This window comes from Bufo gargarizans, chromosome 7, assembly GCF_014858855.1.
Source record: "Bufo gargarizans isolate SCDJY-AF-19 chromosome 7, ASM1485885v1, whole genome shotgun sequence".
Lineage (NCBI taxonomy): Eukaryota > Metazoa > Chordata > Amphibia > Anura > Bufonidae > Bufo > Bufo gargarizans.
This window is the reverse complement of record NC_058086.1, coordinates 66519393-66644444: the sequence shown is the minus strand read 5'-3', so window position 1 is coordinate 66644444 and position 125052 is coordinate 66519393. Positions and strand designations below refer to the sequence as shown.

The following is a 125052-nucleotide window of genomic DNA, read 5'->3' as shown; positions in this document are numbered from 1 at the left end:
CCCTGGAACCACACGGACTGAACGGAAGTCTAGAAAACAAGTACTTCTCACCCCCTTTGAAGGTTCTCCCTCTTCATCTTCCCCCATCAGTCACAGCCAACTTTACACCACGTTCCCACCAGCCCTACTATCGGTCCCAATCCCAATCATTCCCTCAATTGAATTCCCCCATCTCCCTTCAATCCCCTTCATCCGCCCTGGTACCATCTATTCATTTTTCCATTATATAATCATAATGTTTCTCTCCCCTTTATCCCAGCAGAATACAAATAGCATCACTCTTCCAGATGTTACCATCATTATCCAATTTATCCTTCCACCATCCTTCTGTACTACTAGCGGTTCCTATGCCCTTAACATCAGTATTCAGCGTTACACAATCCCCTGCCTTTCCTCTGCTGGCGCACGAACTGCCGCCTTAGCCCCGCCCCCACGGACTCGCCTCCAATAGAGCGTCGCTGTTCCTCCTCACTCACCCTTATCTTGTGCAGCAGAGAGCGCGCGCTGTGTATGTCAGCATTCTCCACGTGCTGCTGAAACACCAGCCGTGCCGCTCCCACCGCTGACCCAGACAAGGTAACTCAAATCCTCCCCTCTTGATTTTAAACACTGGCTGTGTTCCATTAACTTCTGCCCATCATTACCTTTATCCCCACCATTAGTTAATGATCTCATTCAATGTGGTTATGCTAGTCTTGGGATATTACTATAAACTCATGTCCTTTATAGTAATATATACACACATATGTATATACATATTTCCATACTCTATATAAAGTTATTCATACATGTATGTTTTTTTGTATATGTACATCCCCCCACTCTTTATATAGTACATTTCATTACCACACAACATTGATTTTTAAAGTGCACTGCTTCTGGAGCTAATTAATTATAGATTAAATCATTTTTCTCATCAAATAGGTTTTTATTAACGATCACAAAAGAAAACCCGGTATGTACAAGCTATCTTCTATACTTTACATTTTATATATCACAGATATTATATTGTATTAAAAAAATAAAAAATTCTTTGGTGCAACGTTCGCATTTTACATAAAACAGGATTCATTTTGAGTATTCTAGACACATGGTTTTTCCCTGTATTATTTATTTTTACTTTGATGTACCTATGCGTATTTTTTACATATGTTTATGCATTCATTTATATCTATTTTTATGGACGTTTATACCCATATATTCACATATGTCTATTTTATTTGTATGGACGATATTTCCATTTTATTATTATTATGATTTTTATGATTTTTCTCTCAGACCTTCATACGTATAGTGTTGTGTATTTTGTACATGTATCTTTGGTGTATTTTTTTAGACTTGATAAATGGGTTAGGAGTACCCTGAAATGCGTTGTCTACCAATAAACCTGAAAATTTCAAAATACTCAGTTGTGAAAGTGCGCCTCCTACTGTCCATACGTTCGACTGAGAAAGTCAAGAGTCCTTTCATTTCATTTCTACTGTCTCACCCGAGTGGTGGGGTGGCTCCCGCCCAAGGTGTTTGGACAAACCTGGGCTGCACCAACTGTGAAGCATCTACATTTAGCCTCCACTGTGGTTGCACCCAATTAGGTGAAAACCGAATAGGTGAGCAAACTAAATTTTTATTGTGGATTATCCACTTATCGAACTTACACACCCTATGAGCGCCTTTCTCTACCCACTGGCCATTATTTCCTCCAGATCTTGGCTGGGCAGTAACTGCTGCCTGTCCTCTAGAATCTTGTCCTCGCTGAAAAGTGGACTTCTCGAGCTGAGGGAACAGAAAATGACAGAGACAAGTTGGGTACACTGAGCTTGTTCCTGAGCCATGCCTACTAAGGGTCTTGTCAGAGGAACCCACCTACTCCTGGCTAGTGGTGTATGATGTCACTTGCAATGAACTAGAATACCGAGTCAACCATTCAAGGACCGCTGGGTTGCTGGTCAAGACACGAGCGCTAGATGACACTAGCAGCTCAGGCCTGACTCTGCGATTTCTTCTGCCACCCCAACCCCCTTCTGCTGCTACTTCTGCATGCTCCAGAAAATTTTTGGCCACTGTCCATTCCCTTAGAAGGGCCTGTCACCTGTCTGATCGACATATTTTAAATTAAAAGAAATTGCAAGGGGAAAAGAGCAATACTATCAAACTGCAAATTCACCCCAAAAGCAAGTATGAATGGAAGTACTTTTACATATGAAATAAACACACTCCAAAAATGGTTGTATCAGGCCGCAAATTCACCCCGAAAGCAAGGATAAATGGAAGTACTTATATATATTTAAAATTAAGGCTACTTTCACACTCGCGTTTGGTGCGGATCCATCTTGTATCTGCACAGACGGAACCACATCGATAATGCAAACGCTTGTATCCGTTCATAATGGATCCGTTTTATTCAAAAAAAGTCTGTCAAAACGGATCCGTCTTGACTTACATTGAAAGTCAATGGGAGACGGATCCGTTTTCAATTGCACCATAATGTGTCAGTGAAAAACGAATCCGTCCCCATTGATCCGTTTGGCTCAGCATCGTCAGACGGTCACCAAAACGCTGCAAGCTGCGTTTTAGTGACCGTCTAAAAAACACAAGGGAGACCAAACAAAGCCAAATTTATACATTCTGAACGGATCCTTATCCATTCAGAATGCATTGGGGCTGAACTGATCCGTTTTGGGCCGCTTGTGAGAGCCCTGAAACGGATCTCACAAGCGGACCCAGAAACGCCAGTGTGAAATTAGCCTGACACACCCAAAAACTGGTTGTATCAGACTGCTAATTTACCCTAAAATCAAGGTTGAATGGACGTACCTGTACTTTTATATATTTAAAATTAGCACACCCCAAAACTGTTTGTATCAGACAGCACTTCAGTATTTGATGCTAGGATTACTGCAATTACTGTTTAAAACAACCTAAAATCTCTAGTAATAGATCACTTTTAGTAACCCCTATTAGTGCAGTAATAGAATAGCACCTTTCATCCAGGCTTTACGCTCTACTATTGGTCCCTGCTCTCTCCCTACAGTGTGGATAATGCCTCCCTATCCTTTCCCTACACTATGAATAATCTTTCCCTGAACAGCTCAATCGTTTTTTTTTTTTAATAAAATCTTTCCTAATCACTGTCCCTAGTGCCTGTAACGTCTCTCCCTGCACTAAGTTCACTGTAAAATGGCAGAGACCGGACATGAGGTGGCACCATGAAATTTCTGTCCAACACGGTCGGCTTTATAAACGAACAGCACACATAGATATATTTGGGAATGATTTATTGACAGTTTGAAACAAAAAGATTTAAAAGAAACAGTTTTGTTGATTAAAAATTATCAAAAGTAAATTATACAATTTATTTTTTATTTTTTTTCTAATGCTGTCTTCTATCTTAATGTATGCTTCCAATGCTACAGTAGTTGTAGATGGAAAGTGAACACCTAGAATCATTCCTTTGGTGGCACCATGAAATTTCTGTCCAACACGGTCAGCTTTATAAACGAACAGCACACATACTTATATTTGAGAATGATTTATTGACTGTTTGAAACGAAAAGATTTAAAAGAAACAGTTTTGTTGATTAAAAATGATCAAAAGTAAATTATACGATTTTATATATTTTTTTTTCTTTTTTTGAATGCTGTCTTCTATCCTACTGTATGCTTCCAATGCTAAAAAAAAATACATAAGAAAAAGATGAACTAAGTATGTTTATGTAAAACAAAATAATAACTTTCAAGTATAAACTGTTGAGAAAGACAAAGGGGGGGGGGGGGTCGTTTAGGAAAAGATATACGCCTCTTTTGTGGCATATACCTGGCGCAGATTCTGTCGCACACCATGTAGCGGTAGAATCTGAAACTTCTTTCCCGGTCACACCAGGTCTAAAAAAGGTGGCGTGGTGTGGGCGGGGAAGGGGGCGGACCAGTAGACCCGTCTCATCATTTTCTATGCCTGGTTTAGGCGTGGAAAATGGTCTAAATGTAAGACGACAAGTCTTGCATTTAGAAACGGTGGTCTAAAGCACTGGTTTAAATAAATGTGTCTCAATTTCTATAACTGTTTGCCTATATAAATATAATAATCATGCAACATCAATGCTTAATATGTGATCTGATCCGAAGTGGGGGAAGAACATAAAATATTTCTATGTACTAGAACATAGTAATTTTTTATATATACAGTGTCTTGCAAAAGTATTCACCCCCCCGCCCTTGACTTTTTTCGTATTTTGGTGCCTCACAATCTGAAATTAATATGGCTTGTTTGAGGATTTGCATCATTTCATTTACAGAACATGCCCACAACTTTGAAGATGTGTGTTTTTTTTGTTTTTTGTTTTTTTTTATTGTGAAGCAAACATCAAAAAGGACAAAATAACAGAAAAAGTCAATGTGCATAACTATTCACCCCCCTAAAGTCAATACTTTGTAGAGCCACCTTTTGCGGCAATCACAGCTCCAAGTCGCTTTGGATAAGTCTCTATGAGCTTGCCACATTTTACCACTGGGATTTTTGCCCATTCCTCCTTGCAAAACTGCTCCAGCATCTTCAAGTTGGATGGTTTGCGCTTGTGAACAGCAATCCTTAAGTCTGACCACAGATTTGCAATCGGATTGAGATCTGGGCTGTGACTCGGCCATTTCTACACATTTACATGTTTCCCCTTAAACCACTGAAGTGTTGCTTTAGCAGTGTGTTTGAGGTCATTGTCCTGCTGGAAGGTGAACCTCCGTCCTAGCCTCAATTCATGCACAGAGTGGTACAGGTTTTGCTGAAGAATATCCCTGTATTTAGCACTATCCATCTTTCCCTCAACTCTGACCAGTTTCCCAGTCCCATCCCCCCAGCATGATGCTGCCACCACCATGTTTTACTGTGGGGATGGTGTTCTTTGGGCTATGTGTTGTGTTGGGTTTGCTCCAGACATATCGTTTTATTTGATGGCTCAATAGTACAATTTTAGTCTCATCAGACCCAAGCACCTTCCTCCATACATTTTGGGAGTCTTCCACATGCTTTTTTTGCAAACTCACAACGTGCCTTTTTGTTTTTAGCTGAAAGTAATGGCTTTCTTCTGGCCACTCTGCCATAAAGCCCAACTCTATGGAGCGTACGGCTTATTGTCGTCCTATGTACAGATACTCCAGTCTCTGTTGTGGAACTCTGCAGCTCCTCCAGGGTTACCTTAGGTCTCTGTTCTGCCTCTCGGATTAATGCCCTCCTTGCCCGGTCCATGAGTTTTGGTGGTCGGACGTCTCTTGGCATGTTTGCTGTTGTGCCATGTTCTTTCCATTTGGTTATGATAGATTTGATGGTGCTCCTGGGCATCAAAGATTTGGATACTTTTTATAACCTAACCCTGACTTGTACTTCTCAACAACATTGTCCCTTACTTCATTGTCCCTTACTTGTTTGGAGAGTTCCCTGGTCTTCATGGCAGTGTTTGGTTAGTGATGCCTCTTGCTTAGGTATTGCAGCCTCTGGGGCCTTTCAAAAAAGGTGTGTATATGTAATGACAGATCATGTGACACTTACATTGCACACAGGTGGACATCATTACACTAATTATGTGATTTCAGTAGGTAATTAGTTGCACCAGAGCATTTTATGGTCTTCCTAACAAGGGGGTGAATACATACGCACATGCCAATTTTCTGTTTTCTATTTCTAAACAATAGTTTAATTTATATATTTTTATCATTTCACTTCACCAACTAAGACTATTCATAAAATTTAGATTAAAAAAACCTTGAACTTAAGGCTGTAATGTAACAAAATACGAAAAAAGTCAAGGGGGTGAATACTTTTGCAAGGCACTGTGTATATATATATATATATATATACACACACACACACAGTATATATATATTTTTTTTACAATGCTACTCCTATTTGGAATAAAAACAATGTTTATCTGAACACTAAACGTAGAAAGCAAACAAAAAATCCCAGCAACTCTTTAGTTAGAATCTACCTCTGCTATTACATTTAAAAGTACAAGAATGTGTAGTAAGGAAATTGGGGAGATCATTGCTGAAAATTGGAAAAGCATATATAAAAATTAGGGTTGACTGAAGCGCACTTCAGATCATAGACCCAAAGTCACTTCATTTGTGCTTCATTTACTTAAAGGGATTCTGTCACCTCCCCTAAGGCAAAAAACGATTTAAAACCAGCCATGCAGCACAGCTTACCTGGATTAGGCTGTGCTGTTCAATCTTGAAATCCGTCCAGCAGTTAGTTCAAAAAACGAGTTTGATCAATGAGGAAATGCGTCCTGAAGGTGCCCAGAGGGGCGTTTTTTTCTTCTGAGAGAGCCCAGTCCCGCCCCTTTTTCAGTGCCCAGCCCGCCTTCCTTTTACTTCCTAACTGCCGCCTCCAGCCTGCCACAGCCTCCCCTTCCTCTCCTCCCCCTCCCTCTTGCCGAACGAAGTCTCGCACAGGCGCAGTACCCACTGAGGGCTGCGCCTGTGCGATCATCAGGAGACTGAGGGCGGCAGCTTCATCTTCGTCACTGGGCATGCGCCGAGCCCAGTGACGTCCGATGCTCGCTCTTCCCTCAGTCAGCAGGGAAGAGCGAGCATCGGACGTCACTGGGCTCGGCGCATGCCCAGTGACGAAGATGAAGCTGCCGCCCTCAGTCTCCTGATGATCGCACAGGCGCAGCCCTCAGTGGGTACTGCGCCTGTGCGAGACTTCGTTCGGCAAGAGGGAGGGGGAGGAGAGGAAGGGGAGGCTGTGGCAGGCTGGAGGCGGCAGTTAGGAAGTAAAAGGAAGGCGGGCTGGGCACTGAAAAAGGGGCGGGACTGGGCTCTCTCAGAAGAAAAAAACGCCCCTCTGGGCACCTTCAGGACGCATTTCCTCATTGATCAAACTCGTTTTTTGAACTAACTGCTGGACGGATTTCAAGATTGAACAGCACAGCCTAATCCAGGTAAGCTGTGCTGCATGGCTGGTTTTAAATCGTTTTTTGCCTTAGGGGAGGTGACAGAATCCCTTTAAGGCTACTTTCACACTCATGTTTGGTGCAGATCCGTCATGGATCTGCACAAACGCATCCATTCAGATAATACAACCGCATGCATCCGTTCAGAACGGATCCTTTTGTATTATCTTTAACATAGCCAAAACGGATCCATCTTGAACACCATTGAAAGTCTATTGTGCCATATTGTGTCAGTGAAAATGGATCCGTCCCCGTTGACTTACATTGTCTGTCAGGACGGATCCGTTTGGCTCAGTTTCATCAGACGGACACCAAAACGCTGCAAACAGCATTTTGGTGTCCGCCTCCAAAGCGGAATGGAGGTGGAACAGAGCCAAACTGATGCATTCTGAGCGGATCCTTATCCATTCAGAATGCATTAAGGGCAAAACTGATTCGTTTTGGACCGCTTGTGAGATCCCTGAATGGATCTCGCAAACGGAAACCAAAATGCCAGTGTGAAATTAGCCTAATTTGCATGCTGTACGGAGTTGAATAATTAAAGTTGAAAGTTATTCAACAAAGTCTTTAACTTCGGACATAAGAATTTCACCTTCACCGAGCCAATACATTTGAATGCGGGTCTCCGTACAGCATTAAAACAACGTTTTTCATGAAGCGACTTTAGATCTATGATTCCAAGCGCACTTTGCTCAGCCCCAATAAAAAAAATTAAGGAGGACTATACTTGCAAAAGTCATATACTTTGACTATGCTTTATAGGTTTAAATATAGAGATATTTCCAAGTGTCCTAGATGTGATCCCTCACACACAGCAGATTTGTTACACCTTATACGGGATCGTCCTGTTCTTCATTCTTTTTTGGGATAAAGTGTTAGAGATTGTAGTGGCTAAAACAGGCATTGTATGCCCCTCTACAATAAGGGTTGTGGTTCTGGGTGACGTGAGTGAGAAGATATGGAGGAAAAAGCTTATTAGTAGAATACTAATGCTTGCTAGAGTCGTGGTGGACAGTTATCCATCTTGAGCCCCTTCCTCTATACAGATGCACACTTAGCTTTGCTAAAGCTAGTATTACACTAGCAGATAGAGCAAGAGTTTGTCAGGAGGGAAGCGTTCCTTCCTGGCAATCAGCTGCTCTCTAGCGGAGGATACCGCTGCTATTACATGCACCACCTCCAGAGTTGGGGAGGAGCGATCTGTAATGCCATTACTGTTCCCCATTCTGACTAGTTGTTTGCCGGCAGCAGATCGTTACCAGACAGCATGATCTGCCGCCAGCAAGCGAGCATAATCAGCAGCAGTATTAGGCCTCATGCACACGACCGTATTTTGTTTCCGTGTCCGATCCGTTTTTTTTGTGGATAGGATGCAGACCCATTCATTTTAATGGGTCCGCAAAAACCGCGGACAGCACACCGTGTGCTGTCCGCATCAGTTTGTCTGTTCCGTTGCTCCGCAAAAAAAATTGTGCGTCCTATTTTTTTCTAGTTTGCGGACAAGGATAGGCTAATGCAATGGATCCGCAAAAAAAACGGATTCGCAAAAAAAAGCGGATGCCATACGAAACATCATCCTTTTTTTTGCGGATCCGCAATTTGCGGACCACAAAACAAATACGGTTGTGTGCATGTAGCCATAGGCTACATGCACACGACCGTGCCGTTTTTTGCGGTCTGCAAACCGCGGATCCGCAAACAATGGAAGCCCATTGTAGACATGCCCATTCTTGTCCGCAAACGGACAAGAATAGGACATGCTATATTTTTTTGTGGTGCAACGGATGCGGAAAACACACGGAGTGCTGTTCGCATCTTTTGCGGCCCCATTGAAGTGAATGGGTCCGCATCCAAGCCGAAAAAACGGCGGCTCGGATGTGGACCAAAACAATGGTCGTGCGCATGAGGCCTTACACTGCCAGATCATCAATAACAAACGTCCAGCAGAAAAATACTCTTGACACACTTTTCTTCTTTTTTATATTTGCATTATTACTTTCTAGGTTCAGTGTTCATTTAATAGTAAAACAATTGTATATTGTAAGTTTTGTAACTGATGAAATTACAGCTCTCATTTACTAATGCAAGATATAAATAGCACAGTCACAGAAATCTCTGCAGCAAATCTTCCACATGAGAATATGTTGGTGCAATTTGAGACGTGTATGTAAATTATGGAGAAAGATTTACTACTACTATACTACGGTTCTACTTTCTATACAATAATAATAAATGAAATATTAATCATAATAAATTCATGAAATAAACTATTTCTGGTGACATTGAGGAATAAATGCTAAATCACATGTTTATTCAGAATTTACCTTGAGACTTTAATAGTCGAGATTAGTTCTTGACTTAGCCGCCCACTAGTCCTAACAGTGGGTTTAGTAAATCCTGAAAGTACAAGACACTTTATAGTAACGCAGGCTGAACTGATATTCATTTAAAACAACTCATGGAAATGTATTGCCATAAGGTTTTCTACAGAAACATTTTCAGACTGAAAAGTTATCACATAAAAAATCCATTCAACTGCAGGTTTCATGATAAACCTTTGCCTATTTGTTTGGGAGTTACATTTGCACCAATTCCTTATATTGTACATGCCTATTATGCAAATCACTTGTTTTAAGTTGCATAGTTAAGGCTAATAGGGGAAAGTAAGTGTATCAGATTCTCCAAAATACAACTGCTCTCTCCTGTTATGCTGGCCGTACACATTATGTACAGTAACTCAAACATGGCTTCTTGGTATCTCCCCCAAATCCCACAGAGACAAGCACACTTCGGATTGATTGAGGATATTTATTTCACTGGGGACAGGGATATGTTATTAGAGATGTCCAGGGCCCTGGTGACAAGTGGGGGGCGGCCGCGTCAGGACAACAGGAGTGGAGATGAACGCTTCCATTGCTTAGGGCAGCGATACAGATGAATGGTGCGGCGGGGAAGGGAGAGGAGTCTCCCTTTCCCGTTCCTCTGATAGGTTGTGGGCCTAGTGTCTGCAGCCTATCAGAGGCTGATGCAGGTGGCACGATGACGTCATCACGCCGCCTGAGCAGCACAGGACACAGGCCAGCTTCATGGAGTTAATATACTGGCATATTATACAGGGCCCTATGGGGGCACGTCTTACTGGCACATTAATGGGGGGCACTTCTTACTGGCAAATTTTTGGGGGGCTCTATGGGGGCACTTCTTACTAGCATATTATTGGTGGGCACTATGAAGGCACTTCTTACTGGTACATTATTTGGGGGCATCTATGGGGGCACTTCTTACTGGAACATTATTGGGGGACACTTCTTACTGGCATATTATTGGGGGGGCGGCACTTCTTGCTGGCACATTATTGGGTACACTTCCTACTGGCACATTATTGGGGGGCTCTATGGGGGCACTTCTTACTGGCACATTATTGGGGGGCACTATGGGAGCACTTCTTACTGGCACATTATTGGGGGGCACTATGGGAGCACTTCTTACTGGCACATTATTGGGGGCACTATGGGGCATTAGCTCAACTGGGGCTGTAAAGGGGGTATTTTTTGTACTGGCATACATTATAAGGAAGCATTTTTCTACTGTCACATTATAAGGAGAAATTGTACTACTGGGGGGCATTATGTGGGCTTTATTACTACTGGAGGACTGTGTGGAGCATGATTACTAGTATGGGCACTATGGGAGCACTATTACTACCAAGTGCACTCTAGCAGAGAATTATTACTATTGGTGGGACTTTTAAGAGCAGTATTACAGTTATTTTTGGGGGAACATTATGTTTACACTATTAGTGTCAGGGACACTATTTCCAGGGGGTGCAGGTATTTTAGGACACTGGGAGCCAATAATTATTGGATGACCAATCTCATACCCCGAGGAAGCGACAGCGAAACGAGCGTCGGGGTCAGGACTACACTGGTCGGTATTATAGTAATGCAATACTCTTAGATGTATTAGTTATTTGTATGCACTTTACTAAAATTCTTGCGTATGAGCATACGTCCTTAGTTTCACATTGACTCTAGGAAGGAGCAAGTACTTTACTGTTGGTATCTGTTTGATGCCTCTCTCCTCCAATGATTTAGGCGATACGAAAGGAACTTAAATATTTGAATATTAGGTCATCTAGGAGTTGCAAAAATGACTTTTTTTTTAGGACCTTCCAGAATGGGAAAGTGTAGCGTACCATGTTTTTCCATCCTGCAAAGTCCATAAAAAAACATGTAGGCTAACATATAATTTTATTTTTATTTTTTACAATGGAATTCTATAGTGCAACAGTATGCCACAGTATCGCGTCTGTCTGAGGTGTCTGCTAATATATATATATATATATATATATATATATATACACACACACACACACACACACACGTTTTTTGTGTGTACATTAAATATATGGCAAAAATATGATGTAAACCAGTCTAACTGACAGGGAAAAAGCTGAACAGACCCCGCTTACTATGATGGAGTCCATTCAGTTTCCATTCACGAGCCTGTCTTTTTACCAGACCAAAAAAGTGCTGCATGTGAGGTTTTTTTGTTTGGTCTGTAGACAGAATCTGCAACAGAGGTTCCAAATGCAGCCTCCAACGCAGATGTGAGCAAGTGTAGACAGATATATTATGTATTTGAATTACTGGATATTTTGTACTCCTCCTCAGGTAAAAATACTCCTCAAAAATGGTCGGGTGAGTATTTTTACTCTTCTGGGAAAATGTAGTGCGACCTCTGTGTATGTATATATATATTGTGGGTATTCGCTCTGCTAGGCAGGTTAGCGGACACAGTATAGAGGCAAAGGACCAGGTTGCAAATCACTCTTCAGTGTTTATTCACAATTATAACATAACACAACAGTCACTTTTCATGCTTGGTGCTTGTTCACACACAGGAAAACTGAATAAAGTTCACCTGGTATCCTGGGTGTCAGTTCACACCCGGCTGAATGCTCAGCCTCAGAAAGTCCACTTGCAGGCTTTAAGGTGGCCTGCTCGCCTGACACATGGTCTTCAGACCTCAGCACAGAGATCTCCAGAGCTCCACTGTCAGAGGGAGGTAATCTACACCACCTGACAGTGCTGGCTGTTTTTTATAAGCCTGCCAAAACCCGGCCTGGAACGTGGGGAGTAGTCACCCATCCAGCACTTTGACTACTCCCAGTAAGAGCCACCCCGGATCAGCTATTTACAGCCATACTAAATAGCAAAGTGGCAATCAGCATTAGCTGCTGCTGACACATGAAAATACAGACTCTTACTTCACCGAGGCCAGGAAACTATATATATATATATATATATATATATATATACACATACTGTATATATATATATATATATATACTGTGTATGTGTATAGAGAGAGAGATGCAGATCTCTCTCTCTCTCTCTCTCTCTCTCTCTATATATATATATATATATATATATATAGCTCATATACAGTGGATATAAAAAGTCTACACACCCCTGTTAATATGTCAGGTTTCTGTGATGTAAAAAAAAAATCTGAACCTTTTCCACCTTTAATGTGACCTATAAACTGTACAACTTAATTGAAAAACAAACTGAATTCTTTTAGGTAGAGGGAAGAAAAAATATAAAAATAATATGGTTACATAAGTGTGCACACCCTTAAACTAATACTTTGTTGAAGCACCTTTTGATTTTATTACAGCACTCAGTCTTTTGGGTATGAGTCTATCAGCATGGCACATTTTGACTTGGCAAGATTTGCCCACTCTTTGCAGAAACACTCCAAATCTGTCAGATTGCGAGGGCATCTCCTGTGCACAGCCCTCTTCAGATCACCCCACAGATTTTCAATCAGATTCAGGTCTGGGCTCCGGCTGGGCCATTCCTAAACTTTAATCTTCTTCTGGTGAAGCCATTCCTTTGTTGATTTGGATGTATGCTTTGGCTCGTTGTCATGCTGAAATATGAAGTTCCTCTTAATGTTCAGCTTTCTAGCAGAAGCCTGAAGGTTTTGTGCCAATATTGACTGGTATTTGGAACTGTTCATAATTCCTTCTAGCTTAACTAAGGCCCCAGTTCCAGCTGAAGAAAAACAGCCCCAAAGCATGATGCTGCCACCACCATGCTTGCTTCACTGTGGGTATGGTGTTCTTTTGGTGATGTGCAGTGTTGTTTTTGCGCCAAACATATCTTTTGGAATTATGGCCAAAAGGTTCAACCTTGGTTTCATCAGACCATAACACCTTTTCCCACATGCTTTTGGGAGACTTCAGATATGTTTTTGAAAAATCTAGCCTGGCTTGAATGTTTTTCTTCGTAAGAAAAGGTTTTCGTCCTGCCACTCTACCCTATAGCCCAGACATATGAAGAATACGGGAGATTTGTGTCACATGTGCCACACAGCCAGTACCTGCCAGATATTCCTGCAGCTCCTTTAATGTTGCTGTAGGCCTCTTGGTAGCCTCCCAGACCAGTTTTCTTCTCGTCTTTTCATCAATTTTGGAGGGACGTCGAGTTCTTGGTAATGTCACTGTTGTGCCATATTTTCTCCACTTGATGATGACTGTCTTCACTGTGTTCCATGGTATATCTAATGCCTTGGAAATTCTTTTGTACCCTTCTCCTGACTGATACCTTTTAACAATGAGATCCTCTGATGGAAGCTCTCTGTGGACCATGGCTTTTGCTGTGGGAGGCGACTAAGAAAATTCCAGGAAAGACCAACTAGAGCAGCTGAACTTTATTTGGGGTTAATCAGAGACACTTTAAATGATGGCAGGTGTATGCCGACTCCTATTTAACATGATTTTGAATGTGATTGCTTAATTCTGAACACACCTACATCCCCAGTTATGAGAGGGTGTGCACACTTATGCAACCACATTTTTTCCATTTTTTGTTTTGTTTTCTTCCCTCCACCTAAAAGATTTCAGTTTGTTTTTCAATAGAGTGGTACAGTTTATAGGTCACATTAAAGGTGGAAAAAGTTCTGAAATGATTTATCTTTGTCTCATTTTTTTACAGCACAGAAACCTGACATTTTAACAGGGGTGTGTAGACTTTTTATATCCACTGTATGTATATAGAGATATATAGTTCAGTATATCTCTATATTTATATATATATATATATATATATATATATTTGTCATCTATATATATCTTTAATCATGGGCATGGACAGAGGTGTAGCTAGAACTGACTGGGCCCCACAGCAAATTTTTGTACGGGGTCCCCCCCCCCCCCCCATACACACACACTTACTTACACACTTCTTCACAGTCATACACGCACTTTCCACATACATGTACGCAGTCATACATGCACTCACCACACACATGGATGCACTTATACATGCACTCTCCAATCAAATGGACATACTCATAGATACTCACCACATACATGGACGCACTCATACAGGCGCTCACCATATACATATATGCACTCATACACGCACTCTCCTCATACAAGGGCGGACTCATACATGCGCTCACCATATACATAGATGCACTTATACACACAGTCACCACATACATGGACACACTCATACACGCACTCGCCACATACATGGATCCATTCATACACAAAGTCACCACATAAATGGACACAGACATATACAATACACATACTGTATATAGACACCCTGTCCTGCTGTGCCTCTCCTTCATACTCTAATGCAGGGGTGCACAATATTTTCTGGTTGGGGGCCACATTGTCAGACTGAACCAACGACAAGGGCTGAAAATAACATTTTAAGAGGTATTAACAACTTAAATAGTGTCATTTATGGCTTATTGCACATACAGTATATACTATAAAGGCCCTTTCACACGGGCAAGAATTTTGCGCGGGTGCAATGCTTGTGGTGAACGCATTGCACCCGCATTGAATCCGGACCCATTCACTTCAATGGGGCTGTGCAGATGTGCGATGATTTTCACACATCACTTGCGCGTTGCGTGAAAACCGCAGCATGTTCTATATTTTGCGTTTTCTGCGTAGCGCAGGCCTTTATAGAAATGAATGGGTCTGCATGAAAATCACATAGCATCTGCAAGCAAGTGCGGATGCAATGCGATTTTTACGCATGGTTACTAGGAGATGATGTTAGTAAATTGATTATAGTCAATTTTCTGTATTATTTTCCCTTATAACATTGGCAGGACCTGTGCAGGACATTCTTCATTCAGCAGGACCTGTGCTGACATCACCACGCTCACCACGTGGTGATCTCAATTACAACATCAAAGGTCCTTTTGCAGGTCCTCAAAGAAGAAAAAAGAAGATAATGCCCGCTGCGCAAACAAGTGGATGAGGTGAGTTAATTTATTATAATTTTTTTAAACCCCTCAAGCCACATTGTACTAAGCATTCTGTATTAAGAATGCTATTATTTTACTTTATAACCATTTTATAAGGGAAAATAATAAAATGAATAGAACACCTAACCCAAACCCAAACTTCAGTGAAGAAGTCCGGGTTCGGGTCTGGGTTCCACATTTAGTTTTTTCTCACGCACGTGCAAAACGCATTGCACTCGGGCGGAAAAAACTGGACATCGGAACGCAATCGTAGACAAAACTGACTGCAATTGCGTGCCTACTCGCACGGTTTTCCCGCAATGCACACCCGACGCACCCGGAGCAAATCCGGGACGCCCATGTGAAAGAGGCTTAAATGTCTGGTTACATTTCTGGTACTCCCATCTAATAGGAGAATACATGAAAAATATATGTGAGCAGCCACAATCCATAGTGTGACACAGTGAGAGGTTTTGTCTGGCAAGGCAGGTATTTTCCTCCCAGCATGTGCTGCTGGGCTGATTTACAGCCAGGTGAGGTCCGGGTTTTGGCAGCGCCTGGCTGTCCTTAAATAGGCAGCTGGGCTCAGAAGCGAGGTCTCTGTGTTGGGATCTGGGATCCTTGTGTCTGGATGAAGGCTTGCTGCTTCTTTGGCATGAAAACAGGTTGGTGCTGCTATCAGCAAGGACTTTTTGAGGCAGAATTGCCGCATGGTGTGAATTAACATCAACACCACAAGGTGACTTTTTCTTTGAATATGACTGCTTGTTTTGTCACTAGTGATAAGCGGCATTCGCGATGATGTGGTAGAATATTCGTCATATATGATTCCGAAAAATCTGCAATGTAAAAATTGCGTAATGCGAAGTGGCTCAAAAGCAAATATATTTCACTATAGAATATAGTGCTATATATTTGTTTTGTAGAATATTCATCATTTTTTTTCCATCTGAAGTCTTGATTCCTCCCTGCTTAAAGAGGACCTTTCACCTAAAAAAAAAAAGTAAACTAAGACCATAGCTTTACTTACATGCCCCCATGAAGTGTTGATCGTTTTTTCTTTTTTCAAACTGTGCCCCCGTTTGTCCGCTATGCCCCCCCGGAATAATTCCCGCCGTCTATGCTAATGAGCCAGCCTCAAATGGGCTGGCTTTAAAAGTTCTCCTCGGCGTGCCTTCTCTCTTCTCCCTGGCACGGAGCGCATCCAATCAGCGCGCTCCGCTCTTAGCCAGGGAGAAGACGCTCCAGTTCTCGCGAGACTTCAGAGAACTGGAGCGATTTCGTCTATCCGGCTAAGAGCGGAGCGCGCTGATTGGATGCGCTCCGTGCCAGGGAGAAGAGAGAAGGCACGCCGAGGAGAACTTTTAAAGCCAGCCCATTTGAGGCTGGCTCATTAGCATAGACGGCGGGAATTATTCCGGGGGGGCATAGCGGACAAACGGGGGCACAGTTTGAAAAAAGAAAAAACGATCAACACTTCATGGGGGCATGTAAGTAAAGCTATGGTCTTAGTTTACATTTTTTTTTTTAGGTGAAAGGTCCTCTTTAAGTTTCTTGCTGGCCAATGGCTCATTGGCCCACAAGCAAGAAGCAGGGAGGAATCATGTTTTCAGAAGGAAAAAAAATGACGAATATATAGCACTAGATTCAAAATATTCGCAAATTTTTGAAGTTTCAATATTCGCAATTCGATTATTCGCGCTCAACACTATTTGTCACTTGCCTAAAGTGTGAATAAAACACTGAACTGTTTGATCCAAAGAACTTGTTGTTGCCTCTATACTGTGTCCGCTAATCCTGTCTACCAGAGCGAAACCCCACAATAGACATACATGTCTATCAATCGCGGGTAGGAAAGGGGGTTGGGGCTAGTCTAGCCCCACCCACATTGGACCATCCTGATGCTGGAGGAGGGGAGAGGCGGAGTAATGTCAGTGACAGAGGTGCATTTGCAGGACTCTGGACCTGGTGCGGGACAAGTCAGCTGCTCTGACAGGGGCCCCGGGTGACGAAGTACAGTGACTGCTCCAGGGCCCCTTCTGAGCTCGCCCCGAAGCAGCTGATTTCCCTGATAGCTACGCCACTGGGCATGGATATACTTGTTTGTGGTCGTGGGGGGTGGCATTGGGGTCCGATCGCCAGTGGGTCAAGGCGCTGCTGTTTTCACAGGGCTGCCGCCACTGGTAAGGATCGTGCATGCGCAATGCCTCATAGGAGGTGGCCGGCAGCCAGATCAGAGAGAGAGGGGTGGGCACACAGGCTCTGACGTTTCGTGTACAGAGCCACTTCCTAAGGCAGGGATAAAGCCTGTACAAGAAACGTCACCATAGGGAGCCTGGTGGATGACGATGTGGGTCACGTGACCCGCATCAGCGCCACAGAAACAAGATATTATAGATAAAAAGACTGCATTACAAAGGTATTATTAGATAGGTTATAAGGTACATGGGCATATATTTATACAACTGAGTCAACATCTTTAAAAGTTTAGATATTTTTATCAAAATAATTTATGTGTAGGGAGCGATCCCAAAAGGGTTGGGAACTGCCCCAATATTGTCGTTTTGGCACCAATCCTATACCTATTTATACCGCAACTACGTTGTATCACTTTTATGCAAGTTTTACCTAAAGAAGGGCACCTCTGCTATCCGAATGGCGTTGTTATTTGCGGAATAAAACAAAAATATTTGCCTACTGAAGCTTCTGTGACGGTTTCCTGCACTGAATGGTGAAATTATTTGACGTTGTTCCTGTCCTCCTGTGAGATCAGGCATCTCTATCTTAGGCACCCCATTAGCTGGCTGCATATCTCACAACTTGGATTGAATTCTGATACAAGCCTTCAATAGTGTTGAGCCTATTGTAGCACAACCACACAAGGTGTGCCTCCATTTGGAGCCTATTATACCGAGGTCATCTCCTGGATATATTTACACTATGTTGCCCCTTCTCTTCTGTATCATTGTGTCATAAGAGCTGACAGGTTGCCTTTGAGGGTGTCTGTCACCAGTGACCTTCCTATACGACTATTTGCATAGACACATACTGTAGCTGTAGTTTGCCTGATGAAAACGCTATTTTTTTTTTTGATTTTTTTTCGATCTGAAGCTCAATTTCTGATTTAGGGTACTTTTTCCTAATATGTAACTTAGGCTTTTTGTGCAACGAGGGCATCGCCGTTGATTTTGTTGCACACAAGCTCTGCTTTTTTCCTGTGGTCAGACGTTCCCTTGCTTGTTGCTTTGATTGACAGGGCCAGACAGTAGTAAAACAGCCTAAATTTGCATATTAAGAAAAAAGTATCATAATCCAAGAACGGAGCCTTCAATCAAGAAACGAAAAACAGCACTTTAATCAGGTGAATCATGGCTGTGTCTATGCATATGTCTATAACAAGTTGCATACTTGTTACTGGTAACAGACTCTCTTTAAGCATTTTTTTTATTATATATCCACACAATATTGTGCTTTTTAAAGGGGTTGTCCCAGTAAAAAATAAAATACAAAATTGCCCAATGCCAGTAAATTATATAAAACATCATCCTATACTCCACTGTTCCTCCCATGCCATTCTCAACATCATAGTTCTGATCCTCCACCCGATGTTTATATTCAAGGCCATAGTAATGAAAAATTTGATTCGGTGCTTCGCCGAATTTTACAAAGAAATTTGATTTGTTACAAATGACTTCATCATGAATCGCATTCCTTTGTATGTAGCGGGTGCAATGTTGGGGAACTGCTATCACGCCGCCTCCAGTGATTTAACCCCTCAGATGCCGCGATCACTGGGGAGCGCAGCATCTGTTGTTAAAATAGAGGCCTTTCAGGGGTTAATGAAGGCAAAAAAAAATACATACTCACCTTATCCATTTGCTCGTAGGGAGGCCGTCGGGGCCATTTTGATTGAAGAAACTGCACAAAATCTGTAAAATCTTGACCGGGTGCAGTGACGTCATCACGGTTTGTTCGATCATGATGACCTCTCCGAGAGCAAAAGAAAGAGGTATGTTTTTTATTTTTTTGTTTTTTTTTTTTTTGTTTTTTTTTTACTGACATTTTTTACCATGAAGCACGAGCAAATTCGGCTTTGCTGTGAATCAAAATGTTCCTGAAATTTGGATCGAAGTCAATTTGTTTGGTTTTGATTCGCTCAAACTAAAAAGCTGAACCAGTAAAGTATATGGCACAGCCTTTTATAGAGACCCCGAAAGGTGGACCAGAGCTCTGAGGCACTGGGAGAGAAACAGGTAAGTACCGTACGTGAGATCTGTTTTATTTCGTAACGTTTACTGGCATGGGGCAGATTCTTGTTTCACTCATACAATCCCTTTTTCAACTTCCTGTACAATCTCAGTCTTTTTATTGAATTATTTATGTATGATGATGTAAAAGATAAAGACCAGATAACTTAATATACGGATGGAGTAGAGTTAACACTTACAGTTACGGGACAGAGATTTAGGCCTAGAACTTTAAGAACTTGCTGTAACAAAAAAAAATGTTACATAAATGTCACACAAAATCATTCTACAACATTTTCTGAACCAGTAATATATTATAGAAATATAGAAGCTAGAATTGTATATCTATAAGGATATAAACCCGCTGATTTAGGGTGAAAATTCTCTTCCTGTAAGCAGCACATGGAAAAAAGGTCATAAAAGCCTTGAAGAGAAACATGATTTATCTGACTGGTTGAGATTTGCCTTCCAGGTCCCCCCCCCAGTGCCAGAGAATGGACCAGTACTGATCATCTATGGAGACAAGGTCATCCTCGATTTAAATTCATGAGAGTAAGGCTAGGTCTACACGACGACATTTGTCGCGCGACAATTTTTTATAATGGCAGTCTATGGTGTCGCACTGCAACATGCGACATGCTGCGACTGCGACGCGACAGTCGCAGAAAATCCATTCAAGATGGATTTTTCTGCGACTGTCGCGTCGCAGTCGCAACATGTCGCATGTTGCAGTGCGACACCATAGACTGCCATTATAAAAATTGTCGCGCGACATTGGTGCAACAAAAAGTCGCGCGACAACTGTTGCGCCCTATCTTTTTGTCGCGCGACAAATGTCGTCGTGTAGACCTAGCCTAAGGGCTCATGCACACGGATGTATTTTCTTTCCGTGTCCGTACCGTTTTTTTTTTGCTTTTTTGCGGACCGTATACGGAACCGTTCACTTCAATGGGTCCACAAAAAAAAACGGAAGTTACTCTGTGTGCATTTCGTTTCAGTATGTCAGTATTTCTGTTCCGCCAAAAAATAGAACATGCCCTATTATTGTCCGCAATACAGACAAGGATAGTATTGTTCTATGAAGGGCCAGCTGTTCCGTTCCGCAAAAATACGGAATGCAGTTTTTGGCGGACGGCAAAATACATACGGTCGTGTGCATGAGCCCTAATGGGAATGTCTTATTGCTCTCACTTGCACTACTACTCCATTGGTGGTCAGCATCTGCCTGCCTGTTCTAGACGTCACCTGAGAATCTGTGGACAAGCAAAAGGGCCGGGCAGAAGAAGTGCGTCCAGTATGAAATTACACATGTGTATCCTTTCTGGTGCTCCTTCTGCTATTGGCTCTATATTCATTTTCTGCTAAACTATATATTGTCGTCATTGATCTTTCACCTTTGCAACCCTGGAATAATCAATTATTTTCCACTTAATTACTGGATACAGTTTATCTACTGGCCCTTGCCCTTTTGTGAACAATATGTAAACTACCTAGCTGAACGCCTGTCGTCTGCCATTCTTTTCCTACTGAGCACCTGGCAATCTTACTACTGCTCAATACCAGTCCATGTCCTTCACATAATTGAATTGCTCTTTCCTGTGTCCCAGTTTAACCATTAGAAGACAAATAATTAACATAGAAAACACCCATATTTATCCTGAAGATTATAAATGTGAGAAATGTTTACCCTTAATGTATCCAGGAGTGAATCCACTGTAACACCAAGATCCACGCCAAGGTTGGTAAGTAATGCATTCTATAACACATATGTTGAGTTAGTTGCACATTTATCCATTTATTTTTTTAGATTGGTAAGAAGCAAGAGCCAATAAATGGGAGCCTGATTGCAGGATCAGGTTACACGTTTTTTTTTTGCTGTCCGCCATAGAGACACACAACAGTAGGACGTTTTTATCCTCTTAGCATTGTATGATATACACGTATGTCATGGATTACCTCGACTTAAGACTCCATAAGTTACAACCAGTGTTCCCGCTAAGTCTTTGCCGTTGCTGAGCGGAGCAGTTAGATAGCCGGGCGCTACATTGTGAAAGGTGCGCAATATGTTAATAAGGGTGCAGTCCCATGTAGCAACCACATGGTAACTTGCAATCCCCTCCTGAGCTCGTCCTCCACATGACGCAGCATCGCTGCGTAATCCTGCTTACACAAAAAACACAATTGGGGGTTTGTCATAAAAAGCAGATGGCGGCTCCTGCCAGGGTACAAACCACACATGGCTAAACATCGAAACAGGTAATCAACTACCCCATCACATTTCCAGCTTAACGCCATCCTTTACTGGTCTTTCCTTCTTTCTTCTCTATATGAATTGGGCCCTTCATTACCCACTATGCGGTCCTACAACACTGTGTTTTTACCAAACAGCTCTACTCTACTCCCTATAACACTGAAGTGGGCATCTCATCACCATTCTTATCCCTTAAAATCAGGACAGCCTCTCCATAACTGTACAACCCTACATGTACTAAATACCAAGCATGTTGGAACTACCAAGCACTGGTGCTCCTCATTTTCCTCTCTGTCGCTTATTTCATTAACCATTTAGCCCACTCCACTCGGGGGGAGTACAATAATCATGTTGTACCCATTATGGAATCATGCCATTTTGTTATTGTGGAACTTGCATCTACTTCATTATTAATTTCAGCATGAATTGTGCAAACCATTTATACTAACCACTCTCTCTATTCAGCCTCTAACCCATTATCTTCTCTGTATTATCTTCCATATCATGTGACTACTATTATTTATCATTATTTTTCTATCCTGTAATTACTTTTCAACCGTGTAAATATGTGAACATCCCAGTTCAACATAATTCTAGTTATGCCTTGTCTAGCCCCAATAGTCTAGAGTAAACCTATATGTACTATATCTTTAAATCATGCAAATCATGTACATCCTTGTCCGACCATATAGGTGCAAGAAACCAAAACCTACTATTGTACCACTAATGCACAGTGATACCTGTAACAGAATTTTGCTATCAGGTTATGGTTTGTTCCACACACATTTTCCGTTAACATCTTCTATAATCATGTAATACAAATCCTTTATTAATCATGTCATTGATTTCTTTACATAATTATGTAATGAATGTTTTCATGTAATTATGTATTTTTTTTCATGCAATTATGTATTTGATTATGAGAATCAATGGAGTCTATTCTTATCTTCCAGCCTGAAGAAGGGCACCGACAAATAAGGGCCTGAAACGCTGCACTGATGTAGACTATGTACCACGCCAATGAAGTAGTTAAAGGGGTTATCCGAGTTATTTTTTTATTCTTTCTATGTCCCTAACTAAGCAAATGTAACAGCTTTCCAATTCACTCACTTTATCTCCAGGGGCTGGTTTCTCAGATTTCACTGAGGGTCACATGACCTGTGATGTCAGCTTCTCTCCCTGTGCTGATAATGTTCGTTTACAAGCCTGTAAACGAGATGTCACTGTGCTGGCCACGCCCCCCTTCACTGCCGTCTGATCTCTGCTGGGATACTTAACCTCTGCAGCAGGGACAATTCTGGGCACTGGAGCTGATCTACTAGAGAGAGCATTACACAAGAAGGTAGGGGGAAGATCCTGTGTGTATTAGCAGTGTCATTATACAGCTGGGACATGTAGTCCTACACATGCAACATGCTGCAGAGTCTCCCAGCACTGAGGGCAGCTCTTGTATCCACTCCCTTACCAGTGTCATTATACAGCTGGGACTTGTAGTCCTATACATACAACATACTGTAGAGTCTCCCAGCAGGCAGACATGTCACTCAGGGCAGCACTTGTATTCACTCCCTTAGCAGAGTGAAGGAGGGGCAGAGATTGTTTTTATTGCATGTAAACAAAGGCCCAGAAAAGAACCAGGGAAATGAGGAAAAATATATATTTTTTTGCATAAAACTTGCTTAGCTCAGTTATATATCAGATTTTCAGTGCTATATTTTTTTTTTTTCATAACTCGGACAACCCCTTTAACCACCTCCGGACCGCCTAACGCACATGTGCGTTCCGGAGGTGGCAGCGCTGCGCACAGTCACGCATATACGCGTCATCTCGCGAGACGCGAGATGACGCGACTATGCGCGCGCGCATGCGCAGTTCGCGCCGGCATTTCGCACAGAAGTATTTCGTCAGCAACCTGCCAGCCAATGATCGTGGCTGGCAGGTTGCTGATTTTTAAAAAAGCCAATCAAAGTGCCAGATAGCAGATCATATTTGTAAATATGATCTGTTATATGGCTGCCTGCTCCTCTGCTGGTTCTTTTCGTCGGTTGGATCCAGCAGAGGAGCAGGCTTCACAGTGAGTACACCAAACACTACACTATAGCCCCTGATCACCCCCCTGAACCCCAATTAACCCTTTGATCACCCCTTTGATCACCCCTGTCAATCACAAGTGAAAAGAAAAAAGTGATCAGTGCAAACTGTCACTTTTTTTTTTCACTGTTATTGACCGTTAGGTTTTAGGTATAGTTTAGGTCCCCTTGGTTAGGTAGTTAGCGATCAGTTAGCGCCCAGCCCACCGCACCGCAGTCCGTTATTCGCTGATTAGCGTATCGCTAATCAGCATTTGTACTTTTATAGTATCTGGAAGTGATCAAAACTGATCACGGTCAGATCTATAATTGTATTAGTGTCACTTTAGTTCGCCCTCCACCCAAAACGCAGTGTTTGTCCGATCAGGCCTGATCGGTCGCCCACACGTGCGTTCGCCCACACCCGCCCCACCGCAGTGACAAAAAAAAAATTTTTTTTTGATCACTGCACATTCACTTTACACGCACTGCGGCGATAAAAAAATCAGTTTTGATATTTTTTATCAACCGCAGCGGCCTCCGGTACTTCGCTAGCCTCCCCTTTGTAAGACAGGCTTGCTTTTTTTTTCTTGGGTAGTCTCAGGGAATACCCCTAAATTTAGTTGCCCACATGTCTAACAGGGGGTATTCCTCTGAAGAGGCCTACAGGCTTCTGACCCAGTCGGATGAGGAGTGGGAACCCTCATCTGATGAATCCAGCGGGTCAGAATACGAACCTGTAGAAAGCAGTGGCTCTCTGACCCAAAGTTCGGACGAGGAGGCTGAGGTCCCTGATACCACCAGGCGTACCCGGCCCCGTGTCGCTAGACCGCAGGTTGCGCAGGATCCGCTTCAAGAGCAGCAGAGTGGGGCTGGTGCTGTCGGATTACGTGGTGAGGCATACACCAGCAGCCCAGCCCTCCCTGGACCTAGTACCAGCACTGCCGTACAACCTGGTGAAGTAGCGAGCACCAGAAGGGCAGTTGAAGCTGGTACGGTGGCACGTGCAGTAGTGACCCCGTCGCAGCCACCGCAAAGACGTGCCCGTAGAGCCCCTAGAATCCCAGAGGTGCTGGCAAACCCTGATTGGCAGTCCCCAACTTCAGCCGCACCTGTAGTTTTCCCTTTCACTGCCCAGTCTGGAGTTCGGGTTGAGACGGCTCAGATCGGTTCGGCCCTGGGATTTTTTGAGCTGTTCTTGACTGCGGAGCTTTTAGACATAGTTGTGGCCGAAACAAACAGGTATGCCACACAATTTATCACCGCTAACCCGGGAAGCTTTTATGCCCAGCCTTTCCGGTGGAAACCAGTCCAAGTTTCCGAACTTAAAACTTTTCTGGGCCTCCTCCTCAACATGGGCCTGACAAAAAAAGCATGAATTGCGGTCATATTGGTCCACGAACCCGATTCATCACATGCCCATGTTCTCTGCTGCCATGTCCAGGGCACGTTTTGAGGCCATCCTGCGGTTCCTGCACTTTAGTGACAACACCGCCTCCCGTCCCAGGGGCCACCCTGCTTTTGACCGGCTCCACAAAATTCGGCCCCTCATAGACCATTTCAACCAGAAATTTGCAGATATTTATACCCCAGAGCAAAACATCTGCATAGACGAGTCCCTGATACATTTTACCGGGCGCCTTGGCTTCAAACAATACATCCCAAGCAAGCGCGCCCGGTATGGGGTCAAATTGTATAAGCTCTGTGAAAGGGCCACAGGCTATACCCACAAATTTCGGGTCTATGAGGGAAAAGATCAGACCCTGGAGCCGGTCGGTTGCCCTGACTACCTGGGGAGCAGTGGGAAGACAGTTTGGGACTTGGTGTCACCCTTATTCGGCAAGGGGTACCATCTTTATGTGGACAATTTTTACACAAGTGTGGCCCTCTTTAGGCATTTGTTTCTAGAACGGATTGGCGCCTGTGGTACCGCGCGAACTAGTCGCGCGGGCTTCCCCCAACGGCTCGTTACCACCCGTCTTGCAAGGGGGCAGAGGGCCGCACTGTGTAACGAAGAACTGCTCGCGGTGAAATGGAGAGACAAGCGTGACGTTTACATGCTCTCCTCCATTCACGCAGACACGACAATACTAATTGAGCGAGCAACCCGTGTCATTGAAAAGCCCCTCTCAGTCCACGACTATAACCTCCACATGGGAGGGGTCGACTTCAATGACCAGATGTTGTCTCCGTATTTAGTTTCCCGACGCACCAGACGCTGGTATAAGAAGGTGTCTGTATATTTAATTCAATTGGCTCTGTACAATAGTTTTGTTCTCTACAGTAAGGCTGGGAGAACTGGATCCTTCCTCAAATTTCAGGAAGAGATCATCGAGAACCTCCTGTATCCAGGAGGTTCCGTGGCCCCAACCACCAGTGTAGTTAGCCGTCTACACGAGCGACATTTCCCCAATGTCGTTCCTGGTACCTCAACCCAACCGTCACCCCGAAAAAGATGTCGTGTCTGTAGCAGGAGTGGAATAAGGCGTGACACCCGCTATTTCTGTCCTGACTGTCCGGACCACCCTGCCCTATGCTTTGGAGAGTGTTTCCGGAAGTACCACTCACAGGTACACTATTAGCATAGGGATCATCTCACCAGGACAGGCACACAGGGCTATTAGGGCCCATTCACTCACTGCTGCTGCAAACGTCTCCTTTCACATGGGACAAAGTGCATAACGCACTTCGCCACATCTTTGGGCGATTTGCGCTTTGCACATTGACCCATGGGGAAGGAGAGGTTTGTTCTATAAAGGTAAAAAAACAAAAAAAAAACAAAAAAAAAAAAAACAGGTAAGCAAACAGGTTAATGTTTAGTTCCAAAAGTTAAAGTTACACGTTCTGTTCCAAAGTTAATAAAATGATTGCGTTGTGGCCTGGTTTTTTCTTTTTTTTTTTTTTTTGTCTTTTTACCTTCCAGGTGGACCAACCGATCGACCAGCTGCAGCACCGATGTGCATTCTGACAGAAGCATTGCGCTGCTGTCAGATTACACGCAAGTCGGTGTATGCGGCGCTGCAAGACGGGATTTTCTCCTCTGCAGTGACAGATACGTTTGCCAAGGCATACGAGCTGAGGAGGAGGCGGCGTTCCTATGCTTTGGCAAACACTTTGTGTATATATATATATAAAAAAAAAATAATCCCGGCAATGATTTATTCATCCACATCGATTGATGCGAATGGAGAAATCTGGTTTGCCAGGCCATACGAGCTAAGTGGGTATGGATGTAGGGCGGAGCTCCTATGTCCTGGCAGACGCCTTTCCCCTCCATTTTTTTTTTTTGGCAGAGATTTTTTCATCCACATTGATCGATGCGAATGAAGAAATCTGTGCCGTTCATTTTTTTCTTTCAGCCCAGAGGCTGAACGGAAAAAAAAATCTCATTACCTGTATGCTCAATATAAGGAGAATAGCAGAAACTCCTAATGCTGGCCATACATGTAATGATTGCGGAGACCCTCAAATGCCAGGGCAGTACAAACACCCCACAACTGACCCCATTTTGGAAAGAAGACACCCCAAGGTATTTGCTGAGGGGCATATTGAGTCCATGAAAGATTGAAATTTTTGTCCTAAGTTAGCGGAAAGTGAGACTTTGTGAGAAAAAACAAAAAGCAAAATCAATTTCCGCTAACTTATGCGAAAAAAAAAAAAATTCTATGAACTTGCCAGGCCCCTCATTGGATACCTTGGGGTGTCTTCTTTCCAAAGTGGGGTCACATGTGGGGTATTTATACTGCCCTGGCTTTTTAGGGGCCCTAAAGCGTGAGAAGAAGTCTGGGATCCAAATGTCTAAAAATGCCCTCCTAAAAGGAATTTGGGCCCCTTTGCGCATCTAGGCTGCAAAAAAGTGTGACACATCTGGTATCGCCGTACTCAGAAGAAGTTGGGGAATGTGTTTTGGGGTGTCATTTTACATATACCCATGCTGGGTGAGAAAAATATCTTGGTCAAATGCCAACTTTGTATAAAAAAATTGGAAAAGTTGTCGTTTGCCAAGATATTTCTCTCACCCAGCATGGGTATATGTAAAATGACACCCCAAAACACATTCCCCAACTTCTCCTGAGTACGGCGATACCAGATGTGTGACACTTTTTTGATGCCAAGGTGGGCAAAGGGGCGCATATTCCAAAGTGCACCTTTCGTATTTCACCGGTCATTTTTTACAGATTTTGATTGCAAAGTACTTCTCACACATTTGGGCCCCTAAATTGCCAGGGCAGTATAACTACGCCACAAGTGACCCCATTTTGGAAAGAAGACACCCCAAGGTATTCCGTGAGGGGAATGGCGAGTTCCTAGAATTTTTTATTTTTTGTCGCAAGTTAGTGGAATATGAGACTTTGTAAGGAAAAAAGAGAAAAAAAAAAAATCATCATTTTCCGCTAACTTGTGACAAAAAATAAAAAATTCTAGGAACTCGCCGTGCCCTTCACGGAATACCTTGGGGTGTCTTCTTTCCAAAATGGGGTCACTTGTGGCGTAGTTATACTGCCCTGGCAATTTAGGGGCCCAAATGTGTGAGAAGTACCTTGCAATCAAAATGTGTAAAAAATGCCCTGCAAAATCCGAAAGGTGCACTTTGGAATATGTGCCCCTTTGCCCACCTTGGCAGCAAAAAAGTGTGACACATCTGGTATCGCCGTACTCAGGAGAAGTTGGGGAATGTGTTTTGGGGTGTCATTTTACATATACCCATGCTGGGTGAGAAAAATATCTTGGTCAAATGCCAACTTTGTATAAAAAAATGGGAAAAGTTGTCTTTTGCCAAGATATTTCTCTCACCCAGCATGGGTATATGTAAAATGACACCCCCAAAACACATTCCCCAACTTCTTCCTGAGTACGGCGATACCACATGTGTGACACTTTTTTGCTGCCAAGGTGGGCAAAGGGGCACATATTCCAAACGTGCACCTTTCGGATTTCACCGGTCATTTTTTACACATTTTGATTGCAAAGTTCTTCTCACACATTTGGGCCCCTAAATTGCCAGGGCAGTATAACTACGCCACAAGTGACCCCATTTTGGAAAGAAGACACCCCAAGGTATTCCGTGAGGGGCATGGCGAGTTCCTAGAATTTTTTATTTTTTGTCGCAAGTTAGTGGAATATGAGACTTTGTAAGAAAAAAAAAAAAAAAAAAATCATCATCATTTTCCACTAACTTGTGACAAAAAATAAAAAGTTCTATGAACTCACTATGCCCATCAGCGAATACCTTAGGGTGTCTACTTTCCGAAATGGGGTCATTTGCGGGGTAGTTATACTGTTTGGGCATTGTAGAACCTCAGGAAACATGACAGGTGCTCAGAAAATCAGAGCCGTTTCAAAAAGCGGAAATTCACATTTTTGTACCATAGTTTGTAAATGCTATAACTTTTACCCAAACCATTTTTTTTTTGCCCAAACATTTTTTTTTTATCAAAGACATGTAGAACTATAAATTTAGCGAAAAATTTATATATGGATGTCGTTTTTTTTTGCAAAATTTCACAGCTGAAAGTGAAAAATGTCATTTTTTTGCAAAAAAATCGTTATATTTTGATTAATAACAAAAAAAGTAAAAATGTCAGCAGCAATAAAATACCACCAAATGAAAGCTCCATTAGTGAGAAGAAAAGGAGGTAAAATTCATTTGGGTGGTAAGTTGCATGACCGAGCGATAAACGGTGAAAGGAGTGTAGTGCCGAAGTGTAAAAAGTGGCCTGGTCATGAAGGGGGTTTCACCTAGCGGGGCTGAAGTGGTTAAGGAAATTACATAATAAACAAAAAAAAAATTAAAATCACAGAAAAAGAGATATAAACATCCTGCACGATATGATAAATAAATGTGCGGATGTCCCTGGCCACATTCATGAAAAAAATCACAGAACAAAAGATTATAATCAAAATAGATGCAAGCATTATATATGGACCAAGCCCTCACTCTGATGTAATAAAATCTCAATATATTTTGATCAAAACACATCTGTGCCCACCTACCCAGCGCCAAGGTGGTCTCAGGCCAGGCGGGTCCTACGCTAAACCTACCTATGCCATTGGGCTTCTATGTTCAGGAGCGCAGACCCCACACATATGGTGTGCTGCTCCTAGTCACCTCCATGTGCATCAAGCAATCAATGGGAGGAGGAGCAAGCACAGCCATATGTACCACCTAATCAAGACGGTCTGTTTGATAGGAAGCGCAAAAGTGCATAGGAATGCTACTCCCAAGATAAAAAGATTTTTTTCGTGAACGTGGCTATCCGCATATTTATTTATCGTATCGTGCAGGATGTTTTTATCTTAGTTTTTTCTGTGATTTTTTTTGTTTATGTAGTATATGCTTGAGGGAGTGGCACCTTCAAGTGTGAATGCGCTCCTATTTTATCTTGATAGTAGCATTCCTTTGCACTTTTGCCCTTCCTATCTCATAGAGCGCCTTGATTAGGTGGTACATATAGGTGTGCCTGCTCCTCCTCCCATCGGTTGCTTGATGCACCTGGAGGTGACTAGGAGCAGCACACCATATGTGCGGCGTCTGCGCTCCTGAACATAGAAGCCCAATGGCTTAGGTAGGTTTAGCATAGGACCCGCCTGACCTGAGACCACCTTGGCACTGGGTAGGTGGGCACAGATGTGTTTTGATCAAAATATATTGTCTAAGAGTCTTGGATTTTTTTTACATCAGAGTGAGGGCTTGGTCCATATATAATACTTGCATCTATTTTGTTAGTGCATTATTATCTTATTTCTGTGATTTTTTTTTTTTCCGTGAATGTGGCCAGGGACATCCGCACATTTATTTATCATATCGTGCAGGATGTTTATATCCTTTATTCTGTATTTTTTTTTTTTGTTTATTATGTAATTTCCTTAACTACTTCATTGGCGTGCTGTCTCCAATACATTCAAAAGTGTAAACCACGTGGTAACTTGCAATGCAGTGTGACCACCATTTATAGGTTTAGATTTTCCATTTCTGACTTTTTTGTGGATATACCATAAATGTCTGATAGACACGGACTCTGGTTCAGGAACAGAGCTTCATTTGCCTACTGCAGTGTATGGAGAGGTGGCTCTCTCCATTTATTTCTATGGGAGAATGGGTGGTGTAGTGGGGCCTGCATCTATCAGACCCCTATGGATATGCCATAAAAGTTTTGCCTGCAGTACTGTGTTACGCCACAGATAACACAGTGATAACTCTCTACAGATAATGTAGTAGATGTCACATGCAGTCCTATGTAACAACACAGATAACACAGTGATAACTCTCTAAATAGTGATAATGTAGTAGATGTCACATGCAGTCCTATGTAAAAACACAGATAACACAGTGATAACTCTCTAAATAGTGATAATGTAGTAGATGGCACCTGCAGTCCTATGTAATAACACAGATAACACAGTGATAACTCTCTAAATAGAGATAATGTAGTAGATGGCACCTGCAGTCCTATGTAACACCACAGATAACACAGTGATCACTCTCTAAGTGCCGATAAGTAAGGGGCAGATTAGGCCAGGTTCACATCTGAACTCCGGTAGTCTGATCCAGGGGAACAGGTTTCCGGAATACAATGTATCTAAAATAGTCATATTCCAGTGAGGATCCGGATGCTTTTCCCTAATTTATGCCAGCTTTTGGCTGGATATATAATGTTTTGCGTAATATCGTTTATCTGGCTGGATACAGTGAATTCCGCCAGTGTGTTCCTCTGCTGGACAGACTGCCAGACTTCAAAGTCAGATGTGGACACGGCCTTAGGCCCCATGCACACGGCCGTGTGCGGGCCGTGGAACCGCGGCCTGGATCCCTCCTGAGAGCAGGAGCGCACGGCGTCACTGGTTGCTATGACGCCGTGCGCTCCCTGCTGCCGGCACAGTACAGTAATACACTGGTATAGAACATACCAGTGTATTACTGTATTGCGGCGGCAGCAGGGAGCGCACGGCGTCATAGCAACCAGTGACGCTGTGCGCTCCTGCTCTCAGGAGGGATCCAGGCCGCGGTTCCACGGCCCGCACACGGCCGTGAAACACGGCCGTGTGCATGGGGCCTTAAGGATACAATGGGCCCTGGGCTGTGTGAAAAATGTGGGCCCACCTACTGTATGTAACACATAGACATGGTAACAGAACCATGCTTACCACAGAGATATACAGTATAATATATGTACAGTGTATTTGTGAGTAGGTACATGTATGTACAGTGTTTATGTTATAAATATATATCTATATCTGCAAAACCCATATAATCCAGTTACTGTACACATATAATGTACAGTATGTGTATATAGATATCTATATACTCACAATACACTGTATACTACACCTGTATACATGTACTCACACACACACAGTACATTATACCTATATACTTACTCACACTAGTAGTATACCGCTACTGTTCTCATCAAACTCAAAGTGACAGGTGGCCACGCCCCTTTTCCAGCTTCCGGAGAAGCACTAATACGGTATATTCAGGCTACAACTCAGTTATGTTTTAAAAATAGCTTGACTTTCTGCGACCTTCACAGAAATGTCAGACATGTCGGGGAATGTTCTAATATATTTATATAACTATCTATCTATCTATTATCTATAATCCAGCTTAAGAAAATATTTCTATAAATATTTTATCTATCTACTTATATACTAGCGTATTTAATAAAATAATATCTATCTAACCATATATCTACCTATATATCTATTTTTATCTATCTATAAAATCAAAGGTGTTCGTGATTTAGGCAAAATATTTGAGCGCCGCATCTAAGTCTACTTTCACACTGGCATTTTGGCTTTCCGCTTGTTAGATCTGTTCAGGTCTCTCACATGCGGTCCAAAACGGATCAGTTTGCATTCTAATGCATTCTGAATGGAAAAGGATCCGCTCAGCATGCATCAGTTCAGTCTCCATTCCGCTTTGGAGGCGGACACCAAAATGCTGCTTGCAGCGTTTTGGTGTCCGTCTGATAAAACTGAGCCAAACGGATCCGTCCTGACACACAATGTAAGTCAATGGAGACGGATCTGTTCTGACACACGATGTAAGTCAATGGGGGACGGATCCGTTTTCACTGACACAATCTGGCACAATAGAAAACGGATCCGTCCTCCATTGACTATCAATGGTATTTAAGACAGATCTGTCTTGACTATGTTAAAGATAATACAAACGGATCCGTTCAGAACGGATGCAGACGGCTGTATTATCTGAACGGATCCGTCCATGACGGATCCGCACAAAACGCGAGTGTAAAAGTAGCCTAACACAGATATGTAGCATTTATAAATATTAAAAATAGCTAATTGCGGCACACCACTTTCCTGGGTGTCTATAACAAGTATCTAGCTTCTAACACAACAGTTGTCGGTCAATATGCAAAAACGTACCAAATTTAGAAATCCACAATGTTTATACATGTGTTACGAGACATAGTCAGACGAATGTACGACAATAGCAAACAGTTGTCAAAACATGCCAAAACACTTCCTAATGCTCTATCAAACCCTTTATCAGATTGTTCTAATCTGTAAATTCACTTACCCAAATGCAGAATAAAAGACAAAACTTCCATTATAAAAAGTATTGATTCATTACAATAACAAGGCTGGTTCCTTTTTTTTTTTCTTAGTACTCTATATTGTTCCTCTGTTATTACTCCTAGAAATTAAGATATAAATGAATAACGGCGACCTGAATAACGGGCGCTAGAATTGGGCTGCTCGCAAGCCTAGCAACACACCCCAAACCTGCACGCCAGTCAATCACCGCTGTCCCACACGCCGTCCCGCACATGCAGCACCGCACCACCCACACCGGCGCAACGGGCAATCACCGCACCGCCCAATTCTAGAACTCGTTATGACATAAATATTCAGGTCGCCATTATTCATTTATATCTTAATTTCTAGGAGTAATAACAGAGGAACAATATAGAGTTCTAAGAAAAAAAAGGAACCAGCCTTGTTATTGTAATGAATCAATACTTTTTACTCTGGAATTTTGGTCTTTTATTCTGCATTTGGGTAAGTGAATTTACAGATAGCTAGATAAATAACAGGCATATAGATAAATCGATAGATAGATAGATGCTTGATAGTTAGATAAATAGACAGTTAGATAGATGCTTGATAGTTAGATAGATAAATAGATAGACAGATGATTTATTGCTATGAGATAGATAGATACAGTGGATATAAAAAGTCTACACACCCCTGTTAAAATGTCAGGTTTCTTTGCTGTAAAAAAAATGAGACAAAGATAAATCATTCCAGAACTTTTTCCACCTTTAATGTGACCTATAAACTGTACAACTCAATTGAGAATCAACCACATTATTTTAGTTTTTTTAGTTTTCTTCCCTCCACCTAAAAAATTTCAGTTGGATTTTCAATTGAGTTATACAGTTTATAGATCACATTAAAGGTGGAAAAAGGTCTGAAATGATTTGTCTTTGTCTCATTTTTTTACATCACAGAAACCTGACATTTTAACAGGGGTGTGTAGACTTTTTATATCCACTGTAGATAGATAGATATCGGCTAGATAGATAGCTGAATAAATAAACAGATAGCTTGATAGTTAGATGCTTGATAGATATATGATTGATAGATAATAGCTAAATAGGTAGGTAGATAGTCTCATCTCAGCAGACCGGCCTCTTTAACCTACCTCCATCTTTTAAATGGTCCAAGATGTCAGCCCCAAAGTATATGGAGACCATAAACAGCGCAGAGATCCAGGAGATGCTCCATAACTTCCATAGTAAAGTGTATGAGCTGAACCCAGAAGGAGTAAATCTCGTGGTAAAGGACTTTAATAATATACTTTGCACCATGGTGGAAATGTCTGACCTCAAAAGATGCAACAAAAGGACAAAAAAGCAACAGCCCAACAGTTGGTTTGACCGGAAGTGTAAAGATATAAGGAAGGCGCTAAGAATGGCCTCAGATAGGAAACACCAAGATCCGAACAACCCCAGTCTGAGGGAAGCCTACAACAACATACAAAGGCAATACAAAAATACCCTCAGAAAGAAAAAGCAAGGCAACATCTCAACCAAGCTCCTCCAACTCCAAGACGCTCTCCAGGACAACTCCTTCTGGGAACTATGGAAGCACATGGACAAAATCAGCAAGAACACCAACCTCCACATCCAAAACGGCAACATCTGGCTCCAGTACTTCAAGGATCTTAACAAAGCCATCTCGAGGGAGGACCAAAGCCAAGAACAAAAATAAATCACGGAAAAGCTGAAGGATTTGGAGGAAAAAAATCTAAGATTTCCAAAACCCTCTACACACCGATCACACTGCAGGAGATAACAGAGAGGATCTCAATGATAAAGAGTAAAAAAGCCAGCAGCCCAGATGGGATCCTTCCAGAAATGATCAAATATAGCCCGCCAGGTATCCAGGCCGCATTAGTAAAACTCTACAATGTTGTGCTGAGTGCAGGCTACTTCCCCAGAGCTAGAACCAGGGCATCATCACCCCCATACACAAGGGCGGAGACAGGTACGACCCAGCCAACTATAGAGGGATATGCGTCAGCAGCAACCTGGGAAAATTCCTCAGCAGTAACCTGAATAAGAGGATCCTCAGCTTCCTCACCTAGCACAACATCCTCAGCAGAAGCCAAGCAGGCTTCATACCAAACCACTGCACCACAGACCACATCTACACCCCGCAGAGCCTCATCAAGAGCAATGTACACAATACAAAGCATGGAAAGATCTATGCCTGCTTTGTAGACTTTAAGAAGGCCTTTGACTCAGTGTGGCATCCGGGCCTATTCCTGAAACTTCTTGAAAGCGGAATAGGAGAAAAAACATATAATGTCATCAGAAGTTCCTACAGTGAGAACAAATGCAGCGTGAAATTAAATGGGAGGAAAACGGCTTATTTCCGGCAGAGCCGATGAGTCATACAGGGCTGCAGCCTCAGTCCAACCCTGTTTAACATCTACATCAATTTGCTGGTCTCACCCTCCATGGCACCTGGTCTCACCCTCCATGACACCAAGGTGAAATTTCTCCTTTTATGCAGATGATCTTCTGCTTCTATCGCCAACTGAGAAAGGTCTCCAAGATACTGAACTTCTCCAGGATTTTCAGGTAACACGTGGGCACTGCCCATCAATCCAAAGAAAACCAACATCATGGTGTTACAGAAAAGAAACCAGAAAGCAGCCGGGCGTCCTCCCTTCCTGCTAAGCAACTGTCCACTTTCAGAAACCGACAGCTACACCTACCTGGGCCTAGAAATCAGCCAATCAGGGAGTTTAAGAAAGCTATGGAAACCCTGAAAGACAAGGCGAGCAAAACCTTCTATGCCATCATAAGGCGTCTGTATCACCTTAAAGCACCAGTGACCTTCTGGCTTAAAATCCTTGACATCATCATCGCCCGATCCTCCTGTATGGCAGCGAAATCTGGGGCCCAGACATATACCCAGACCGGGCAAAGTGGGACTCTGGGCCAACAGAACTATTCCACCTAGAACTCTGTAAACACTTTCTCCAGGTCCACAGGAGCACCTCAAACAGCGCCTGTCGTAGATTCTCACTTTATTTTGCTGTCCAGAAGAGGGCGCTATCATTCAGAGCCAATCTGCATAGCGGCAGTCCCAGCTCCTACCATCACAAAACCTTGCTACACCAAGAAGCCCCAGAAAAACAAATCACCCTGCAACAAGTCACCCAAAGCCAGCCTGCCCAAGCCACCAACCAATATAGCCTGGCGAAATCCATAGGATGATACACAAGTACAAAGAAGAGTATATTAGCGTCTGCAGGAACGACATACAAACATCACAGAAGCTGACAGTATACCAGAGCCTGCAGAGGGAGAACAAACTGGCCCCATATCTGGAGAAACTCCCTAATCCAAGAGACTGACAGATCCTGAGTCGGTACAGACTGAGCGCCCACAACCTGCTCATTGAATCCGGGCATCACCGACAGAGGTACATGCCCAGGGTCAGCAGACTGTGCAAGCAGTGCGACCAGGAGGCCGTGGAGGATGAGGCTCATTTCCTGCTGCGGTGCCCAAAATACTCAGCAGTGAGGGAGACTCAGTCTGATCTCTGACCAGACTTCACCTCCATGGAAGAGGAAGAGAGACTCTCCATACTGCTGGGGGAAGAGGAGAACACAGGGGCCACAGCAGCACAATATATTACTGCCTGCCATGGACTGAGAAAAGCCTGATATACCATGTACTCCTATATCCCCACCATGGATGTGTCCCCACCGATAAAATAGATAGATGGCTCGATAGATTGATAGGTAGATGGTTAGATAGATAGATAATGCTTCATAGATAGATAGATAGATGGTTAGCTAGATAGATAGATAGATAGATAGATAGATAGATAGAAAGATAGATATTTGAAGATAGATAAACAGTTAGACACATAGATAATAGACCTGGACACAGACGAGTAAGCAGCACTGAAGATGAGCTCCTGAGTTAACACAAGTTTATACCTTGTAATGAGCTAATTGGAGGACACAACCGAGAAATTTACGACTAGGATAAAAAGACTAAACACGGTGGATAAAGATTTGAAGGATTTTTTAGATACAACAAAAAAGGACAAAGGCTGGGAACACACAGAACTGCAGAGAGGACAAGCAGCAGAGCACAGCCACACCTGAGATCAGCCCAAGTACAGAGCACCACAAGGTAAGGGCTTCCTACCATCACATTGCAAGATTTGAACAGACTGTATAGAATACTACCTATATATCTAATATATACGTAAAAGGATAAAGTATATATCTAAAAGGATAGAGAATAAAGTATTACTGAAACAAGGGAATAACACATAATGCAGGGCACAGCCAGCAGAAGGCGGAGGTTTCAGAGATAACGTTCCCAAGCACAGCCAGATCCAAGGAAGCGAAAAAGGCCATAAAAAGGCCCTAATCATGAAAAGCTCAGAGGAGCTGTTCGCAGACTTTGATAACCAGAGGATGAAAACAAATGTATTATTCTACACAGAGCGCCATCGAGCCTGGTCTGACACCCTGTGTGATAATTACAAGAACATCACAAAATGTGGGATTAACAGTGGGAAGCAGATCAAGGTAAAATATAGTGATGGTGAAACGTCCCTCACCATCAACGTCTACAATAATGGCACCATCATGGTACAAGGAACTGAGCCCAAATTAGAAGAATTCCAGCATCTCTTCCCCCACATAAAACAACAAGCAAAGACCATCAGAGACATAAATAATCCAGCTGATGCCTCAGCTCCAGCACAGATGGTCACCAGAGACAAGTCTGCATGGGGCCCCATTCTGGAGACACTTAGAGACTGCCTCTCAGCATTGGAAATAGACCTTATTCAATTAAAGGAAGAGTTTCGAAAAAGTCAAAAAGTAATAAATGGCAGCGACCAGCTAAGAGAAGAGATGGCCAGGCTGAATTCTGAGCACAGTGCAGCCTTGCGTGACATCCAGATATCCCTTAACACACTCAAACAAGAGAATGCCCAGCTCAAAGAGCAAGCAACCCAAATGAAAAGATTCAATCAACCCCAAAAGCTGGAGTAGGCCCCACTAAATGGAGGCACCATCATTAGTCCTGTGCGGGCACATGCCATAACACACAGTGCACACACCAAAATGAACTTACCAGAAACCAGTGACAGCCAGAGTCACAGGAACCCCACAAACATATTGCCCAACACCCCAGAAACCACCCCTAAACAGAGAGCAAATGGCTGCAATAAATCACCCTGCCCGGACATTGACCTTATTATAGACTCCAATGGAAAGTACCTCAACACAAAAAGACTCTTCCCTGGGAAACAGGTCACAAAAATCCGCTTCTCAACCATTACACAAGCCGCAGAGGTGATTAATAATCCGTACTTCACCAACCCCAAGCACCTCATCCAACAAACTGGCACAAATGATATGCAGCAAGAGGGCACCACCAACAAACTATCACAACTACCAAAGGCTACCCAAGAAAAATTTCCCAGCACAAAAATAATCATGTCTGCCCTGCTCCCAAGGAAAGACATATCCCCCCGTATAACCCAACAGATCAACACTGAGCTGGCTGACAATATTACACAAATACCAAATATAAAACTGACACAACACCCAGAAATTACACTCCGAGTCCGTCACCTGTATGACGACAAACACCTTGATAAACAATGAGTGAGCTATATTGTCAAAGAACTTAAGCACCTGGTACTAGACAGACGCCAAAGCCCAATAAATTGATGGCAAACCACGGGAAACAATTACCCCAGACCCAGCCCACAAAGATTGCATAGATGGAGGAAACCACCAGCAACACAATGGCAACACACCGCGACAGAGAACAGGAGCATGGCGGAAATAAGAACCCTGCTCAGCACACTCTGTAGCAAACTAATGTAACCCTCAAAACCACCTGCTATGTCTGATGAAAATGGCGCTCAGTACAAGGTATACCGACTCACGATGACATCCCTTATTATCAACAGCTGGAATATCCAAGGGCTGAACGCTTCAGCTTTTGGATCCAAACCTAATGATCCAGACTTCAAAGAAAGACTAAAAAACATTGATATCCAAATCCTCTTGGAGACATGGACCCGGGCAGAGGATGAATCCCTAGCACCCTTGGGCTACAAGGAATTTTCCATCTCTGCCCTGAAAAGCAAGACCATTAAACTGGGCAGCCGTTCAGGAGGCATTTTAATATGATACAAGGAGGAGTTTAAAGAGCATGTGAAGGCTGTCAAACAAGGAAACAACCATATCTGGATAAAAATAAGCAGCTCCATCCTCAGCTGTCAGTATGACATCTACCTGTGTGCAACATACATCCCTCCCTCAGAGTCCCCCTACTACAATCCAGACATCGATGAGGTTCTAAAAGGGGAGGCTGCCCAATTCCAGTCTCGGGGCAGGGTGCTGATCTGCGGTGACCTCAATGCCAGAACTGACACAGAGAAGGACTATCTGACCTCTGATGGGAACACATATATCCTTGGGGGTGAGACCCACTACCTGGACTCTGTACAGACAATAAGAAACAGCTATGACAGAGTTGTCAACAAGAGCGGGAAAGCACTGCTGAACCTGTGCTGGAGCTTGGGTCTGTACATAATGAACGGGCGTATTAGGGGTGACTCGTTAGGACGGTTAACACTAAACTTCCATGTGGGCAGAAGTGTGGTGGACTATGCCATCACAGACGCAGACCCAGCAGACATAAATGCCTTTATAGTCACTCCTGAGACACACCTGTCAGACCACAACCAGATCCTGCTGCACATGAGATCCACCGACAAGCCAGCCACACAGCTGCTCCATCAGTCTGGTCTCTACAATCTGCCACCATCCTTTAAATGGGTCAGCCATTCTGCCACCGAATATACAGACCAACCGACCTGAAATCAAAGAACTGCTCTCACACTTTTACATGAACTTTTATGAGTCAGACCAACAAGTGGTCACCCAGGCAGTGAAGGACATTAATAACATCCTGTACACCATGGCAGAAATAACAGGTTTGAAAAGGACCAACCTCAAACGACCTAATAACAAACAGTGCCATAAATGGTTTGACAGCGACTGCAAGACTCTGCGACGTTTCTTAAGGGTAGCCTCCAACCAAAAACACAGAAACCCCAACAACAGGGATGCGAGGGAGGCCTACGACACTCTACACAGGCGATACAAACACACCCTCAGAGAAAAGAAACAAAGGCACCTTTCCCACAAACTCCAGCAGCTCGAGGACTCCCTCCAGGACAACTCATTCTGGGAGACCTGGCACCATATGGGCACAAAACCCAAGAAAAACTCCCACCACATTCAAAATAGCAGCATCTGGCTCAGCTACTTCAGAAACCTCTACAAAAACATCCTTGAAGAAGACCAAACCCCGGAACAGCAACAGATAACCACAAAATTGAGGGACGTGGAGGAAGCCATCAAGAACTTCCAGAACCCTCTGGACTCACAAATCACCATGCAAGAGATACAGGAAAGAATCGCCCTGCTGAAAGGCAAAAAAGCCAGCATTACTGACGGCATCCTGCCAGAGATGATTAAATACAGCTCCCCAGACAAACACATAGCACTGGAAAAATTATTCACCCTCGTCCTCAGTGCGGGGCACTTCCCCCAAGACTGGAACCAATGCCTCATAACACCCATCTACAAGAATGAGGACCCATATGATCCAGCCAATTACAGAGGGAACTGCGTCAGCAGCACTCTGGGGAAACTGTTAAACAGCATCATCAATAAAAGAATACTCTACTTTCTCACACAGCACAAGGTTTTAAGCAAAAGCCAAGCCGTGTTCATGCCAAACCACCGCACCACTGACCATATCTACACCTTGCACAGCCTCATCAAGACACATGTCCACGATACCAAATGTGGCAAAATATTTGCCTGTTTTGTGGACTTTAAGAAGGCGTTTGACTCGTTGTGGCACTCGGGCCTGTTCCTGAAACTTCTGGAAAGCGGAATAGGAGGGAGAACGTATGATGTCATCAAGAGCTCATACACCAGGAACCAATGCAGCGTGAAGGTGAACGGAAAGAGGGCAGCTTATTTCCAGCAGGCTCAAGGGGTCAGACAGGGCTGCAGCCTGAGCACAACACTCTCTTTAATATCTATATCAATGAACTGGCTGCAGCTCTGGAGGCCTCCTCAGCACCAGGCCTCCCCTGCATGACCGCAAAGTGAAGTTCCTGCTGTACGCTGATTACCCCCTGCTTCTGTCCCCAACAGAGAGAGGCCTGCAAGACAGCCTGGCAGTACTGGAAAAATTCAGCACCACATGGGCACTACCCATTAATCCTAAGAAGACCAAAGTCATGGTGTTAAAGAGGAAGGGCCAGAATAAAGCTCCCATTCCTTCGTTCACATTAAATGACTCCACACTGGAGAAAACCAATAACTACACCTACCTGGGGCTGGAGCTTAACCAATCAGGGAGCTTCAAAGCAGCAATAGAAACACTGAAAGGAAAAGCCTGCAGAGCCTTCTATGCCATCGGAAGGCAACTGTACCACCTCAAACCACCAGTGAGGGTCTGGCTGAAAAGATTTGATGGTGTCATCGCACCGATCATGCTCTATGGCAGTGAGGTGTGGGGCCCGGCCACTTACCCAGACCATTCAAAGTGGGATTCCAGCCCAACAGAGACCTTCCATCTAGAGTTCTGCAAATACTGTACCTCCTCCAAGTCCATCGCAGCACCTCCAACATGGCAAGCTGGGCAGGTTTCCACTATGGATCACCGTGCAGAAGCGGGCAATATCATTCTGGGTGCACTTACAGGACAGCAGCCCCGGCTCTTATCACCACTAAGCCTGGCTGAGCCACAGGGCCCAGAGCAAACCCTGCGCCCTCAGCTGTCAGCTGTCTGCCCAGTGTCAGCTGTCTACCCAGTCAAAACCCCCAACATGCCCTGAACAAAGCACAAATAAAGGGGGTCATAGAGAGCTGCAAAGTGTGATACATTGAGGAATGGAGAAGCAAAGTAAACACCTCCCAGAAACTTACTGTATACAAATCACTGCAAAGGGACTACACCATGGCACCCTACTTGGAGAGGATACCCAACCCCAAACACAAAAAGACCCTGAGCCTGTACAGACTGAGCGTCCACAGCCTGGATATGAAGACGGGGCGGCACAGGCAGACATACAAGCCGCGGGAGAGCAGACTGTGCCAGCACTGTGTGCAGGGAGCCCTGGAGGATCCTGCTACACTGCAGCAAATACTCACCTGTGAGGGCTACTTACTTCCAGAGACTCTCCGCTCACATCTCAGATTTCACCTCCATAAATGAGCAGAGGAAACTCCACATCCTACTGGGGGATGAGGAGTCCACTGTGGAGATCATTGCCCAATAAGTCTCTACCTGTCACCAACTGAAAGGAAGATGAGACCCCATGGACTATTATTCCCCCATACTGCCCCTTTAACCCAACATCCACCCCCTTCAATTCCCACATCAAACCCCCCTCCACAATACCTATCTTTTTTTTTTTGCTTTGGCAATGCTAAATGTTTTACTTGAATTGAATAATGCTCCATAGATAGATAGCTAGATGGTTAGATAGATAATTGAAGATAGACAGATAAAATAGATAACAGATAAAATAGATGGTTAGATAGTATTTGTGATAGATAGATACATAGATGGATAGATACATAGATATTTTAAGATAGATAGACCGTTAGACACATACATAGATAGTTAGATATCTATGAGTTAATAGATAAATTGTTAGATAGATAGATATAAGCTAATAGATAAAAAGCTAAAATGATAGATAGATAGATAGATTGCTAGAAAGATAGACAGATGGTTAGATATCTATGAGATAATAGATACATTGTTAGATAGATAGAAAGATAGATAGATAGTTAGATACAGTATCTATGAGCTAAAAGATAGTAGATAGATAGATAGATATTTGAAGATAGATAGATAAAATAGATAATAGATCAAATAGATAGATGGTTCCAATAGATAAAATAGATAGATGGCTCGATAGATGGATATATTGGTTAGATAGATAGCTGGTTAGATAGATAGTGCTCCATAGATAGATAGCTATTTGAAGATAGATAGACAGACACATAGATAAATAGATGGATAATTGAAGATAGACATATAAAATAGATAATAGATAAGATAGATGGTTAGATAGATAGTATTAACATTTTAGATAGATATTTGAAGACAGACAGACAGGTAGACAGATAGATATATAGATAGTTAGATATATATGAGCTAATAGATAAATAGATAAAATGATAGATAGATAGATATAGATGAAGGAATTTCACGGCACATCCAAGGAGTAAAATTAAGTATAACGGCTTTATTCACCAGACACGCAACGTTTCAATCCGCTTGCTCACTGCATGAGAAAGATCCCAGCAAGCTGATCGAAACGTTGCGTGTCTGGTGAATAAAGCCGTTATACTTAATTTTACTCCTAGGATATGCCGTGGAATTCCTTCTTCTATATCGTTTGGAGGGGGATCGCCTCCTGAGCCGCAGGCACTTCACGCTTACGCAATAAACTGCAGTGCTGCCCAACTCTTCTTTTTTCTAGATAGATAGATAGATACATAGATAAAATAGGTAATAGATAAAATAGATAGATCAATGGGTCGATAGATAGATAGATAGATGGTTAGATAGATATTATTTTATTAAATATGCTAGTATATAAGTAGATAGGTAGATAGATAGATAAAATATTTATAGTAATATTTTATTAAGCCAGATAATAGATAGATAGATTAGATAGCTAACAGATAGTTATATAAATATATTAGAGCATACCCTGACATGTCTGACATTTCTGTGAAGGTTGCAGAAAGTCTAGCTATTTTTAAAACTTAAATGGGTTGTAGCCAGAATATACCGTAATAGTGCTTCTCCGGAAGCTGGAAAAGGGGCGTGGCCACCTGTCACTTTGAGTATAGAAATGCCTATTTTTGTCCGCAAAATGGACAAGAATAGAATAGAACATGGCTCATAATTTTTGCGGGGCCACGGAACGGAGCAACGGATGTGGACAGCACACAGAGTGCTGTCAGCATCTTTTGCGGACCCAATTAAATGAATGGTTCTGTATACGGACCGTATATGGAACGCAAAAAAACGTTTTGTGTGCATGAGCCCTTATCCACAGAATAGGTAATCGGTAAAAAAAACTCCTGGAAAACAGCAAATCTGCAACATTTTAGTTTTGTGTGGACATGCTGTTATAGAGATTATTTATTTTTATTAAGTTTTTTTTGTTTTGGTTTTTAGACAAGATAACAATGGCAGGTCATACCTCTTTACCTCTCTTATAAAGCTGAAAGCAAATCCACCATCGACAATAGGCGATGGAGAAAGCTCATCTCTGTCCCAACCCTGACCTCTGCACTGATCACAAAGGATGCCCACAACACTCTACCAATTCTAGTGAATAAGTCTTTTTCAGACACCAGTTTGTCCATGAGGCTGCTGCAAATTATGCGGTAACGTAAGTAGAGTGGTGGTTTAAGAAAGAATGCTCTCCCCATAGTAATCTACGAACAATAAAATCTGCAACTTAAACACGTGAATATGGTAAAAGAAAAGAAAGCCTAAATTAAATGTTCAGTTTTGTTCCCAAATATAATGATATAATCTATAAAACTTCCTTTGAATTAAGTATTAATATTAAATTAAAGATATGTTTTCTTACCACAAGATCTCCAACGGGGGTAGAATCAGTAGATCCAAGAAGACCTCCCAAGCAACTGTCAACGGTCATCTAATAAGAAATTAAAATTAAATATGTATCATGCTGATTTCACACCTTGCTTTGTCCTTTGCTGAGTTTTATGCCAAGTGTATATCTTTGAATTCCTGGAAACGCTATTTAAATAAACAACACAATGGATCCATCCTCACTAATGAGACAAATGGAGTTTAAAGGATTCAGCTTTGGACCTACTTTCCATTCATTTTTGCCAAACAGAATAGCATGATAGACTGTGCTATTGTGTTTGGCAAAAAAGACATTGCATGAATAGTAGTATCTACAGTAGTATATAGTAATAATAGGGCTATAATAACACGTATGTCTTGGCTTCACAACACAATTCTGGATTCATCTGGATTCATCAAAAAATGACAGCTAGTACTGGCACCTTCACAGTGTCTGCCAGGTTCCATTGTGGTATCTGTCATTTTGGCCTGAAAAATAGTGCAACCTGCATCACAATTCTTCTCTTCAAATCGGACATGAAGTGTCCAAATGGCCGTGGAAGTTGGTAAATACCCAGTATTATTTAATGTAGGGTATATTGCACTTCCATTTTTTTTAATTCAAGTTTTTTCAAATATGAAGTATGTGATTACATCATTTTACATTCTTTTCAAGTCCATTTTAAACTGATTGATCAGTCCATCAGTATGGGCTAAAAACATATACAGCCAGGTCCATAAATATTGGGACACCAACACAATTCTAACATTTTTGGCTCTATACACCACCACAATGGATTTGAAATGAAACAAACAAGATGTGCTTTAACTGCAGACTGTCAGCTTTAATTTGAGGGTACATCCTAATCAGATCAACGGTGTAGGAATTACAACAGTTTGCATATGTGCCTCCCACTTGTTAAGGGACCAAAAGTAATGGGACAATTGGCTTCTCAGCTGTTCCATGGCCAGGTGTGTGTTATTCCCTCATTATCCCAAATACAATGAGCAGATAAAAGGTCCAGAGTTCCTTTCAAGTGTGCTATTTTCATTTGGAATCTGTTGCTGTCAACTCTCAAGATGAGATCCAGAGAGCTGTCACTATCAGTGAAGCAAGCCATCATTAGGCTGAAAAAACAAAACAAACCCATCAGAGAGATAGCAAAAACATTAGGGATGGCCAAAACAACTTTTTGGAACATTCTTAAAAAGAAGGAACGCACCGATGAGCTCAGCAACACCAAAAGACCCGGAAGACCACGGAAAACAACTGTGGTGGATGACCGAAGAATTCTTTCCCTGGTGAAGAAAACACCCTTCACAACAGTTGGCCAGATCAATAACACTCTCCAGGAGGTAGGTGTATGTGTGTCAAAGTCAACAATGAAGAGAAGACTTCACCAGAGTGAATACAGAGGGTTCACCACAAGATGGAAACCATTGGTGAGCCTCAAAAACATGAAGGCCAGATTAGAGTTTAATGACGACATCTAAAAAAGCCTTCACAATTCTGGAACAACATCCTATAGACAGATGAGACCAAGATCAACTTGTACCAGAGTGATGGGAAGAGAAGAGTATGGAGAAGGAAAGGAACTGCTCATGATCCTAAGCATACCACCTAATCAGTGAAGCATGGTGGTGGTAGTGTCATGGCGTGGGCATGTATGGCTGCCAATGGAACTGGTTCTCTTGTATTTATTGATGATGTGACTGCTGACAAAAGCAGCAGGATGAATTCTGAAGTGTTTCGGGCAATATTATCTGCTCATATTCAGCCAAATGCTTCAGAAGTCATTGGACGGCACTTCACAGTGCAGGTGGACAATGACCCAAAGCATACTGCAAAAGCAATCAAAGAGTTTTTTTAAGGGAGAAAAGTGGAATGTTATGCAATGTCCAAGTCAATCACCTGACCTGAATCCGATTAAGCATGCATTCCACTTGCTGAAGACAAAACTGAAGGGAAAATGCCCCAAGAACAAGCAGGAACTGAAGACAATTGCAGTAGAGGCCTGGCAGAGCATCACAAGGGATGAAACCCAGCGTCTGGTGATATCTATGTGTTTCAGACTTAAGGCTGTAATTGACTGCAAAGGATTTGCAACCAAGTATTAAAAAGTGAAAGTTTGATTTATTATTATTATTCCGTCTTATTACTTTTGGTCCCTTAACAAGTGGGAGGCACATATGCAAACTGTTGTAATTCCTACACCGTTCACCTGATTTTGATGTAAATACCCTCAAATTAAAGCTGACAGTCTGCAGTTAAAGCACATCTTGTTTGTTTCATTTCAAATCCATTGTGGTGGTGTATAGAGCCAAAAATGTTAGAATTGTGTCGCTGTCCCAATATATATGGACCTGACTGTATGTTATTTGTTGCATGCAGTATATCTGTTTCATTACCACACTGACAATAGAAGCCAACAATTTCACTTCTTTTGAGCCCCTGGTGAGACGCCATCCTCTAAATCTTCTACTCCATCACCCCTGCGTTACTCCAAAACACCAGTAATTGTCTGGCAGCTGTCTCTAACATCATTTCTTCTCTGTTTCTAAAACTGAACATCTCAAAAACTGAGCTTATTGTCTTTCCCCCCCATCTACTAACCCACCTAAACCTGATATTTAAAGTTCGGTCTGCAGCACTATCATAACTCCTGTGCAACATGTCCGTGTCTTGGGGCCATGTTTGACTCAGATGTTTCATTTGTTCCTCATATTCAATCACTTACATGCTCTTGTCATCTGCACCTCAGGAATATCGCCAGAATCCGCCCTTTTCTTACAGTGGAAACGGCAAAAACTCATGTTGTTGCCTTGATTCATTCTCGCCCTGACTACTGCATCACATTACTAATCTGTCTCCCTCTCACTAAACTTTCCCTCCTTCAGTCTGTCCTAAATGCTGCAGCCAGGCTCATCTATCCAACCGCTACACTGATGCCACTAGCCTATAACAGCCACTTCACTAGTTTCCCATCCACCACAGAATACAGTTCAAACTTCTCACCCACAAAGATCTCCACCTCAACCGCACCTCCATACATCTCCCCCCTCATTTCCGTCTACCACCCTACTTGTGCTCTCCGTTCTGTTAGTGACCTAAGATTAACATCCTCCACACTTCGTACCTCTCACTCCCGTCTTCAAGACTTTTCTGGAGCTGCATCTACTCTCTGGAATACTCTGCCCCGGAATATCAGGTTCACAACTTCTCCACCTTCAAACGTGCCTTAAAAACACATCGTTTCCGGCTTATCAAGCTACCTTAAATGACTATTCCCCGAGTAAACCTCTCCCCCACCAACTCTTCTGGTCTGAACTCAATCCTCTAACAGTCCCAAACCCAAAGCAGATCTTCCGGCACCACTGCTTTAAGTTCAATAATGGCTTGAATCCTACTTATCACAATCAACTACCTTATGTGTCACCCCAATTCCTCATAGATTGTAAGCTCTTGCGAGCAGGGCCCTGACTCCTAGTGTTTCAGTTGTATATTAGCCAGTTACTTTTGTTTTGTACATGGACCCTATGAATTTGTAAAGCGCTGAGGAATACAGTGGGGCTATATAAATAAATATCATTATTTAACCATCATTTGAGAGAGCTCAGTGAATAGAGAATTTTATAATTTCCATTGTGCTATGCTAGGGTAGTTCTATAAATCCATTAGGTAGTGGTAGATTCAGGCAGACAGTTTTATGTACTGTATGAAGTTAGGCAGGGAAATTGAATCCAAATTCAAAAGATTGCTTGCTAGTTTTTTCTGTATAAATGCTTGAGATATATTGGCGTGCACAAGCTGCACTTTTTTTTACATATGAGTCAAGTAAAGTTGGTGAGTATAGATGAGCAAACCACTCGAGATTCGGATCGGTTCAGGTTTGGGGAATCTTTTAAAAAGTTTGGTTCAGACTCAAATCGATTCGGACTGAACCAAAGTGGCTCCAATGGCTCCTAAAACTGGTATATAACACCCTCACACATAAGTGTTAATTGTCAGAAGAGTTTTGTTGTGAATGAGCTTTTGAGTGGCCACAAAAGTAGCGGCAACAGAAGCAGTATAGCATGGAACCTACAAGTCAGTAGGTCAGTTGGTTACTCTCGGCGTAAGTGCATCTACAGCTCACCCTTCTGGCCAGCGTGCACGAGGAGCCAGTTCTTTCCACCTCAGCCACCCACTGAGGCTACAGGGTGGACAGCAAGATGTGTTAGCTGTTCTTCTTCCTCCTCTGTCACACCTATTGCATGAGCGTCAGAATTTCTTCAAAAATACATGTGAGGGGGATAAAGGACAACTGCAGAATGAATGGCACGAGCTGCCACTACCCGGCCTATTAATAACATAAGCTTCCTTCTGAGACGATCTGGTGCCAAATCAACCAAATCGTTCATGGCTTATACTGAAGCTTTAGCATATGCAATGTTGAATTCTAGTGAGTTGGAAAGTCATGGATTAAGCGGTGCAGCTGCAGAACATTGTCATGTGAGAATGGTTGAAAAGAGACACAGTCTCCTGGACATTGCTCGCACTTTGTGCAAGCCAGTGCAGTTTTATGAAAAGCCATGCAGAGAGCATCACCCCTACCCTCCTTCCCTGTCATTAAACCCCTCAGATACTGCATTCAACGCTGATAAAGGCATTTCAGGGGTTACTCAGTAAAAATAAAAATGTAATTGTACTTACCTCATCTATTTGATCGCTAAGTGACCGCTGAGGCCATCTTGCTTGAAGATCCAGCAGCAGGATCTTCAAGCAAGATGGCCTTGGCGGCCTCTTCAGCTTAAATGGATGAGGTTAATATGATTTTTTTGTATTTTTACTGCCATTTCAGAGAAAATCGATTAATTACCACGAAGCACAAGGAAATTTGGCTTTGCAGCTAATCAATTTTTTTCTGAAATTCTGATCGAATTCCACTTCCTCCGCTTCGATTTCACATGGAAACGAGCAGTGTATAATGTGATGGTAAAATGAATCAAGGCAGCAAAGTAAGCAATATGGATAAAAATACATTAGTAAGTGGCTTGAATTAACTTTCTCTACATAATTAATACTATTTGCTGAAGTGACACAACCTCTTTAACGTTATCACTCACAGATATTTTAGTCTGCTACCCTGCGTATAGTCAGACACGAAAATGCTGTTTTTCAAAAAATCAAACAAAAATAAACTAAATTTGAACTGGAGATGTAAAACCACAGATTTATGCTTAATTTGTCACGTTATCACTCACAGATACCTTTGTACAATAACCTGTGTAAGACACATATATCCTGGCTTTAATAATTTCTACCTAAAATAAATTAAATTGGAACTGTATTTGTAACGCCCCTGAGTGGCATTACCACTTTTTCACTCCGCTACTATCTCTAATAGGCTAATATCCTTTGTGTATTTATTTCAGGTCCTAAACACTGTGCATTTTCAGGTCCTAAACACTGTGCATGTCCATGTGCCTGGTTCACCAGCAGGTGGCAGCAAACATGGCAGAGCTATGGTTAGATTGGAAAGGAGCTTTCCAATCCATTCAAAACCCCCCTCTGTGGAGGAGTGGGCTAGTCCCAATGCCTGCAGGAAGGGTGGGGACCAGAGTTAGTTTCCGCTTATCCCCTGTTAAGGAAGGATGTGCTGGGCACGTCTCTGCTTGACGTGCCCGAGCAAATCCATCCAGAGCACCCTAAGCTCTGCTGGTCATGGAGGCCAAAATTTAGAGCCTCAGGGGCCAGGAGGAGAGTTCCCTGGCATAAAGAAAGAAGTTGCAGAATACAGCAAAAACAGTTATGTCAGCCTGTCAGTACAGCAGAGCCAGAGAGCAGCAGATATAGCAGAGTTTAGTTTGCCTGCCAGTTTACAGACTTGGTCTTGGTTCCAGCAGGCTATAGCATTAAACTGTTTGAAGAAACATTTATTCAAAGTAAAGCTGCCATTGAACTTCATCTCAAGGTCTAGACTCAAGCTATTCTTTCCAATCCCTCAATTATTCCCCCTATTTATTGCTTCGGAGCCAAAGCCCGGGGTCCAGCGGTATCCAGGTAGGAGCACCGTGACACATATAAAGAGACATTTAGGCCAAATTAAACCACTCGGCATTCCTACACCTGGAACACGTGATAGAGAGGGCCCTGGGGAGGGGGAAGGCGCCCGTTGTATGTGGAGATGGAAAAACATGGACTTAGGCCTAATATGCCACGTTTTAATAAACGTTTGCTTATTGTAAGACACGTACCGTATATGCTGGTTTTCAAAATTTCAACACAAAATAAATGTAATTGAAATTGTGTGCAGATGGAAATTCACAGATTTGGATCTAATATGTCACATTATCACTCACAGATAATTTTGTCTACTACCCTGCGTATTCTAAGACATGTATATGCTGGTTTTAATAAATTGGAGATTGAAGTAGACGGATTTAGGCCTAATGAAAGTAATGTCCTTGAGGTTTGCATCAGCTACAGTTGTGCTAGCAGGCACACCCTGCCTCAGCTCCCTGGCTGACAGCTTTCCCTGCTTGTTCTTATTCTGCACACAATTCTTTGTAATTCTAGTCTTTCCTTTCTTTGTCACTGACAGTAGGATAGAAACTTGATTGTGACTTTTGACTAGCCCTAACTGTGAATTCTGGCAGACAATGCTACACCCATCGAACTCTCATTCACAGTGCAACACAGTATGATGTTCTGCTTGTTCTGCTAGGGCACCTCCCTGCCTGCTGCAGCATTGGTAGGCTCATCCAGGCTGTCTGTCGACCTGGGAGCTAATCAGCACAAGCCCCCCTTCAATTCCGCTCAGAGTAAGCACTCTTCTTTCTCCCTGGTGTATGCCGACATGTGCAGTAAAATGGTGTTACATCCCATTTTACTGAATTCATACAAAATGAACCTGAAAAAGTTCAGGTTTGTCTGTCGGACAAAATTTTACAAAGTTTGTAGTGAACCCAATTTGTTACACACTGGTTCGCTCATCTCTTGTTTATTAGAAAAACATTTTAATAGGAAAGCATTAGAAAAGATCTGTCCTTGAGATTTTAGCAAAAATCAGATTCATCAACAGGACATGCACCCTGCAAATATATCTGTCTATTGGGTGCTGAAAGTTACAGATAGTTGCATACAATTCTCATTGCATACCTGTATAAATAGATGCCCTATAAAAAGTTATAATGAAAATGGGCATGATAAAAACAATAGTAGATTTGTCTGCTTTTATTCAGTAGTTGAGTGGGAGACGGGAGCTAAATTAAAGGTTATGGACACCTTTGGGGGCATTTTTTTTTTTCATTTTTGCATTGTACTTATTTTGAGCTAAAAGTCATTTTTTCCATTGGTCTTTATTAAAAATATGGCATCCTTTTTTTGTGTACATAGCTGAGATCCCCTAGTATCAGCCCATGGATTTTCAGTCTTTCTCTAGGGAGCAGACAGACTCCTTATCTCTGCTCTCTGACATTATAAACACTCATCAAAGCTCAATCCTTATCTTACTGATAAGAAGGTGGCTTAAATAAGCGTTTATGACTTCATAGTAATTTAGAGATAAGGGTTATTATTAGGGATAAGCTAATCGACTTCTGATGAAACATCAACCAACAACAAGCCAATACATTCTAATACTGTATGTAGTGCTCGCTCCATACAATATTGAAACAAAGTTTTATGCGAATCGACTTCGGATGTTTCATCCGAAGTCGATTCGCTCATCTCTAGTTATTATATGACTGGCACAAGGTGAAAGAGAAAGTACCAGTTAGAAAAACAGTTAACCCTTTGAGACAGAATGGCTCAATATTTTGAATAAAAGCCAATTGAAAATATGATTTTTACCCAAAAATTAGGAAAATTGCCTCCAAAGGTGTACATAGCCTTTAAATATTGAAAATGGGCCCAATGATTTCTATGTATACCCCTGACCTGTTTCTGATACATATTTCCCAAAATCACTCAGAAAGCACTTTCTAGTATACAATTCATATTTCATCCTTAACTGTTAAATTCCATGGGTACCTTAAAATATTGTTAACAAACAGCAAGTCCATTTTCATGCATTGGCTTTGCTACCTGTATTTTTCCTTACTCTAACACTCAATACAACCGGGCATTTTCTTATTTAGTACTACATTCATTTATAAAATATTTACTTTTTGCAACTTTACAAGAAATCTATTCCTATCAAACTTACTAGAAGGTCTGCAAGTAGACCTGGTGTTACAGCACCTTTTTTCTAGAAATTAAAAACAAAAAGTAACACATTAATTAGTAAGTTTGGGTTAGCCATAAGCACAGAAGGTATGTTGAGTTGTGTACTGTATATGTAGCTTACATGTAATTGTTTTACTACAACATGTTCTACATGACTGAGATGTTTCAAAGAAGTGAAGTAACCATCCTGCAATCCATCAGTGGTGGTCGTGCTTGTACACTATAGGAAAAAGCACTAACCTATGTGCACTCCCATGGTCCCGGCCACCAGAGCGGATGGTGCTTTTTCCTATAGTGTGCAAGCACGGTCACCACTGATGGATTGCAGGGTGGCCGTAACCATGGAAACGAGCAGTGTATAATGTGATGGGAAATGAATCCAGCCAGCAAAGGAAGCAATATGGATAATAACAATACATTATTAAGCGGCTTGTATTAACTTTCTCTATATGATAAAAGCCACTTGCTGACACAATCCCTTTAGGCCTGATTCTAAAAATCTATTCTATACAGTACGGTATGCTATATGTAGCCTGATTATTGGCCAAATCTTTACACTAACTGTAAATCCAGGTCGGCTTACTGCACCCCTAATGAGTATTAAATGCGGGGAATAGGATCTGAATTTTCAGGGTTCTAAGATGAGTTAGATTTGTATAATGAACTGTCAATTTTAGATATGGTAAATTTAAACCGTGGTCCTAGAATCAGATGCTGCAGAAAAGAAAAAAAAAAGTCTGCAATTTTGTGGGATATGCTGCATCTGTTACTTTGCATTGCAAAGGGTAGAATCCAGTTCACAAATAAGTGACAAATTCACAACATAACATTTGCAGAGAGTTTAAACCTCCCAGCACGCCCTCAAGTTGACAAGGGGAAAACTGCAGTCTGTAAAATGTCATTTGTTCATATTTTTGTAAAAAATTTTTTGTCGATTTTCCAACTGGATCTGCACTGAAAACAAGAAGACAAATATAAATGTTGTCATTAAAGATGTTTTCCAGGAACAGGATATTGATTGCCTATCCTCAGAACAGACCATCGATATCAGACCAGGTGGGGGGTCCAACTCTCAGAGCTCTCACTGAACAGCTGTTGGAAGAGCAAAGGTTGAGAGATTTGACCCCTCCCAATCGTATGGATGGCCTCCCAATCATGTGACCTTGCTTTCAGTTAACTGCCCAGGTACCTAACAGGTAAATTGTAATGTATTGGGGAGCAGAACAGATGCAGCTCAGCATATCTGGCAGTGTGTAGAAGCAGATTTGTGTAGGTTTAGTTTTTTTTTAATTGTAAAACTTATTTAGAACATGGCAACATCACCTAGAGCGGTGATGGAGAAACTTTTAGAGACCGAGTGCCAAAACTGCAACCCAAGGCCCACTTATTTTATCGCAAAGTGCAAACACGGCAACTTAACCTGAATTCTGAGATTTAATTTTGAAAAAACAACTCATATAGTAACATCTTTTATCTTAAAAGAAAAGCACAACAACAGAGCTATCAATGATACCCCTATCCCCTCATAGATTGTAAGCTCTTGCGAGCAGGGCCCTCATTCCTCTTCTTGTAGTAAACAACTTGTCTGTTGCTATGTTATTTATGACTGTTTGTACATGAACCCCTGAATTGTAAGGCGCTGCAGAATATGTTGGCGCTATATAAATAAAGATTATTATTATTATTATATTAAAAGAAGAAAAAAAAGTGGATGCTGTAAAAAAATTATTGTATGCACATTTGGCATTCGTTTTAGCCATTTCTACGATATGTTTTTTTAGGCGGAAAAAAAAGTCCTCCATGCAGGATAACGGATCTCACACAGAAATGGCTGAAATGGATGCTAAATATGCAATTCATGTAAAGGTTCTGTTTTTTTACAGGATACATTTATTTATTTTCTGTTCTTCTGACAGATCAGAAGAACAGAAAACTAAAGTTCATTTGAACTCTCCCTAACAAATGTAAAAGTAAACAAGGATCCTCAACCTACCAACCAAACTGCAATAAAGAATCAGGAAAATCTTGAAATAGAGGACGTTGTGGCCGCTGGACTCAGGAGTGGAATCTTCCTCAAATGTCCATAGGATGCATGTGACTGAGGCTCAGACACCAGTGAGTGCACTAAACAATAGGCACAGCAGGTGTAGAACTTTCACTGCCGGCCAGGGCCACCAACAAATGAAGGACACAGAACTGAATATAACAAGGGTTATACTAATGTTGTGACTGACAGTATAGATTTAAACCCACTTTCAGTATTTGAAAAGCCACTCGGTTTGGAGCATTGGCTCTTCTTAATATGGCGGCAGCCACTGGCCTCACTCTCTCTGCTTTTGTCACTGCTGCTTTGCCCGGCCTCTCTTCACAAGCACCCAGTAGGTAAAGAGAAGGCTGGCGCTCTAACGAATATGCCATTGAAGACTAAGAAGAGAGGGGCAGGCACGGCAGGAATCGGGATGCCTCCTGATTGGAGGAGGTGTGCAGTGACGTGAGTCCCTCCCTCCTCACTCTTTTTTCCTTCCATTCGAGGCCCGGCAGTTTTTATCGCAGCACTAGCGCTGCGTATACATGTAAACACATTATTATGTAATGTCACATGGGCATTTGGAAAGACGATGGGCCCGGGAAGCAAGTGCCCACAGAGAAGGCTCCGAGTGCCACCTCATGCATGCTATAGGTTTGCCACCATTGAACTAGAGACAGGCAGCCATTTTACAACATCACCTAGACATAGGCAGCCTTGTAAACACTAGTGATGAGCGGCAGGGGTCATATTCGAATTCGCGATATTTCGCAATATTTTGTAGAATATTTGCAAATTCTAATATTCCTTATATTCTACGATTTTTTTACTCGAAAAATCGGCAAGGTAATGATTGTGTAATATGCAAATTTTTGTAATGCGAATTTTATAGTGGTTATTAGAGTAGCTACATTACTGTTTGTTTACTAGTGTTGATCACGAATATTCGAATTTCAAATTTTTATCGCGAATATAGGTACTTTGAAAATTTGCGAATATTTTGAATATAGTGATATATATTCGTAATTTCGAATATTCAATTTTTTTTTAATCAGTACACATGATCCCTCCCTGCTTTTAGCTTGTGGGCCATTAAGAAGGCTGCAATATACTTGACTTTAGGAGTAGTGTTGTTTGCAAATTTTTGTAATGCGAATTTTTCAACTTACAACTATTAGACAAAGAATATTATAGCACTATATTAGCTAAATTGCTCTATATTAGTTATTTTTTCGAATATTCGCTATATTACCATAACTTTGTTTTTTCGAATATTCGTAATATTCTAAAACAAGAATATATAGCAATATAGCGAATATTCGAAAAAATACAAATATAGAGCAATTTAGCTAATATAGTGCTATAATCTTCTTTGTCTAATAGTTGTAATTTTTTTCTCATCTGAAGTACAGATTGGGAAAAAAATTACAACTATAAAAAAAAAGATTATAGCACTATATTAGCTAAATTGCTCTATATTCGTTTTTTTTTTTAATATTCGCTATATTGCTATATATTCTTGTTTTAGAATATTACGAATATTCGAAAAACGAAGTTATAGCAATATAGCGAATATTCAAAAAAAACTAATATAGAGCAATTTTGCTAATATAGTGCTATAATCTTCTTTGTCTAATAGTTGTAAGTTGAAAAATTCGCAATAAAAATTAGCATTACAAAAATTCGCAAACAACACTACTCAAGTCAAGTATATTGCAGCCTTCTTATTGGCCCACAAGCTAGAAGCCGGGAGGGATCATGTGTACTCATTAAAAAAAAAACTAATATTCGAAATTACTAATATATATCACTATATTCAAAATATTCACTAATTTTCGAAGTACATATATTCGCGATAAAAATTTGAAATTTGAATATTCGTGATCAACACTAGTAAACACAAACAGTAATGTAGCTACTCTAATAACCACTATAAAATCATTACTTCAATACTAGTTCTTATCACATGCATGTATCCTATATGCTGATCCATATGTCATATGACTGATGCCATGATTCAGTTAGGCCATGGATACATAACATAGGGGTGATACATGGGCTATACTATTTTACTGCATATAGGAATCTAATGCCTAATATATGAAAGGTATGTATGTAGAATTTTGTATAGTAGAAAATTGTATGATTTCCTATTACATAAATACTGTACATTACAATAAAATAAACTGGAATACCTCTTTACAGCTGGAATCACACATAGCTTCTTGCAGTGTTTTCAGAAGTATTCAATTGGTGTTTTTAAATTTTTAGTGGTAAAAAATGTTGTAGCCAAATGTTACACTAAAATCTATAGGAAATGATTGAAGAGTTCACATATAGAGCATTTATATTTTTGGGGCTTGTAACATTTTTTTAAGTGAGGATATCTCTTGCTGCTTTTTTTATACACTTCTTTTTAAGACTTGAAAAACATAAAAATGTTTAATACTTGAGGCATTTATTCAAGCATTTACAAACACAAAATGTAGAGTGTAAAAGAGAAATAAAGCTGGATTTCTTTAATTATCTTTAAATTCAAATATTTACCGGACAGAGTAGCCCCTGAAGTACGTTATCATCTATGGTCTTGAAGAAAAAAAGAAATATGAAATTAAAATTAATAATTTTCATTTTGAGTATGAACAATAACTTTGAGAAGGCATTCATAGTATCAAAGGGAGTCGGTCAACATTTTTGCTCAATGCTAAACTGTTGATAGCATGATGTAGAGAGCAGAACAGATATACCTTGTGTAACTTTTCTCATCAGGAATAGTGTGAATATGAGCTTTTATTCTGACATGTTCTGTCCCTTCATTGTGGCATGCACTGTGCTCTCAGCATTGAGCTGCTTCACAGCCCATCCTCTCTGCTCTGATTGATAGACATACTAACCTGATACTACAACTGTCATTCAGGGGTGAGGGGCTGTGAGGCAGCTTAATGCAGAGATCACTTCACAGTGAAGCAGGGGCGGACTGGGAACTTAACGTGGCCAAAAGAAAACTGACAGAAGGCAGAGAAACACAAGTAGATGAGGACAACTCAAGCAGATGGGACCAGCAATACCATAAGGCAGCATAAAATACCGCCCCAGCAGAACCCATTATCACAGTACAGCCCAAAATACTGCTACCATTGCTGCAGTATTCAACTTCATCACAGTCCTGAAGATGGCAATACAGTTGAATTCAGGAAGGCATGTAACTGCCGGCTAAGCTTCTGATGCTCCTAGCATTATTTACTACTGAGAGTACAAGATCAATATGTATCTAGCTGACAGCCATGAAGAGAGTTCGGGTGGCCCCCTGAGCTTTGCCCACCAGGAAGTTACCCTGCAAGGTCTATGGGGAGTCTGCCCTTGCAGTGGAGCCCTTGGGCTCTTGCAGGAAAAGAACCTGTCAGAATAAAACTTCTAATTAGATATGTGGGAGTGAAGGAAATTTAGCCCCATTATAAAGGAAATTATATCTGCTTAGGGGGATATGTTTTGTTTGTTTCTTTCTTTAGGTCAGCTTGTACACGTGTTTTTGTAATTAACATTATTATAGAAAATAATGGAAAGTATGACTATACCCAAAAATAATCTAATAAAGTTTAAACTCAACCTAAAAATAGCAATTTTTATCAAATTTCTTAGAGGTATCAACTTTATGTGCATTTTTAATTATTCCTAAACAGATACATATTAGATAGATACATAGATAGATAGATTCTGCATATACTGTACAGGTGAAACTCCAAAAATTAGAATATTGTGCAAAGTTCATTTATTTCAGTAATGTAACTTAAAAGGTGAAGCTAACATATGAGATAGACTCATTACATGCAAAGCAAGATATTTCAAGCCTTTATTTGTTATAATTTGGATGATTATGGCTTACAGCTTATGAAACCTCAAAGTCACAATTTTGAGGTACCCTTTGCTCAGGGGATATGGATTAATTAGCTGACTAGAGTGAGACACTGAGCCTAGAATATTCAACTTTTTCACAAAATTCTAATTTTAAGCTGCATTAATGCAAATTCTTTTAATTTGCATTACTGAAATAAATGGACTTTTGCACGATATTAAAATTTTTCAAGTTTCACCTGTATATATAAAACACATGTAACATATTCGGTATATGGTTATATATAGGTGTTTAATGCTATTACCGCAAGGAGATTTTGTACACAATCTACTGGCAGAGGACCAAGCTGTGAAAGAAAATAATAAAAATAAAATGTAATTATGCCTTTATCATGTATATTATTTTTAGATTTTTTTTATTAAGCCTCTTTCACACATTCAATTTTAGAGTACTGCCCCACCACATTTATTTATTGTTTTTGGCTTAGCAATAAACCCAGCGAAACACAGCATTTTTAAAGCATTTTTGGAGGGTGGTCTTTTTTCAAAACACCAGTGTAGTGTGTTTTATAGATACCTATTGGCCAGCATACTGTATATCTGTCCACAGCATTTCTTGTTCCAAGCCAAAAGACCCAAAAAACACAGCATTTATGAAAATAAGGTGTCTTTTGATGTTTTAGTCAAAGACTTGGTCAAAGACTCTAAGTCAAAAACTTGAGAGAAGTTGTATAATAGAAAAACCTGTGTTTTTGGTCTTACAAATACTGATGAGTAGTGATGAGCAAAATTAGCTAAAATTTGATTTGGGTGCTTTGCCTAATATCACAAAGAAATTAGATTTGTGACGAATTACTTCATCACGAATCGCACTCCATTGTATGTAGTAGGCACAATAACGGGGAACGGCAATCGCACAACCCCCCATCAGTGAACCCCTCAGGTGCCGAGTTTATTGCTCATCACGCCATCTGAGATTAAAATTGAGGTCTTTCAGTGGTTAATCAAGTTTAAAAAAAAAATACTCACCTTATAAATTTGCTTGTGGAGGCACCGTCATGCCCATCTTGATTGAAGAAACTGGGCAAAATCTCGGCCCGAACAGTGACGTGGTGATGTCACACATTACCATGCGCAACACTTTGCATGGTTTCTGCAATCAAGATGGCTGTGACGGTCTCTCCGCAAACAAATGGGGTGAATATGTTTTTTATTTTTACCGCCATTTCGGGAGAAAAATATTTTTTACCACAAAGTGCGCTGAAATTCGGCTTTGTGTCGAATCGAATTTTCCCTGAAATTGGGATCAAAGTCAATTCGTTTGACTTTGATTCACTCAACACTACTGATAATATATAGACCAAATATTGATAATGTGATACATTGATAATACATTGATAATGTGATAATATGTAGATACATTGCATATTAACAGAGAGAAATATGATAAGAATGTTATTTAATAGCAGTTCCTCTTTGTAACATAACACTATATTACATTTAAATATATTAACTTGCACCAGTATCTACTTCATTCATTCTTTCAAATTATGAAAAGACTTAAAGGGGTTGTGCAGGCTTATTGGCGGGGGCCTGACAACCTATTCCCCCGACGATCAGCTGTTTGAGAAGGAGGTGACACTCCATGCAAGAGGCACTTACTCTTCATTATACTGCCCTTCGTCTAAGAAATCTCAGTTGTGTAGTGTACTTAGAAGTACTCGCTCCATTTACTTGGAACAAGCGAGTACTTTTAATTACAATGAGCCACCGTTGCAATGGAGATAGCACATAGTGCCATGAAGAGCAAATAGCGGTCATATGGAGTGCCGCCTCCTCTTCAAACAACTGATCGGACCTGGGTGTCGGACCCCTGCCAATCAGATATTGATGACCTATCCTGAGGATTGATGATCAATTTAAACTGCCTGCAACTACATACAGTCTATACTGTCTTATATACAGGGTCGGCGCCACCTGTAATGCGACCTAGGCAGCCGCAGTTTTAAAAAAAAAGCGTTGCCGCAAGTTTTTTTTTTTTTAAGTACGGCGGCGGGCCGCACTGCCCGGGCTGTTGCGTCTATGATTGTGCACCACCCGGGCGCAGCCTGAAGAGAGGGATTCACAGTCACAGGAGGGAAGCGCCGCTAGTGTAGCGTGGCCGAGCTCTGTTCGGTCCGCGGTACAGGAGCTTTTGTTTCCTGTACCCGGACGGACTGACAGGAAGTGCTCACTTAGTGTGCACTTCCTTTCAGTCTGGCCGGGTACAGGAAACAAATGCTCCTGTACCGTGGACGGAACAGAGCTCAGCCACGCTACATTAGAGGTGGGGGGGGGATGAGAGTGACAAGGGGGGGTAAATGAGAGTGACAAGAGGGGTAAATGAGAGTGGCAAGGGAGGGGGGGTAAATTAGAGTGACAAGGGGGGGTAAATGAGAGTGACAAGGGAGGGGGTAAATGAGAGTGACAAGGGAGGAGGGGGGAGTAAATGAGAGTGACAAGGGAGTGGGGGGGAGTAAATGAGAGTGACAAGGGAGGGAGGGGAGTAAATGAGAGTGACAAGGGAGGGGGGAGAAGAGAGTGACAAGAGAGGGAGGGGGAGAAGAGAGTGACAAGGGAGGGAGGCAATTGCGGACAAGAATAGGACATGTTCTATTTTTTTGCGGGAAATAGGAAGAAACCATGACACTCGTTTTCAGATGATCAGAAATAATTCATTTATTGTGCATCCCAGGATCTTTTTGAAAAATGGCCAACGTTTTGGTCCACTAGGATCTTGTTCACGGCCTTAGTATTATAGATCAGAAGACATCAGGTGGATCTATGATCTCCTGATCTATAATACTAAGGCCGTGAACAAAGTCCTAGTGGACCGAAACGTTGGCCATTTTTCAAAAAGATCCTGGGATGGACAATAAATTAATTATTTCTGATCATCTGAAAACGAGTGCCGTGGTTTCTTCCTATTTCAGACTGACCCTTTCCACTGAGCACCGACAGCCACACAAGGAGTGCCATCCACTATAATTATTATCTATTTTTTTGCGGAACGGAAGTGCGGACCCGGAATTCTGTGTCCGGGCAGCACATCATGCTGCCCCATAGGAATGAATGGGTCCGCAATTCCGTTCCGCAAAATGCAGAATGAAATTGCGGACATGTGAATGGAGCCTAAAAGGACACTATAGCCCAGGGATGGTCAACCCGAGGCTCTCCAGCTGTTGCAAAACTACAATTTCCATCATGCCCGGACAGTCTACAGCTATCAGCCTACAGCAGGGCATGGTGGGAGTTGTAGTTTTACAACAGCTGGAGAGCCTCAGGTTGGCCATGACTGCTATAGTCCCATAACCAGTACAGTTAATGTAGTTGTACTGGTGTCTATAGCCTGTTCCTGCAGAGAACAGACCCTGTGCAGTAGTGGTGGTAAAGGAGCACTATAGTGCCAGTAAAACAAACTAATTTTCCTGGCACTATATAGTTGTTAGCACTCTCGTGTCCCCCTCCCACTGGGCTGAAGGGGTTAAAACCCCTTCAGCCACTTACCTTTCTCCAGCGTCGGCACTGGGAACTCTTCTCCCCGATCCTCCTCTCAGCTGCGAATGCGCATGCACATGCATTCAAAACTATGTTCCGCGTCTTCCCACTGCAATTTTCACAGTGAGAATCGCGGAAGCACCTCTAGGGGCTGTCAGGGAGGCAGCTACAAGAAGCTTGATTAACCCTAAGGGAAACATAGCAGTTCTTTTAATTTAAATGCTGAGAAAGGGGTGGAACATATGTGATATCATGATATGGGCAGATCATCTGATAAAGGGGGGGGGGGGGCGGCAATTTTTATCTTGCCTAGGGCGGCAAAAATCCTTGCACCGGCCCTGCTTATATAGCCACAAACTGAGCAACTGCAGAATTGTAAGCCATAAAACTTTCAAAATCCAGATCTAATGGAGGCTTTAACTGTACAACTACTATACATGCAAGGGTAGATTCACAATTCACATTTTTTTTCCCATCTGTTTCACATATACAAAAAAACATGTACTGTATGTTAAATGGATGCCTCAGAATGATGCCATACAGCAGCATCTCTGGCGGTGCCAGTGCACTGGCTAAACAACTGGGGGGACCACCACCTGTGGAACTTCTTTATTTGGATCATCAGGATCTTCTCCAACCCCACCAGCCTATTGCCAGTCCCCTCTTTTCATTTTTGTTTATCGGGTTTATCTGAATTTATTGTTTGTGTATGAACATTTGTCGGCTCCTATGTATATTTCTCTTCCCCATAAGAACCCCCTGAGGAACCCAAGCGTGGGGGAAACGCATTGGCGTAAAAGAGAATAATTTATAGTTCCTATTACGGTGAATCAGGATAGGTACGAGGGTGGAGGCTCCACCATCAGGGGCTGTCTTTGGACAGAGGGCCAGGAAAGGGTCTGTGTAGGGACAATCAACCCATGAGTACATTCCCTACCCCCTCTGCTCCATACTATCTATGTTTTTTTGTTTATTTCTTTATCTTTTCTACAACAATTTGTTTCATTATTTAGTGGGCACTTACCTACTATTTAATGTGGAGATAGTCTGTAACGTGATCCATCAAGTCCCTTTTTAATCGATTTAATAAAATAGTGATTTTAGGGGATTTAGATGTTTTGTTAGATGAGACCCATTGATATCGTCTTTGAAATCAGTGTATTTTATGAATCACACAGCAGCATCCGTTCACCATAGAGTTAAATTGTAAGAAATTACCGTATATGTTTTCTTACCAGTCTGTGAATGATAGAAAAGTTTTGTATTCTTTTTTTTCCCCCCAATGGATACATTAAACGGATGAAAAAAAAAGGTGTAGTGAATCAACCTTAAAGGGGTTTTGTCATTACAGCAAATAGCATTTATTATGTAGAGAAAGTTAAAAATACATTAGTAAGTGGTTTGTATTATTATCCATATTGCTTCCTTTGCTGGCTGGATTCATTTTTCCATCACATTATACACTGCTCGTTTCCATGGTTATAACCAGCGTGGCTGTAAGCAACTATAAAAAAAAGCACCAGCCTATGTGAGCTCCCACGGTCCCGGTCACCAGAGAGTCCGACATTTTTTCATATAGTGTACAAGCATGACCACCAATTGCAGGATGGTCATAACCATGAAAACGAGCAGTATATAATGTGATGGAAAAATGAATCCAGCCAGCAAAGGAAACAATATGAGTAATAACAATACATTAGTAAGTGACTTGTATTAACTTTCTCTACATGATAAATGCCACTTGCTGAAGTGAGACAACCCCGTCAAGCAAGAAGAGACCATACAATCCATTACTAGGAATTAATTGGTAGCAGAGAAAATTCTTAGTCTTTACAAAAACAAAATATCCTTATAGTCTTTTTTATAACTAGCCAAAGAACACATTTGATATTAAAAACAAAGCCTCAATGTGCAGTGTAATTGTGTCCTTACCAAAAAACATACTGCTTCTGCTACAGGTTTAGTTATTCCTATAAGACCCTGGAAAAACACAAAACACAAGGTGGTTAGGTATTTTGTTTTGGAATATTTTTTTTCAAATAGAAGATTTTTGCATGCTGGGAATTGTAGTTTCACAGCAGCTGGAGTGACGAAGGTTGCTGATCCCTGTGCTACAGTGATATTATATCATGAAAGGGCATGGCATTCTACTCTTCTTGAAGGGCGGCACTCAGGTCATTGAGGTTCTGGGGTACAGAGTTACGAGCCTCTACACGGCGACTCAGCTGATCCCATAGGTTTTCAATGGGATTGAGGTCTGGAAATATATATAACATTTGACTCTACAGGATGTCATGGTTACTACCACTTTTCAAATATTTTGTATATGTCATCATAATGCTTAAGCCAGTGATTCCACTGCTTTCAGGGGACTCTATCACAAATCTAATACGTTTTGGACAAACAACAATCAGAAATCTTGGGGTTCAGTCAGTGGCATACCTCCAGTTGAGGCAGACCACAGAGCTTATATGGGGCAAATGGGGGAAGGGAGACCAGGGTAGACGAATGACACATCCACTAATTACACTTCATACCCCAGCTCCCAGACAGGCTCCCCTTCCAGTTCCTTGCTACCTTTGTGCCTGGGCCTCCTCCCTCCTTATCCAGCCCATCTGTGAAAAACATTGCCTCCATAGCAGCCCCCACAACTAACAGCAACAGGAAGTATTAATGGGGATGTGGGGTATTGTACACTATATAATAGGCATCAGTAAGCACAGTAAATGAGAGGTTTGGCACACTATAAAAGTAGCAGCAGCTGTGTATATATATATATAGTATAATGAGCCATACCCCCTTATGAATGTTGTCTTGTGCTGCTGTTATTATATAGTGTGCCAATGCCCAATCCCCCCCCCCCCCCCTCCCTCAATGAACTCTGTTTGGTTCGCATGTTCACCTCTGATATGGGCAGAATTAAATGCAGGTTTACATTTTATAAATGCTGTAGCACATTGCTTTTGACATATCTTTTTATTCATATCAATTTATCTGGACAAACAAAGTCTTATAATTAGTCGGTTTGAGTTTCATTTCTTCATTCACACTATAGAATAAATAAAATAAAAACTAGAAAACTTACTAGAATCCCCACGAGTGTTTTAGCTAAATCATTTATAGCCTGTTCGTCACCCAACAACATGTTTTCCTGTAGTTGGATAAAACGTTCTAAGCATTACTAAGTGCAATTTCAGAGAAACAATCACATTTTCTGATCATATTTTTGCAATTGTATTTACACTTTGATGTAAATGTACACTTCTCCTGACCGAATAAAGGATGAAATACAGAAGTCCTTTTTACACAAATGTACAGGGCTAATTTTATATAAATATAACATTGAGGAATCTTTGCTTAATATGTCCTCCTAGGTAGATCAGACACAATATAAAATATCTATATATGGAGATGTGTATTAAGCCAAATGTATTTAGCCAAATAAACACTTTTTGAGGTACAACTGCTTGGTTCATGTATTAAACGTTCATTTGTGTAACCATTGCACTACAACTTTTAGTTTTTTATTTATTCAATATACAAACTGACACAAAAATAAATTATTTCAATGTGTTCCCTATTTTGTGTAGATCATTTTGATTTACAATATACATGGTTTCCTGTAAACAGGTTGACAGTTTTGGTTGGCGTTGGGCTTTTTTATTTGTAATTTTTGTTATTTTTTTTAATTTTTATATTTATTTTTGGCACATAAGATGACCTCTGGAGGACACTGATACTTTTTAATTTTTTTTATTTTTTATTTTGCACTACCTTTACTGTAACTGGGGCATCCACAACAGCCCCAGTTACAAGAGAAAACAGCCCCAGTGGGGGAATTATACACAGTTAGAGCTGATCAGGGTCTGCTAAGACCCTGCCACTCTGATCTGGACCTGAGACACCCAGCGAACACGTGCCCACCAGGTCCAATAGAGGAGGCAGCTTTGACACTTTTTCAAATACACTTGGAAACTAGTCACATTACTCTACTTTTTTCATTTGACAAGGGTCATTTTTACCTTCAAGTTCAAGGCTGCCTGATGGGCAATCGTTTCTCTGATGGGCAATATTCATCTGTATGTTACCTAACCCCTTTGTGTCGGATATTTTCTGTTATGGAAGGTACATTGATGATATTTTGATCATTGGGCGTAGACCTTTACCTTCCATAGCAGAATTTTTGAAATATGTTAATGCCAACTCTCATAACTTTAAATTTACTTCTGAGGTGAACAAAAGGTGCTTTCCATTTTTGGATGTGCACTTATATGGTGACATTTAAACACACTCAGTTAAATGCAGAACTTATAGGAAACCTATTTCAGGAAGCCCCAACACAAGAAAAAAAATCTTTACCGATGGATGAGATTTTCAAACTGAATCTATTTGCATCAGTAAACGTTTGAAAAATAGAGGATATAAGTAATCTGTGTTATGTACCTAAAGACCTAGCTCACACAAAACAGAGTTTGGAAGGGATTTATTATATAGCAAAGAACACCACAGTTTTGGAGTTCAAAAATATCCATTTTTAAAAAATAAATACAGTTTGGATTTTATGTTATTCAAAAGTTTATAAAACATTATTTACCCATATTAAATAAGGATCTGATTTTCGGGGAAATTTTAAAACACAGCTGCAGGTTTGCAGCAAAAAGATCAAAAACCATTGGGAGTATTATTTCCCCCAGTGTTTGCCATAATAGGATACATTTGGTGAGTAGAAATTGATTGAGTATGCTGGGTCCATACCCATGTGGTAATAAAAGATGCAGTTTGTGCAAATACAGTATATGTTGAAAATGAGACGTTTCCAATGAACACATCATAATTAAACTTGTCCAGGGCCGTCTTTACCAAGGGGCAAAAGGGGCAGCTGTCCTGGGCCCAGGTGCTCCTGGGGGGCCCAAGGCAGCTGCCTCTTGAGCCCTGCTAGCTACTGCCCCGGGTGTCAGGCTGTCGGCTACACAGGCATCATGATCGTACTGTGTTAATGATCTTAATTCTAGGACCTTAATGAGTTTTGCTCTAGGACCTTAATGACATCATTACCATGTGACCAGTAACCTAGCAATTACTGGTCACATGGCTATGAGGTCATCACAGGTCTTACTGAGTTTTGCAGATGTTAACTGTGGATCTTTTTTGTGTAAAGATTGCATCAGAAAAAGGTGACAGGGGCTGTTATGTTAATATACTGTAAACTACTGTATAGTGGGGTGCTGTATACTGTGTGGTGGGCTGTATACTGTGTGGTGGGCTGTATATTGTGTAATGGGCTGTATACTGTGGGGGTGGGGGGGGTGTCCTGTATACTGTGTGGAGGCCTGTATACTGTGTGGTGGGCTGTATACTGTGTGGTGGGCTGTATACTGTGGGGCGCCTGTATAGTGTGGGGGGGGGGGCGTGCTATACTGCTGTACTGTATAGTGTGGGGGGCTGTATCGTGTATAGTTTGGGGTGCTGTATACAGTGAGGTGTTGTATACAGTGAGGTGCTGTATACTGTGGGCTGCTATACTGCTCTACTATATACTGTGGGGTACTGTATAGTGTGGGGTGCTAAACTGCATACTGTGTGGTGCTGTATACTATAGGGTGCTATACTGCATACTGTGGGGTGCTGGGGTGCACTGTAACACTAGGGTGAGCCAAGCCCTGGTCTCCTTCCTGCAGAGCGGTGCCCACTTCCGGCCTGAGTCCAGCTGCCCAGAGCACTGATCCTGAGCCGCTGGAGTCTTCAGAACTGGAAGTATTTACAGTCATTCACTGGACTCTACCAGATGTGTGGATTTTTTGTGTGTGTGTTGTGGTGGAGACTGTGATTGCCTGCTAAGGTGTGGGAAGGCGGGATCCAGGGGGCCCAAGTAAATTTTTGCCCAGGGTCCAATCAATATTAAAGACGGCCCTGAACTTGTCCTATTAGAACACTTATGATTTGTGATTCTACACATATTCATATTGTTGAATGTTGCCAATGTGATGTCCAGTATGTTGGATGTACTACACACACTCTGAGGAAAAGGATAGGAGAGCATTTATTTAATATCATCAATTCCACACCCAGGAACTTCTTTGGTTTGCAAAGCACTTTGTAAAAGTACAACAGAGTAATGTGAATAGTTTTCAAATGTTTGTAATTGAAAAAGTGTCAAAGCCATATCGAGGTGGTGATTGGAATGCTGAAATAATTTGTTGTAATATCCATTATTTAGTACATACTGCTCCATTACAGATTAAATGGTTAATGTTAGCATATGATCTAATGCAACCGTGATACCATGCCATTTCCTATTTAATGGAGTCTTCAATGTTGTACGGGGTTCATGTTATGATTAAAACCTTTTCTTTGAGGCTCAAAATGCATCAACCTCCTGGGATGTATTGTATCCAGTTATGCAATAAAGCATTGCTTAATTATCATAGGCTTCAGTGCTGGAGTTTCTGGTTTAAGGGCTTGGATTCAAGCCACTACTACTTGGTCAGTTTAACCACATTGGGAACAATCTAAAAACGATACCCAGAAAATATATATTTTCCCAGTTCCTCCCAATTTGGAATTTTGATGTTTTAGTATATGCAAATGAGCCTCTAGGAGCAATGGGGCTTTGTCATTTTGCCTAGAGGCTCGGCTCTCTCAGTAAATGCTGCGTCTTTTCCTATTTGATTGACAGGACCAGGTAGTGGACATGTTATCACACCTGGCCCTGTCAATCAAAGTGCAGATGGCACAGCAGTTTCAGTGAGAGCAGAGCCTGTAGGTGTAACGGCAACTCCCCGGTTGCACCTAGAGGCTCAATTGCATACATGAAAACATAATTTTCTCAGCAATGCAGGCACATAAGAACATGGGACCAACACAGATACCTGCAGCTGCCAAGCCCACATGTCAGCCAGTGTCAGAGGTACAGAACTGCTGACAGATGCCCTATAACACATCTGGAGTTTGCAGTGGATGCTAATATGAAAAGGCCTCATGTGGCCATGCACTAATAGCAGTTTATAGAACAACCCTATACTACCATAATACTAATACCATTGTGTGTATTTTTGTACACAAATATACAGTGACTAAACTGGATTCAGCTCTTTAATCCATGGTTCTTAACTACAGTACATAACATAATGTAAAAAATACATTATCTGCTTAACATTTTTAAGCTTACACAGTGGTTATCTGTAATAACTTACAAGTGATACTTTGGTTAAGCCAAGAAGTGTTTCGAGAGTACAATCAGTAGCTCCCTGTTAAGACAGCAGAAAAGAAAAATCCTTTATTATAGGGTATAATGTATAAGCAATGCATTTAGAATAGTTCTTATTATCATCATTCATCCCCATTCACTTAGCATATTGCTGGCAACACATTCCCTGTTCACACAGGGCAGTATGCCACTGAAAAAAAGACTGCAAAATAATGTGCCCTTTTGTTGGGTGATTGATGACACCTTTGCTTGGACCAATGTTTGCATGAATGTTAGTTCTGCATTATTATCCCAATTATCACCCAGTGTAAAAGGGCATGTACCCACTATATTCACACACTGTAACACTTTGAATCTTGGAGAAGATCTGGAACAGTTTTAATCTCACTGGGCAAGTAAGATAGCGTAAGGACTTAAAGGACAGGGAGATGGAATTGGATAGTCTCAGGATACACAACTGTGTAACTGATTCTAAGTGGAGGCCTTGGAGTGGAAATTTGGGCGTAGCAGTGCCTCAGTAGCACCTGTCTCCTGCCAGTTGGAACAATGACTGCTCCAGTGAAGAGGAGGAAAAGATCACAAGAAAAGCACTGGTGGTGTTTGGTCTGCAAAACTATAAGTATTGACCAAAGTAAATGAGAATTCTGGAAGTAAAATCTTGTTCACTGGATGGTCAGGTTTGGTACATTGCAGACCACAGTGATAGAAAAGTGATAGCTAGAGAAAAACCCACCATCAGATAGTGGCAAAGAAAAAAAAAAAAATTCTTAAAATTATTTCAGAAACTAGGATGTAAACTTAGCAGTGATCTAGGCAGCAAAGATAGATACAGTGAGAGAGATTGATATATATATATATATATATATATATATATATATATGTATATATATCAAGAGAGAGAGAGAGAAATAGATAGAGAGAAATAGATATAGATCTATATTAGAGGGAAATTACAATTTTATTTTATTTGAAACTTTATTTTTTTATTAACAATTTTTTTTTTTTACAGTTTTTTTGTCCCACTGTGTGACTTAAACTTTTGGGGGTCTGATCCCCTTTGCAATGCTTTACAATGTGTGTGTATTGTTAGGCATTGCCTGTCAGTGTATTACCAGTGTAATATACTTACCGTTGCCTAGCAGACCCACACTAAGGGACTGGATCTCCTAGGCATGCAAAGAGAGCAAGCTCAGATGTCTATGCAAGGCATTGGGCTGTCTTCTAACCCATCGGGTCCCTGTCACTGCAGCACAGGGGCCCTTACCTACCGCAAACACCTTCTATGCCACAGTCAGCGCTGACAGTGGCATTTAAAGGGGTAATCCTCCGGTACCGGCTTTTAGAGTCAGTGATCGGGTGCACACCGCTCCTTTGCCTGCCCCGGTCAGCATGACGTACTAATACATCCAATTCAGGGAAGTCACTTCTTGCTTTGAGGTGCTAATACGTCATATGTAGGGAAGGGGTTAAAAAAGGTTAGAAGGTAAGTAATATACTGTGTGTTCATATGTTGACATTTAAAAACAGAAAGCTATATATCTTACCAATAGGTCTGCCAGCTTTTGGATAGCTTCCTTCAAATTTGCTTCATTGTATTTAGACTGTGGAATGACAATAGACAGAGTAACTACAGTGAACTGGATGCAAATTCAAATTATCTCCTGCTTAACAAGTTACATTTCATAGCTGATTGGGTTAATTATTTTGAGCACATAAAATTTAAAAAACGTTTTAACCTTCTTTCCATCAATGTGGTCCTAGAGCCCAGGTCTTGAGGACTGCACTGTATGGACATCTGTATCTTTTTTTACAAACCACACAGCCGAGCTAAGCTTGATGGTAACGTGTTAAGTAATGAATGGCAAGAAAAAGATAACTAACTTTTCAATGGATTACAATGGCTTTTGTCACAAGATAACCAAGATAACACTGTAATAACAATGTGTTATCAGAGCCAATCGTACATGTGACTATACAGCGCTTCTGTGAGCAAGCTGCACATGTAGGGACTTACTTTTATTCATCCTGACCCAATGGCCTGTACTGGCGCGAGCAGCACATGATCAGGCCACGTTTTAAGTAACTAACTGAATATAAACAATAAAGGTTTATATTCCCTGTTAACAAAGGTCTTGAAAATGGAGGAATTAATATATATATATAAAAAAAACAAAAAAAAACTGTTAAACTGGCTTAGACTACATTCAAATCCCCACAGTCTGCTGGAGTTGACTGACACTTGATTCTACCGTTCACCACCAGATTACCATTAACTATAATGGGATCCAGTGGTGATCTGGCCTCTATTCAGCATAAATGCTTGGTTTCCTAAGGACGAAATACCTTTCTATCAAGCAAACATCTGGCATTTATGCCGGAAGAATGTAGCCTTAGCTAGAACAAATATTTCTAAGTTTTGAAGTGAAACATAATGGGGGTTTGGTAGTGATGGTGCAGAGATTTAAGTTTTACACTTTCTTGTTTGGGATGTACAAACATGCTATTGTACGTTGTAATTATTTCTTGTAGTAACATGATTCAGAATTGTAGAGCGGAGAATGTATTTATTCTCCTGCCTTCTCTTTTACAGTTGTATAAGAGTTGCATTTAAAGGGGTATTCCCATCACAGAGAATGGCTCTGGGACCCGCACCTAAAACGAGAACGGTATGAAGAAGAATACGCTGGACCTTAGGTCGAGCGTATTCTTCTTCATACCGTTACCCAAGCGGCAGGATGGCTCCTGCCCAAGGCGATCGGACAAATCTAGGCTGCACCAACCGTCACCTAGTTACACTTGATCTCCATTGCAGTTGCGTCCAATTGATGCAACCGCAATAGGTGAGCAAACCATTTATTTTACTAGAAATCTGATTTGCTGAATTTACTTACCCTATGAGCGCCTTCTCTATCCTATTGGCCATTATCTACAACGAAAACGGAGCAGGGAGAGCCGTGGCAAAAGTCGAAATTGCGATGCGAGTAATATAACACAAAATAATCACATGAAGATTTCAACTTAGCACAGCTATATTCCATATTCTAGCCTAATATGGAATATAGCTGTGCTAAGTTGAAATCTTCATGCGATTATTTTGTGTTATATTACTCGCATCGCAATTTCGACTTTTGCGTATGTTCTTAATATTGCTCTAACTTCGTCTTTTAGAATATTCGTAATATTCTGAAAGACGAAGTTAGAGCAATATTACGAATATTCTGAAAGATGAAGTTAGAGCAATATTACGAATATTCTAAAAGACGAAGTTAGAGCAATATTGCGAAATTTCGTAAAATACACATATAGATTAGATTGTAATTTAGCTAATATGGAATATAGCAGTAAGTTGAAAACACCACTGACTGGAGCAGCCAGGAAGCCAGGAATCCAAAGGACAGGTAAGAACAACTTAAGGGAAGTGGGAAAGAAAAAAATATAACAATAAAAAAAAAAAAGAATATTCGATTTCGCGAATATATAGAATGATATTCTAAATATTCGCGAAATCTCGAAATTGCGATATTCGAGAAAAAAAATCGCAATTCGAATATTCGCGCTCAACACTAGACATCATCTTGCGCGCTCAGCATGATCACGTGGTGACCGCAGATCCCGCTCACTGCAGGTCCTCTGGAGGGTTTTCTTCAATCAAAACGGGAGCAGATAGCCTCTCCATGAGCAAGTGGATGAGGTGAGTGTCATTTTTTTTTCAGCCACCATTTTAGGAAAAATTGATTCATTACCACAAAGCGTGAGGAAATCCGTCTTTGTAACAAATCAAATTTTTCCTGAAATTCTGATCAAAGTCCACTGTGGATACTTTCATTCACTCAACACTAGTTATGACCACACTATTTCCACCATCAAAAATGCCAGAGAGGATGATGAAAAACATATAGAGGATCTGAATATTAATGAGAACAGAGCTTTTTCAGCATTTCTGTTTTGGAACTGAAAATTAGGTCCTCATGACTGTCTGTTCTCATAACCATCACAGAGAGACACAATATGATACTTACTGGACCATGATAGAAACACACAAATTTTGTCAGTGCTGGAAATAAGCCTGAAACAGCCTAGTTAAGAAAAGACAATTAAACGTATTAGTCAATGAAGGCTTCATAATCTTCAAACATATTTGTAGGTTGAATGATCACATGTATGTGTATTGTGTGCAGTGGCGTCTCTAGCTTTCAAATTTTGGGGGGGCACACTGGGGGCCAGGACAAAAGTAGGGGGGGCAGCTATAACAACGATACATTTACACAAGTACACTTAGAAATGCTGCGATACTTTACCCAATACCTAAAACCGCAACAGGGAAGAAAAGTCCAGCTGTCTGTGGATGACACTGCTATGGGGGGGGATCTGTGGATGCCACATACCGTGTAATGTATAGCATCTTATGCTATATGTGTCATCCACAGATCCACCCCATGACAGTGTCATCCCCATTTCCCCCTCCATAACAGTGTCATCCACAGATCCCCCTCCTTTTAACAGTGTCATCCACAGATCCCCCTCCTTTTAACAGTGTCATCCACAGATCCCCCTCCTTTTAACAGTGTCATCCACAGATCCCCCTCCTTTTAACAGTGTCATCCACAGATCCCCCTCCCTATAACAGTGTCATCCACAGATCCCCCTTCCTATAACAGTGTCATCCACAGATCCCCCTCCCTATAACAGTGTCATCCACAGATCCCCCTTCCTATAACAGTGTCATCCACAGATCCCCCTTCCTATAACAGTGTCATCCACAGATCCCCCTCCCTATAACAGTGTCATCCACAGATCCCCCTTCCTATAACAGTGTCATCCACAGATCCCCCTTCCTATAACAGTGTCATCCACAGATCCCCCTTCCTATAACAGTGTCATCCACAGATCCCCCTCCCTATAACAGTGTCATCCACAGATCCCCCTTCCTATAACAGTGTCATCCACAGATCCCCCTTCCTATAACAGTGTCATCCACAGATCCCCCTTCCTATAACAGTGTCATCCACAGATCCCCCTCCCTATAACAGTGTCATCCACAGATCCCCCTTCCTATAACAGTGTCATCCACAGATCCCCCTTCCTATAACAGTGTCATCCACAGATCCCCCTTCCTATAACAGTGTCATCCATAGATCCCCCACCCTATAACAGTGTCATCCACAGATCCCCCTTCCTATAACAGTGTCATCCACAGATCCCCCTCCCCGCCACTCACAGGAGTGTACATTTGACATTTCTAAACCGTAATCCATATCCTGCAGTAACTTTAACTTTAAATCAGGATTAAGCGGCCGCTCATCTCTACTAGTACCTTAACCTTACACCACTCGGCTAGCTTCGGAAACAGGGCCAGGCTACAGCCTACAGGTACTGCGTGTTAGTTCTTATCGAGCGAGTGCTGATTTCTGCAGGTCAGAGCATACGGATTACAGTTTAGAAGAAATGTACACTCCTGGGAGCGGCCCAGACCAGCGGCGGATCCAGAGCCTGGTCTCGGAAGGGGCGCTTCCAGATTAATTTCTGTCCACCGCCACAGAACAAGGGTGCTTATAGAACAGACTGCACAGTGTACCGGTATACTATATATTGTGGGGCACAGCGTGGCGGTATACTGTATATTGTGGGGCACAGTGTAGGCTATATGTGTATAACAAACATATTTGACATGAAGACTTACAGTTACTTGGCTTGGCCCTTGGGGGTCTCGGACGCCACTTCCACACTTTGGCCGGGGGCTCGGCGGAGCTGATGTGTTTTATCCTAATGAGAAAGATTTCATAATAAGGATTTGGAGAAGAGGCAGAGGAATAGCAGAGCAGGGAGAGGCTGGTGCTGCTACTAGGGGTCATACCATGGGGGAGTAATAACGCCCACCATAATGCCCCCCGGTAGTAATAATTCTCCTTATAATGTGACAATGCAAAAAATACCCCCTTATGCCCCCAGTTGAGCTAATGTCCCCCATAATGTGCCAGTATAAAATACCCCTATATAGTGCCCCCAGTAAATGCCCCATAGTGCTCCTCTCCCCCTTCCTCCTAGTGCCCCCATAATGTACCAGTATAAAATGCCCCAGTAGATGCCCTCAATGTCCCCCATAATTTTGCAAGTATAAATTACCCCTTCTTAGTGCCCCCGTAGATGACTCCACGTACCAGTAATAAGACCCACATTACGTGCCAGTAATAAGCCCCCCATCATGTGCCAGTAATAAGCCCCCCATCATGTGCCAGTATTAGGTCCCCCCATCATGTGCCAGTATTAGGTCCCCCCCATCATGTGCCAGTATTAAGCCCCCCCATCATGTGCCAGTATTAAGGCCCCCCCATCATGTGCCATTATTAAGTAAGTACCCCCCCCCTTCATGTGCCATTATTAAGTAAGTCCCCCCCAATGTGCCATTATTAAGTAAGCCCCCCCATCATGTGCCATTATTAGGTAAGTCCCCCCCCCCCCCCAAGTATCACTATTGTAAAAAATAAATAAATAATTATACTTACCTCAGTGTCAGCGATGCGATGCAGGCCTCTTCTGGCCTGTGTCCCACGCTGTATGGCTCAGGCGGCGTGATGACGTCATCGCGCGCCTGCGCCGGCCTCTGATAGGCTGCCGGTCTAGTGCCTGCAGCCTATCAGAGCAAGGGGAAGGGACACGCCTCTCCCTCCCCTGCACCGCCGCTTAGTGATGGGAAGTTCGGATCTTTTAGGTGAATCGGTTCATTTGAATCAGCTCATTCAAATGAACCAATTCATGAATCGGATATTCGGTTCACTTGGTGAGTCAGACTGCTGAGCTGACTCGCAAGTGAACCGAAGACTCTAGGTGCCGGTGCGCATGCGCAGATGCTTGATACATTCGATTCACTCACTACTTGCTGCGCTGCTGACTCAGTGCAGTCGGCTCGTCTTCTTCAGCTCTCTCTGAACTCTGATTACTAGTATTGAGTGATTTATTATAGTAAAGGGAAGCTGAGGCTGACGCCGGACAGGAGGACTCAGGAGTCAGACAGGAGTCAGAAGCTGTCACTGTGGTGTACAATGTGAATTGTTGTCTGTTGTGCATTGTTACCCACAGTGACAACAGTCTGACACTGACAGTACAATCCATAAAGGTGATGTGAACCCACCCTTAGGGCTCTTTCACACCCGCGTTGTCCGGATCCGGCATAGAGTTCCGTCGTCGGGGCTCTATGCCGGAAGAATCCTGATCAGGATTATCCTAATGCATTCTGAATGGAGAGAAATCCGTTCAGGATGCATCAGGATGTCTTCAGTTCCGGAACGGAACGTTTTTTGGCTGGAGAAAATACCGCAGCATGCAGTACTTTTTGCTCCGGCCAAAAATCCTGAACACTTGCCGCAAGGCCGGATCCGGAATGAATGCCCATTGAAAGGCATTGATCCGGATCCGGCCTTAAGCTAAACGTCGTTTCGGCGCATTGCCGGATACGACGTTTAGCTTTTTCTGAATGCTTACCATGGCTGCCGGGACGCTAAAGTCCTGGCAGCCATGGTAAAGTGCAGCGGGGAGCGGCATACTTACCGTCCGTGCGGCTCCCGGGGCGCTCCAGAGTGACGTCAGGGCGCCCCAGGCGCATGGATGACGTGATCGCATGTACACATCATCCATGCGCATGGGGCGCTCTGACGTCATTCTGGAGCGCCCGGGAGCCGCACGGACTGTAAGTATACCGCTCCCCCGCTCCCCACTACTACTATGGCAACCAGGACTTTAATAGCGTCCTGGCTGCCATAGTAACACTGAAAGCATTTTGAAGACGGATCCGTCTTCAAATGCTTTCAGTACACTTGCGTTTTTCCGGATCCGGCGTGTACCTCCGGCAAGTGGAGTACACGCCGGATCCGGACAACGCAAATGTGAAAGGGCCCTTAGTTATATAGCTACTGAATGAGATGCCTTTAACATATATATCTCCTGAGAAGCCAATTTGATTCTAAACGGTTAATTTAATTCAACCTGTAATCTAAACTCTTGTGTCATCTGTCACTTCTCCTGTCCCTTAATCTTATCACTGCTGCAACAAAAGCAGCCTCAGCCTCAGTGTAAGGCTACTTTCACACTAGCGTTCGTCGGTCCGCTCGTGAGTTCCGTTTGAAGGGGCTCACGAGCGGACCCGAACGCTTCCGTCCAGCCCTGATGCAGTCTGAATGGAGCGGATCCGCTCAGACTGCATCAGTCTGGCGGCGTTCAGCCTCCGCTCGCCTCCGCACGGACAGGCGGACAGCTGAACGCTGCTTGCAGCGCTCAGCTGTCCGCCTGGCCGTGCGGATCCGTTCAGACTTAGGCTACTTTCACACTAGCGTTCGATCGGATCCGTTCTGATCGGATCCGTTCATAATAATGCAGACGGAGGCTCCGTTCAGTACGGATCCGTCTGCATTATTTTAGCATATAAAAGCTAAGTGTGAAAATAGCCTCGTACGGATCCGTCCAGACTTTCAATGTAAAATCAATGGGGGACGGATCCGCTTGAAGATTGAGCCATATTGTGGCATCTTCAAACGGATCCGTCCCCATTGACTTACATTGTAAGTCTGGACGGATCCGCACGCCTCCGCACGGCCAGGCGGACACCCGAACGCTGCAAGCAGCGTTCAGCTGTCCGCCTGTCCGTGCGGAGGCGAGCAGAGCGGAGGCTGAACGCCGCCAGACTGATGCAGTCTGAGCGGATCCGCTCCATTCAGACTGCATCAGGGCTGGACGGAAGCGTTCGGGTCCGCTCGTGAGCCCCTTCAAACGGAGCTCACGAGCGGACCGACGAACGCTAGTGTGAAAGTAGCCTAATGTAAGTCAATGGGAACGGATCCGCTTGAAGAGGTCACCATATGGCTCAATCTTCAAGCGGATCCGTCCCCCATTGACTTTACATTGAAAGTCTGAACGGAATTTTTTCTAAGTTATTAATGCAGACGGATCCGTACTGAACGGAGCCTCCGTCTGCATTAATATGATCGGATCCGTTCAGAACGGATCCGATCAAGCGCAAGTGTGAAAGTAGCCTAACCTGTTCTACCCTCTGACTCGCTGCTCTTTTAACTCAATGAATCGAATGAGTCACAAACTAAGTCGGATCTTTAGATTCTTTTAACTTGTGACTCATTCGATTCCTTTCTATTCTGACTCCCCTGCACTTACTTGTGTGACTCAGACGACTCGATTCAGAGAGCTGCTGGTGTGCTGTGCTTGCCTTGCCCCCTCAGCTCTGGTCGGTGATTGGTTGGTGGGCGGGGAGGGGTGGGGCTGGCAGAAGCCAGCTTCCACTCTGAGATCATATTACGCTCCTCCCCGTCCCTCCCTCAGGCTTCGGCTCCCTGCGTCCCTGCTGCCAGCAGCGTGAGGTGAGAGAGAGACTGTGACTGAGCTGAGCTGAACTCGGATCAGTCAAGTGAATGCTGCTGGCAGCAGGGGGGGGCGCATTTTAGTTGGGGGGGCACATGGGGGGGCCCAGCATGATGTTGGGGGGGCCGTGGCCCCCTCTGGCCCCCCCCTGGCGACGCCACTGATTGTGTGACATAGAAAATTAGGTGAGTACATTAAATAATACGAGCTGAACCATTGAAGCTACTTTTAAACAGTAAATGGTATACAGTCCTTTTTACACATAAATGAACTAGGATTGAATAAAACAAATTAATATTTATTATTGTTAGTAGTTGTCCAAATTTCAATGTGCCATGAATTACTGACACTTTTAACTTTAAGAATCTTACCTTTATTGCATTTTTAATGCACGCCTCAGAATTTGGTGCTGTACCTGGTACTGGATATAGCATTTGATTTGGCATTGGCGGCGGGGGAACTATGTCTTTATATATAGCAAACAAGAAAAAGCAACAAATCAGCTCAATGTATATCAGTATAAGGTTCAACTAATTTTAAAGTCTATCATGTTGTATCTACATACCAGCTGCAAGGCTGAGACCAGCCAATGCCAAGAATATGATGATCTTCATTCTACTGATTGTTGAGTAGAAGGCATGAATGGCGGTAGTCAATGTCCTCCTTTTATAGCGCTAAAAAGGAGGACGTCACTTAAGATGGCACTGTACACATTGTTATGTGTCCTAGTCTTTAATGAGAGAATTATTATAATAAAGTTTATTAGTACACTTAAGAAAACAATGAACGTTTGCCGATATTTCACATCCTGTATTAAAAGCAAACATGACTAATGATGGATGACATTTTTGCCCTTTGGCTTTTCTATTTGGCATATTTTGCTGTAAGTGAAATATGCTTTATTAACCCCTTAGTGACCAGCCTGTTTTGGGCCTTTCTGACCAAGGGTTTTTCTTCCTTTTTTCATCGTCACGTTGCAAGAGCTATAACGTTTTTTATTTTTCCATCTATATAGCTTTATGAGGGCTTGTTTTTTTGCGGGACAAGTTGTAGTTTATAATGGTGCCTGTTTGGGGTACACATAACTTTCTAATTAACTTTTATTAACTCTTTCTGGCAGGGAAATGGGAAAAAATAGCAATACTGCCACTGCATTTTCAAGTTATAAATTTTATGGCGTTCATTTTTCGGTATAAATAACATAATATCTTTATTCTCTTGGTCAGCACGATTACAGTGATACCAAATACATATAGTCTGGCTGAAATCTCGCGCAGGCGCAGTACCGCCTACTGCCTGCGCCTGTGCGATCTGACTGCTCCTGAGGGAAACAGCCTCAAAAGTGTCACTGAACATGCGCAGAGCCCAGTGACATATTTTTATTGCTGTTGCCCTCAGGAGCCGTCGGATCGCACAGGCGCAGGCAGTAGGCGGTACTGCGCCTGCGCAAGATTTTAGCCGGACTAACTGAAGATTCAAGGTGCCTGGTTTGAATGCATTAGCTGACGTACCAGAGGGGGCGGCGCCATTAAACTAGACTGTGGGACGATACTACATAGGAGGCTTGCTTGGGCTATAAACTAAGGCGGGCTAGGCACTGCAGGGGGGGGGCGTTACTGGGCTCAGAGGGTGAAGAATAACGCCCCTCTGGGCACCTTCTGGGTTAATTTGCATATCACAAAGATTTTTAGCAAAACAAAAGCATTAAAATAAGAAAGAAAACCACTGCAGGATATAAGGCAATTTATTACACATGGCAATGGTGAGAGCTTGATATGGTCAAACCAGGTGACAGATTCCTTTTTTACAAATCGGCACTTCACAACTTTAACGGTTTATTGCTCGGTCTTGCAACTTGGCACCCAAATGAATTTTACCTCCTTTTCTTCTCACAAATACAGCTTTCTTTTGGTGGTATTTGATAGCTGCTGAGAGTTTTTATTTTTCTGATATTAATCAAAATAGACCGCAATTTTCTAAAAAAAAGTGTATTTTTAACTTTTTCTGGTAAAATTGTTCAAATATAATTACATTTCTATACAAGTTTGTGTTAGAATTTATTGTGCTACATGTCTTTGATAAAAAAAAATCTAATAAGTGTATATTTATTGGTTTGCGCAAAAGTTATAGCATTTACAAACTATGGTACAAAAATGTGAATTTCCGCATTTTTAAGCAGCTCTGACTTTCTGAGCACCTGTCATGTTTCTTGGGGTGCTAGAATGCCAGGATAGTATAAATACCCCCCAAATGACCCCATTTTAGAAAGAAGACACCCCAAATTATTCGCGGAAGGGCATGGTGAGTTCATGTATGATTTAATTTTTTTTCACAAGTTAGCGGAAAATGACACTTTCTGAGGAAAAAAATAAAATAATAAAGTTTCCATTTCTGCTAACTTCTGGCAAAAAAATATAAAATCTCCCATGGACTCACTATGCCCCTCAGTGAATACCTTGGGGTGTCTACTTTCCGAAATGGGGTCATTTGTGGGGTGTGTTTACTGTTCTGGCTAAATTGTGAGCAACCCTGTAAAGCCTAAAGATACTCGTTGGACTTTCGGCCCCTTTACACACCTAGGCTGCAAAAAAGTGTCACACATGTGGTATCGCCGTACTCAGGAGAAGTAGGGCAATGTGTTTTAGGGTGTATTTTTACATATACTTATGGTGGGTGAGAGAAATATCTCTGTAAATTGACAACTTTGTATACATTTTTTTTTAAAGTTGTCATTTACAGAGATATACCCATACTGTGTGTGAGTAAAATGTAAAAATACACCCCAAAACACATTGCCCTACTTCTTCTGAGTATGGTGATACCACATGTGTGACACTTTTTTGCAGCCTTGGTGCGCAAAGGGGCCCAAATTCCAATGAGTACCTTTAGGATTTCACAGGGCATTTTTACGCATTTGGATTCCAAACTACTTCTCACGCTTTAGGGCCCCTAAAATGCCTGGGCAGTATAAATACCCCACAAGTGACCCCATTTTGGAAAGAAGACACCCCAAGGTATTCCGTTAGGGGCGTGGCGAGTTCATAGAAGGTTTTTTTTTTTGGCACAAGTTAGCGGAAAATTATTATTTTTTCTTTTTACAGAGTCTCATATTCCACTAACTTGTGACAAAAAATAAAATCTTACATGAACTCACCATACCCCTCATGGAATCCAAATCCATTATAATATACAGGGGGAATAATATTATGGGGAATGGGGGACTATCTTTATGGCTCTAGCACAGTATTGGGGGGCAGCAGGATGACAGTGTTGAGACACCAGGAAGGAGAAGATGATAGTAAAGTGAGGAACCTAAAAAAAATTTGGTGAAACTCTGCAGAGACAAGAAGCGGCTGAAAGAATGTATCATGGCAGTCTTATCTCTGAATGAAGACGTTGAGGAAAGTCTACATCACAGGAGACGTCACTGGATGTAACAGGTATGGTTCGGTATTATACTGTAGTAATAATGTCCATGCACATATCTGTTTCACGGTAGGGTTGGGGGAGGAGATTGAGAATATGGCCCACCCTGCCGCATCCTGGCCCGAGACTTCAGGTCACACAGTGTGAATTCTGGGACCTCACACCCATCTACTACATTATCTGTACTCAGAGAGTTATCTCTGTGTAATCTGAAGTGTTACATAGGACTGCTAGTGATCTACTACGGTATCTGTTAAAAGGGGCGTGCCTGGGGTAGGGGGGGGGCGCAATTTTTAGCTTGCCCCGGGTTATGGCAACCCACGCTACGCCACTGAGGGGGCCACACCAAACAGGCCCGCAACTGTTCCCCAGAGCAACCCCTTGTGGCAATCTCTCTTGCCATGGGGTAGGTGGTCCGCAGTCTGGTGCTGTTTTGAGGAAAGTGCGAACGATAAAAGAATTGTCATTTGCAACCTGTGCCGTACCAAAATGAGCAGAGGCGTGAACACTAGCAACCTCACCACCACCAGCATGATCCGCCACATGGCATCAAAGCACCCGAATAGGTGGGCTGAACACCTGGGTCCAAAACCAGTGTCTGCGGATCACACCACTGCCTCCTCTTCCCCTGTATTATATACTGGCCCATCAGACACAGCAGGCGGCAGTCCAGACCACAGGGGGACACCTAACATGTGACATCTCCTTTTCTTCTGGGGAATAAAGGTGAATTCTCAGTTCTTCCTACATGGCCTGCCCCATCATGGTATCGATCAGGACACAGTAAATATATCCAGTATTATCAGTTTTTTTTTAATCCTGCATGATGTTACCTATTACATATTTTAAAAAGGGTCCATTTCCAGGTTAAAACTCAGGTATACGGACACCTATACTAACTGTATATTTAATTCTATAATAAATTTTCTATATACTGGCCAATCCCCTGTCCAAGACCCAAGCCCGGATGCCTCCCGCCATGCACCTGGACCTTTGCAAGCACCATCAGCTAGCGCATCCACTTCAGTGTCCCAGCGCAGCATACGGATGTCTATACCCCAGGCTTTTGAACAAAAGCACAAATACCCAGCCACCCACTCACAGACCATAGCACTAATGCACACCTTTACAAATTGCTGGCCCTGGAAATGTTGGCATTTAGGATTGTGGACACTGAGGCTTTCCACAGCCTGATGGCGGCGGCTGTCCCGATGAACTTTGTCCCCAGCCGCCAATTTTTTTCACGGTGTGCAGTCCCAGCCTTACACCAGCATGTGTCCCGTAACATCACCCGTGCCCTGACCAACGCAGTTATTAGGAAGGTCCACTTAACGACTGACACATGAACAAGTGCTTTTGGCCAGGGATGCTACATTTCCCTGACAGCACACTGAGTAAACGTTGTGGAGGCTGGGAGCGAGTCGTACCCTGGTATGGCACAGGTGCTACCGATGCCAAGGATTGTGGGCCCTACTTCCATCAGGGTTTCCGCCACCACCTACATTAGTGGCTGCAACCCCCCCCCCCCCTTCTCCTCCTCCTCCTCCACTTCCACCTCTGAATTATCATCTTGCAGCACCAGTCAAACATCAGTCCGTAGAGGGAAGCAGTGTAGCACTGCAATGGGGAAGCGGCAACAGGCACATTGGCAGATCCAGGTGGGAACAACGGGGCAATCCCCCCCCCAAGAATGTAGTGAGAGCCAGGGGCGGACAGTGGACTGAACACTCCAGGCCCGGCGGCGGTGGTAGCGGCAGGGAGAGATGAGCGCTTCCATTGTGGAAGCGCTCATCTTCATATTCATCTGTATTGCCGTCCTGAAGACAGAGCTACAGATGAATGTGCAGAGGAGCAGGAAAAGGCGTCTCCCTTGCTCGTTCCTCTGATAGGCTACAGGCACTAGGCCAGCAGCCTATCAGAGGCCGGTGCAGACGGCGCAATCACATCATCGCGCCGCCTGAGCCGTGCAGAACGGGACACAGGCCGGAGAGGTCTGCATCACATCGCAGTGTCATGGAGGTAAGTATAAGTGTTTATTTTTTTAATTATTTTTAGTACAGTATGGCAAGAAGGGGGATGGGGCCCTATATACTGGCATATTATTGGGGGAGCACTATGGAAAAGGGGGGAGCACTATGGAGGCATCTAATGGGGGCCCTATATACTGGCACATTATTGGGGTGAACACTATGGAGAAGGGGGGAAGGAGCACTATGGGGGCATCTAATGGGGGCCCTATATACTGGCACATTATGGGGAGGAGCACTATGGAGAGGGGGGAGCACTATGGGGGCATCTAATGGGGGCCCTATATATTGGCACATTATGGGGGGCACTATGGAGAAGGGGGAAAAGAGCACTATGGGGGCATTATATAGGGGCATTTAATACTGGCACCCATTTTGGTGCCACTATGGGGAAGGGGGGATAGAAGCATTATTGGGGTATCTATCTAAAGCAGTCTATAGGAGCATTTTATACTGCCACATTATGAAGGGCACCATGGGGACAGGGGAGGAGCACTATGGGGCATCTTCTGGGGGCACTATATAGGACGGGGAGGAGCACTATGGGGGCATCTTCTGGGGTCACTATATAGAAGTATTTTATACTGGCACAAATTATAGGGGGACTATGGGCACCTTAGCTCAATTTTTTTTTGTAGTGGCATACAGTACAGGTCATTGGATCACATGAGGGCACTCTGTTGCAGAAGAAGAAAGAAGATGAACCTTTGGATGGCGCTGTCAGCAGGAGTCAGAAGCGGGTAGGTATTGATAACAATACTTTTTATTTTCAGTCAACGCGTTTCAGGGGCGGAGAGCCCCCTTCATCAGGACAGTATACAATATAAAACAGCATTCACATGTGGGCACTCTGGGGAGATTGACTCTACTGGGGGCACTAAGCAGAGTTTTTGTTTTTTTTACTGCCAGACAACGGAGCATTTTTTTGTACTGGCGCACATTATAAGAGGGCTTTATTACAACTGGGGGACTATGGGAACATTATTACTTCTGGGACACAATTACTGTTGGGGGCACTGTAGTAGCACTTTTACTACTAAGTGCACTCTGGCACAGAATTATTACTAATGTTGGGATTTTGGGGAGCACTATTAATGTGGGGGCGCCCTGGCACAGTATCAGCTTAGAACAGTTATTTTTGGGGGACATTATGGTTACACTATTAGTGTCAGGGGAACTATTTGCTGGGTGCAGTTATTTTTTAGGGCATTGTGTTCCAATAATTATTGAAGGGGGCGCTATCTTTGTGTAACTAGTATTTTCAGGGGGTTTATTTGTTTCTACAGTATAGTTTTGTGGGGCACAGCGTCTCAGTATTGGGGGTGCATAATGGGATGTTGAGAAGGTGGGAGGAAAAGTAGGAAACTAAGATGTCTGTCTGTCTGTTAAACTCTGCAAAGATGAGATATGGCTGAAATAAATCATCATGTTGGTCTGGTCTGAATGGAGAAGATGAAGAAAGAGAACAACTACATCAAAGGAGATGTCACTGGATGTAAGAGGTATGGGCACGATATATGGGTGGGGCTGTGTGTGGGTGTGGCTTGAGGGTGGGAGGGGACACAGGGGCCCCATAATCTCCTGTTGCCCGGGGAACTGCCCCTCCCGAGACCAGGCTCTGTATCCGCCACTGAACAGGCCGTGCTTAAACTGCTCTACTTAGGTGACAAACAGCACACCGCCACAGTGCTGTGGCAGGGGATAAGGGACCAGACTGAGCTGTGGCTCTCGCCACTCAACCTACAACCAGGCATGGTTGTGTCTGATAATGGCCGTAACTTGGTGGTGGCTTTGTTGCTCTGCAAGCTCACACACATACCATGCCTAGCCCACGTGTTCAACCTAGTGATTCAGCGGTTTCTCAAAACCTACCACAATTTGCCTGAGCTACTAATTAAGATGTGCCACGTGTTTGCCCATTTCCGCATGTCATCGAACGCTTCCGTTGGTCTGGCAACCCTGCAGCAGCGCTTGCAATTGCTAGCTCATCGAATGTTGTGAGACGTGAACACGTGCTGGAACTCCACATTCCACATGTCGGCCAGGCTTTGTGAGCAGCAGAGGGCAGTAGTGGAATACCAGTTGCAACATGGTCATCGCCTTTCCAGTCAGCTTCTGCTCTTCACAAGCAACAAGTGGGCATTGATGTCTGACCTCTGTGAGGTTTTACACAACTTTGAGGCATTAACACAGATGGTGAGTGGCAATAACGCTATTATCAGCATAACCATCCTTCTGTGTCTACTCAAACGCTTGCTGCTCACAATTAAGGATGACGCTTTGCATGTGGAAGAGGTAGAAATGGGGGAAGACAGTACACAGGGTGATGGCCAGACCACCCTCAGTTCATCTTCTCAGCACAAATTGGATGATAAGAAGGAGGAGGAGGAGCAGGAGATGGTTGCCTCCGCTACAGAGGGTAGTACCCATGGAAATTTTATTCCATCTGTTCAGCGTCGATGGGTAGAAGAGGAGGAAGAGAATGAGGAGATTGAGAGTTATCCTCCTGATGAGAACAGCAAAGTCTTGTCTGTTGGGACTCTGGCACACATGGGTAACTTTATGTTAGGCTGCCTTTCCTGTGAACCTTGCGTTGTATGCATTTTGGCCAACACCGATTACTGGTTGTTCACCCTTTTCGACTTCTCATATCTCATTCGTGTGGTGGAGAGGACGAGCAAAAGGGTGCAATACCAGAAGGTCCTTGTGGAAAAATTGCCTCAAAAATTTCCAGCTGGCAACGCTGGCTGCAGAGTACGTAGTTCCTTGGCCAACCGAGGAGGGGAGATGAGGGGAACACACAGCAGTTCCAACAGTAGCAAGGCAACACTTTCCAAGGCCTGGGACAGTTTTATGACACCCCACCAGCACCCTCAACCTTATGCGCAGCCTAGTGTCACAAGGAGGTAAACATTTTGGAAGATGGTGAAGACCGTGTCAGCGTCCTCAGTGATCCCTGTGTGCTTTACAACTATTGGGTGTCCAAGCTGGACATGTGGCATGAACTGGCGCTCTACACCTTGAAGGTGCTGGCCTGCCCCACCGCCAGCGTTTTGTCAGAGCGTGTTTTTAGTGCTGATGGAGGAATAATAACTGATAAGCGCATCTGCCTGTCAACTGAAAATGCTGACCGGTTGACTCTTATAAAAGTAAACAAGGCCTGTATTGCCCCTGACTTCTCTACTCCACCGGAGGAAAGTGGCTGAACATAAGGGCACTCTAAATGTGGCTTTTATGGTGTATAGAATATACTGTAATCCCATGCACCCCTTCCACCATTAAAAAGGGTATATGGTTTAATCTCCCTTTTCTCGTCCTCTTCCTCCTTCATCATATCAACATGCTTATTAGGCTGCCCTCGCTTCTAATGTTTTAGAGCCTCACCCCTACATTTTTAGGCTACTTTCACACCTGCGTTCAGGTGTCCGCTCGTGAGCTCCGTTTGAAAGGGCTCACAAGCGGCCCTGAACGCAGCCGTCTGGCCCTAATGCATTCTCAGTGGAGGCAGATCCACTGAGAATGCATCCGTCTGCCAGCGCTCAGCCTCCGCTCCGCTCAGTGAGCAGACACCTGAACGCTGCAAGCAGCGTTCGGGTGTCCGCCTGGCCGTGCGGAGGCGAGCGGATCCGTTCCGACTTATAATGGAAGTCAATGGGGACGGATCCGCTTGAAGATGACACCATATGGCTCAATCTTCAAGCGGATCCGTCCCCCATTGACTTTCAATGTAAAGTCTGAACGGATCCGCTCAGGCTACTTTCACACTTAGAAATTTTTTTAAGTTATAATGCAGACGGATCCATTCTGAACGGAGCCACCGTCTGCATTAATAGGAGCGGATCCGTTCAGAACGGATCCGCTCGAATGCTAGTGTGAAAGTAGCCTTAGATGGTCAGCTCGGCAGCAGGCTCTCTCACACAAATTTTTTTAGATGGTTAGCTCAGCAGCAGGCCCTCGACCACAAATCTTTTTTAAGATGGTCAGCTCGGCAGCAGGTACTCACCCCTAATGTTTTAGATGGTTAGATCAGCAGCAGACCCTCACCCCTAATGTTTTAGATGGTCACCAGCAGGCCCAAGCTCCTAATGTTTTTAAGTGTCACCAGCAGGCCATCAATCATAATTTTTCAAGGGTGTGTATGATGCCCTCCTTTATGTATAATAAAAGGTGTATTGGAGTGCCGGTTCCTTGTAATTTTTGGCAGCCCTTTCCCTTAGTGCATAGGCTTTATGAGTGTAGGAGTCCTACTACCTGAACAATTGTGCCACAATGCGAATGAGGCCCTCCTTTATGTCATATACAGGTTGTATCGGAGTGCCTCTTCCTTGTAATTTTTGGCAACACTTTATATACAAGTAAATAAACAGGAAAGAATGTTTCTTAACAATTTTTCTTTTAAAAGCGATTTTATCTTCGGTTTGGTGCGTTTTATTGTCAGTCTGTAAAATTGGCGTACTAATCGGACAACATTGTTTCCAGCAGCAACCTCGGAATTCAAGATGCATCCAGACATCCTCCCCATGCTGTTCCCGAACCATTTCAGTGGTGTTTCCATCAATTTCTGACCTTTTCATATGAACCAGACACCCATCCTTCTTCAGAGCAGGGGGTGCCTGGTTTAATGCTCGGGTTCTCCCATTGACTTCCATTGTTCTACTAGAGCACCAGAGCACTTTGGTGCTCGACCAACACTAATGAACACCCAAAAATGTGCTTTGTGTCACCGACACAGTTATCAGACTGATTAACTCTGCTATTACAGTAAGACAGATGATAATGCAGTGTGATAAACCCCCCAAAGATTGTTTTGTGTTCCCGTCACAATTAACAGACTGATTTAATCCGCAATTACAGTAAGGTCTCAGTCACACAATCCGCAAAACAAGGATGCCGTCCGTGTGCGTTCTGCAATTTATGGAATGGCACGGAGAGCCTTTAATATAACTGCCTATTCTTGTCCGCAAAGCGGAATAGGACATGTTTAGAGTTGAGCGGACACCTGGATGTTCGGGTTAGACTGTGAAGTCAATGGGGACCCGAACTTTTGAGCACTAAAATGGCTGTAAAAATGTCATGAAAAGAGCTAGAGGGCTGCAAATGGCATTAAAATGTGGTTAAGATCATGACAAGTGCTCATGACAATCTGGATAGTCATGACGATCTGTCAGATCATGACAATCTGGATAGGGAAATTACTTTAAATAACATAAAATACGTAAAAATAAAAAATAATAATCTTGATCTAGGAAGATGAGGTCCATATGGAGTAGGAGGTTGAGGAGGCGGTGGATGTGGTGGTGTAGGTGGAAGCAGTGGTGGAGGAGGAGGAGTTAGCCTACACTGCTTTTTGGTTTTAAATTTTTTTTTTTATTAGGGTACACCCCAAAACATTTGGAAATATAACCGGTGATAACCCCCTCCAGTCGTTATCAGACAATACACTGGCTGCAGGGCAGGCCAGCACCTCCAAGGCGTAAAGGCCAAGCTCAGGCCATGTGCCCAATTTGGAGACCCAGATGTTGCAGGGGGCAGAACCATCAGTCAGTTTGTGTAGGCGTGTGCAAACATACTGCCCCACCATTTTGCACGTCCCAGTGATGTTCACGATCCAATTGGATATCTGCTCAATCAACTTTCGATGTTCTTTTCTGCGCTTACCATGTTGATCGCGGTTAGCGGCGAATCAGGGTTCCACCCCGGAGAGGGAGCCTGAGAAAGAGAGACCACATCCAAGGGAGATCAATGGATGAAATTTAATTGTGATCGAGCGGAAATGTGGGAGAAGCTATTAAAATGGAAGAATTGAAGGAAAGGAGGGGCGCGCAGCAATTACTCACTCCCTCGGGGAGGTAGTGACAATAAATAACAATACAGGAGTGACGATAAATAACAATACAGGACTCTTAAGATGCCCTGTTATTTAAATGATTAATTAAAAATTACAGGGAATGTCACTGGGGTATTTTAGATGAGGAAACGTTAGACAGGAGAAGCCCTGCTGCCGCTTTGTTGACTCTAGATAACTTCTGCATGATCGTACGTCCCTGTGACATCCACCATCTATTTGGATATCTTCTCTATCAACTTTCGATGTTCTTTTCTGAGCCTACTATGTTAATCACAGTTATCAGCGAATCAGGGTTCCACGCCGGAGAGGGAGCGTGACAAAGAGAGACCACATCCAAGGGAAGTTAATTGGTTCAAATTAAATATGATAGAGCGGAAATGTGGGACAAACTATTGAAGCGCAAGTGTGGGACAAATTATTAAAGCCGAAGGATCGAAGAAAAGGGCCACATAAAAACTAATTTTAGAAATTTAAGTCCCTGTCACCTATGCAGAACAGGGGTTTCTATCCGGCAAAATTGGTAAAATGTCACCTGACAACGTAACAGACGATTTTTTGAAATTTATGTTCCTGTCCCCTATGCGGAGGTGAACCCATGACATCCACCATCCATTTGGATATCTCTATCAACTTTCGATGTTCTTTTCTGAGCCTACAATGTTGATCACGGTTACGGCGAATCAGGGTACCACGCCGGAGAGGGAGCGTGAGAAAGAGAGACCACATCCAAGGGAGATAAATGGATGAAATTTAAAAAAGTTATTAAAGCAGAAGGATCAAAGGAAGAGGCCAATTAAAGATGTATTTTAGAAATTTAAGTCCCTGTCACCTATGCAGAGTAGGGGTTTTTCATTGCCAGAAATGGGTTAATGTCACCAACCAATGGAACAGATTATTTAAAAAAAAAAATGGTTACTGTCACCTATGCAGAGCAGGGGTTTATTCATGTCAAAAAATGTAAAATGTCAACCCAAGAATGTAACTGAAAAATGAGTGAAATTTATTAACCTGTCTACTAGGTAGAGCAGGGGTCTATCACAGCCAAAAATTGTTTGATGTCACCCGAAAATGTAAAAGAAAAATTAGTGAATTTCTTTACCTGCTAGGTAGAGCAGTGGTATTTCACAGCCATAAATTTGGTGAATTTCACCCTAAAATGTAACGGACAAATGAGTGAGTTTTTTTAACCTCTCTACTAGGTACAGCAGCAGTATATCACACCCAAAAATTGGTGAATTTCACCCGAAAATGTAACAGGCAAATTAGTAGAAAGGTTAAAAAATTTAACTAGTTATAGCAATGGTATATCACACCAAAACAGATAAATTTGTGAAATGACATAAAATAAAATAAAATACCTACAAAAAAAAACAAAACTTGATTTATGAGGTGGAGGTCCATACGGAGTAGGAGTTTGAGGAGGCGGTGGAGGCAGCGGTGTAGAAGGAAGCAGCGGTGGTGGAGGATGAGGTAGCCAACACTGTTTTTTGGTTTATATTTTATTTATTTTTTTATAACTCCAAAAGAGTGTAAAATATCCAAAATACAAGGATGAGAAATTGCGCTGTAGTATAACAAAGGCTGGTATGCATGTCTATAATGTACAAGGTACAGACAAGTCCTGTGGAAACTATGTCTGTGATGACGCCCCCTGCCGTGCTAAACACACGTTCAGATAATACACTAGCTGCAGGGCAGGCCATCACCTCCAAAGCATAAAGGGCAAGCTCAGGCCATGTGCCCAATTTGAAGACCCAGAAGTTGAAGGGGGCAGACCCGTCATTCAGTACATATATACGTGTGCACACATACTGCTCTACCATGTTGGTGAAATGCTGCCTCCTGCTAAGACATTCCATATCAGCTGGTGGTGTTGGTTGTTGTGGCATGCTGACAAAGCTTTTCCACATTTCGGCCATGCTAACCCTGCCTTCTGAGTTGCTGGCAGTGCCCCAGCTGCGTTAGCAACCTCTTCCTCGTCCTCTGCCTTCGCCTTGTGCTTCCACTGTGCCCCCGCTGTCAGGTGGGAATGCCACCAGCAGCTCATCTACCAGCGTGCGCTTGTACTCGCGCATCTTACGATCACGCTCCATTGACGGAATTAAGGACGGTACGTTGTCCTTGTAACGGGGATCCAGCAGCGTGGCCCCCCAGTAATCAGCACAAGTTAGAATGTGGGAAACTCAGCGGTCGTTGCGGAGACACTGCAGCATGTAATCGCTCGTGTGCCAGGCTGCCCAGAGACAATGAAAAGCTGTCCTCTGTGGGAGGTGTATCGTCTGTGTCCTCTGTATCCCCCCAGCCACGCACCAGTGATGGCCATAAGCTGGTCTGGGTGCCACCCTGCTGTGAACAAGGTTCCTCCTCCTCCATCTGCTCCTCCTCATCCTCCACCTCGTCATCCTCCAGAACTGTGCCCTGGCTGTAAAGTTGTGTACCTGGCGTTTGTAGGTGGAGGAACCCACCCTTGGAGCCACTTGTGAATGAATTGCCGGAAACCCTACAAAATGATCCCTCTTCCTCCTCCTGTGCCACATCCTCTTCCATCATAATAGGGGATATGATAGAAACTTTTAAATACATAAAGGGAATCAACAAGGTAAAAGAGGAGAGAATATTTAAAAGTTTTAAATTAGAGGGGCAAAGGTTTAAAAGTAATATCAGGAAGTATTACTTTACTGAGAGAGTAGTGGATGCATGGAACAGCCTTCCTGCAGAAGTGGTAGCTGAAAGGAGTGGTAGCTGAAAGTGAAGGAGTTTAAGCATGCATGGGATAGGCATAAGGCTATCCTTATATAAAATAGGGCCAAGGGCTATTCATAGTATTTAGTAAATTGGGCAGACTAGATGGGCCAAACGGTTCTTATCTGCACATTCTATGTTTCTATGTTTCTATCATCTCCAGCAGCATTTTTTCAAGGAGGCATAGAAGTGGGATTGTAACGCTGAGAACGGCGTTATCGGCACTGGCCATGTTGGTGGAGTACTTGAAACAGCACAACAAGGAACACAGGTCTCGCATGGAGGCCCAGTCATTGCTGGTGAAGTGGTGCTGTTCCGCAGAGCGACTCACCCGTGCGTGCTGCAGCTGAAACTCCACTATCGCCTGCTGCTGCTCGCACAGTCTGGCCAGCATGTGCAAGGTGGAGTTCCACCTTGTGGGCACGTTGCATATGAGGCGGTATGCGAGAAGGCCGTAGTTAAGCTGCAGCGCTGACTGGCGAGCAGCAGCAGGGTGAGAACGCCGAAAGCACGCACAGACGGTCCGCACTTTATGCAGCAGCTCTGACATTTCAGGGAAATTTTTAAGGAATCTCTGCACCACCAAATTCAGCACATGCGCCAGGGGCTGCAGGTGCCAACTCTGATCTTTCAGAAGGAGACTGGGTGGGAGACAATGTGAAGGAACTGGAGGCACTGTCAGCAACCCAATCTACTATCGACTGTACTTGTTCTGGCCTCACCATTTGTAGAGCCGCATTAGGCCCGACCAAATACCGCTCCAGGTTCTGTCGCCTACTCGCACCTGAGGGAGGGGTTTCATTTGTGCGTGTAGCCGACGCAAATCTACCACATCCTCTCCCTGCAACAGGAGCTCCACCAGCAGCACCACGACCTAGGCTACGTCCCTTATTTGACGCTCTCCTCATATTTCTCAAATTTAGGATCTTGCCCTAAATGGGTGTTTAATTAATAGCAGAATATAACGACAGTATGTAAAGAGTGTATCTCACACGTACAGATGCAGACTAGGCCGCAATTAAGGATTTTTGCCCAAAATGGGTGTTTTATTAATAGCAGAATAGAACAACAGTATGTAAAGGATTTATCTCACACGTACAGATCCAGACTAGGCCGCAATTAAAGATTTTTGCCCAATATGGGTGTTTTATTAATAGCATTATAGAACCACAGTATCTAAAGGGTGTATCTCACAATGACATATGCAGCAAAATTAAGTATTTTGCCCAAAAAGGGTGTTTTATTAATAGTAGAATAGAACCACAGTATCTAAAGGGTGTATCTCACATGTACAGATGTAGACTAGGCTGCAATTAAAGTTTTTTGCCCAAAATGAGTGTTTTATTAATAGCAGAATAGAACCACAGTATGTAAAGGGTGTATCTCACAATGACAGATGCAGCAAAGGCTGCAAAATTAAGTTGTTGTTTTTTGCCCAAAAAGGGTGTTTTTTAAAACACAGAAAATTATAGCTGCATTTCTAGCTTAAATTGCACACTGACTAATGCTGCAAAGGCACCAGATGTAGGATATTGCTAAAAAAAAGTGTGTTTGTTTTTTTTTAAACAAATTATTATTGCAGTATTTCAAGCTTGGATTTGAATGTCACAAAAGCACAGATGCAGTGCTGGTGCACTGAACTTGCATAAAATGGCCGCGGCCGCCCACCTAACTAACAGAGGGATAAAAGTTATTTTTCTCTGTCACTGGGCTCAGGGCAGGGTAATAAGATTGTGCACTGAACCCACACAACTAAATATATGTAGATCGCTGAGTTCAATCGGAGTTCTGATTAAAGATTCTGTCCTATTCTCTCCCTCACAGCAGCAGCATCCTCTCCCTACACTAGTAAGAGCAGAGTGACGTGCAGCGCTACGTGACTCCAGCTTATATAGAGGCTGGGTCACATGCTGCACTGGCCAATCACAGCCCTGCCATTAGTAGGCATGGCTGTGATGGCTTCTAAGGGCACACAGTTAAATGCTTGTTGATTGGCTTCTCTCCAGCCTTTTAAAAAGCGCCAAGAAATCGCCGAACTCGAACTCAAACTTTTACTGAAATGTTCGGGTTCGGGTCCGTGGGCCAAAAAACCTAAAGTTCGGTACGAGTTCGTTCAACCCTAGACATGTTATATATTTTTTGCAGACCACGAAACGGAGCAAAACAGCGGCTCGGATGCGGACCAAAACAACGACCGTGTGCATGAGGCCTAAGACAGATGCAGCAGCTGACTTTGGAACCACAAAAATGGCTTTAGGTCACCGACTAAATTAAAAGACTGATTAACTCTTCTATTACAGTAAGGCCTCATGCACACGACAGTTGTTTTTCTCGGCCTCCGTTTAGTTTTTTTTGCGGATAGGATGGGGACCCATTCATTTCAATGGGTCAGCAAAAAAATGTTGATAGTTCATCCGTTTTGTGTTCCGCATCCGTTGTCCGTGTTTCCCTTCAGCAAAAAAAATTGTGCATGTCCTACTTTTTCACATTTGTGGACCCGGATAGGCATTTATTACAAGGGATCTGTGGAAAAAAACGATCCTTCAAAAAAAAACTGATGCCGCATCAGTTTTTTTTGCGGATGCACAATCTGCTATTGCAGTAAGGCCTCATGCACACAACCGTTGTTGTGTCCCGTGTCTATTGTTCCGTTTTCTGTGATTTTCTGTGGACCCATTGACTTTCAATGGGTCCATGGAAAACTCGGCTAATGCACCGTTTGTCATCCGCGTCCGTAATCCGTGTTTCCAGTCCGTGAAAAAAATATGACCTGTCCTATTTGAAAAAACACAGAGGCACACAAGATTGTCGTCCGCGTCCGTTTTTTTCCTATCATTTGCATGGCAAACTTGACTTAGATTTTTTTTACTTTCCTTCATGTCTGGAAATCCTCCAAAAATAAAGGAAGACACACGGAAACAAAAACGGACACGGATCATGGAATAACGGAACCCTTTTTGCAGACCGCAAACAAATACTGTCTTGTGCATAAGGCCTGATGCAACGGTGGACTTTGAAACCCCGACACATTTAACAGACGGATTAACTATTGTATTTCCTTGTCACAGGGGCAATTTAAGGTTTTTGCCCCCACCCAAAAAATTGCTCTGGGCCACTGACACAATTAACTTAGGCCCCTTTCACACGGGCGACTTTTCCGTGCGGGTGCGATCCGTGCGGCGAACGTATGGCACCCGCACTAAATCCTGACCCATTTATTTCTATGGGGCTGTGCACATAAGCGATGTTTTTAACGCATCACTTGTGCGTTCAGTTGAAATCGCAGCATGCTCTATATTTTCCGATTTTGACGTGACGCAGGCCCCATAGAAGTGAATGGGGTGCGTGAAAATCGGATGGCATCCGCAAGCAAGTACGGATGCCGTGCGATTTGCACGCATGGTTGCTAGGAGACCATCGGGATGGAGACCCGATCATTATTATTTTCCCTTATAACATGGTTATAAGGGAAAATAATAGCATTCTGAATACAGAATGCATAGTAAACCAGCGCTAGAGGGGTTAAAAAAAAATAAAAAAAAAATTTAACTCACCTTAGTCCACTTGCTCGCGAAGCCGGCATCTCCTTGTGTCTCCGCTGCTGATGAACAGGACCTGGGGTGAGCTGCTCCATTAAATATCGGTTAAGGACCTTTGATGACGTCACTCCTGTCATCACATGGTACGTCACATGATCTTTTACCATGGTGATTCACCATGGTAAACGACCATGTGATGACCGGAGTGACGTCATCGGTCCTTAACCGATATTTAATGGAGCAGCTCACCCCAGGTCCTGTTCATCAGCAGTGGAGACACAAGGAGATGCCGGGCTTCGCGAGCAAGTGGACTAAGGTGAGTTAAATTATTTATTAATTTTTTTTAACCCCTCTAGCGCTGGTTTACTATGCATTCTGTATTCAGAATGCTATTATTTTCCCTTATAACCATGTTATAAGGGAAAATAATACAATCTTCAGAACATCAATCCCAAGCCCGAACTTCTATGAAGAAGTTCGGGTTTGGGTACCAAACATGCATGATTTTTCTCACGCGAGTGCAACGCATGACAATGTTTTGCACTTGCGCAGAAAAAATCGCGCATTTTCCCGCAACGCACCCGGCTCTTATCCGGGCAAAAAAAATGACGCCCGTGTGAAAGAGGCCTTACAGATTAAGGCCTCCTGCAGACAACCGTATGGCTTTTTCAGTGTTTTGTGGTCCGTTTTTCACGGATTCGTTGTTCCGTTTTCAGTTTCCGTTGTGTTTCTGTTCTGTTTTTCCGTTCCATTTTTCCGTATGGCATATACAGTATACAGTAATTACATAGATGAAAATGTTATGCCCAGCCCAATTTTAATAGATGGTTCCGCAAAAAACGGAATGGAAACGGAAGACATAAAGATGCATTTCCGTATGTGTTCCATTTTTTTGCGGACCCATTGACTTGAATGGAGCCACGGAACGTTATTTGCGGCCAATAATAGGACATGTTCTATCTTTAAACAGAACGGAAAAATGGAAATACGGGAGTACATTCATTTTTGTTTGCGGAACCATTGAAATGAATGGTTCCGTATAAGGACCGTATACGGAACACAAAAAACGGCCAGTAAACGGGGAAAAAAACGGTCGTGTGCAGGAGGCCTAACTGTTGTATTTCCTTGTCACAAGGGGAAATTTAAGGGTTTTATACCAAAAAAAAAAATGTTTTCCATTTGTGGGATCGCTTGGTTTCTTGCCCTCCGCCCCCTAGTGACACTATTACGCCTGATATCATCACACACTCCGCTAATGCGCAGTGGTAACTGCCCGGCATGTGACAACTCACTGAAAGGACGGCTTGACACCATCGCACACCATGCGCATGCATACTGCCACAATGAAATGCCATCTATACACAGGAACCACCAATGGTGAGCCACAGCATTGTACATTATTACAGTATATATAGCTGTTGCTGCACTGTGTTAAGTGAGTCCATTGTATTTTAGGGTACTTTCACACTTGCGGCAGAGAATTCCGACAGACAGTTCCTTCGTAAATGGATGTTATCACGAAGCGCAGGAAAATTTAGCTCCGTGATTAATCAAATTTTTCCTAAAATTCGGAATGAAATCCATTTCATCAACTTCGATTCGCTCAACACTATTGAATAGTAATGTTGTGGCTTCAGGCCATTAGATAATTGTTAACATGCTGAAATGCTGAAAACACAGCTCCTAAAATGTAAAACCAATGAAAATGTATACTACTTCACCAACCCATTCACAGCCTCATTAAGATATAATATGAACATATTCTGTGTGGGTGTGATACTCTCTTCTGATGGTGAATGGTGATGTACAGATGTAGCAGGGTTAACACACAAACTCTTAACTCAAATTTCTAAACTCATCGCATTATCTTGAAACAAAAGCCATTGCAAATTAATTGAAGGTGTCTGTTTAACGCATTTAGGGTGCTTTCACACTAGTGTTTTTTTTTTTTCGGCACTGAGTTCTGTCAAAAAGGGCTCAATGACGGAAAAGAACCGATGAGGTATATCCCCATGCATTCTGAATGGAGAGTAAGGCTACTTTCACACTTGTGGCAGGACGGATCCGACAAGCTGTTCACCCTGTCAGATCCGTCCTGCCGCAAGTGTGAAAGTAGCCTAATCCGTTCAGGATGCATCAGGATGTCTTCCATTCAGTCATTTTGACTGATCAGGCAATAGAGAAAACCGTAGCATTATCTCCGGTGGAAAAAAACGGAAGGCTTGCCTGAATGCTGGATCTGGTATTTTTTCCCATAGGACTGTATTAGTTCAAAATACCAGAATGCCGGATCCGTCAATCCGGTCTGCGCATGCACAGACCGAAAAAAAGGTGAAAAAAATAAATGCCGGATCCATTTTGCCGGATGTCACAGGAAAGATGGATCCGGCATTTCAACGCATTTTTTTGACTGATCAGGCATTTTTAAGACTGATCAGGATCCTGATCAGTCTTACTAATGCTATCAGTTGGCATATGTTTTGCGGCGGCGACGGAACTGCTTGCCGGATAACTCGGCCGCAAGTGTGAAAGTAGCCTTAGCTTAGATAACACGTTTAATAAAGCATGTGTAAACTCTACTACATCTGTATTTTGGTGATTTGTAACTATCCGATTACTTTATACAAGTTTGCCAGATGTGCACAACTAGTTCTCTTGAAGCCTTATTTACAATGATTGCAGTTTTGACTGCTCATCTGCTAGGTGAATATTCACATAGTAACTATTTAAATCAGGACCACAGTCCATATATGTTTGGTTATAATTGTGGTTAAAAAGCAATGATTGTCTCCTCGTGATGAATCTAGACATTACAAGGAGAAACACCTTGATACTAAAGACATTGGTCTTTATAGGTCTTCAATACTGTGGCCATTGGGATAATCAGCTGTTAACTGGTGGTTACTAGTATTCAGCGAAGTTTGGGAAAATTTGATTTGGCTGCTTTGCCTAATTTTACAAAGAAATTTGCTTCGTGAGGAATTACTTTGTCATCAAGCGCATTGCTTTGTAAGTAGCAGGCGCAATCATGGGGAACAGTGATCAGCCCCCCCCCTAAATTGAACTCCTCAGATGGCGCATTCATTTCTGATCACGGCATATGAGAATAATAGTGATGTCTTTCAGGGGTTAATTTAGAAAAAGTAAACAGTACTTACCTTATCCATTTGATTGCAAAGAGGCTGCCACGGCCATTTTAATTGGAGAACAATGCGCGCTGGCGGGGTGACATCATACGTCACTGCGCACGAGATTTCGCGAGGGATCTTCAATGAAGATGGCCTTGGCAGAATCTTCGCACTCAAATAGATGAGGTGAGTTTGTTTTTTTGATTTGTTACCATGAAGCACAAAGAAATTCAGGTTTGTGGTGAATAATTTTTTACTCAACACTAGTGGTCACATATGATCTGCCAAGTTATGTGGTATCCCTCCACGAGTGTTGTATTTACAGTACCCATTTGGACCATTTTATATCTTAAATATTTTGTGATGCTCCTATTTATCTCTGTGACCTAGATAGCCCTAGCCTTGCTTCTCATTCCTATTTTCTTTATTGATTAAGGATTGACAGGGGCTGCAAGGTTAAGGTTGGCATGCAGTGTTTCCCTAATAGGGCAATGATGCTGTACAAATAGGCGCAAACTGGGGGACTCACTAGGGAAAGAATAGGGGTTTCCTAGGCTGCTGTCACCTGAATACTGTGGAGTCATATGTTTGTGTATCTATGTTGATTTTAATATGGTTTATTAGTCTATTGTATTTAAAAACATTAATAGACACCCTACAATATCAACTCAGAGAATTTGTTTTGGCACTATAAGGAAGATGTGAAATTGATTAGAGAGAACAGGAAATATATTATAACACATGACTTTTCTCTTTATAGGAACAAGGAAAAATTCTTCAATTTTTAATTAACGATGAACAAGTACATATGTGTAAAAACAAATAAAAAGTTTCTGATGCAAGATAAACATTTTAGGGGAAGGTTGTGGCCAGGTTACAGTTGGCAGTGAAATATGGAAAATACAGCTTTATACCGATTTAGCAGAAACATGTGAGTGGCCATAAGTAGTTAACAGCAGTCCATCATCTAGTCCACGAGAAGAAACCTGAGAGTTCAAGATGCATCCAGACATCCTCCCTATGCTGTTCCTGAACCATTTCAGTGGTGTTTCCATCAATTTCTTACCTTTTCATATGACACCTCTTCTTCAGAGCAGTTGGTTTAATGCTTGGGTTCTCCCATTGACTTCCATTGTTCTACTTAGAGCACCCGAGCACTTTGGTGCTCGACCAACACTAATGAACACCAAAAAATTTGCTTTGTGTCACAAAAACAATTAACAGACTGATTAACTCTGCTATTACAATAAGATGGATGCAACGGTGGACCTTGGAACCCCCAAAAATGGCTTTATGTCACCGACACAATTAACAGACTAATTTACTCTGCTATTACAGATGAGATACAGTGTGATGAACCCCCCAAAAATGTGCTTTGTGTCGCAGACACAATTAACATACTTATTAAACCTCCTATAACAGTTAGATGGATGAGAATGCAGTGTGATGAAGCCCCAAATTTTTTCTTTGTGTCACTGACACAATTAACAGACTGATTTACTCTGCTATTACACTAAGGCCTCATGCACACGACCGTTGTGAACACCCGTGTCCGTTGTTCCGTGATTTTCAGTTGACCCATTGACTTTCAATGGGTCCGTTGAAATCTCGGAAAATGCACCGTTTGCCATCCGTGGCCGTGATCCGTGTTTTGTGTCCGTCAAAAAAATATGACCTGTCCTATTTTTTTACAGACAACGGTTCGCGGATCCATTCAAGTCAATGGGAGCGTGAAAAAACGCGGATGCACATTTGAAGCCTTCCGTATGTCATCCATGATCCGTGTTTTTTTTGCAGATCTGTTGCCTGGTAACCTGTCAAAAAAACTATAAAACAGGAAGTTAAAACTACCAGATTGGCGAGCCTTGTTTCTGAGGTTATTTGCCAGACACATTTTTGGGGTCTCGTCTCCCAGTCAAAATGCCTAAATGGAATGTAGAGAAACTTATCACTCTGGTCCATGAAAGGCCAGAGCTGTGGGACACACGGTTCCCTGCGTATCTTGACCGTGTCAGGAGAGAAGTATCGTGGGAGAAAGTGGCACGTCAGTTAAAGCCACGGGGATGGGATAAAGCGGATCACCGAGGTCGTGCAGAATTAGGTACGTGCAAGCAATGTCATTTTGTTGGTGCAGTCTTTGTGTTGTCCCTTATGATATAGAAAAGAACTTCTGTGTGTTCTGAATTCTGTTCCTTTGGAGGCCAGGCTTAATTGTGTATTGCAGGGATGCTCAACATGTGGCCTTCCAGCTGTTGTTAAACAGCAACTCCCACCATGCCTAGCTATAGCTGTCGGCCTGCTGGGAGTTGTAATTTCGCAACAGCTGAAGTGACGCACGTTGAGCATCCCTGCTCGAGTGGTATGTACATGTAGGTGCCTAGCTATTGGGGAAGCAGATGACGCAGCTGCTTTTGGACCCTGACCCTGAAGTGGCCCATCCTGGAGGTGGTTGAGGAGGATGAGGAGTAAAATACTTTGTCAGGGTCCCCTTAACAGTTTTAGCACATTAAGATATACAGTAACAGTATACACAGTGTGTGTAAAACTGCTGAAACTGCGGCTGAAGATAAGAGAGAGCTCTTTAATAGCCACAGGACTGTAGGTGGCTGGAAAAGAAAGTTTTAAAAAAATAATAATGCTGTACCTCCATTTAACCTTTGTGATTGGGGCCAGTCATTTTTCTAAACGCCACTGTGGCTATGTTTTGTTCTATTTCAATGTACTTTTTAACACGCCACACCATGTTTTAAAGCCTGTTCAGACCTTACCTACTGGCCATAGTAGAAATGTTTACTGTGCTTTTTTATTAATCAAATTTTTGGACACATGTGCCCTGTTGTAATAGATCATTTCACCACTGTCTACTTCCAATATCATAAAGTAGTCTACTTTAAAGGCAATTTTCAAATAATTTCTTCCTTCAAGTAATTTACGTGCATTATCGAAATCACTCCACTGTTTTCATATTTTGTGGAAGCTAATGTTGCATAACTTTAGTTGTTTGTTTTCACAGTAAAAAACATCAAAGTATGATGGAACAGCTGCAGGGACCAGTTCCTCAGAGAGCTAAATGACAAGGGTCGCAGTGGAGATGGCTCATCAAGAAAAAGACCCTACATGTACACTGAGCAACTCAGTTTTCTTCGCCCAGTGATGGAGTTGAGGCTGTAAGTATACTTTAATTATAAATCAATGTATTGAACGGTATATATGTCAATACACACAATGTGAATATATTTTGTAGACCTTTAAGCAAAGTGTGTTTATGGTAGATGTTAAGGGGGAATATTAATCAGCAATATTTATGCAAATATTGCTAATTAATATTCATAAATAGGCGTAGGCCGTCTATAGATAGTCACGCCTATTTATAACCTTAATTATACGCTTTCTATTGCTTAACAACACACGGTCACTAACACTTACTACCTGCGTACACCTAACTAACTCACTACCGCTAACAAGTACACGCTACACAAAGGGCACAAATATAACGGTATTTATTAACACCTGACGCACACGATATACAGTAAATACACAGAACTACAAATACAATACTAGCTATACTATTCAATCACACATACACACACACTTACTTATGACCGCCCACCCCACCTAACAATATACTATCCCTAAAAGGGGGGGTGTAATAGGGGTTAATACCAGTGGGGGGAGCTGGGGTTTGCTGGGGTATATCGGAATCTGGCTGATGAGGTATAGGGTTCGTTGGTGGGATAGGGTTAATAGAGGAGGTATAGGGTTCGTTGGTGGGATAGGGTTAATGGCGTTGGTGGGATAGTGGGGGTTAATGGAGCGTTGGTGGGATATACTTAGCCCTTCAGGGGTTGCCGCTCGTTGTCCAGGGGATGCTCGTCGTCCTGGGGGTGATTCTCTAGGGTGGGCGGCCGACTCTCTTCTCCCAAGTGCAGGGCCTGCCGGACTTATACAGTGGGATGCAAAAGTTTGGGCAACCTTGTTAATCGTCATGATTTTCCTGTATAAATCGTTGGTTGTTATGATAAAAAATGTCAGTTAAATATATCATATAGGAGACACACACAGTGATATTTGAGAAGTGAAATGAAGTTTATTGGATTTACAGAAAGTGTGCTATAATTGTTTAAACAAAATTAGGCAGGTGCATAAATTTGGGCACCACAAAAAAGAAATGAAATCAATATTTAGTAGATCCTCCTTTTGCAGAAATTACAGCCTCCAAGCTCTTCCTGTAGGTGCCAATGAGAGTCTGGATTCTGGTTGAAGGTATTTTGGACCATTCCACTTTACAAAATATCTTTAGTTCATTCAGGTTTGATGGCTTCCGAGCATGGACAGCTCCCTTTAAGTCACGCCACAGATTTTCAATTATATTCAGGTCTGGGGACTGAGATGGCCATTCCAGAACGTTGTACTTGTTACTCTGCATAAATGCCTTAGTGGATTTTGAGCAGTGTTTAGGGTCGTTGTCTTGTTGAAAGATCCAGCCCCGGCGCAGCTTCAGCTTTGTCACTGATTCCTGGACATTGGTCTCCAGAATCTGCTGATACTGAGTGGAATCCATGTGTCCCCCAACTTTGACAAGATTCCCAGTCCCTGCACTGGCCACACAGTCCCACAGCATGATGGAACCACCACTATATTTTACTGTAGGTAGCAGGTGTTTTTCTTGGAATGCTGTGTTCTTTTTCCTCCATGCATAACGCCCCTTGTTATGGCCAAATAACTCAATGTTAGTTTCATTAGTCCACAGCACCTTATTCCAAAATGAAGATGGCTTGTTTTGAGACCCCCATGTTGCTACTCTTCAGAGAAAATTAAAAGAGGAGGGAAACTTACAATTGACCCCCTTAAATACTCTTTCTCTAATTGGATTCACCTTTGTATGTAGGCCAGGGGTCACTGAGCTTACCAAGCCAATTTGAGTTCCAATAATTAGTTCTAAAGGTTTTGGAATCAATAAAATGACAACAGTGCCCAAATTTATGCACCTGCCTAATTTTGTTTAAACAATTATAGCACACTTTCTGTAAATCCAATAAACTTCATTCTCAAATATCACTGTGTGTGTCTCCTATATGATATATTTAACTGACATGCGAGCGCGCACCACTGTGAAGGACACGTGGGCTGGCGCGGTGAGATGACGTCACCGCGCGTCCCTGCACGCGCGCCCCAGGGCCGTGCGCGCTTGCTGACAGGTGGGAGATCCTTTGATCTCCCGCCTGTAGCTTTCTGCATTCCGGACAGCGTGATAGTAATCGCGCTGCCAGAATGCGCATAATAGAGGTATCTCCCCTCTCTCTATTATGCATAATCATCTCCAGCAGGGCTGCAGATATATAGAACAAAAGGATTCAAGTTCTATAGAATTTGAATCCTTTGTGTTCACCAGAATGACCGGACCTTGTCTGGTTATCCTGGTGCCTTCACCCAGATTACATCAATGTGAATGCTTGGGGCACATTCACATTGATGCATCTGGGTCCATGTAACAGGAGGAGGGGGGAAATTATATGATAAGGGGGCATACAGGGATACAGGGGGCATATGTGGCATACAGGGGGCATATGTACAGCACATGAATTCCCACAGGGGCAGGAATGAGCCCCTGGGGAATATCAGAGGCGGATGGGCACAGGTGCTGGGCACATCTGCGCACATCGCCCTCTGAGGGGACTATTTATGCACAACTAATATATATGCATGCCCCAGTAGGCATGCATATATATTTATGCATACCTGCCACCCTTCCTCAACAGTAGATATGATGTTGCTGTAGTTTTTCAGAGTAGTTGGTGGTGCTTTTAGACAGGATGCCATGAACTACCAATGTTTCCGCAAATTATGGGGGGAAAAACTACCCCTCACCTTGGTTGAAACTCCTTTTTTGAGGAAAATTAAAAAATGATGCATACACATTGTTGAAAGTGAAAGAATGAACTTTTTCAAAGGTTTTTACTCATCGCATCAAATGGGGCCATATTGATAGAGTATGCAGCCATTGTATTTCAGGTCCACATCTATCTGCTGGGAGTTGCACCTATATTTCAACTGTAGCCATGAAAGAGAAGGAGGCCACATTGCTCTTGCGCAACATCCCTCTATTTTTTTCCTATGTGGATGGCTAAAATAGCTGTGTGCATGTTCCGCTAATAGCGTCTGACCCATATAAATGAATGGAGGCATGGGTTGTGCATGTGCGCCACCCTCCCATTCACTTCTATGGTAGAGGCGGGGATTAGTGCATGGTGGTGGACGTACCCTGGATAATATGTTTCTCCTGCAAGACCACTCCGTGCTCTGTCCACCATAAATAGTTAAACGTTTGAGCGATGGAACACACACTAATCAGATAATGTGCCCATATTAGAGCAATAAGGTGACATTGTGTCAGAAGTAGGAAATCCACCTTTCAAATTTCTATAGTTCAATTGGAGATGCACCAGAGATGTTTTTAAAAAAATATTTAAATAAGTTTTTAATTCATTTCCAGTACTGATTAACTCTTTCAAATATGGTGTATGTTTTGGCAGACCATTCCAATTTTTTATTTTTTTTAATAAACTTTGTAAAATGTATTACCATTAAAAGGCAATTTCATTTGCCCCTTGTAACTAAAACCAGGGTGGCTCTCCCAGCATTGTTCTAGTTTTTTTAACAATATAAGTCCCTCCAGGCCCTTGTGGAGGCTGATTAAATGACGTCAGGCATATCCATACTGCAGCACTCAGGCAGTGTTAAAACTACAACTCCCAGCATCTCTGGAGGTTTTTTTTAGCTATTAGGACATGCTTGGAGTTACATTTTTTAAAAATATGGAGGCCCATTGTTTGAATCGGCCAGATATAGAAGGACAGAATATCTGCAGTTGGTTAGCTCCAAACATACAAGTTTCAAAAAAGGCTACCAAACAACACCACCAAATTAATATTCTAATAAATTATTCTATTGCTACACTGTTTAAAAGTAAAGTTCATCATTGGTTCATTAATTTCATGTGTCCTTTTTGTGAAGTTTCGATAATTTTAGTTTCAGACTCCTTTTTGAATATATGTAACATGACACTATATACAGTAGGCATATATATTTTGTATATATTCTATAGGATGTTGTACAGTATGTTGGTTTTAATATTATTGAAGACATTTTTATTTTATTTTTTATTATTATATCTACAGAACTGTGGACAATTTAGAGGACACAGAAGAATCTGAATTGGGTGGTTCTGAAACGCCACCAGTTTTTCTCCAGAAACCAGCCCCCAAGAAACTGCTGCGGTGGAGCCTACAGAGCCAGCCATGGCACCAAGCGGCGGGGAACCGGAAATGCCCCAAACTTCACAGCAGCAGCCCAGGAGATGGAGGAATGTCCGTCAGCCTGCCTCTGAGCTAGTAACTCAGGAAATTATCGATGCCCGAGTATTCAAGTTCCTAGCTCAGAGGCGGATTGATGGCCAAGAAGAATCTATGTTAAGGGGCCTTGCACCACTTATGAGGCATGTTCCCCCACAAAACCATCACCATTGTGTAGCATCCTTGGCACTGGTTTTGAAAATGTATACACTCCCATACCAGGGAGACATACTTTATGACCTGAACCAGATGCTGAACAAATATACGATGGCTTCAAGTCATCAGCCTACCACATTTGAACAGGCTGCACATGCAAGCCATGGTCCACCTTCTGCCGGACCTTCTTTCCAGGGTTCTCAATAGCGTAACCCTCCCCTTGCCCAGTCCATGCCTGTGGGCATGTTTTCAGCAGGTGCACCACAAGCGCAACAGGTACAGCCTGGATCTAGTTTTGTCCCAGGCTCTTTCACAAGAGACTTGTTTGATTTATAATTTTTTATGGTTTGTTATAAAGTTTATCTAAAACCTTTAAGAGGATTTTGATTAATCTTCCATAAAAAGTTAATTATCAATAGATGATTTATTGTTTTACAGTAAAAATTTTATCAAAAAATGCAAGTGGCTTATGTTTTTTTTATTATACAATACATTAAAACACTTCTACAAGTTTTTGTCACAACAGATAAACACTCAATAATTTAAGTACGCACACTTTATTAGGCTACATAATTGGTTCATAATTAATATTTTAAAGAGGTATTAGAAGGTTTTTGGAAGCATATTTAAAAATCCTACAAAATGTTGGTAAAAGTAGTCCAACATAAGAATATTAATTAATAAGATTATGGATTTTTACATTTGGAATCCGCAAACCTCAGCCCGCAGTGTCTTGCGAGTCCCTACACTCAACTACCACAGTAAATTTTAATAAAAGATCTACAAAATAATAAACAAACTAAAGAGGCCAGAAGATTTCAAAAACTGCCACGAATAGCGTCCCTCTGCCAGGGCAAGGACCCCTCTGGGCTGCAAAAGTAGTCTGCATAGAGTTCCCGAACTGCAATCCCTGCAGATCCAGGTCGTAGGAAGATCATCCATGTCAACAGAAGAGGAAGCCTCGTGAATCCTGATGAAGTTGTGTAGAACACCACAAGCTTAAATCACCAGGGTAGCATTCTCCGGATTCATCTGTATGGATGACAAAAACACCCTCCACTTGCTAGAGAGTATCCCGAAAGCGTACTCAACATACCGATGGGCACGAGTCAACCGGTAGTTGAATATACGCCTCGACATCCAAACCCCGCTTTGGAAAGGGCCGCATAACATGGGGAGTTAATGCAAACCCTTCGTCCGCCACGATGACAAATGGAGGCGGCGGACCTGCAGATCCGGGCAGTCTTCTGGCCTCGGGCAGGGCAAGCTGGTTGGCACGAAGCCGCTCACTCATTCTAGAAGCACTAAAGATGCGAGCATCAGCAGTGCTTCCATAGGCCCCGATATCAACCATTATAAACCGGTAGTTACTGTCAGCAACAGCCATCAGCACTACCGAAAAAAAATTGTTTATAATTGAAGAATCGGGACCCAGAGTGAGGCGGCTTCTTAACACGAATGTGCTTGCCATCCATTGCCCCGATGCAGTTTGGAAACTGCGCAGAAATTTGGAAGCCCTCGTCCGCCTTGGGTTGCGGCATCACTGTCTCCTGGAGTTGCAGCCAGATGACTTGGCAGGTGTGACGTACAATCCGAGAAATCGTCGAGATTCCTAGTAGAAACTCAAAATGCAGGGATGCAAAAGAGTTCCCAGTTGCAAGGAATCTGTGGAAAATGGGAAAGAAAAAGCAATCAGCAACAAATCAAAGTGAACATCAAAAACAAGTATCACGTATAATGTTGTAATTGAACCAATACTTTAAAACACACTATGTCAGCGGTGGCAAAGATATAACAAGGATGCCAAAGGCAGCACTCAGGGCCCTGTCTGTGGGCACACACACCCTAGAAAAAGTCTAATGTCTACCAATATAACTTATATTTTGGAAAACATTAGGCAACACAGGGCACACTATGAAATGGGCAGGCAGCACTGAATGTATACTGTCTATTGCAGTTAAATGTTTTAAAAACATGGCAGATAAACTATATTGGACTAAAGTTTTCAGCTGAAATGGGCTTATTGACATTAAGCAAAAAATATGATGATTTTGGTTAGAAGTTTGGGAGCACAGTCTGAAAACGGCACGCCATAACTGACCTATGTCCAATATTGGCTAAGCACGAAATAAGCCAAACTTTTTTGGGCTCATAGGAAAACACTACTAGCCATTATGGTGTGGCCAGTACTACCACAACTAAGTGACAACAGCTGTGTTTAGTCCCTTTGAAATGCAGAAATTTAAGAGCAACTACTGAATTATGTGCACATCATGCATGATAAGGATGTTAGCTGCAAAAAAGCAGGGTTTTCATGCACCACAATCCCCAAAAATAGGGAACTGTCCGGTATTTAGGCTTCAAGCCGGGTGGTTCATGCAGAAAGGGATCCTGATTGAGAGTCCATATTCATAAAGACACTACAATAATCCCCAGCACTCACTAGTACTTTGAAAAAAAAAAGTGATTTAATCACTCAAACAGGCAGGTTACAGCCTGCTGAAACCTGGCTGACTGAATAAATCTCCATTTTTCACTCAGAACTGGCGAGTGCTGAGGATCATTGGAGTGTCTGGAGGACGTTAGCTGAACACAAATTTGAAACTTGCTTAATAAAATATTTAAATAAACCAAAAATTGTGATCAGGGATTAACAGATTAAAAATAAATTCATACCAAAAACATTCGACAAACACAATAAGGGCAAAGAAAGGTTACTTCTGCAAACAGTAGCACATGTCTAACAGCAGCCATTTTGTAGCACATGTTCCCCCTGACACAAACAGTGCACATTCCTGCTGAAACTTTAAATGTAAAATATTGCTTACGAAAACCACAGAAACAAGATAATAATGCACTTATTAAAGCAGATGCAAGCACTATATATGGACTAAGTCCTCACCCTGATATGATAATGTCTGAGACACTTAGTCAATATATTTTGATCAAAACACATCTAAGCCCGCCACCAAGCGTCAAGGTGGTCTCAGGTCAGGCGGGTCCTACGCTAAACCTACCTAAGCCGTTGGGCTTCTATGTTCAGGAGCGCAGACGCCGCACATATGGTGTGTTGCTCCTAGTAACCTCCATGTGCATCAAGCAACCAATGGGAGGAGGAGCAAGCACAGCCATATGTACCACCTAATCAAGGCGCTCATTGGATAGAGGAGGGGGGCAAAAGTGCAGAGGAATGCTACTCCCAAGATACTAGGTGCGCATTCACACTTGAAGGTGCCACTCCCTCAAGCAAACACTACATAAACAAAAAAAATCACAGAAAAAACTAAGATAAAAACATCCTGCACGATATGATACAAATTTGCGGATGTCCCTGGCCATATTATTGAAGAAAACCACAGAAACAAGATAATAATGCACTTATTAAAGCAGATGCAAGCACTATATATGGACTAAATCCTCACCCTGATATGATAATGTCTGAGACACTTAGTCAATATATTTTGATCAAAACACATCTAAGCCCGCCACCAAGCGTCAAGGTGGTCTCAGGTCAGGCGGGTCCTACGCTAAACCTACCTAAGCCGTTGGGCTTCTATGTTCAGGAGCGCAGACGCCGCACATATGGTGTGCTGCTCCTAGTAACCTCCATGTGCATCAAGCAACCAATGGGAGGAGGAGCAAGCACAGCCATATGTACCACCTAATCAAGGCGCTCATTGGATAGAGGAGGGGGGCAAAAGTGCAGAGGAATGCTACTCCCAAGATACTAGGTGCGCATTCACACTTGAAGGTGCCACTCCCTCAAGTAAAATATTGCTTACCTCAACGTGACAATGAGCCTTTCCTCTGGAGAAATGCTGCGCCTCATATTGGTGTCCATGAAGGTAAGGACAGTACGTAGAGACAACCGCAAGCGATCAAAGGTACCCACTGACATCCGACAGAAGGAATAGAACTTCTCAGGATGCAGCCGCAGATCTTTGTAGAGGGTATGAAAGTGTCCTTTTCGGTAACGTTGTGAAACAATCGGATGGACCCAAAATCGTCGCCTTCTACACGGTTCCTCATCCAACAAAGGAGGGCGCTGTCCCCAATGCCAAGAAACCAGCCAATGCAGTAAGACCTCTTCCTCAGAATCCGCCATGGTGATACAGCAAAGAGAAGCAGCCAAAATAACCTCTATACTCTGGAAAGACTACAGAAAATGGCCACAAAACCAAACTCAAGTGCCCTTCATTTATACCAGTATCCAGGGTGGAGTTAGTAAAATTTCATTTTTTTCACCATTCCTTGATTTCAGACCGTCCGCAAAAAAACCGGACACGGAGACACGGAAGCACAACGAAAGCAAAAACGGACACGGATCACGGAACAACGGAAGCCCGTTTTGCGGACCGTGAAAAAATACTGTCGTGTGCATGAGGCCTAAGACGGATGATGATATAGTGCAATGAACCCCCAAAAATTGTTTTGTGTCCCTGTCACAATTAACAGACTGATTTAATTGCCAATTACAGAAAGGCCTCATGCACACGATCCGCAAAACACAGATGGCGTCCGTGTGTGTAACACAATTTGCGGAATGGCACGGACAGCCTTTAATATAACTGCCTATTCTTGTCCGCAAAGCGCAGACTTATTTATTCGGCAATTACAGTAAGACAGATGCAGGCCGCATAGTGCTGTCCGCATCTTTTGTGACCCCATTGAAGTAAATAGGTCCGCATCTGAACCGCCAAAACTGCAGCTTGGATGCAGACCAAAACAACGGCCGTGTGCATGAGGCCTAAGACAGATGCCGTAGCGTACTTTGGAACCACAAAAATGGCTTTAGGTCACTGAGAAAATTACCAGACTGATTAACTCTCCTATTACAGTAAGGCCTCAGTCACACGACAGTTGTTTTATTCCATGTCCGTTGTTCCGTTTTCGTGATTTTCTGGGAACCCATTGACTTTCAATGGGTCCGTTGAAAACTCGGCTAATGCACCGTTTGTCATCCGCGTCCGTGATCCGTGGTTCCAGTCCGTAAAAAAATATAAACTGTCCTATTATTTTTGCGGGTGGAACACAGTTTGCGGCCCCATTCAAGTAAATGGGACCGCAAAAAAAAACGCGGAGGCACACAAGGTTGTCATCCGCGTCCGTGCGTCCTCGTCCATTTTTTTCCTATCATTTGCATGGCAAACCTGACAGACTTTTTTTACTTTCCTTTATGTCTGGTGGTCCTCCAAAAATAAAGGAAGACACACGGAAACAGAAACGGATCACGGAACCCCATTTTGCGGAACGGAACACACCAACGGTCGTGTGCATGAGGCCTTAGACTGGTGAAAAGGCAGTGCTATTTAAAATAATGTCTGTGAAGGTTCTCATTTATCCAGCTCATGGTATATCTGTAAAGAATAAATCAAGGCAACTGGACTTACTGTAGACTTCTTAAAAACGTTTCACTCGTTCTTCCAAGTCCAGTTGCCTTGATTTATTCTTTACAGATATTTAAAATAATGGCTTTGTGTCACTGACACAAATGATTTACTCTGCTATTGCAGTAAGACAGATGCAACGGTGGACTTTGAAACCCCAACTTAATTATCCGGCAGATTAACTATTGTATTTCCATGTCACAGGGGCAATTTCAGTTTTTTTTTTACACCAATCAAATAGCTCTGTGTCACGGACACAATTAACAGATGGACTAACTATTGTATTTCCTTGTCACTGGTGCCAACCAAAAATGACTACTGGTCACCCACAGACTGAAAAGCACGATTAAGTAGGGTATTTCTGTGTCACTGGTGCAAAGGGTTTGCTTATCCCTACTGAGGGATCCTCCTGCCAGAGGTTTGTCATATACTTGTGGCGATCACAGTTAAAAATATTTTTTTTATCAGTTACTATGGTGATTGGTCTATTTATCATTATCCTGATGCATTTTGACAGCTGACCTATTTGTGGGATCGTTGGTTTCTTGCCCTGCGCCTCCTAGTGACGATATTATGCCTGACATCATCACATACTCCGCTGACGCGCAATCTTGTGTGCATCTGTGTTTTTTCACGGACCCATTGACTTGAATGGGTCCGCGAACCGTTGTCCGTGAAAAAAATTGGACAGGTCATATTTTTTTCACGGACTGGAAACATGGATCACGGATGCGGATGACAAACGGTGCATTTTCGGATTTTTCCACGGACCCATTGAAAGTCAATAAGTCTGCAGAAAATCACGGAAAACAGAACAACCGACACGGAACACAACAATGGTCGTGTGCATGAGGCCTAAGGCTACATTCACACTAGCGGCAGGACAGATCCGACTGTTCACCCTGTCGGATCCGTCCTTCCGCTATTTCGTCGTGCCGCCGGACCGCCGCTCCGTCCCCATTGACTATAACGGGGACGGCCGCCGTTGAGAAGCCGCCGGACTAAAAAGTCGGACATGCAGGACTCCTAGTCCGGCAGCCTTTCGCCGTGCACTGCCGTGCTTCGCCGGAGCTCCGCCACCATCCCCATTATAGTCAAGGGGGATGGCGAAATAGCGGCAGGACGGATCCGACAGGGTGCACAGTCTGTTGGATCCGTCCTGCCGCAAGTGTGAAAGTAGCCTAATCCGTTGAGGATGCATAAGGATGTCTTCCGTTCAGTCATTTTGACTGATCAGGCAAAAGAGAAAACCGTAGCATGCTACGGTTTTATCTCCGGCAAAAAAAATGGAAGACTTGCCTGAATGCCGGATCTGGCATTTTTTTCCATAGGAATGTATTTGTGGCGGATCCGGCATTCAAAATACCGGAATTCCAAAGAAAAGGTGAAAAAAATAAATGCCGGATCCGTTTTGCCGGATGACACGAGAAAGACTGATTCGGCATTTTAATGCATTTTTTTGACTGATCAGGCATTTTTAAGACTGATCAGGATCCTGATCAGTCTTACTAATGCTATCAGTTGGCATACGTTTTGCGGCGGCGACGGAACTGCTTGCCCGATCACTCTGCCGCAAGTGTGAAAGTAGCCTTAGTTTAGATAACACGTTTAAAAAAGCATGTGTATTAACTGTACTATAACTGCATTTTGGTGATTTGTAACTATCTGAATACTTTATACAAATTTGCCAGATGTGCACACCTAGTTCTCTTGCAGCCTTAGGCCGAATGCACACAGCCGTTGTTCACGGCAGTGAGCGGTCCGTGGAACCGCGGCCTGGATTCCTGCTGAGAGCAGGAGCGCACGGCGTCATTGGTTGATATGACGCCGTGCGATACCTGCTGCCACAACAGTACAGTAATACACTGGTATAGATCATACCAGTGTATTACTGTATTGCGGCAGCAGGGATCGCACAGCGTCATAGTAACCAATGACGCCGTGCGCTCCTGCTCTCAGCAGGAATCCAGGCCACGGTTCCACGGACCGCTCACGGCCGTGAACAACGGCCGTGTGCATTTGGCCTTATAATGATTGCAGTTTTGACTGCTCATCTGCTAGGTGAATATTCGCATAGCAACTATTTAAATCATGATAAGGTTATTGGGGAATTCCCTCGGGTCCTCTACTCTCCCCGTTAACCTCATACCCCTTTACCTTACCACGTACCCAAACCCCCCGCCAAGAATGACACAGAGCCGCATATTGGAAATAAATGGCCACAGCAGCCTTTTATTAATACAAACATAACATGTAACGTGTGTATCTATTTCTATCTCTATCTCACGAAGGAGGTCCTAGAAGCCCCGATTCCAGCTGGTGCACCAAACACCCGGTTCAAGCCAACTTGCCTCCAGCCGTATCACTCCAGCTCAGAGACACCGAGTGATGGTCACCCCACTGAAACCAACCAACTTTCCACACCTGGGAGTCCAGCCCCACCAATTGAGGCCCTCCCATCCACAAACACCAAGCCCTACCACCGTCTTCCAGGACCTCCTACCGCCACAGATGCACAACTTTACCCTTAACCTCAAGCTTGCATGGCCCTCCACACCCCTAAGGCTTGCTCGATCCCTCCTTGCAGGCCTAATGACCACAAATCAATGCCCACTGCATTGAGGTGGACCTCATCTGCCCTCCAAAACTCACCGACTCCGGGATCCAATTCAAAATGGCGTCCCACAACAGCCCCATTCCGTGCCACAAATTTTCCAACCGCCCTGTTAGCTTTAATGCGGGCCTTGTTAATCCTCTCCACCGATCGTGCCTCCCGCCAACGCAGTCTTCGAATGGTGTCCGACCACACCACTACCATCCCGGGAAGCAATGACCACAAACGTAACAGGTCAAACTTAATATCCCGCATTAACTCTCTCACCGGCTTCATACCCAAATCGTTCCCTCCGGCATGCAGCACCAATACATCCGGCGGCCGATCCAGCTGTACAAAGCGGTGAACCTCCTTCAAAACTTTCCCCCACAACATACCTCGGTAACCCAGCTACCGGATGGCCGCCACTTTCCTATCAAAACCCAGCTGACGACCGTTTGGCCGGACATCAGCCCGTAACGCCCCCCAAAAAACAAACCGATAATCCACACCAGAGTCGGGGAAACACCTGAAACGAAACAAACAAAACAACCGCATTAATGCCGAGGCCCTCAACCTGCAACCCTTACAGACCACCCAAACGCACATAGGAACTGAATCTATGGAACCGATTCCCACTGGCCTATCCTCTTAATAACCTTCTCACTCATACCCAGGCGGGCTGCCTCCGTCGCCACCCCAATCCAAAACGAGTGACCCGTGTAATACCGCGAATCAACCCCCAATTCCCTCAAGCACCTCTTCGAAACCGCCATGAACTGGAATCCCAAGACCAGCAACCCAACCAGCTAGGCTACCCAACAACTGACTCAGCCCCCCAACCAACTCCCCGTGGCTCCCCCCAGGGACGCTAACTACCGCATGTGAAGGTCCCACAGAGGTCTTACCTGGCTGCCCGGGCGCTGTGAACCCCGCAGCTGTCACTCCTGACTCCAGCAGATCCATCCTCAACAACGACTCGTCCTCCTGCTGGGTGCGCACGATGAAGGTGATGATGGCTCCTCCTCCTGCTGCTGTCTGCCAGTGCTCACCACTACTACCTCTGACTCCCAAGGCCTGGGCCCCGGCCGACCAGCTGCCAGCCCAGCCTTGTTTCCGCTCTGCCTCACACTCCCCCGCCGTGCAGGCCTCCTGACCCCCACTGAGGGGGGGGATCCCGGAGGTCCTGGTCACGATACCTCGCTGCATGCTGGGGAAAGCAGGGGACGGGAACCCCTGCTCTGAGCTCCGCCGTACTGTGGGATTCCTCCAGTGCCGAGAGGCTGACCCAGGAGCTGTTGCAGAGCCTCCCCGGCGCAAAGGGTCCCTGGAGGGGCTCCCAATCCGGCGCTGAGCCCACTGCCCACTGCCTCCCCACCAAGCAGGCCTGACACCTGCACCTCCAACCACTCCGGGCCGCGCAACTCCGCCGCCTCCCTCAGCCTATCCAAGAGGGCCTCTATCGCCGGTAAGTGAGCGCTCCTGCCCTAAGCTTTTCCTACCTAAAATGGCGCTCGATTTCCTGCTTCTTCCCCTTAAAAACCTTACTGCTCCGCCCTTCTCCTAAACCCGGCAACCCTCCTCACTTAACCCTATCCTGCCCCCTTACCCTCCTACTACCCCTGACGTCCCCTCGTCCCCAAACCTATCATGGGAGCCTCCGCTTAGGCTGTCGCTCTAGTCCAGCTGCACAGGACCACAATCCACATATGTTTGGTTATAATTGTGGTTAAAAAGCAATGATTGTCTCCTCGTGATGAATTTAGACATCACAAGGAGAAACACCTTGATGCTTAAAGACATTGGTCTTTATAGGTCTTCAGCACTGTGGCCATTGGGATAATCAGCTGTTAAATTCAGCGACGTTTGGGAAAATTTGATTTGGCTGCTTTGCCTAATTTTACAAAGAAATTTGCTTCGTGAGGAATTACTTTGTCATCAAGCGCATTGCTTTGTAAATAGCAGGCGCAATCATGAGGAACAGTGATCAGCCCCCCTCCCCCTAAATTGAACTCCTCAGATAGCGCTTTCATTACTGCTCACGGCATATGAGAATAATTGTGATGTCTTTCAGGGGTTAATTTAGAAAACAGTAAACAGTACTTACCTTATCCATTTGATTGCAAAGAGGCTGCCACGGCCATTTTGATTGGAGAACAATGTGTGCTGGCATGGTGACATCATACGTCACTGCGCACGAGATTTTGCGAGGGATCTTCAATCAAGATGGCCTTGGCAGCCTCTTCACACTCAAATAGATGAGAAAAGTATGTTTTTTTTGATTCGTTACCATGAAGCACGAAGAAATTCAGGTTTGTGGTCAATAATTTTTTACTCAACACTAGTGGCTACATATGTGGTATCCCTCCACGAGTGTTGTATTTAAAGTACCCATTTGGACCATTTTTTATCTTAAATATTTTGTAATGCTCCTATTTATCTCTGTTACCTAGATAGCCCTAGCCTTGCTTCTCATTCCTATTTTCTTTATTGATTAAGGATTGACAGGGGCTGCAAGGTTAAGGTTGGCATGCAGTGTTTCCCTAATAGGGTAATTATGCTGTACAAATAGGCGCAAACTGGGGGACTCACTAGTGAAAGAATAGGGGTTTCCTAGGCTGCTGTCACCTGAATACTGTGGAGTCATATGTTTGTGTATCTATGTTGATTTTAATATGGTTTATTAGTCTATTGCATTTAAAAACATTAGTAGACACCCTACAATATCAACTCAGAGAATTTGTTTTGGCACTATAAGGAAGATGTGAAATTGATTAGAGAGAACAGGAAATATATTATAACATGTGACTTTTCTCTTTATAGGAACAAGGAAAAATTCTTCCATTTTTAATTAACGATTAGGGATGAGCGAACTCGAACTGTATAGTTCGGGTTCGTACCGAATTTTGGGGTGTCCGTGACACGGACCCGAACCCGGACATTTTCGTAAAAGTCCGGGTTCGGGTTCGGTGTTCGTCGCTTTCTTCGCGCTTTTGTGACGCTTTCTTGGCGCTTTTTGAAAGGCTGCAAAGCAGCCAATCAACAAGCGTCATACTACTTGCCCCAAGAGGCCATCACAGCCATGCCTACTATTGGCATGGCTGTGATTGGCCAGAGCACCATGTGACCCAGCCTCTATTTAAGCTGGAGTCACATAGCGCCGCCCGTCACTCTGCTCTGATTAGCGTAGGGAGAGGTTGCGGCTGCGACAGTAGGGCGAGATTAGGCAGATTAACTCCTCCAAAGGACTTGATTAACTGATCGATCTGCAGCTGTGGATCATTGAGCTGCTGATCCTCAATTGCTCACTGTTTTTAGGCTGCACAGACCGTTTGTCAGTCACATTTTTCTGGGGTGATCGGCGGCCATTTTGTGTCTTGTGGTGCGCCAGCACAAGCTGCGACCAAGTGCATTTAACCCTCAATGGTGTGGTTGTTTTTTGGCTAAAGCCTACATCAGGGTGAAGCTGTCACACCAAGTGCATTTAACCAGCAATAGTCTGTTCATTTTTTGGCCATATACAAAATCAGGGGCAAGCTGCGCCTGTCACCAAGTGCATTTAACCCTCAATGGTGTGGTTGTTTTTTGGCTAAAGCCTACATCAGGGTGAAGCTGTCACACCAAGTGCATTTAACCAGCAATAGTCTGTTCATTTTTTGGCCATATACTAAATCAGGGGCAAGCTGCGCCTGTCACCAAGTGCATTTAACCCTCAATGGTGTGGTTGTTTTTTGGCTAAAGCCTACATCAGGGTGAAGCTGTCACACCAAGTGCATTTAACCAGCAATAGTCTGTTCATTTTTTGGCCATATACTAAATCAGGGGCAAGCTGCGCCTGTCACCAAGTGCATTTAACCCTCAATGGTGTGGTTGTTTTTTGGCTAAAGCCTACATCAGGGTGAAGCTGTCACACCAAGTGCATTTAACCAGCAATAGTCTGTTTATTTTTTGGCCATATCCCAGTCTAATTCTGTCACTAAATCCATACCGGTCACCCAGCGCCTAAATACTAGGCCTCAAATTTATATCCAGCTAAATCTGTCCCTAGTGCTGTAGCTGGGCGAGTTATTTAGTGTCCGTTCAAGCACATTTCTTGTTCTGGGTTGAAATACAATTCCCAATTTAGCAATTTCATAATTTAGTGGTTTCTGCTATATCAGAGCTATTTGAAATCTATCCCTAAAAGGGTATATAATATTCAAGGTGCACATTGGGTCATTCAGAATAACTTCACACACACCCGCTACTGTGTATTTCCAAGTCTAATTCTGGCACTAAACCCATACCTGTCACCCAGCGCCTAAATACTAGGCCTCAAATTTATATCCCGCTAAATCTGTCCTTAGTGCTGTAGCTGGGCGAGTTATTTAGTGTCCGTTCAAGCACATTTCTTGTTCTGGGTTGAAATACAATTCCCAATTTAGCAATTTCATAATTTAGTGGTTTCTGCTATATCAGAGCTATTTGAAATCTATCCCTAAAAGGGTATATAATATTCAAGGTGCACATAGGGTCATTCAGAATAACTTCACACACACGCTTCTGTGCATTTCCAAGTCTAATTCTGTCACTAAATCCATACCGGTCACCCAGCGCCTAAATACTAGGCCTCAAATTTATATCCCGCTAAATCTCTCGTTACCGCTGTCCTGTTGTAGCTGGGAAAGTTATTTAGTGTCCGTCAAAGCACATTTTTTGTTCTGGGTTGAAGTACAATTCCCAATTTAGCAATTTCATAATTTAGTGGTTTCTGCTATATCAGAGCTATTTGAAATCTATCCCTAAAAGGGTATATAATATTCAAGGTGCACATTGGGTCATTCAGAATAACTTCACACACACCCGCTACTGTGTATTTCCAAGTCTAATTCTGGCACTAAACCCATACCTGTCACCCAGCGCCTAAATACTAGGCCTCAAATTTATATCCCGCTAAATCTCTCGTTACCGCTGTCCTGTTGTAGCTGGGAAAGTTATTTAGTGTCCGTCAAAGCACATTTTTTGTTCTGGGTTGAAGTACAATTCCCAATTTAGCAATTTCATAATTTAGTGGTTTCTGCTATATCAGAGCTATTTGAAATCTATCCCTAAAAGGGTATATAATATTCAAGGTGCACATTGGGTCATTCAGAATAACTTCACACACACCCGCTACTGTGTATTTCCAAGTCTAATTCTGTCACTAAACCCATACCTGTCACCCAGCGCCTAAATACTAGGCCTCAAATTTATATCCCGCTAAATCTCTCGTTACCGCTGTCCTGTTGTAGCTGGGAAAGTTATTTAGTGTCCGTCAAAGCACATTTTTTGTTCTGGGTTGAAGTACAATTCCCAATTTAGCAATTTCATAATTTAGTGGTTTCTGCTATATCAGAGCTATTTGAAATCTATCCCTAAAAGGGTATATAATATTCAAGGTGCACATTGGGTCATTCAGAATAACTTCACACACACCCGCTACTGTGTATTTCCAAGTCTAATTCTGGCACTAAACCCATACCTGTCACCCAGCGCCTAAATACTAGGCCTCAAATTTATATCCCGCTAAATCTCTCGTTACCGCTGTCCTGTTGTAGCTGGGAAAGTTATTTAGTGTCCGTCAAAGCACATTTTTTGTTCTGGGTTGAAGTACAATTCCCAATTTAGCAATTTCATAATTTAGTGGTTTCTGCTATATCAGAGCTATTTGAAATCTATCCCTAAAAGGGTATATAATATTCAAGGTGCACATTGGGTCATTCAGAATAACTTCACACACACCCGCTACTGTGTATTTCCAAGTCTAATTCTGGCACTAAACCCATACCTGTCACCCAGCGCCTAAATACTAGGCCTCAAATTTATATCCCGCTAAATCTCTCGTTACCGCTGTCCTGTTGTAGCTGGGAAAGTTATTTAGTGTCCGTCAAAGCACATTTTTTGTTCTGGGTTGAAATACAATTCCCAATTTAGCAATTTCATAATTTAGTGGTTTCTGCTATATCAGAGCTATTTGAAATCTATCCCTAAAAGGGTAGATCATATTGAAGGTGCACATAGGGTCATTCAGAATAACTTCACACACACCCGCTACTGTGTATTTCCAAGTCTAATTCTGTCACTAAACTCATACCTGTCACCCAGCGCCTAAATACTAGGCCTCAAATTTATATCCCGCTAAATCTCTCGTTACCGCTGTCCTGTTGTAGCTGGGAAAGTTATTTAGTGTCCGTCAAAGCACATTTTTTGTTCTGGGTTGAAGTACAATTCCCAATTTAGCAATTTCATAATTTAGTGGTTCCTGCTATATCAGAGCTATTTGAAATCTATCCCAAAAAGGGTATATAATATTCAAGGTGCACATAGGGTCATTCAGAATAACTTCACACACACGCTTCTGTGCATTTCCAAGTCTAATTCTGTCACTAAATCCATACCGGTCACCCAGCGCCTAAATACTAGGCCTCAAATTTATATCCCGCTAAATCTCTCGTTACCGCTGTACTGTTGTTGCTGGGCAAGATATTTAGTGTCCGTCAAAGCACATTTTTTGTTCTGGGTTGAAATACAATTCCCAATTTAGCAATTTCATAATTTAGTGGTTTCTGCTATATCAGAGCTATTTGAAATCTATCCCTAAAAGGGTATATAATATTCAAGGTGCACATTGGGTCATTCAGAATAACTTCACACACACCCGCTACTGTGTATTTCCAAGTCTAATTCTGTCACTAAACCCATACCTGTCACCCAGCGCCTAAATACTAGGCCTCAAATTTATATCCCGCTAAATCTCTCGTTACCGCTGTCCTGTTGTAGCTGGGAAAGTTATTTAGTGTCCGTCAAAGCACATTTTTTGTTCTGGGTTGAAGTACAATTCCCAATTTAGCAATTTCATAATTTAGTGGTTTCTGCTATATCAGAGCTATTTGAAATCTATCCCTAAAAGGGTATATAATATTCAAGGTGCACATTGGGTCATTCAGAATAACTTCACACACACCCGCTACTGTGTATTTCCAAGTCTAATTCTGGCACTAAACCCATACCTGTCACCCAGCGCCTAAATACTAGGCCTCAAATTTATATCCCGCTAAATCTCTCGTTACCCGCTGTCCTGTTGTAGCTGGGAAAGTTATTTAGTGTCCGTCAAAGCACATTTTTTGTTCTGGGTTGAAATACAATTCCCAATTTAGCAATTTCATAATTTAGTGGTTTCTGCTATATCAGAGCTATTTGAAATCTATCCCTAAAAGGGTATATAATATTCAAGGTGCACATAGGGTCATTCAGAATAACTTCACACACACGCTTCTGTGCATTTCCAAGTCTAATTCTGTCACTAAATCCATACCGGTCACCCAGCGCCTAAATACTAGGCCTCAAATTTATATCCCGCTGAATTTGAATACAATACATTGGGCCAAATAATATATTTGTTGTTGTGGTGAACCATAACAATGAGAAAAACATCTAGTAAGGGACGCGGACGTGGACATGGTCGTGGTGGTGTTAGTGGACCCTCTGGTGCTGGGAGAGGACGTGGCCGTTCTGCCACATCCACACGTCCTAGTGTACCAACTACCTCAGGTCCCAGTAGCCGCCAGAATTTACAGCGATATATGGTGGGGCCCAATGCCGTTCTAAGGATGGTAAGGCCTGAGCAGGTACAGGCATTAGTCAATTGGGTGGCCGACAGTGGATCCAGCACGTTCACATTATCTCCCACCCAGTCTTCTGCAGAAAGCGCACAGATGGCGCCTAAAAACCAACCCCATCAGTCTGTCACATCACCCCCATGCATACCAGGGAAACTGTCTCAGCCTCAAGTTATGCAGCAGTCTCTTATGCTGTTTGAAGACTCCGCTGGCAGGGTTTCCCAAGGGCATCCACCTAGCCCTTCCCCAGCGGTGAAAGACATAGAATGCACTGACGCACAACCACTTATGTTTCCTGATGATGAGGACATGGGAATACCACCTCAGCATGTCTCTGATGATGACGAAACACAGGTGCCAACTGCTGCGTCTTTCTGCAGTGTGCAGACTGAACAGGAGGTCAGGGATCAAGACTGGGTGGAAGACGATGCAGGGGACGATGAGGTCCTAGACCCCACATGGAATGAAGGTCGTGCCACTGACTTTCACAGTTCGGAGGAAGAGGCAGTGGTGAGACCGAGCCAACAGCGTAGCAAAAGAGGGAGCAGTGGGCAAAAGCAGAACACCCGCCGCCAAGAGACTCCGCCTGCTACTGACCGCCGCCATCTGGGACCGAGCACCCCAAAGGCAGCTTCAAGGAGTTCCCTGGCATGGCACTTCTTCAAACAATGTGCTGACGACAGGACCCGAGTGGTTTGCACGCTGTGCCATCAGAGCCTGAAGCGAGGCATTAACGTTCTGAACCTGAGCACAACCTGCATGACCAGGCACCTGCATGCAAAGCATGAACTGCAGTGGAGTAAACACCTTAAAACCAAGGAAGTCACTCAGGCTCCCCCTGCTACCTCTTCTGCTGCTGCCGCCTCGGCCTATTCTGCTGCTGCCGCCTCGGCCTCTTCCTCCGCCTCTGGAGGAACGTTGGCACCTGCCGCCCAGCAAACAGGGGATGTACCACCAACACCACCACCACCACCTCCGTCACCAAGCGTCTCAACCATGTCACACGCCAGCGTTCAGCTCTCCATCTCACAAACATTTGATAGAAAGCGTAAATTCCCACCTAGCCACCCTCGATCCCTGGCCCTGAATGCCAGCATTTCTAAACTACTGGCCTATGAAATGCTGTCATTTAGGCTGGTGGACACAGACAGCTTCAAACAGCTCATGTCGCTTGCTGTCCCACAGTATGTTGTTCCCAGCCGCCACTACTTCTCCAAGAGAGCCGTGCCTTCCCTGCACAACCAAGTATCCGATAAAATCAAGTGTGCACTGCGCAACGCCATCTGTGGCAAGGTCCACCTAACCACAGATACGTGGACCAGTAAGCACGGCCAGGGACGCTATATCTCCCTAACTGCACACTGGGTAAATGTAGTGGCAGCTGGGCCCCAGGCGGAGAGCTGTTTGGCGCACGTCCTTCCGCCGCCAAGGATCGCAGGGCAACATTCTTTGCCTCCTGTTGCCACCTCCTCCTTCTCGGCTTCCTCCTCCTCTTCTTCCACCTGCTCATCCAGTCAGCCACACACCTTCACCACCAACTTCAGCACAGCCCGGGGTAAACGTCAGCAGGCCATTCTGAAACTCATATGTTTGGGGGACAGGCCCCACACCGCACAGGAGTTGTGGCGGGGTATTGAACAACAGACCGACGAGTGGTTGCTGCCGGTGAGCCTCAAGCCCGGCCTGGTGGTGTGTGATAATGGGCGAAATCTCGTTGCAGCTCTGGGACTAGCCAATTTGACGCACATCCCTTGCTTGGCGCATGTGCTGAATTTGGTGGTGCAGAAGTTCATTCACAACTACCCCGACATGTCAGAGCTGCTGCATAAAGTGCGGGCCGTCTGTTCGCGCTTCCGGCGTTCACATCCTGCTGCTGCTCGCCTGTCTGCGCTACAGCGTAACTTCGGCCTTCCCGCTCACCGCCTCATATGCGACGTGCCCACCAGGTGGAACTCCACCTTGCACATGCTGGACAGACTGTGCGAGC

The 125052-nt window shown here is 43.1% G+C and overlaps 1 protein-coding gene across 1 annotated transcript; it reads right to left on the bottom strand.

Annotated features, from left to right (window-relative positions):
• Positions 1-3382: 3382 nt before the first annotated feature.
• LOC122944035 lies at positions 3383-79881 on the bottom strand. The gene is made up of 15 exons (XM_044302237.1): positions 79796-79881; positions 79602-79696; positions 73887-73943; positions 71412-71468; positions 69854-69907; positions 65746-65811; positions 64593-64640; positions 59429-59470; positions 57819-57857; positions 53226-53267; positions 45032-45100; positions 21162-21230; positions 19675-19716; positions 9272-9344; positions 3383-3669 (listed from the first exon to the last, which is right to left on the bottom strand). Exons 1-14 carry the CDS (start codon positions 79842-79844, stop codon positions 9306-9308), a joined length of 768 nt encoding a protein of 255 aa, XP_044158172.1. The 5' UTR covers positions 79845-79881; the 3' UTR covers positions 3383-3669; positions 9272-9305.
• Positions 79882-125052: the final 45171 nt, after the last annotated feature.

What these genes read in the sequence shown, in the direction of transcription:
- LOC122944035 (XM_044302237.1), bottom strand. Translation starts at nt 79,844, where the DNA reads ATGAAGATCATCATATTCTTGGCATTGGCTGGTCTCAGCCTTGCAGCT. An exon ending in CAGAAGCAGTATGTTTTTTG is followed by an intron (nt 59,471 to 64,592) that starts GTAAGGACACAA and finishes TTTCTTTCACAG; the next exon opens with CTTGGTCCTCTGCCAGTAGA. An exon ending in CCCCCGTTGGAGATCTTGTG is followed by an intron (nt 21,231 to 45,031) that starts GTAAGAAAACAT and finishes TATGTGTTATAG; the next exon opens with AATGCATTACTTACCAACCT.